Here is a 144,179-nt window from a genome sequence, read left to right as displayed (position 1 = left end):
TGAGAGACCATTTAAATGCTCAGGAACCCTTTGCAGGTCTTGTGGCTTAATTAGCTGATTAGACTGGGATACTTTGAGCCTAGAATATTGCACCTTTTCACAATATTCTAATTTTCTGAGATTGTGGATTTGGGGTTTTCATGAGCTGTAAGTCATAATCATCACAATTATGACAAATCACGGCTTGAACTATCTTGCTTTGCATGTACTGAGTCTATCTCATATATTAGTTTCACCTTTTAAGTTGCATTAGTGAAATAAATTAACTTTCGCACGATATTCTAATTTTTCGAATTTCACCGTCCTGTTACACTCAGACTTTCGTCTCAATTCTAAAGCACTCTGGGCTGCTGAGATTCTATAAGATTGCTCACCAGTCCTATTTCCCTTTTTTTTTTTTTAACACTTCTTTTTATTTAATTTTCAGAAAGAAAAAAATAGGTGAAATACACAAACACTTTTTCATAACAAAAATTGCAGCTTTAGCTTATAGAGTTCCGTACATTATGACAGTTATCCTGTCTAAATATTGAACACTTCTCTGTTCCTTAAATTTTTTTCTTTTCCCCTTCTTGCCCCATCCTACACAGTACTTCGTATTAATCAAAATAAAACACAAATAAAGAGAATAGGGGAAAAAAATATATATATAAAAAAAAAAGAAGGAGGAGAATGAATACAAGCTAGTAGTAAAATAGTTTACAGTTCCAAGCGAATAAGTATAATATAGATCAATTTATAGTATCTCTCAGTCTTGCGTGTACAACCAATAATGTGGCAAAAACCCTTCTACTACTAAAGTAATGAAGGGTAGAGCGTTTGTTATCGGGGAGATAAATTGTAATTGAATTGGCCGCGGCCATGATAAAATGAGTGTCTTCCATTTAGAAAAGAAAGATCTAAATTGTTTTGCTGAGGTTGGCTTCAAATCTTGCAATTCAATAGTCATTTGTAATTTCATACAATCATACGAATTCAGCCAGTCCAGGGGCACCGGGGGACCTCCATCTCTTGAATATCAAAGAGCGCGCAGCCAGAATGGCCATGTTTATCAGTCTTTGTTCTCCGGGTTCTGTCCTGCCTTTCAATAAAAAAAAAGACTATGATGTAGTGTCATCTGGAAATTCTCATGTACAAATTTATTTACCCAGTAGTTTACCTTGGCCCAGTATTGCTTAATTTTAGGGCAATACCACAGGCAATGTGTCAGGTCTGCTCTCTCCTTATGACATTTAAAGCAATTACTGGTTTGTTTTCCTTTTGCCCATTTACTCATTCTATATGGCGTTAAATAATAATTGTTTATAACTTTCACTTGCGATTCTCTCCAGCTAATTAGTGTCGTCGCTTTTTCTGCAAGATCTATACTATTTTGCAGGTCTTTAATTTGGATTGTTGGAAAATATTTAGCTATCTTATCCTTAAGTTTATTAATATGTTCTACTCCAGTTTTTGTTAGTAGGGTTTTATATCAATATGAAATTGATCGTTTACCTGTTTTATATAGTTTAACCCCAGAATCTATTTCCGGTTTATTCCAGTCATATCCAAATAAAGATATTTTTTGGAGCAGGTAATTGCGTATTTGAAGATATGCATAAAAGTCTTTTGGTGAAGCCCTGTATAATTGTCTCAGTTCCTGGAATGTATATATTAATCTTGAATCTTCGTGTTTTAGCTGAACTAAATTTATCAATCCACTGTCACCCCATTTCCTAAATACGTTGTTTTCTATACCTGGAGTAAAATCCAATATGCCTATAATAGGAAGGTATCGAGAGATTTTATAGGAATACTCCATTGATTTTAAGTACTTCTGCCAGGCTTGTGTTATATTTGCAATTGTACTCAGAGAACTAATGTTACTTGGTAATTTGTTATATGGATAGTGTAATATCGCTTTTAGGTTAAATGGCTTTACTAACTCCGATTCTGTTTCGTAATATGTAACATAGTTGGCTTCTGTGATCCAATCAACCCCAAACTTAACTAATGTCACCCAGTTGTAATATTGTAAGTTAAGAAGTGAGAGTCCCCCAAATTTCTTTGCTTGTGTGAGCTTCTCTATAGACATAGAGTGTCTTTTTAGCCCCCAAATAAATTTAGCACATGAGGTGTTATATCTGTTTATATCTTTCTTTAAAATAAATAGTGGTAAATTTTGTAATAAAAAGATTATTCGGGGGAAGAAAATTGTTTTTAAGAGCATTATTTTTGCCGAAAGTGAGAAATAATGGATATTCCATCTTTTCATATCAGTAATCAATTTATTGAAGAGTTTGTCATAATTGAGATGGTACCAACATCTGGGATCCCTTCCTAAACTAATTCCGAGATAATGTATATAATCTACTTCTTTAAATAAATGTTTTGAGTAGCTCTTTGTAGTTTTATTTATCCATGGTATTTCAGATTTGTTTGAATTTATTTTATAACCTGAGAATTGGCTGTAACATCGAATTATTTCTAGAATTTTTGGAATGATAATATTGGTGTTTTGTAAAAATAAAATTATATCATCTGCATATAATGAAATAACCAGATTTTGATTCCCTAACTTGATGCCATCTATTTCGTTTCTTAGACTGACAGCTAGGGGTTCCAATGCTATATTAAATAGCAAGGGTGACAGTGGGCAACCTTGCCGTGTCCCTCTATAGAGCCTAACGTATTGTGTTAACTCCCCATTAACTAGCAGTTGTGAACGTGGCTTATCATAAATTAGTCTGAGGAATTTTACCAAATTTCCAGTAAATCCAAAGTTGGTAAGTGATGTAAACATATGGTCCCATACTATAGAATCGAATGCTTTTTCTGCATCGATTGTTAATAGAGCGAGGTCTGGTATTCTCTTTTTATTGGGATGTTGTAATTTGTTAAAATAATGTTCTAAAGTTAAAAGTACTCTGTGAGTGTTACGAGCTACATTTCTACCTGGCATAAAGCCTGACTGGTCTTCGTGAATTATATCACCCACCACTTTTTTCATTCTGTCTGCTATAATAGACATACAGATCTTATAATCATTATTTAATAATGATATGGGTCGATAGGACCCCATATCTTCAGGAGGTTTCCCTTTTTTATGTATCAAAGTTATTGTTGAGTCTGAAAAATATGGTGATTTCATTTCATTCTGGGAATAATAAGTGTTAAAGAGCTTTGTTAATATGGGTGTGATGTCATCTTTTGTAATTTTATAAAATTCTGCAGTAAGACCGTCTGGTCCTGGTGCCTTATTTATCTTAGCTTTGTTAATTGCTATCTCCACCTCTACTTTTGAAATGGGTGTGTTAAGTTGTTGCAAAGTGTCCGCTGATATTTGCGGTAGCTTTATTTTTTGCCAAAATAACGTTTTTTCGTGGTCATCAGTGGGTGTCTCAGCATATAATTTTTTGTAGAAATTATAAAATGCATTAGATATTTCTATGTTTTCTGTATATGTTTTTGTTCCTTCCTTTATTATTGTAATCAAGTTCTTACTTTTTCTAAGCTTAATAATTTTCGCAAGATGTTTGGCGGATATCCCCTGGTGCCCCTGGTAAAAGGCTCTTGTCTTCAGATTTTCCCTCGCCCATTTGTCTTTCAAAAACATTTCCCTTTCGAGTTTTGCTTCCGTATATCTCTTCCATGTTAATGAACTTGGATAATTTAAATATCTATTGTACATATTTCTAAGTTGATTTGCAAGTTGAAGCTCCCTGTACTTGTTTTTCTTTTTCACTTTTATCATATAGGCTTTGATTTCGCCTCTAAGGACCGCTTTGCCTGCCTCCCAAAAGGTTTCAATCTTATTACTATACGTCTCATTGAGCATAGAGTATTCTTTCCATTTTCCGCACAACCAGTTAACGGATGACTTATTATTTATCATATAGCTTGGAAATCGAAAAGAGTTAATATTATTTCTAGTTTGTCGTGTTTTAATTTGCATGGCAATAATTGCGTGATCAGAGATAATTATTTCCTCAATCTGAGTTTCAATGTCCAGACCCAGTAGTTTATCTTCTATCAGAAACATGTCTATCCTGGAAATTTTTTTGTAGGCTTTAGATTCACATGAATAACTACGTGTATCTGGGTTTTGTAAACGCCAGATGTCTTTTAAATTTAGTGTCTTACCCAGTTCTCTCAATACTTTTGCCTCCCTCTGATAAGCATTTTTATTTTTTAACTGGAACCTATCTATCTCAGGATACATCGTTAAATTAAAATCCCCTGCAACTATTAAGTTTTCCCCTATATAAGGAGCAAGTTTGTTTTTAATTTTGTTCCAGAACTTAATATCCAGCTTATTTGGACCGTATAAATTACACAATGATCATATCTTTCTATCAATTTCAACTTGTAAGATTATGTATCTACCTGCTGGGTCTAGTTCTTGTTTTGTTATTTTGTAAGAAATCTTGTTGTTAAACATTATTGCGACCCCACATTTTCTTTTATTACAGGGAGTCACAATGATATCTGACAGCCAATTGGTTTTAAGTTTGGGGATTTCTAATTCCTTCAAATGTAATTCCTGTAGGAAGATGATATCTGGAGCATGTTGTTTCAAAGTTTTTAATATTTGTTTGCGTTTAATGGGGGAAGCAATACCTCCGAAATTCCATGAAACTATGTTAAGAGCTGTCTGCATTTTAATACTATCTTGCTTATATAAAGTAAAAAATATTTAATCCACTGAATTCCTAGAGTCCTTATTAGGCTCCTATTAAAACAATAGTAAAAAAATAAAAAAATAGGGAGCATTAACTGCCTAGTGACATAGTATAAAGAATAAGGAGGGCTGCACAAGAAAAAAAAAATGTAAAAAAGATAATAATTACTCAATTCAAACTCTCTACTCTCCGAGTTAGTTACTTGCCTTGGAGCAATAAAGTGTTCAAGTAGTGTAGTGCTGTGCAGAATTACCATAACCATTATAATTATCTTTATCAGTATACCACTTAAACTATCTCTGTCATTAGCTTATATCTATCTTAATGTTCCTATTAATGCAATAGGCTTCAACCTCTTCTTTCGAGTTTAAGATGGTTGAGCCTTCTATCTCTGTAATTATTATTTTAGCCGGGTATCTTAAAATAGCTTTACAGCCGGCTTTTAGTAGCCATGTGCAGAAAGCGGCCATCACCTTTCTTTTTGTCGATGTGTCTGTTGAAAAATCTTGGAAAATATAAATTTGTTTTGTTCCTATCATCAAGGGTTGTATTTTCCTGTACTGTCTCATTAAATTTATTTTGTCTTGGAAGTTTAGATATTTTATAATTACCATCCTAGGTCTTATGTTTCCATCTGCGTATTTCCTATTGCTCCCAGTTCTGTGTGCTCTCTCAACCATTATTTTCTCTGCTGGTGACTGTAACCCCAATAATTGGGGTAGTGTGGTAGCCCCGAAAGTTAACAAATCAACAAATTCTGGAGTCTCAGGTAAACCTATTATTCTTATATTATTTTGGCGAGACCTATCCTCGAGGTCATCTACTTTAGCTTGGAGACTACAAATTTGGCCCATATATTTTGCATTAATCTCATCTTGTAAATTATATTTGTCTTCTAGCTCAGATACCCTTGATTCTACTTCTATAATTCTTTTTGAGAATTGTTTAATCTCAGCAGAGAGTCCTGCAAAGTCTTTCTTAACTAGATCAAATTGCGGTAGCAATAGGTCCGCTAGCTGGTTAAGTGTCATTTGCTTTTCGGGGTTAAGTGTTGTGTGTGGTTGTGTTTCTGTATCAACCTCTGGACCTGTATCAAGTGCCATTTTGTTTTTTTTTGTCTTTTCTGGGTGGCATTGCGGGGGATCTGGGTTTAGTGCTCGTGATGTATTTTTCCATCAATTATATCTTTATCTGTTAGATCACGTGAAGTGATTATGGAGTGTGTGTGCTTTAGCAAGACTTAAAGTGTGTTTATAAATATATATGTGTACCTAGACAAATATATATACCGATATATACATACATATATAAATGTACGTGTGAATGTGTTAGTGGGAACTAGATGTGTGTAACTCACCCTAAAATTCTATTCATATGTGCAAAACAATTGTGTATCAAGACAATTGTGTATCAGTGAAAAAAAAGTAAATCCACTCAAACAAGCAACAAAAAAAAAAAAAAAAGTGCAATGTGATACTGCCCAGATCCCTTTTCTAGAGAATTTCAATATCTTATGGTATCAGACCCGTATCCTTCACCAGATCCTGATGTCTAAACCTTCTTCACGGGAACAATATTCAGAACATTTATCTGTAGATTTATGTCTCTGGCTGTTTTCGCATAAATTTTAAAGAAACATTGTTTTTCAAAACAATCATCTAGTTCTATCAACTGCTCTCTCTTCTTAGCAATTTGTTTCTATACTGATTGCTATCGATACTATACAGCCTTCTATCTATACATGAAATCCCTTGCTTTTTGGTTGATTAATCACCTTAACTGCCAGACCTAGAGTAATATTATCTTAAGCTTATGCAGTGAATATCTTCAACAACTACAGTTATAAATTAATCATGCAACGTCAAGAAGCATCCTGGAAAGTCTGTCTTAAGTCTTTAGAAAAAAGTCCATTAAGCAAGCCAGTGGCTTTATGAGGATATTAAACTTTTTAGTCCAGTATTTCACTAATGGAGCTTTAGTTAGGTCTTGTGCTTGGGTATTTTATTAGTTGAGAAAGTTCCACATACTTTTATTCCACAGTAATACAACGGCCCAGTTCCTTTCTATTAGCGTTGCAACTTTTAGGGCTTCTTGTCTAGTCACAGTTACTTGTATTTCCCCTTTAAAGCAGCAAATCAACAGCCTTTTATGTCTCACTTGCCCTTTAAATACTCCTTCTATTTGGTTGGCTTGAGATTTATCTTCTGAATTAGCCCAAATACTTTTAACAGAATCTGTTACTGTATACAGAGAGGAAAACTCCTTAACCCTTTGTATCTTACAGACTTGTTAGATTACAGCTAGTAGGTATTGCAGACAGCATCGAGAATCATATTTATTGCTCACTACTATAGGCTAGTGGTTTCCAGTTCTTTCCAGGCACACATCCAGTCTTTCTTATATGATATATGGAAAAAGCAGTGATCTCCCAGTCATTGAGAATACCAACTTCAAAGAACAGCAAATGCAATGTTTAGCTCAGTAAGTTGTATCAGCGTACTTACCCCCTCCGACCTCTTCACGGCTCTCTTATTATCTTCTCTTCACACAGTACCACCGTTTGGGAGACCTCTCTCCTAGGCGGTCGACTGGCTGGGTAGTTTAGTTGGGAGCTCCGCGCTCCTGCTTGTTCCTTGCTCCGGACGCCGCCTTCTACTCGAGCGTTATGCGAGTTCACGGATGTGACGTCACTGGTCAGCGCCGGCTTGCAACGGAGGGGGTAAGAGGAATTCTGCTTTTCCAGTATCTCCTCGAGCAGTGGACACCTTTCTGTTGAGTGTGTATATTTTAACCGGCACTTGTGGTTACCTCGTAGTGTGCTGCTGCTCTTGTATGCCAAGCTTACTGGGATTCAGCTACAAGAGGTGTATGTCCGGCGGGTAATAGTCTACTGTTTTGCTGCTGTAGGCTCTGTCTTTGTCTCTCTTGTGTTTGCGGCTAGGCCTAACTAGCCCGTATAGGAGCAGAGGACTTACGTTTTCGGCTTCTTGGTCTCCCCGGGCGGGATGTGTATTCTCCCGGCAATAGGGCTCTGAGTCTGGGGTTCTGTAGGTAATTAGCTCTACCAACTTGAGAGCAAGAGCGCACGCTGTTACCTGGACGCTCCTCCCACCGGAAGTCGCCTGTCTTAGTAAAGTCCTATTTCCCTGGTAGAATTATATAAAGCCTCTTTTTACCCAAATATCGCAATAAAGCAGGTCACACACTTTTTTTTTTGTTTCCCAGTGCGTATAAGAGTTATGTTTACACTATACTGTAGTCTATTAAGTGTGCAGTAGCATAATGCCTAATAAATAATGTACATACCTTAATTAAAAAAATACTTTATTGCTACAAAATGCTACCTTCTGCAGAGCCTTCAGCAAGTCATAATCTTTTTGCTGGTCGTGTGTACATATGTGTATGTGTATTTATGTGTTTATATGGGTAGATATGTTGGAAAAATGGTGCCGATTAGACTAGCTCGATGTAGGGTTGCCACAAACCTTCAATTTCTAAACAAAAAACACATCTGCAAAGTGCAATAAAATGAGTTACACCTGGAACTATATGTATATTTTACTCTGTAATTCAGATGGAACAGTATAATTGTTTGCTAACTGCATAGTTACCTATTTTTCCTGTTTTTGACCTCTGTTATGTAAAATTATGGACTTCATGTTTTGACCTTTCTACTATGAATTAATTGACAAAAAAGTCAAAATAAAACTTTCATGATTCAGATAGAGCAACAATTTTAAACAACTTTCACGTTTTCTTTTTTTATCTAATTTGCTGTGTTGTTTGGTATCCTTTGTTGAAAAGCATACTTAGGTAGGCTCAGTAGCTGTTGGTCATTACTGAGAGCAAGATGCTAATTTATGGCTCCACAAATATGCCCCCTGTGATTGGCTCAATGTGTTCAGCAGCTAGCTCCCATTAGTGTATTGCTGCTCCATCAACAAAGGATACCAAGAGAAAAAAGTAAAATGGAAAGTTGTTTTAAATTACTTGCTCTCTCTAACTCATGAAAGAAAAATGTTGGTTTTCATGTCCCTTTAATATGTTTATGTCTCAGACTTTTCAGTGGCAAAAAGTACAAATATGCTCAACACTATTATGTACATTAGAAGCAACTTGATATATTTGTTTCTTTGAATAATATTTGTTTTTTTCTGCAAATTATTTTATACTGAAAGATTAAAATCCATTGGAAATGGTTTGGTTCCACCTCAAAAAAAAATGTTCATGTAAGAAGTAATGCAAATGGAAAAAAATGCTAAATTACATAACTTACTGATATTATGAAATCAAGAACCAAGCAAAAACCACATCAATCGTCAAAAGCTTTTAATTCAGCACTTGAAAAAGGGACATTGTACTCTCAAATTTAATTTTTAGAAAGTGCTTTATTTGGCCATTATATTATTAACAAATAATTTCCATCTTTTAAACCTAGTTGTGGTGTATATTTGAAAATTACAGTAGAGAGCACATCACACAATCTTCTACTGTAAGTTTTCTAAAAAAAAAAAAAGATGTGTTTCTTACTTGTTTCAAACCACAGAAATCAATAAAATATATAATATACAGAAAATAAATTTTAAAGGGGAGGGAGGGATGGAATGCTTCAATACAGAAAAAGTGCAAATTGGGGTTGGGGGGATCATCTATGCAAAAAAATTGTGGGGGGGGGGACTCATATATATATATATATATATTTTTTTTTTAAATACTAAAAACTGGGTCAGACAGCTGCCGCTACATAAAGGGACAACCTACACTATAATTTGTATTGTTTGAAAAGATAGAAGATAGATAATCCCTTTATTACCCATTTCCCAGTTTTGCATAACCAACACAGTTAAATTAATATACTTTTTACCTCTGTGCTTACCTTGTATCTTAGCATCTTCTGACAGCCCCCTGATCACATGACTTTTTATTTATTATCTATTGACATTTAGTGCTGTGTTGTGCTGACTCCTAAATAACTCCATGGGCATGAGCACAATTTTATCTATATTGCCCACATGAACTAGCACTGTTGTGAAAAGCAAATAAAAAAGCATGTCTGTCTGTAGAGGCTTAGAAAAGGGCAGAAATTTTGAGGTTTAAATGTTATAAACTAAGTATATTAATATAACAATGTTGGTTGTGCAAAGCTGGGGAATGAGTAATAAAGGGATTATCTATCTTTTTAAACAATAACAATTCTGATGTAGACTGTCCCTTTAAGATGACTTCCGCAACAAGTGGGAGGAAGGAGAAATAGAGAGCTGTCTGGGAGGGATCAGGGAGGTGGGAGGATTAAAGAGGGATCCCTGCAGAAAAATAAATTAATTAATTAAAAAAAGGGACTTTAGCTGCATACTGGCAGACTGTCTGCCTGTACCTAATATGGTGGTGAGCAGTGGGGGGATTGGAGAGAGCTGTTTCGGAGGGACCAGGGATGTGAACGGTGACAGGTAGGAGGGTAATCCCTACATTACAATACTATTACCCTTGCCACCTAACTAATTAACCCCTTCACTGCTGGGAATGTCAGATGTGTGTTGCACCAATGCAATTAGCAGCCTTCTAATTACCAAAAAGCAATGGCAAAGCCATGCATATGACTGCTATTTCTGAACAAAGGGGATCCCAGAGATGCTTTTACAACCGTTTTTGTTATAAGTGCACAAGCTGTATGTAAACAATCTTAGCGAGAAACCCAATGTTAAACATTTTTTTATATGATCTCATTTGGTGGCTAAATGGTGGCATGAAATATACCAAAATGGACCTAGATCAATACATTGGGTTGTCTTCTTAAAATAAATATATATTATTATTAATTTTATCAGCTATTTGTAGAGCTTCATCAGATTTTGCTGCGCTATAAACATAGGTGGTATACAAGGTAACATTTATAGGGGGTCAAATGGGTAAAGGTCCCTGCTGAGAGTTGCACTGTTGTAATCGGCTCTTATGCGGTTGATCTACAAACAGCTGGGCTCATAGGTTAATGTAGGTTGTATGTATCCCTGAATAGTACAGTGTTTAGGAAGCACTTGAAGCTTTCAAAACTAAGGGAGAGTCTTGTGGAGTGAGGCAGAGAGTTCCACAAGATGGGAGCCAGTCTAGAGAAGTCTTGTAAATGGGAATGTAAGAAGGTAAAAATAGAGGAGGAGATCGTGGGCAGAGCGAAGGGGTCGGGAGGGAGAGTGTCTGGAGACAAGGTCTGAAATGTAGGGGGGAGCAGTGCAGTTGAGTGCTTTGTATGTCAGGTTGAGAATTTTGTGTTTAAGCCAGGAGGCAAGAGGAAGCCAGTGAAGGGATTGGCAGAGAGGTACAGCAGATGAAGAGTGATGTGTAAGGAAGATGAGCCTGGCAGAGGCATTCATTATGGATTGTAAAGGAGCTAGGCAGCAGCTAGGGAGACCAGAGAGGATGGAGTTGCAGTAATCGAGGCGGGGAAGGATGAGAGAGTGGGTTACAATCTTAGTTGTGTCTTGTGAAAGGAAATGTCTAATTTTAGAGATGTTTTTAAGGTGGAAGTGGCAGGCTTTAACCAAGGACTGAATGTGAGGAGTAAAAGAAAGATCTGAGTCAAGTGTGACTCCAAGACATCGAGCATGTGGGTTAGGTGTAATGATGGCGTTATCGACAGTTATAGAGAAGTTGGGGGTGGAGATTTTTGAAGAAGGGGGTGAAATGAGCTCAGTTTTGGAGAGATTTAGCTTAAGGTAGTGAGAGGACAGCCAAGAAGAGATATGAGAAAGACGGTTAGTGACACAGGTTTGCAAGGAAGAAGATAGGTCTGTTGCAGAGAGGTAGATTTGGGTGTCATCGGCATACAAATGGTATTGAAACCTATGAGACTTTATTAAGGAACCTAAAGATGATGTGTAGATTGAGAAGAGAAGGGGACCAAGGACAGAGCCTTGCGGTACCCCAACAGAAAGTGGTAACGGAGCAGAGGATGCCAGAGAAGGCTACACTAAAGGTATGGTTAGACAGATAGGAAGAGAACCACAAGAGAGCTGTGTCGCAAATGCCGAAGGATTGGAGGGTTTGGAGCAAAAGAGGGTGGTCGACAGTATCAAATGCTGCAGACAGATCAAGAAGGATAAGCAGAGAGAAATGGCCTTTGGATTTTGCTGTAAGTAGGTCGTTGGTAACCTTAACGATTGCTGTCTCTGTGGAGTGATGGGGACGAAAACCAGATTGCAGTGGGTAAAGGAGGGAGTGTAATGAAAAAGGGATATATATATATATATATATATATATAGTTGTGATAGGTAAATAAAAAACAAGGCTTTATTTTTATTTAAATGGAGTGATATCAAAAATGCTAACAATCCCCCGGTACATTGAGCAATTCCCGTTACTGAAGGGGTTAAACAAATTTGATTTTTAAATGACCACTAAACACAAATTGTAAACTACATGATTTTGAACCTTCATATCTGAGAATAATTTTACAATGAAAACTGCAACTTTATTTTGTCAAATTAGTATATTGTTTTATGTTTGTTCATTTCCCTTGTTAACCAATCACAAACTAATATTTAGATATAGAACAAACACTGGCCTAGATTACGAGTTTTGTCGGTAATGGTGTGCGGTGCTAACGAGCATTTTATGCTCACCGCTCACCTACAGACAACGCTGATATTAGGGGTCTTTATTAAACCTGGCGTTAGCCGCAGAAAAGTGAGCGTTGAGCAAAATTTTGCTCCACATCTCACCTCAATACCAGCGCTGCTTACGTTAGCGGTGAGCTGGCTAAACATGCTTGTGCACGATTTCCCCATAGGAGTCAATGGGGGAGAGCCGGCTGAAAAAACCCTGCAAAAAAGCCGACACCTACATTATATTATTATATATTATAAAAATCCTATTCCAATCAGCCAATAGAATGCGAGCGCGATCCTATTGGCTGATTGCATCAGCCAATAGGGTTTTTCCTACCTTTTTTCCTACCTTAATTCCAATTGGCTGATAGAATTCTATCAGCCAATCGGAATTGAAGGGACGCCATCTTGGATGATGTCATTTAAAGGAACCATCATTTAGTAAGAAGACATCAGAAGAAGAGGATGCTCCGCGTCGGATGTCTTGAAGATGGACCCGCTCCGCGCCGGATGAATGAAGATAGAAGATGCCGTCTGAATGAAGACTTCTGCCCGTCTGGAGGACCTCTTCTGCCCAACTTGGATGAAGACTTCTGCCCGTCTGGAGGACCACTTTGCCCGGCTTTGTAGAGGACTTCGGCACGGTTGGGTGAAGACTTCTCAAGGTAGGGTGATCTTCAAGGGGTTAGTGTTAAGTTTTATTAAGGGGGGATTGGGTGGGTTTTAGAGTAGGGTTGGGAGTGTGGGTGGTGGGTTTTAATGTTGGGGGGTATTGTACTTTTTTTTTACAGGTAAAAGAGCTGATTACTTTGGGGCAATGCCCCGCAAAAGGCCCTTTTAATGGCTATTTGTAATTCAGTATAGGGTAGGGCTTTTTATTATTTTGGGGGGCTTTTTTTATTAGGGGGATTAGATTAGGTGTAATTAGTTTAAAAAAACTTGTAATTATTTTATTATTTTCTGTAATTTAGTGTTTTTTTTCTCCGTACTTTAGATAATTGTATTTAATTGTAGTTAATTTATGGAATTAATTTAATTGTAGTGTAGTGTTAGGTGTAATTGTAACTTAGGTTAGGTTTTATTTTACAGGTAAATTTGTCTTTATTTTAACTAGGTAGCTATTAAATAGTTAATAACTATTTAATAACTATTCTACCTAGTTAAAATAAATACAAAGTTGCCTGTAAAATAAAAATAAACCCTGAGATAGATACAATATAACTATTAGTTATATTGTAGCTATCTTAGGGTTTATTTTATAGGTAAGTATTTAGTTTTAAATATTTAGTTTTAAATAAATAATGAATAATTTAGTTAATTGTAGTAATTTTATTTAGATTTATTTAAATTATATTTAAGTTAGGGGGTGTTAGGGTTAGACTTAGATTTAGGGGTTAATACATTTAATATAGTTGCGGCGACATTGGGGGCAGCAGATTAGGGGTTAATAAATGTAGGTAGGTGTCGGCGATGTTAGGGACGGCAGATAAGGGGTTAATAAAATGTAAGTAGTGTTGTGATGCGGGAGTGCGGCGGTTTAGGGGTTAATATATTTATTATAGTGGCGGCGATCTCTGGTTCGGCAGATTAGGGGTTAAAAAATGTATTATAGTGTTTGCGATGTGGTGGGCCTCGGTTTAAGGGTTAATAGGTAGTTTATGGTTGTTAGTGTACTTTTTAGCACTTAAATTAAGAGTTTTATGTTACGGCGTTAGCCCATAAAACTCTTAACTACTGACTTTAAAATGCAGTACCAGGCTTGACAGGAGAGGGTCTACCGCTCACTTTTTCGAAGACTCGTAATACCGGCGCTATGCAAGTCCCATTGTAAAAAGAGGATACGCAATTGACGTAAGTGGATTTGCGGTATTTTTGAGTCTGGCCGAAAAAGTGAGCGGTGATCCTGTCATTTCAAGACTCGTAATACCAGCGGGCGTTAAAAAGCAGCGTTGGGACCTCTCAGCGCTGCTTTTTAAGGCTAACGCAAGACTCGTAATCTAGGCGACTGTTTGCACTAGACTTGTGCGCGATTGAAAAATTTGCTTCGCTTCGGGTCTTAAAAAAATTTGGTATGTGTCAGGAATTCGGTTTCAGAATTTATTATTTTTAAATTCGGATGCATTCGAAAACCGTTACCGTTACCGAATTATTATTAATGTTGGACCGAATCTTTATTATGGACCAAATCGTTATTTCTAACTAATGTTCCAGCGATTGTTGAAACAAAATTATGTTAAGCCGCCGCTGCCACCCACACCACCACTAAATAAAGCTATTAACCCCTAAATCGCCATCCCTCCACATCACTAACACTACCTAAACCTATTAACCCTTAAACTGCTGCCTCCCCATCTCCGACACTAAATAACGAAAATAAAGTTATTAACCCCGAAACCTCAGTTCCCCAACATCGCTGACCCCTAAACCGCACCCCCCAGATCGCTAACACTACCTAAACCTATTAACCCCTAAACCGCCGTTCCAAAACATCGCCAACACTAAATAAATCACTAAATAAAGTATTAACCCCAAAACCCCCGTTCCCAGACATCACTGACACTAACTAAAACTATTAACCCCTAAACTGCACCCCCCCACATTGCCAACTCTACCTAAACCTATTAACCCCTAAAGTGCCGTTCCCAAACATCGCCAACACTAACTAAACCTATTAACCCCTAAACCACAGTTCCCCAACATCACTGACACTAACTAAACCTATTAACCCCGTCAGTGAAGGGGTTAATCAGGTAGCTTTTAAGTTACGTTTAACTTGTACCCCCTGATCCCAAACTGACCCATCCCAAACAGCTCTCTTTTCTACCTCAACCCCCAGTGGTCACTACCACCTTAGGTACAGACAGACAGTTTGCCAATATAAAGTTTTAGGGCATTTGTTGTTGTTTAATGAAAAGGATCCCCTCTTACCCTCCAACCTCCCTAATCCCTCCCCCCTCTAACTAATGTCTGCTATCTTAGGTAATGGCAGCTGTCTTCCAGTACCCAGTTTTGATCCAAGTGATCGTTTAGTAGGGTAACTCTCCCCTCTAAAAACATATATTTTCTGTAATGTAGCAGATCCCTCCCTTCCTTAAACCCTTTTCTGCAGTGTAGCAGCCCCGCCCAATCTATCCTGCCCCCTTACAGTGATGGGCCGTACATCCTCCTCCCTCCTGACCCTCCCACACCACCAATGGTCAGCACCATCACAACCTGATGCAGAGAAGGACACAGAGTGTCTGTGATTTTCTACATTACTATTTCTGCACTGCCCCACTCGTGGGATGCAGAAATAGCACAATCTCGCTGCTGTCAGATTTCCGCACAAAGAGCCCAGGACATCTGCGCTGTACAGGGTATGACGCTGGTCCTTAAAAGCTAAACAACCTGGGGCCCCATTACATATGCAGTGTTGCCCGCAAAAGCCGGCGACGCCGTTTTTTGTGCTGTTTTGGTATCACATATACGGCGTAGCAAACAAGTTACGGCTGTATATTTCACCCGTCGCTCGCAATTTTTACTCCCATAGGCTAACATGGGACTGCGTCGTAAATCGGTATCCAATATCCAGCGCAAGGCCTTACGTGCCGAAAATGGAGAAATCTTACTCCATTTTTACCTCGCCATAAAAGGCAGCCGTAGCAGGCCTTGCGCTGAGTATGGGAGCACCATAACTGCCAAAAATGCCTGGAAAAATAAACTAACACCTAACGCATGCGCAATGTCTATCTACCTGTCAACCGCAATCGCCCACCTCAATAACTAATAAACTCTATTAACTCCTAAACCGCCATAGCCCATACCGCAAGTAATAACTAAATTATTAACCCCTAAATCGCCATAGCCCACATAGCCTATTAAATGTATTAAAGGGCCAGTCTAGTCAAAATTAAACTTTCATGATTCAGATAGGGCATGTAATTTTAAACAACTTTCCAATTTATTTATATTATCTAATTTGCTCAGTTCTTTAGATATCCTTTGTTGAAGAAATAGCAATGCACATGTGCGAGCCAATCACACAAGGCCTCTATGTGCAGCAACCAATCAGCAGCTACTGAGCATATCTAGATATGCTTTTCAGCAAGTGATATCAAGAGAATGAAGCAAATGAGATAATGGAAGTAAATTAGAAAGTTGTTTAAAATGACATGCTCTTTCTAAATCACTAAAGAAAAAATGTGGGTTTCATGTCCCTTTAACCCCTAATCTGCCGCCGCCAACGTCGCCGCCACTATAATAAAGTTATTAACCCCTAAACCTAAGTCTAACCCTAACCCTAACACCCCCCTAACTTAACTATTATTTAAATAAATCTAAATAAATGTACTATTATTAACTAAATTAATCCTATTTAAAACTAAATACCAATAAAATAAACCCTAAGGCCTAGATTTGGAGTTTGGCGGTAGCCGTGAAAACCAGCGTTAGAGGCTCCTAACGCTGGTTTTAGGCTACCGCCGGTATTTGGAGTCACTCAAAATAGGGTCTAACGCTCACTTTCCAGCCGCGACTTTTCCATACCGCAGATCCCCTTACGTAAATTGCGTATCCTATCTTTTCAATGGGATTTTTATAACTCCGGTATTTAGAGTCGTTTCTGAAGTGAGCGTTAGACATCTAATGACAAAACTCCAGCCGCAGGAAAAAAGTCAGTAGTTAAGAGCTTTCTGGGCTAACGCCGGTTTCTAAAGCTCTTAACTACTGTGCTCTAAAGTACACTAACACCCATAAACTACCTATGTACCCCTAAACTGAGGTCCCCCCACATCGCCGACACTCTAAAAAAAATTTTTTAACCCCTAATCTGCCGACCGCCACCTACGTTATACTTATGTACCCCTAATCTGCTGCCCCTAACACCGCCGACCCCTGTATTATATTTATTAACCCCTAATCTGCCCCCTTCAACGTCGCCTCCACCTGCCTACACTTATTAACCCCTAATCTGCCGACCGCAAATCGCCGCCACCTACGTTATCCTTATGTACCCCTAATCTGCTGCCCCTAACACCGCCGACCCCTATATTATATTTATTAACCCCTAATCTGCCCCCCTCAACGTCGCCTCCACCTGCCTACACTTATTAACCCCTAATCTGCCGACCGGACCTGAGCGCTACTATAATAAAGTTATTAACCCCTAATCCGCCTCACTAACCCTATCATAAATAGTATTAACCCCTAATCTGCCCTCCCTAACATCGCCGACACCTAACTTCAATTATTAACCCCTAATCTGCCGACCGAATCTCGCCGCTATTCTAATAAATGTATTAACCCCTAAAGCTAAGTCTAACCCTAATACTAACACCCCCCTAAGTTAAATATAATTTAAATCTAACGAAATTAATTAACTCTTATTAAATAAATTATTCCTATTTAAAGCTAAATACTTACTTGTAAAATAAATCCTAATATAGCTACAATATAAATTATAATTATATTATAGCTATTTTAGGATTTATATTTATTTTACGGCTAACTTTGTATTTATTTTAACCAGGTACAATAGCTATTAAATAGTTAAGAACTATTTAATAGCTAAAATAGTTAAAATAATTACAAATTTACCTGTAAAAGAAGTCCTAACCGAAGTTACAAATAAACCTAACACTAGACTATCAATAAATTAATTAAATAAACTACCTACAATTACCTACAATTAACCTAACACTACACTATCAATAAATTAATTAAATACAATTGCTACAAATAAATACAATTAAATAGGGGGGCGGAGCGACAAGCTGAACCGGCAGGACGCATCTTGGAGGAGCTCCTGTTCTACATGCAGTCGGAAGTCGGATGTCTTGAAGATGGACCCGCTCCGCGCCGGATGGATGAAGATAGAAGATGCCGTCTGAATGAAGACTTCTGCCCGTCTGGAGGACCTCTTCTGCCCAACTTGGATGAAGACTTCTGCCCGTCTGGAGGACCACTTTGCCCGGCTTTGTAGAGGACTTCGGCACGGTTGGGTGAAGACTTCTCAAGGTAGGGTGATCTTCAAGGGGTTAGTGTTAAGTTTTATTAAGGGGGGATTGGGTGGGTTTTAGAGTAGGGTTGGGAGTGTGGGTGGTGGGTTTTAATGTTGGGGGGTATTGTACTTTTTTTTTACAGGTAAAAGAGCTGATTACTTTGGGGCAATGCCCCGCAAAAGGCCCTTTTAATGGCTATTTGTAATTCAGTATAGGGTAGGGCTTTTTATTATTTTGGGGGGCTTTTTTTATTAGGGGGATTAGATTAGGTGTAATTAGTTTAAAAAAACTTGTAATTATTTTATTATTTTCTGTAATTTAGTGTTTTTTTTCTCCGTACTTTAGATAATTGTATTTAATTGTAGTTAATTTATGGAATTAATTTAATTGTAGTGTAGTGTTAGGTGTAATTGTAACTTAGGTTAGGTTTTATTTTACAGGTAAATTTGTCTTTATTTTAACTAGGTAGCTATTAAATAGTTAATAACTATTTAATAACTATTCTACCTAGTTAAAATAAATACAAAGTTGCCTGTAAAATAAAAATAAACCCTGAGATAGATACAATATAACTATTAGTTATATTGTAGCTATCTTAGGGTTTATTTTATAGGTAAGTATTTAGTTTTAAATATTTAGTTTTAAATAAATAATGAATAATTTAGTTAATTGTAGTAATTTTATTTAGATTTATTTAAATTATATTTAAGTTAGGGGGTGTTAGGGTTAGACTTAGATTTAGGGGTTAATACATTTAATATAGTTGCGGCGACATTGGGGGCAGCAGATTAGGGGTTAATAAATGTAGGTAGGTGTCGGCGATGTTAGGGACGGCAGATAAGGGGTTAATAAAATGTAAGTAGTGTTGTGATGCGGGAGTGCGGCGGTTTAGGGGTTAATATATTTATTATAGTGGCGGCGATCTCTGGTTTGGCAGATTAGGGGTTAAAAAATGTATTATAGTGTTTGCGATGTGGTGGGCCTCGGTTTAAGGGTTAATAGGTAGTTTATGGTTGTTAGTGTACTTTTTAGCACTTAAATTAAGAGTTTTATGTTACGGCGTTAGCCCATAAAACTCTTAACTACTGACTTTAAAATGCAGTACCAGGCTTGACAGGAGAGGGTCTACCGCTCACTTTTTCGAAGACTCGTAATACCGGCGCTATGCAAGTCCCATTGTAAAAAGAGGATACGCAATTGACGTAAGTGGATTTGCGGTATTTTTGAGTCTGGCCGAAAAAGTGAGCGGTGATCCTGTCATTTCAAGACTCGTAATACCAGCGGGCGTTAAAAAGCAGCGTTGGGACCTCTCAGCGCTGCTTTTTAAGGCTAACGCAAGACTCGTAATCTAGGCGACTGTTTGCACTAGACTTGTGCGCGATTGAAAAATTTGCTTCGCTTCGGGTCTTAAAAAAATTTGGTATGTGTCAGGAATTCGGTTTCAGAATTTATTATTTTTAAATTCGGATGCATTCGAAAACCGTTACCGTTACCGAATTATTATTAATGTTGGACCGAATCTTTATTATGGACCAAATCGTTATTTCTAACTAATGTTCCAGCGATTGTTGAAACAAAATTATGTTAAGCCGCCGCTGCCACCCACACCACCACTAAATAAAGCTATTAACCCCTAAATCGCCATCCCTCCACATCACTAACACTACCTAAACCTATTAACCCTTAAACTGCTGCCTCCCCATCTCCGACACTAAATAACGAAAATAAAGTTATTAACCCCGAAACCTCAGTTCCCCAACATCGCTGACCCCTAAACCGCACCCCCCAGATCGCTAACACTACCTAAACCTATTAACCCCTAAACCGCCGTTCCAAAACATCGCCAACACTAAATAAATCACTAAATAAAGTATTAACCCCAAAACCCCCGTTCCCAGACATCACTGACACTAACTAAAACTATTAACCCCTAAACTGCACCCCCCCACATTGCCAACTCTACCTAAACCTATTAACCCCTAAAGTGCCGTTCCCAAACATCGCCAACACTAACTAAACCTATTAACCCCTAAACCACAGTTCCCCAACATCACTGACACTAACTAAACCTATTAACCCCGTCAGTGAAGGGGTTAATCAGGTAGCTTTTAAGTTACGTTTAACTTGTACCCCCTGATCCCAAACTGACCCATCCCAAACAGCTCTCTTTTCTACCTCAACCCCCAGTGGTCACTACCACCTTAGGTACAGACAGACAGTTTGCCAATATAAAGTTTTAGGGCATTTGTTGTTGTTTAATGAAAAGGATCCCCTCTTACCCTCCAACCTCCCTAATCCCTCCCCCCTCTAACTAATGTCTGCTATCTTAGGTAATGGCAGCTGTCTTCCAGTACCCAGTTTTGATCCAAGTGATCGTTTAGTAGGGTAACTCTCCCCTCTAAAAACATATATTTTCTGTAATGTAGCAGATCCCTCCCTTCCTTAAACCCTTTTCTGCAGTGTAGCAGCCCCGCCCAATCTATCCTGCCCCCTTACAGTGATGGGCCGTACATCCTCCTCCCTCCTGACCCTCCCACACCACCAATGGTCAGCACCATCACAACCTGATGCAGAGAAGGACACAGAGTGTCTGTGATTTTCTACATTACTATTTCTGCACTGCCCCACTCGTGGGATGCAGAAATAGCACAATCTCGCTGCTGTCAGATTCCCGCACAAAGAGCCCAGGACATCTGCGCTGTACAGGGTATGACGCTGGTCCTTAAAAGCTAAACAACCTGGGGCCCCATTACATATGCAGTGTTGCCCGCAAAAGCCGGCGACGCCGTTTTTTGTGCTATTTTGGTATCACATATACGGCGTAGCAAACAAGTTACGGCCGTATATTTCACCCGTCGCTCGCAATTTTTACTCCCATAGGCTAACATGGGACTGCGTCGTAAATCGGTATCCAATATCCAGCGCAAGGCCTTACGTGCCGAAAATGGAGAAATCTTACTCCATTTTTACCTCGCCATAAAAGGCAGCCGTAGCAGGCCTTGCGCTGAGTATGGGAGCACCATAACTGCCAAAAATGCCTGGAAAAATAAACTAACACCTAACGCATGCGCAATGTCTATCTACCTGTCAACCGCAATCGCCCACCGCAATAACTAATAAACTCTATTAACTCCTAAACCGCCATAGCCCATACCGCAAGTAATAACTAAATTATTAACCCCTAAACCGCCATAGCCCACATAGCCTATTAAATGTATTAACCCCTAATCTGCCGCCGCCAACGTCGCCGCCACTATAATAAAGTTATTAACCCCTAAACCTAAGTCTAACCCTAACCCTAACACCCCCCTAACTTAACTATTATTTAAATAAATCTAAATAAATGTACTATTATTAACTAAATTAATCCTATTTAAAACTAAATACCAATAAAATAAACCCTAAGGCCTAGATTTGGAGTTTGGCGGTAGCCGTGAAAACCAGCGTTAGAGGCTCCTAACGCTGGTTTTAGGCTACCGCCGGTATTTGGAGTCACTCAAAATAGGGTCTAACGCTCACTTTCCAGCCGCGACTTTTCCATACCGCAGATCCCCTTACGTAAATTGCGTATCCTATCTTTTCAATGGGATTTTTATAACTCCGGTATTTAGAGTCGTTTCTGAAGTGAGCGTTAGACATCTAATGACAAAACTCCAGCCGCAGGAAAAAAGTCAGTAGTTAAGAGCTTTCTGGGCTAACGCCGGTTTCTAAAGCTCTTAACTACTGTGCTCTAAAGTACACTAACACCCATAAACTACCTATGTACCCCTAAACCGAGGTCCCCCCACATCGCCGACACTCGAAAAAAAATTTTTTAACCCCTAATCTGCCGACCGCCACCTACGTTATACTTATGTACCCCTAATCTGCTGCCCCTAACACCGCCGACCCCTGTATTATATTTATTAACCCCTAATCTGCCCCCTTCAACGTCGCCTCCACCTGCCTACACTTATTAACCCCTAATCTGCCGACCGCAAAGCGCCGCCACCTACGTTATCCTTATGTACCCCTAATCTGCTGCCCCTAACACCGCCGACCCCTATATTATATTTATTAACCCCTAATCTGCCCCCCTCAACGTCGCCTCCACCTGCCTACACTTATTAACCCCTAATCTGCCGACCGGACCTGAGCGCTACTATAATAAAGTTATTAACCCCTAATCCGCCTCACTAACCCTATCATAAATAGTATTAACCCCTAATCTGCCCTCCCTAACATCGCCGACACCTAACTTCAATTATTAACCCCTAATCTGCCGACCGAATCTCGCCGCTATTCTAATAAATGTATTAACCCCTAAAGCTAAGTCTAACCCTAATACTAACACCCCCCTAAGTTAAATATAATTTAAATCTAACGAAATTAATTAACTCTTATTAAATAAATTATTCCTATTTAAAGCTAAATACTTACTTGTAAAATAAATCCTAATATAGCTACAATATAAATTATAATTATATTATAGCTATTTTAGGATTTATATTTATTTTACGGCTAACTTTGTATTTATTTTAACCAGGTACAATAGCTATTAAATAGTTAAGAACTATTTAATAGCTAAAATAGTTAAAATAATTACAAATTTACCTGTAAAAGAAGTCCTAACCGAAGTTACAAATAAACCTAACACTAGACTATCAATAAATTAATTAAATAAACTACCTACAATTACCTACAATTAACCTAACACTACACTATCAATAAATTAATTAAATACAATTGCTACAAATAAATACAATTAAATAGGGGGGCGGAGCGACAAGCTGAACCGGCAGGACGCATCTTGGAGGAGCTCCTGTTCTACATGCAGCATATTTGAGCCTTTTTTAGGTTCCTAAGGGATATTTCAGATTCTTTGGTGATTATAACTTTGCAAGATCGCTGTGGAGTATGAGTCTACCTAAGTTGGTTCTTTAGCCTATGCTGTTTAGCCAAACTAAGCGACACTGTCTGACAGGCCACGGTGTTTTAAGCTACCGCACATTTCCCCCCCAGGCGACTGGGTTACAAGTGGTCCTACTTGACTACACATTATGGATGTCGATACAAGGGGAACAGAAGATATTATTTCTAAGATTCTAAACGAACACTTTGCTGGACTGCGTTACCTAATTGCGCAGAGTTTTGCAAGGTGCTCATCCCCACGTGACACCCAAGATGGCGACCGAGAACTCAAGGCTTCTGCTGAAAGAGATGTGGAGTCTCTAATTGACTTGGTCTCGGAAGAGTCTGCACCACTCTACTCTGCTTATGATGGCACACGTGAATTTAGGAGCAGGGATACGGAGGAATGCAGTGATGCTCCCCAGCACATGGGGAAGATTGTTCAGAGCCCCCAGCGGTGGGATATGCCTTACTTGGGAAATATCGGCAGTGACTTCACAATGCAGCGGAGTCCCCTGCAGCTTGATGTGGGTGGCTCAGACTCACGGAGACCCGCACTTCTCATGGAGGGAGCTGTGTTTACCTTTGGCTTCCCTGAGAGGCGGCCTGCTGGTGTGCGTATCCCAACCCTTCATAACGGCCCTGTGGACACATCCACTCTTTGCTGGTTCACACTAGTTGAGCCGGGTACAGCTCTGAGACACCTGATTTCTGTTGCGGCATCACCTAGAAAGGGGTTATCTAGGACCAGATCGCAGCATATAACAAGAGTCAAGGCTGGAGTGGGCTGAATTTTACTTGTGCAGAGGTAGGTGGCTGCTCTAAGGCCATAACACTGCCTTTGAAGTGGACAGTTCGGTCTCATACTCAGTGGTGTACCCTGCAAGGTTTTCTATTGGTTCTCTCTACATATACCCCAGAGTGGACTGAACTTTACACTTTAAGGACATTCCTATGCTGGACAATAAGTCTCCATCACATATCTATCCTACCAGTGACTCTGAAAGTGAAGACATTGTGTGATATGATATAGTCATTGATTGTCCCTTCCACACAAAGTAACTTATAAGATATCAGCTCTATTTAGCCAAGATCTATAGGGAGGCACAGGGGAGTGAATTCTACAAATTAAACATGTATATATACTATATTGCACTCTCTCATAACCCAGATATTTTACATTACTAATTGGCGATTGTGGTTAGCATGCCAGGAAACTCCATATGTTGTTTTTATTTATCCTTTTATAACTATAAGTTGATGTAATGGTATATAGTGGTCTAGAATTTTTGTAATTACAATGCTCAATGCCATTAGAATGACGCCACTCTTTTAAAATAAATACAGCGCCTTCCTGTCTGCATAATGGAGATTTTAGACCACTTATAGTTTATGTGGCCCTTATGTTATTCCCTATTAGTGGGTTCTCTCAACATCCCTGTTGCCATATATGATTTTTCTGACTAGCTATTCTTGAAGCTTGTTGTTAGTGCATTATGTTTAACTTTATCTTGATGTTTTCATATATATTTGTGTTCACTATTTGTTAGTGTTTAAAGTTCTTTCTAATATACCTAGGTCCAGCAGTGACTCATTTATATGTTATTCTTCCTCCTCCCTACTATAAGCATACAACTAGGTTCAAGAGTGACCTTTAGAGTCTTCGGAGGAATTCAGCATAGAACATGTTATAAAAATGGAGGATTGAATTGTATATCTTTTTTATCCGTTGTTATTACTTAATGCTTGCACCAATAACTATTGTTAAACTAGAAAGAATACCATTTATGCTTTTTGAAAATCTTTAAGTGGGATATTGCAGTGCTTTCTAGACTCTACGTTTCCATAAGCTGTTTAGCCTGCTATATTTTTCCTTGTTTTATTATTTTTACTTATTCAGGTCCAAGAGTGATCATGTTGAACATTAGAGCACCTCCCTGAGTCTTTTAATATGTATGGGCCCATGAGTGGCCCCTTTAAATAATGGAGGTGCAATCATTCTCTATTTAATCAAACAGAAAATGTGAGGTTTATATTTAGTACCATCTGCATACCTGTGTAGCAACAGATATGATTGCGCATTGTGTCAATACTATTTCTATGTTTGTTTCTTTCTATTTTATTTATTTCTGTATGTGATTTTTGTACTTCAATATGCTTGTTATCACACATTTCTAACCTCAATAAAAATTTATTAAACAAATACAATTAAATAAACTAGCTAAAGTACAAAAAATAAAAAAGAACTAAGTTACAAAAAATAAAAAAATATTTACAAACATAAGAAAAATATTACAACAATTTTAAACTAATTACACCTACTCTAAGCCCCCTAATAAAATAACAAAGCCCCCCAAAATAAAAAAAATGCCCTACCCTATTCTAAATTACTAAAGTTCAAAGCTCTTTTACCTTACCAGCCCTGAACAGGGCCCTTTGCGGGGCATGCCCCAAGAAATACAGCTCTTTTGCCTGTAAAAAAAAACATACAATACCCAAGCCCCCCAACATTACAACCCACCACCCACATACCCCTAATCTAACCCAAACCCCCCTTAAATAAACCTAACACTAAGCCCCTGAAGATAATCCTACCTTGTCTTCACCATACCAGGTTCACCGATCGGTCCAGAAGAGCTCCTCCGATGTCCTGATCCAAGCCCAAGCGGGGGGCTGAAGAGGTCCATGATCCGGCTGAAGTCTTCATCCAAGCGGGGCAGAAGAGGTCTTCCATCCGATTGAAGTCTTCATCCAAGCGGCATCCATCCGGAGCGAAGCGGCAGCATCCTGAAGACCTCCACCGCGGAACATCCATCCTGGCCGATGACTGAACGACGAATGACGGTTCCTTTAAATGACGTCATCCAAGATGGCGTCCCTCGAATTCCGATTGGCTGATAGGATTCTATCAGCCAATCGGAATTAAGGTAGGAATATTCTGATTGGCTGATGGAATCAGCCAATCAGAATCAAGTTCAATCCGATTGGCTGATCCAATCAGCCAATCAGATTGAGCTTGCATTCTATTGGCTGATCGGAACAGCCAATAGAATGCGAGCTCAATGTTAGAGTGTTAAGTGCAGACGTAGGAAGGGTTACCGCATAGCAAACAATGGGGCTGCGTTAGGAGCTGAACGCGGCTTTTTTGCAGGTGTTTGTTTTTTTTTCAGCTCAAACAGCCCCATTGTTTCCTATGGGGGAATCGTGCACGAGCACGTTTTTGAGGCTGGCCGCGTCCGTAAGCAACTCTGGTATCGAGAGTTGAAGCTGCGTTAAAAATGCTCTACGCTCCTTTTTTGGAGCCTAACGACAAAACTCCAAATCTAGGCCTAAGATAGCTACAATATAATAATAATTACATTGTAGCTATTTTAGGATTTATTTTTATTTTACAGGCAACTTTGTGTTTATTTTAACTAGGTACAATAGCTATTAAATAGTTATTAACTATTTAATAGCTACCTAGTTAAAATAAGTACAAAATTACCTGTAAAATAAATCCTAACCTAAGTTACAATTACACATAACACTAGACTATCATTAAATAAATTAAATGAATTAACTACAATTACCTAAAATTAAATACAATTAAATAAAATAAACTATAGTACAAAAAACAAACAAACACTAAATTACAGGAAAAAAAAATGACAAGAAGTTTAAACTAATTACACCTAATCTAAGCCCCCTAATAAAATAAAAAAGCCCCCAAAATAATAAAATTCCCTACCCTATACTAAATTACAAATAGCCCTTAAAAGGGCTTTTTGCGGGGCATTGCCCCAAAGTAATCAGCTCTTTTACCTGTAAAAAAAGAAATACAACCCCCCCAACATTAAAACCCACCACCCACACACCCAACCTTACTCTAAAACGGAAAAAACATAAGGGGAGTCAGGCATCAAGTATCAATTTTTAAGTAACCTAAGTATCATAATTTGACTTAGGGAAAACCTTGTAGGAAGGATAAAAGTGCAGACCCTTAAACAAGCATATAAACCAAAGTTAAAGAGAGAAATTGTAGAAACATCATAAGTAACTACACACAAGACAGGGATTTCAGCACTTAATTTTTATTTGGTTCAAATAACCCAGCCAAACTTAAATATTTGGTATTTATCATAGTGCAGTATTGTTTGTGCATGCATACAACAGGTCTGAATTCTGCTAACCACATAGCTATGCATAGGAACCTCAACAAATTAGTACACAGTAGCGTTGTGCCTTATAGTCTTGAAGCACAAGTTTGAAATTACGAGAAAATGTGTTTTGTGCTAATTTACCTGTATCAAACAACACCTCCACTAGAGGATGGCTATGCAAATTTGCACAAAACGGCCATCATAGTGAGCCATGAGGATCTATGTTTTTAAACAGCACCACCTCTGAAACGGGTATGTGATCACTAGCAATTAATATTGCAGCACAAGCAGGTAAACAATGCATGTAATCATACGTAAGCACATAGATCAAACATTGCTCTATAAAGGTAGGAATGGATCAGGGGGTACCGGACAACTCCTATTTCAGAGTGCACCACTATATTGAAATAGTATCCGGTGTCATGAAATATAAATTTTATACTAGGATCTATGTTCAGTTCCCCCAAAAGCGGGTCTCAAAAATACCAGGTAGATATAATGTTGTAAGCAAGGATATAGATAGAGCAAACACAGGTGTTAAATAACATGAACAAGGTAAGTAATTTCTTATATTTGAGATGTAATAATGTCCTGTCATAAAGGAATCTGTCAGGTATAGTGGCAAATCCTGAACAAATCAAGAAAACACAATCCAGGTCTCACGTCCTCCAAGCATGTTATTACCATGGGTAAATACCGTCCAAATATTCATGACCGTGAGCCAAATGACGTTTGCCCTGAGGAAACCCCATGACGCTGTGGTCACGTGGGGGGTGAAACACGCGTCGGCAGTGATGTACACAGAGTGGGCTGCTCTGTCTTGGATCAAACAAGTTTGAAACAGTGTTGCAATAAAGGAGGATTCAAAGCTGGCGCTAAGAGCTTTTCAATACTATACATGTTTGCTGTTGGTGCCTACGAGGAAGTTCTTACCTGGAGCCGTGAGTTGCCCTAATGGTGGGATGGACTTTTACCCCTCTTGAAAAATAACTATATGGCAACATTATTTGGCTCACGGTCCTGAATATTTGGACGGTATTTACCCATGGTAATAACATGCTTGGAGGACGTGAGACCTGGATTGTGTTTTCTTGATTTGTTCAGGATTTGCCACTATACCTGACAGATTCCTGTATGACAGGATGTTATTACATCTCAAATATAAGAAATTACTTACCTTGTTCATGTTATTTATTTGCTCTATCTATATCCTTGCTTGCAACATTATATCTAGCTGGTATTTTTGAGACCCGCTTTTGGGGGAACTGAACATAGATCCTAGTATAAAATGTATATTTCATGACACCGGATACTATTTCAATATATGCACGAACAATACTGCACTGTGATAAATACCAAATATTTAAGTTTGGCTGGGTTATTTGAACCAAATAAAAATTAAGTGCTAAAATCCCTGTCTTGTGTCTAGTTACTTATGATGTTTCTACAATTTCTCTCTTTAACTTTGGTTTACTTACTCTAAAACCCACCCAATCCCCCCTTAAAAAAACCTAACACTACCCCCTTGAAGATCACCCTACCTTGAGCCGTCTTCACCCAGCCGGGCTAAAGTCTTCATCTGATCCGGCCAGAAGTCTTCATCGAATCCGGGCAGAAGAGGTCCTCCAGCTGGGTAGAAGTCTTCATTCAAGTGGCATCTTCTATCTTCTTCCATCCGACGAGGAGCGGCTCCATCTTGAAGACATCCGGCGCGGAGCATCCTCTTCTTACGACGTCCTAGCGAAGAATGAAGGTTCCTTTAAATGACGTCATCCAAGATGGCGTCCCTTCAATTCCGATTGGCTGATAGAATTCTATCAGCCAATCAGAATTAAGGTAATAAAAATCCTATTGGCTGATGCAATCAGCCAATCGGAGTGAACTTCAATCTGATTGGCTGATCCAATCAGCCAATAGGATTGACCTTGCATTCTATTGGCTGTTCCAATCAGCCAATAGAACGTAAGCTAAATCCTATTGGCTGATTGCATCAGCCAATAGGATTTTTCCTACCTTAATTCCGATTGGCTGATAGAATTCTATCAGCCAATCGGAATTGAAGGGACGCCATCTTGGATGACGTCATTTAAAGGAACATTCATTCTTCATTAGGACGTCGTAAGAAGAGGATGCTCCGCGCCGGATGTCTTCAAGATGGAGCCGCTCCTTAAAGAGCTGATTACTTTGGGGCAATGCCCCGCAAAAAGCCCTTTTAAGGGCTATTTGTAATTTAGTATAGGGTAGGGAATTTTATTATTTTGGGGGGCTTTTTTATTTTATTAGGGGGCTTAGATTAGGTGTAATTAGTTTAAACTTCTTGTAATATTTTTTATTTTCTGTAATTTAGTATGTTTGTTTTTTTTGTACTATTGTTTATTTTATTTAATTGTATTTAATTTTAGGTAATTGTAGTTAATTAATTTAATTTATTTAATGATAGTGTAGTGTTAGGTGTAATTGTAACTTAGGTTAGGATTTATTTTACAGGTAAATTTGTAGTTATTTTAACTAGGTAGCTATTAAATAGTTAATAACTATTTAATAGCTATTGTACCTAGTTAAAATAAATACAAAGTTGCCTGTAAAATAAAAATAAATCCTAAAATAGCTACAATGTAATTATTAATTATATTGTAGCTATCTTAGACCTAGATTTGGAGTTTGGCGTTAGCCGTGAAAACCAGCGTTAGAGGCTCCTAACGCTGGTTTTAGGCTACCGCCGGTATTTGGAGTCACTCAAAATAGGGTCTAACGCTCACTTTTCAGCCGCGACTTTTCCATACCGCAGATCCCCTTACGTCAATTGCGTATCCTATCTTTTCAATGGGATTTTTCTAACTTCGGTATTTAGAGTCGTTTCTGAAGTGAGCGTTAGACATCTAACGACAAAACTCCAGCCGCAGGAAAAAAGTCAGTAGTTAAGAGCTTTCTGGGCTAACGCTGGTTTATAAAGCTCTTAACTACTGTACTCTTAAGTACACTAACACCCATAAACTACCTATGTACCCCTAAACCGAGATCCCCCCACATCGCCGACACTCGAATACATTTTTTTAACCCCTAATCTGCCGACCGCCACCTACGTTATCCTTATGTACCCCTAATCTGCTCCCCCTAAAACCGCCGACCCCTGTATTATATTTATTAACCCCTAATCTGCCCCCCTCAACGTCCCCTCCATCTGCCTACACTTATTAACCCCTAATCTGCCGACCGCAAAGCGCCGCCACCTACGTTATCCTTATGTACCCCTAATCTGCTGCCCCTAACACCGCCGACCCCTATATTATATTTATTAACCCCTAATCTGCCCCCCTCAATGTCGCATCCACCTGCCTACACTTATTAACCCCTAATCTGCCGAGCGGACCTGAGCGCTACTATAATAAAGTTATTAACCCCTAATCCGCCTCACTAACCCTATAATAAATAGTATTAACCCCTAATCTGCCCTCCCTAACATCGCCGACACCTAACTTCAATTATTAACCCCTAATCTGCCGACTGGAGCTCACCGCTACTCTAATAAATGTATTAACCCCTAAAGCTAAGTCTAACCCTAACACTAACACCCCCCTAAGTTAAATATAATTTACATCTAACGAAATTAATTAACTCTTATTAAATAAATTATTCCCATTTAAAGATAAATGCTTACCTGTAAAATAAATCCTAATATAGCTACAATATAAATTATAATTATATTATAGCTATTTTAGGATTTATATTTATTTTACAGTTAACTTTGTATTTATTTTAACCAGGTACAATAGCTATTAAATAGTTAAGAACTATTTAATAGCTAAAATAGTTAAAATAATTACAAAATTACCTGTAAAATAAATACTAACCTAAGTTACAATTAAACCTAACACTACACTATCAATAAATTAATTAAATAAACTACCTACAATTACCTACAATTAACCTAACACTACACTATCAATAAATTAATTAAATACAATTCCTACAAATAAATACAATTAAATAAACTAGCTAAAGTACAAAAAATAAAAAAGAACTGTTACAAAAAATAAAAAAATATTTACAAACATAAGAAAAATATTACAACAATTTTAAACTAATTACACCTACTCTAAGCCCCCTAATAAAATAACAAAGCCCCCCAAAATAAAAAAATGCCAATCAGCCAATCAGATTGAGCTCGCATTCTATTGGCTGTTTCGATCAGCCAATAGAATGCGAGCTCAATCTGATTGGCTGATTGGATCAGCCAATCGGATTGAACTTGATTCTTAGGTTAGTATTTATTTTACAGGTAATTTTGTAATTATTTTAACTATTTTAGCTATTAAATAGTTCTTAACTATTTAATAGCTATTGTACCTGGTTAAAATAAATACAAAGTTACCTGTAAAATAAATATAAATCCTAAAATAGCTATAATATAATTATAATTTATATTGTAGCTATATTAGGATTTATTTTACAGGTAAGTATTTATCTTTAAATAGGAATAATTTATTTAATAAGAGTTAATTAATTTCGTTAGATGTAAATTATATTTAACTTAGGGGGGTGTTAGTGTTAGGGTTAGACTTAGCTTTAGGGGTTAATACATTTATTAGAGTAGCGGTGAGCTCCAGTCAGCAGATTAGGGGTTAATAATTGAAGTTAGGTGTCGGCGATGTTAGGGAGGGCAGATTAGGGGTTAATACTATTTATTATAGGGTTAGTGAGGCGGATTAGGGGTTAATAACTTTATAATAGTAGCGCTCAGGTCCGCTCAGCAGATTAGGGGTTAATAAGTGTAGGCAGGTAGAGGCGACGTTGTGGGGGGCAGATTAGGGGTTAATAAATATATAATATAGGGGTCGGCGATGTTAGGGAAGCAGATTAGGGGTACATAGGGATAATGTAAGTAGCGGCGGTTTACGGAGCGGCAGATTAGGGGTTAATAATAATATGCAGGGGTCAGCGATAGCGGGGGCGGCAGATTAGGGGTTAATAAGTGTAAGGTTAGGGGTGTTTAGACTCGGGGTACATGTTAGAGTGTTAAGTGCAGACGTAGGAAGGGTTACCGCATAGCAAACAATGGGGCTGCGTTAGGAGCTGAACGCGGCTTTTTTTCAGGTGTTTGGTTTTTTTTCAGCTCAAACAGCCCCATTGTTTTCTATGGGGGAATCGTGTACGAGCACGTTTTTGAGGCTGGCCGTTTGCGTAAGCAACTCTGGTATCGAGAGTTGAAGCTGCGTTAAATATGCTCTACGCTCCTTTTTTGGAGCCTAACGCAGCCATTCTGTGGACTCTCAATACCAGAGTTATTTTTATGGTGCGGCCATAAAAAAGCCGGCGTTAGTTTTTCGGGTCGTTACCGACAAAACTCCAAATCTAGCGGTTAGGGTTTATTTTATAGGTAAGTATTTAGTTTTAAATAGGAATAATTTAGTTAATAATAGTAATATTATTTAGATTTATTTAAATAATAGTTAAGTTAGGGGGGTGTTAGGGTTAGGGTTAGACTTAGGTTTAGGGGTTAATAACTTTATTATAGTGGCAGCGACGTTGGCGGCAGCACATTAGGGGTTAATACATTTAATAGGCTATGTGGACTATGGCGGTTTAGGGGTTAATACTTAAATAGCTTGCGTTGTGGGCTATGGCGGTTTAGGGGTTAATAATTTAGTTATTACTTGCGATGTGGGTTTGATGGCGGATATAAGGGTTAATAGTTTAAATAGGCATATTGCGTTGTGGGGGGTTGTCGGTCTAGGGGTTAATACATTTAATATTAGTAATGAGAGGGGGTATTGCGGATATAGGGGTTTTACGTGTCGGGCTTATTTTTGGGAAGCAGGTTAGACTTTTACGGGAGATTTGTTATTTTCTTTACTTTTCTTAGGCCCCGGCAGTTTCTAAAGTGCCGTAAGTCACTGGCAACTCCAGAAATTTGTATTTACGCTTATTTCTGGACATCGCTAGTTTATCTGACTTACGGCACTTTAGGAACTGCCAGCGGGGTATATGTAATACTCCGATGTGCGAGGTGAAATTACGGGGTGCGCAGGTTCCCACGCTTGCGCCGAAACCTGCGCCGTATATGTGATCGTGCCCCTGGTCATTAAGGGGTTAAACAACTTACTAATTTACTTTTATCATCAAATTTGCTTTGTTCTCTTGGTACTCTTTGTGGAAAGCTAAACCTAGGTAGGCTATTGTGCTAATTTCTAAGCCCTTGAAGGCCCCCTGTTATCTCAGTAAATTTTGACAGTTTTTCACTGATTGGCTAAAATGCAAGTTTGTCAAAAGAACTGAGATATGGGGCAGTCTGCAGAGGCTTATATACAAGGTAATTGAAAAGGTAATAAGTATATTAATGTAACAATGTTGGTTATGCAAAACTGGTGAATGGGTAATAAAGGGAATATCTATATTTTTAAACAATAACAATTCCAGAGTAGACTGTCCCTTTAACTAAACATTTACACAGCAAACTTTCTCTTCTCTGATTCAACAGTTAAAAGTACAATAAAGCAAAAAGTACCCCAAAAGTTTTTAAATGTAACATTGGTTTTGTACATAGGCAAAACACAAATAAACCCCCCCCCCCCCCCACACACACACACACATTGTGTTGGATAACAAATTCACTAAACCAATACAAATGCTATTTGCTCAATCTCTTTAAGTTAAAAATAATTATAGGTACTATTAAACTCATAAAAAGTAGCAAAATCAATACCCAACAAACACACATGCCCACTGTACCCATAATGCTCCTGTTCAAATCCCTTAAAGAGAAATACGTATATATCTCTAGGGTTTTGGAGCACAACAGCATACCTTTATTATTTGTGGCTAGGTAAAAGGGACTCGGGAGGTTGAGGAGGCTGTTACATTTTGTGGATGGGACCATTTTGAAAGATGACATGGCCACGGTGCATAGTGGACGGGATAATTGGCACGTCTGTTTGGCTTGTAGGTGGGTCTAAGGGAAAATCTACAAATAGCAATTTATGGCTTTCTCAGAGGGACAGCAATATGGAGCTCATAATCAGGGGCTGTCCCACTAAAATAAAGACATTTGTGAGATCTGCAACATCTTAATTGCACACATATCACCTTTTAGCTTCACTACACTCTATTAAAAGGGATCAATACAGGTCCTTCAACCTTTGATGCAATAAAATAAGATTTATTTTATTTTTAAATGATAAAATAGTGAAATTAACAACAAAGATAACTATTTGCGTTGTTTAGGGAGTAACGATTTCAAGCTTATGGGCTATTTACAGCAGAAGCATCTTGGGATTGTGATCAATGGAAAAACACACTAACAATACTGCATGAAGCTCAGAAATCGTCACCCAGCATTAACGAGCGCAAGATTATGATCAATCAAGTTACTGAGAGACGTGCTTGGAAATAAGTATGTAATGATGCAAAACAGATGTTAGTATATCTCTGATGTAGGTGTACATTGCTGCATATTAACCTGGACTAGGAACTAGGGTAGCCAGCTTTCCACCATAGAAATACTGGACAATCTGTAGATAACTGGGCATGATGATCTGTGGGGGTCACACAATGCTCCCCCCCTCCAAAGCCTTTCCTTAGACCCCACTATTTATCCTACCATGTATATTTTTCACAACTAAGCAGTCATTTTACCCCTTGGCTACCACTAACACATAAATCAATATTTGTACCTATTTGTAACACGTGAACAGCAGAAATGTCACACCCTTGGCTGCTCCTCACTTCTTTTTTGCTCCTTATTTGTAATTCATTGAGGCATAGGAGGTCTTTTGCATTTAACACTCAGCGACTTTAAAAACTGGACATTTAAGTGTCAAGTATTTTGGTGAAGATTTTACTGAACAGCCTGCTAAAATACTGGACTGCCCGGTTGGATACTGGAAACCTGGCAACCCCACTTGGGACTTGATTTTTGCCTTTTGTGTTACCATATTGCATAAAGCTGTAATGCATTGTTTTATACAGCTGTCCTGTAACTCATCTTCACGCAAGATGATCTACAGCAGTTGGCAACTCACAGGCAGGGTCCTCTATCCATTCACATGGACTATTATTGCCTCTTATAAATGTTACTATTGTATAGTATATTGCATGTACGTTAACAGCGCTGCAGAATCTGTTGGTTCTCTGTAAGTACATTATAATAATAATAGCTATTCCATATATACTGCATCACTGTGATACATCCAATACCCAAATAATATCAGTTGGTCAAAATAATGCAGTTAAGTAGGTGTTAAAGAAGAATATTGAGAAAAAATAAATAGATACTTAATTGTAATTGTAAGCACCAGCCTTTTACAGTCATTATTCAAATAAACTTCATGACAAAATAATAATTGGTAATTAAGATAAAAGTGGTATCTCACCACACACTGCAATAATACTGATTAACTATAGATCAAGGGTTGTCTGCTGCAAGTCCTCCCATTTTTTTTCTTTTTAATTTAATTATTCTAGTTTGACATCCCTGTGTGCTGCGAGTAGATCTTTAACTAACTGTTATTCTGATTACTGTTTTCCTAATTGTGTTGTTGTCAAGATCAATAACTCATGATCTTCTGTGTAAGCTAATGAGTTTGTCCAATTAGGCAATATGAGCATCAGTAGGTTTAAGTGTTGTGTGAAGGGCTGAACTAATTTAGATGATTGCAGGGCAAAGGTGTGGCTAGAATGTAAAAGCTAATTCAATGTTCTCGTTTACTGATGAGGAATCTGTGAGACATTGTAACATTGCACTGCAAATATCTCCCAGCATAAATGTTCATTATCTCTTTCTGATCTAAATAAGTCTTGAAGATCATTTTATTAGGAAATTAAATACAAAAGAGATATAGATTTAAAACAAAAATTCTACAGTGAAATATCTGCAACTACTGGTTATGTGTATATGTGCTAAATTGTGTGTGTGTATATATATATATATATATATATATATATATATATATATATATATATATATATATATATATAAATATATATATATATTTATATATATACAGTATCTCACAAAAGTGAGTACACCCCTCATATTTTTGTAAATATTTTATTATATCTTTTCATGTGACAACTCTGAAGAAATGACACTTTGCTACAATGTAAAGTAGTGAGTGCACAGCCTGCATAACAGTGTAAATTTGCTATCCCCTCAAAATAACTCAACACACAGCCATTAATGTCTAAATCGTTGGCAACAAAAGTGAGTACACCCGTAAGTGGAAGTGTCCAAATTGGGCCCAAAGTGTCAATATTTTGTGTGGCCACCATTATTTTCCAGCACTGCCTTAACCCTCTTGGGCATGGAGTTCCCCAGAGCTTCAAAGGTTGCCACTAGAGTCCTCGTCCTCTTCCACAACAACATCACAGAGCTGGTGGATGTTAGAGAATTTGAGAATGCCCCACAGATGCTCAATAGGGTTTAGGTCTGGAGACATGCTTGGCCAGTCCATCATCTGTACCCTCAGCCTCTTTAGAAAGGCAGTGGTCGTCGTGGAGGTGTGTCTGGGGTCCTTATGTCTGAATACTGTCCTGCGGCCCAGTCCTCGAAGGGAGGGGATCATGCTCTGCTTCAGTATTTCACAGTACATATTGGCATTCATGGTTCCCTCAATGAACTTTAGCTCCCCGGTGTTGGCAGCACTCATGCAGGCCCAGACCATGACACTCCCACCACCATGCTTGACTGTAGGCAAGACACACTTATGTTAGTACTCCTCACCTGGTTTCCATCACACACACTTGACACCATCTGAACTAAATAAGTTTATCTTGGTCTCATCGGACCATAGGACATGGTTCCAGTAATCCATGTCTTTAGTCTGCTTGTCTTCAGCAAACTGTTTGCAGGCTTTCTTGTGCATCATCTTTTGAAGAGGCTTCCTACTGGGACAACAGCCATGCAGTCCAATTTGATGCAGTGTGCAGCGTATGATCTGAGCACTGACAGGCTGACCCCCCACCCCTTCAACCTCTGCAGCAATGCTGGCAGCACTCATATGTCTATTTTCCAAAGACAACCTCTGGATATGATGCTGAGCACAAGCACTCAACTTTTTTGGTCGACCAAGGCGAGGCCTGTTCTGAGTGGAACCTGTCCTGTGAAACCGCTGTATGGTCTTGCCCACCATGTTGCAGCTCAGTTTCAGGGTCTTGGCAATCTTCTTATAGCCTAGGCCATCTTTATGTAGAGCAATAATTTTTTTTTCAGATCCTCAGAGAGTTCTTTGCCATGAGGTGCCATGATGAACTTCCAGTGACCAGTATAAGAGAGTGTGAGAGCGATAACACCAAATTTAACACACCTGCCCCCCATTCACACCTGAGACCTTGTAACACTAACGAGTCACATGACATTGGGGAGGGAAAATTGCTAATTGGGCCTAATTCGGACAGCAAATTTACACTGTTATACAGGCTGTACACTCACTACTTTACATTGTAGCAAAGTGTCATTTCGTCAGTGTTGCCACATAAAAAGATATAAAAATATATTTACAAAAATGTGAGGGGTCTACTCACTTTTGTGAGATACTGTATGTATATATGTATATATATATTTTTTTTATTTATTTCTAAAACCACTCGCACTAAGGAGCCTCAGAAAGCACAGGGGGGGGGGGTTCAGTAGCTGCCCCTGCCCCAGACAGACATTGCCTCCCTCCTCTGTTCTCCCCTCCTTTCTCTGTATCTCCCTCAGTTGCTTCCATTGGTGATGCTGAGGCTTCAGCTGACTGCATTCTGCCACTAGGCCCCAACATCTGAGTCATCTGAGCAATCCACAGAAATAGGCAGTGGCCTCTGCAGTAGCAGCATGAAGAATGAAGACACAACATGTGAGTGCTGGACCAGTCAAGGGTGCACATTTTAAGTCTCACCTAGGGAGCATAAAACCCTTGAGCCAGCCCTAAGACATTACATTTATTTAAAAGGTTTTAAACCACATTTTCACCCTCTCCCTCAGCACCGGTATGTTTCCCTCATCTCTGAAACATGCACTGGACACACGTATCCTCAAAAAAACCTTCTCTTGATCCAACCTCCCCATCCAACTACTGCCCTATTTCCCTACTCCCTCTTGCCTCAAAGCTTCTCGAAAAGCTAGTATATGCACGCCTATCCTATTTCCTAAACATTAAACTCCCTTCTTGACCCACTGCAATCTGGTTTTTCATCCCCATCACTCCACAGAGACAGCAATCGTTAAGGGTACCAATGACCTACTTACAGCAAAATCAAAAGGCCACTTCTCTCTGCTTATCCTCCTTGAGCTGTCCACAGCCTTTGATACTGTTGACCACCCTTTTTTGCTCCAAACCCTCCAATCCTTCGGCATTTGTGACAAAGCCCTCTTGTAGTTCTCTTCCTACCTGTCAAACATTAACTTTAGTGTAGCCTTCTCTGGGTCCTCATCTGCCCCGTCACCACTTTCTGTCGGAGTACCGCAAGGCTCTGTCCTCGGTCCCCTTCTCTTCTTAATCTACACGTCATCATTAGGTTCCATAATTAAGTCCCACAGTTTCCAATATCATTTGTATGCCGACGACACCCAAATCTACTTCTCTGCACCAGTCTTATCTCCTTCCTTGCTAACCCGTGTCACTAACTGTCTTTCTCACATCTCTTCCTGGATTTCCTCTCACTACCTCAAGCTAAATCTCTCTAAAACTGAGCTCCTTATTTTCCCCACTTCTTCCAAAATCTCCACCCCCAATCTCTCTATAACTGTCGAGAACTCCATCATTACCCTTACCCCGCATGCCCGATGTCTTGGGGTCACATTTGACTCAGATCTTTCACTCCTCACATTCAGTCCTTGGCTAAAGCCTGCCACTTCCACCTTAAAAACATCTCTAAAATTAGATATTTCCTTACACAAGACACAACTAAGATTTTAATCCACTCTCTCATCCTTTCCCGTCTCGATTACTGCAACTCTGTCCTCTCTGGTCTCCCCAGCTGCCGCGTAGCTGCTTTACAATCCATAATGAATGCCTCTGCCAGGCTCATCTTCCTTACACGTCGCTCTTTATCTGCTGCACCTCTCTGCCAAACCCATAACTGGCTTGCTCTTGCCTCTAGGATTAAAAACACAATTCTCACTCTGACATACAAAGCCCTCAACTGCATTGCTCCCCCCTATATCTCAGACCTTGTCTCCAGATACTCGCCCTCCCCTTCACTCTGCTTATGACCTCCTACTCTCCTCCTCTCTTGTTACCTCCTCACACTCCCGTTTACAGGACTTCTCCAGACTGGAACTCTCTGCCTCGCTTCACAAGACTCTCCCCTAGTTTTGAAAGCTTCAAGTGCTCCCTATAGACTCTACTGTTCAGGGATGCATACAACCTACACTAACCTTTCTATATACCAGTTCCTCTCCTCCATTGCTATCCCTTGAACCCCCTTAGCATGGAAGCCTAAGAGTCCAGCTGTTTGTAGATCTCCTTCTTAAGAGCTGACTACAACAGTGCGACTTGGCAGGGCCCTCTACCCGTTTGATCCCTATAAATGTTTTGTTGTACTCCGCTTTTGTTTATAGCGCTGCGGAATCTGTTGGCGCTCTACAAATAACCGATAATAATAATAATAATTTAAAAGGTTCTAAACCATTCTGATTATAACATATTGGTATTTTTCTCAACCATTGTACATTATAATGTTGTGATCCAATAATTAAGCAGATGTTTTAAGTAATTTAAAGTTATAAAAGTGACTATGCTTGTAATCAGTGAATTGTAATCAATCTTCTGCAAAATATATCCTCTTAAGAGCAAATTACAACACATGTTCTTTATTAGCACAATGTACAGATGACAATCATGTGTCATCATTGAGGGGGGGTACTTTTGAAGCTAATCATCCCCCCCCCTCCGTCTTCTGGTCTGACTTTGCTGGGGGAATCTGGGAATTCTGGTGATGTCACCAAGCTCTGGAAACCAGAAAGTGTTGGGCACGACCACAGGGCTTAAGGAAGCTGGATGGGTAGGTATTGATACCTCTCGAGCTCCGTTAAGACCCCAAGACCAACCATCTGAAAGACCTCACCTGCTCTTTCTTTGGGGTATAATGTAAAAACACATATATTAAATAAAGTTTGAAATACACATTTCTTTTTAATGAGGGGCTCTAGCTCTAGGCTCTTGTAATAGGTCAACAAAAATGCTTAGAGACCCCCTAGACCCAATTCTTTAAAGCCCAGAAACCTCTCTTTAAATAAAGCCACTATATAAATTTTAATGACATGAATAAATGTCCATTTATTTGAATAGATAAATAATTTTTCTGCAAGTGGTACAGATGATATGTAGAGTTAATCACTGCTCTAAATGTATCAAAGCCCTGCTATGTGTATATTTATGGACATGATTGCACTTTGATGGTTTATGGTGGACATGGGGATACACTCTGTACTCTTTGTGTTTATTAATGGTAGGAAGGAGTCAATAATTAATTGTTCAGTTGTGAAAATATAATAGAAATGAAGACAATATAAGAGTGGGGACATCTGATTTCTGTATGCCTTGGTCAGCACAAAACATTCTTTGGTGTATCTTTGAACTGCTCTGTAACAACAAAGCCCTACATATTTTGCTACTAAAGTGACTGTTCAGATTTGCAAAATCTTTTAAAAGGTGTGTAGAATATTTGAATACACTGCTTAACAAACACAAACTGAATTTTATGTCCCTTTAAGCAGCGTTTCCATAATATTTTTATAAACAAATGTTGCATGTTAAATTTCTATTTTCTTTTTCATGATTTTAATTTACCCCATACAGTTTAACTTCCAATATAAATAATGGGCTAGATTACAAGTGTAAATAATGGGTTAGATTACAAGTGTAGCGAAAAATATCCATAAAAGTCCAAACAAGTCCACTAGGTAGAACAACCGTTTGCCCCAAAGTTTTGTATCAAATTCTTCATGACCGACAACAGGAGCAGGAAGTCAGGTAGAAAGTGAAAAACGATTGTAGTATGGTGTGATTGATGAGACATAGAATACAGGATGAATTTTTATGGATGCTGGAAGGACAAGTTGGTATGTGACGCATCTCAGAAACTAGAACAGACCGACAAAAAAAGGACCAAGTTTGGAACAGGGTTGTTTCAGGTGCACATATGAGGTAGATAACCAAACCGGTCTCTGACTCAGAAAACGGAGGTGGGGGGCTTTCCTATGGCAATCCATGGCTTGTTTATAATGGGTGGATGACTTTTTAAGGGCGTGTTGAATCTTAAGCCAATGAAGTTGTAGAGTGCGGATTCTGCATTTAGCTGCAGGTACGAGTGGGGCAAGTGAGATTAAAAGTCTGAGGTTGAAAACAACTGAGTATGGAGATGTGAAGAGTGTTTTCTGGAATTGAAAGCAAACTTGTATAGTTCAAGGACATCTTCCCAAGTATCCTGTACATCAGACACATAACTTCTAAGAAACATCAGCAAATTTTGATTTACTCTTACCGTGTGTCTATTAGATTGAAGGTGGTATGTGGAAGACAGGGACACTGCAATGCCCATTCAAATGCCCTTTTCAGGGCAATGGGGAGCTTAGGTTTTTTTAGTTAGGGTTTTATTTGGGGGGTTGGTTGTGTGGGTGGTGGGTTTTACTGTTGGGGGGTTGTTTGTATTTTTTATTACAGGTAAAAGAGCTTTGGGGCAATGCCCCGCAAGAGGCCCTTTTAAGGGCCATTGAAAGTTTAGTTTAGGCTAGGGTTTTTTTTTTATTTTGGGGGTGCTTTTTTATTTTGATAGGGCTATTAGATTAGGTGTAATTAGTTTAAATATCTTGTAATTTGTTTTTTATTTTGTGTAATTTAGTGTTTGTTTGTTTTTTGTAATTTAGGTAATTGTATTTAATTTAGGTAATTTATTTAATTGTAGTGTAAGGTTAGGTGTTAGTGTAAGACAGGTTAGGTTTTATTTTACAGGTAAATTTGTATTTATTTTAGCTAGGTAGTTATTAAATAGTTAATAACTATTTAGTAACTATTCTACCTAGTTAAAATAAATAGAAACTTGCCTGTAAAATAAAAATAAACCCTGAGCTAGATACAATATAACTATTAGGTATATTGTAGCTAGCTTAGGGTTTATTTTACAGGTAAGTATTTAGTTTTAAATAGGAATTATTTAGTTATTAATAGTATGTTTTCTTTAGATTTATTTTAATTATATTTAAGTTAGTGGGTGTTAGTGTTAGGGTTAGACTTAGGTTTAGGGGTTAATAACTTTAGTATAGTGGCGGCGACATTGGGGACGGCAGATTAGGGGTTAATAAATGTAGGTAGGTGGCGGCGATGTTAGGGGTGGCAGATTAGGGGTTAATAATATTTAACTAGTGTTTGCGAGGCGGGAGTGTGGCTGTTTAGGGGTTAATATGTTTATTCTATTGGCGGCGATGTCCTGAGCGGCAGATTAGGGGTTAATAATTTTATTTTAGTGTTTGCGATGCAGGAGAGCCTCGATTTAGGGGTTAATAGGTAGTTTATGGGTGTTAGTATACTTTTTAGCACTTTAGTTATGAGTTTTATGCTACGGCTTTGTAGTGTAAAACTCATAACTACTGACTTTAGAATGCGTTACGAATCTTGCGGGATAGGCTTACCGCTCACTTTTTGGCCTAAAAAGAAAAGCTTGTAATACCGGCGCAATGGAAGTCCCATTGAAAAAAGACTTTACGAAAATTGCATAAGTTAATTTGCAGTATGACCAAAAAAGTGTGCGGGACAGCTGTACCTACAAGACTCGTAATAGCAGCGGTAGTAAAAAAGCTGCGTTATGAGGCTTAACGCTGCTTTTTTACTCATAACTCAAAATTCATAATCTAGCCGTTTATCTTCAATACTGTTTGTTTTCTTATTGATGTCCAATTTGTTTATTGTCAATTTGGCTACGTTCATAAACCATTTAGAGATGTTATTGTGCTAACATGTTTGTAACTGTTTTTACTTGTCACTGTTAGGTTTGGTCAGTCCCACACACACTCGTGCAGTTTAATATTGCATTTAATTGGTTTGATGCACAGATGGCCCAATTGGGAACGGTGCACGGGTAGGTGTGTCACGGTCCTATATATTCATTGGCCCTTGATATAGGTGTGTGATACTCTGTGATTTTGATTGGATCGCCATATGTTTAAATTGAGCAAGGTACTATGTTTTCTATACAGCCTGATGAAACGGCAACTGCTGCCGAGAAACACGTTGCTGTGCAACATTATGCTTTTATATTTGTTTTAATTAAATTAGTTTTTATCCCATTGTGCCTTGCTCTCTGTGTGTACGTATACCACTGACGTATCTTTGCCTACTAGCACGACTCACACCTATCATAGGTGATATCACTGGATTGGTCGTGCCTCTTCCCGGTCCTAATACGTCATTAGAGACGTGCCTGTTTGTGGCCCAGCCGCTTCACCTGAGTTACTGAGTCAGCCGAGCGGCTCTGAAGCCTTGGTCTTCTCAATATTGCACTGTATGTGCAACCTGTCTTGGGAGTACCCAGCTGTATCTTGTAGTCTTTTGGTTATAGCACCTTACATTACTAAACTATCAGGCGTCTCTTCTCATCCTGTTCCTTTAGGATATCATAACCAATCATAGAACTAATGTTCGGTTTTGGGGGGTCCCAGAAGTTGTTCAACCTACAGACCTCCAAAGCTACCTAAAGGACCTTTTCAGTGAAATATTGGGCCCCATCGAAGGCATGACATCTACAATGGAAAGAGCTCATAGAGCACTACAACCGAGGACAGTCTCACAGGACAAGCCAAGAGACGTGATAGTCTATTTCCACAGCTTTGTTTTCAAGGATAAATTGATGCAGGCTGCCTTTAGAAGCCGAAGCTCTCAGATAAGTTTAAGGACATTTAGTTATTACCTGATCTGCCTGCACACACTCTTCAACAGCGCAGGCAATTCCAGCCAGACACCTCAGTGCTGTGCAGAGCAGACATAATACAGATGGGGCTACCCAACTAAACTAATAGTCACACAGGAAAATCAAACTCACGTGATATCTACTCTACCTCAAGGCACTTCTCTTCTTCCATAGTGGGGTCTTCAGCCTGAAGCATTACGAACTCAATCCTCTTCACAACAGAAATTACGGGCATCTGCACCCGAATGGTCCGTTAAAGACCAAAGAACAAAGAGGCAAAAGACCCTACAAAACTAAGTCTCTTCATGACCTCACACTCTTCCGCCTTGAATTTAAGCTTAACATAACTAATCTATTATACCTCCTCTATTGGGTGCACCTCTTTTAACGAGTAGGGGCAGACAACTCAGCAATGCACAAGGCGCATCTGTCGATGACTGACGAACCGTTGCTCTAGTATACAAGTTTAGTTAATAAGATTATCTGTTTACATTGTTTTTGGCACAGTACCCGATATGAGACCAAATCGCCCAATGGAGGGTATCTTATCTTTTTTGGTTTCACTGGTCACCTTGGGTGCCAGTAAGATGTTGAGGTTTTGTTATATATGTTTAGTTGGTTAATGTAGTTGTTTTTTTTATAATATTGTTTTGTTTGTATCTAAGAGCAGGGCTGGTGCTACCAGCTCTCAACTACTCTGTTACACCCCCCCCTTTTTCAGGTAGCCCACACCAGGGTTCCACCTAGGCGGACTACTTCCGCCTCATTTTACTGATACATTACCTTGGTCTGTGATCTAGACTGGTTCCACTTTCCTTACTTTCCTCACCTTCCCACCCTAACTGTTCAATTTTAATGAAAGGACGCTTTCATTGGAAAACCCAATAACACCCCCCAACTTTTTTGACTTAGCCCACTTACAGATGGATTCCATTAGATTATTGACCCATAACACTAGGGGCCTCAACTCCCCCTTTAAATGGAGCCTACTAGCTTGTTCCCTCAAATATCATAGCCCAGACCTAGTGTTCCTCCAGGAAACCCACTGGCAGTCAGACACTTCCCATAGATTACATACTCATATCTAAACAACTGTTGTACACTCTCCATTCACTAAAAAGGCCAGAGGGACAGCCATTTTGATTAATAGAAGATTGGCATTTGCGCAAATTCAAGTGATTAGGGACCCACAGGCCAGATATACAATTCTAGTGTGCAAACTAGATCATGTACTTTACACACTGGTCTCAGTCTACTTGCCTAATAAACTCCAACCCACATGTCTTAGAAAAATCTTACATTTAGTAGAACAAAATTGACAGGGTAGAGTCATCTTGGCAGGGGACTTCAATATGACTTGAAACAGTAAAGTTGATCGTAAGACTGTAACTCCAATTATAAAGAACCCTCAATCTGAACTTCTATCTGCCAAATTTAACACCCGTATGTCCCAGTTTGGATATTTTGGCATCTGGAGATCTTTTCACCCTAGAGATAGGGACTACACCCAATACACCTATTCACACAAAACCTACTCTAGACTTGACCATATATTCTGCCTAGTTGAAACATTTTACTCAGTTAAATGTACTAATATCTCTATCTGCCCTTGGTCAGATCAAGATCAAGTCACAGTTGACCCACAATCTATTGACAGCCCCAAATCTAGAAACTCTTGGAGTGTACCTCATAATATCTTATCGGATATCCCTTGTAGGGAAGAATTAAGAAAGGACATTGTAGAACTTATTCAGCAAAATGATAATGCACAAACTAGAGACGAAACACTTTGGGGGGCTATCAAAACAGTCATTAGAGGATTCATTATTTGTAAACAAGCCAGCTTGAAAAAGCTGGCTGGACTCACCCTGGCCCAAGCACATGGTAAGCTTAGAGCTTTGGAGATTTCCTATCGCTCTAACATCTCAAAATCCACAACTACACAAATCAATGCTATTCGAACCCATATTAGCCAACTATAACTACGCAGAACACAACAAAATTTAGCAAAATTAAAACAAATCTTTTACCATAAAAGTAACAAGGCTGACACCATGTTGGCTAACAAGCTGTGTCACCGGACCAACACATCCGCATTCACCAGCTTAAGCATGACAAAAAAATCATTTAAATACCCACACAAATAGGAGATAGCTTTGCAGACTTCTACTCTAAATTATATAACATTGAAAAATCGGAAAATACAAACCCCACTTCACCACACAACATCCAACTGTTTCTCGACTCCCTGAATTTACCGGTCCTTGCGGCAGAACAACACACTTACTGCCCCCTTTTCCCTACTAGAAATTAAGCAAACTGTGAAAACCCTAAAGCCTTTCAAGGCCCCTGGGACAAATGGATTTCCTGCCCATTTTTACAAGACTTATATACAAGAAATATCTCCCTTCTTAGATTTTTTGATTTAGCTAAAAAAGAAGGTAGCTTCAAAAAGAGTTCTTAGTAGCTTATACTCAGATGAATGTTCTGTGATGAAGGTAACTCCTTTGTGTCTGGTGGTTTTGTCCCTTTTACCATGAGCTTGCAGGAGACTTTTTCTGTTTATTGAGTCTACTTCACCGTTGGCTTTACTTATATCTCTGTCTGAGTATCCCCTGGCCTTTAATCTATTAATGAGGTCTTCACTTTGTCTGACATAGTCCATGTCACTAGAGCAATTGTGTTTCACTCTAATGAGCTGTCCCTTCGTGATGACATATGGAACATGGGGGGGATTGCAGCTCCTACCATGTAATATCGTGTTACCTAAGATTGCTTTGCGATAAAGTGTGGTGTCAACTCTGCCATTGTATATCAATGCTCTTAACATGACATCAAGAAAATGAATCTCCGTAAGTTGATGCTCCATGGTAAAGAGATTCTAATTGTGTTACTATTAATGTAAGTCAGAAAGTCCTCAACCAGGGCGACGTCTCCTCTCCAAATTAGAATGAGATCGTCGATATATCACCTATAAAAGGCAATATTGTCTCTAAATGGGTTTCCCTCTCCAAAGATGTGGGACGCCTCCCACTAACCTAAGAACAGGTTGGCATAGGTAGGGGAAAATTTGGCCCCCATGGCTGTCCCACACCTCTGGAGAAAGAAGTCCCCCTCAAAAGAGAAAAAGTTGTGTGCGAGTAGGAATTCTGCTTCCCTTAGAATGTACAATCGGAATTCTCTGTCATAGTCAGTCATGTTTGTCAAGAAATTTGCTATGGCCTCTAGTCCCTTTGTGTATTGGATACTAGAGTATAAAGATGTCACATCAACCGTGAGCCAAGAATAACCCTCAATCCAAAAGTGATAATAAATGTTTCCCTAAGATAGCTCTTTAATGACATCAGTGGTTGTAATATGCTATCTAACCACTGAGACAATGGTTCACAAAGGGAACCAATTCCCGACACTATGGGTCTACCTCTGACCTCTATTATGGTAACATATGAAAAATAGACAATACTGGTTTGTCTACGTACAAAATCTCAAAGGGTTTTCATATTAAAATGGCCTTCATAGAGACTATCATCCAAAATAGATTTCAGTTCTAATAAACATATATACACAAAAAACTTTTTAATAACATTAACAGTGCTAATACTGGTGATAGTGACTAGATAAAGATGAAGCTGGATCAATATATATTTTACAAGCATTACATATATTGGTGTAATGTAAAGTTTAAATTTAATAACAGTAAAACAGTAATGGCAGAGAGGACCCTTGATCATGTGGGACATCAACATTATATTCTTATGAAGATATAGTTTGAGTAATGTTAATTTCTGGTGTGGGCTCCCGTAGCATTAATTCCATTAATGCAAGCCCTACTCTGTTATATATCAGGGTGGGTTGGGACATTGCATGGGTTAATCTCCAATGTTTGTAGACATGGTCCTATAGAATGTATCACAATGCATGTTTGTGCACATTTAGACAGGATACACACACACATGTTTAGCCTTGGTACATTTTGACATTTAAAATTGTGTATAAAAGAAGAAAAGAAAAGCTTGTTCTAACAAAAGCACTTTCATGTGGATTTTATGGTAAATAGCGCAACTGCACATATTGAGGAAATTTAATACTCAATCATTTTAATTTCTAATTGTTTCAAGCATTATATCTGTGTAAGAGTTGTTAAAATATGTATCCTGCATTTTGTACAAAGCAATGGGTTAAGTAATTAATTACCTGGAAAAGCTGTGATACTATCATGTGACATATGTCTGACCAATGGTGTTATGGTTATTGGTTTAAATGCACTTGTGCTCGTAACAGTTTATGAGCATCTATGATTAAGGAGTATATCCGAAACACGTAAGCTGCATATTTTTAGCCTCTCCATTGTAGAAGGAAACATGCAATAAAGGTCTTTTGAAATATTGTTGGAGTGCCAGATCATTCTTCAACTAAAAGGATTTTAAGTTCCCCACAGAAACTCTATTTGCCATCCAAGCCCTATATTCCACACCAACAGCAAAAGTAAAAGGTCTGGGTTTCCAATCATCACAATTCTTGATCACTAATGGCACCAGGCAGGGCTGCCCCCTATCCCCACTCTTGTTTCCCATGGCAATTGAACCTCTAGCCGAGCAGATACGAGTAGAGAAGGATTTAGAAGGAATCACATTATTTGGCAAAATGCATAAAGTCGCACTGTTCGCCAACGATTCTACTATATTCTCGGCAGATCCAGCACACACTATTCCCAAACTTATGGCAATCCCTAAGGCATTTGGTAACCTGTCCTTTTACAAGCTAAACACAACAAAAACAGAGATATATTGGTGGGGATACCCCCAGGGATATATTGAAAACTTAAAGATAATTACCTTCCCCTTGCTAGAGGACTCTGAAACATAAATGGAACCAAAACTCTATATCTTGGATGGGTCATATCACATCCCTTAAAATGTCTTTTCTTCCAAAACTCACATATATTTTTTGATGCCTCCCACTTAGGGTACCCACACACATTTTACTTCAGTTTCAAAGTGAATTCTCCAAGTTCATCTGGCTTTGCAAACCCCCTAGAATAACTGACAGAATCCTACAATATCCTATTCACCTGGGAGGCTTAGCCTCCCCATCTGTTATGAAGTATCATGAAGGAGCAATGCTCACACATACATCCCAATGGGGGGTGACACAATCCTCCGATAAATGGAGGGTCATCGAACAAGCTTCACTCCCCTTCCAGATTCACCTTAAAGATCTAATATGGACCCCGGTCCACTGTCGTAGAACCCCATAATTCTTGAATGTCTAACTGCATGGGATAAGATTTGCCACCGCACCCTAATAGCCCTGCATCCATCACCCATCACTTCCATAGCCAGTTTACTAACAGGTTTAATAGAAACTCACCCAAATAAATGGGCACGTCTAGGCATTAAACAAGTATCTGACTTTTGTCCACCACCTCCCAAGATAATTTTATTACCCTTGACCAACTAGAAAACCCCACTAGTATAACCCCCTTCTCCGTTTTGAATTTACCAGGATTAAGAGCTTCCTCACAAGCTGGGGATTTGTCCCCAAATCCTCTAGATCCCTTACCCCATGGGAATCTGGCAAAGGATCCGCAGGCTATCAAAACCGTTATCCACACACTAAAATTTATTGGAAGGCACCATACCACCTGAATTAGCTTCCCATCTTCACAGATGTGACAATCTCTTGAAAACTACTATCCCACCCAATACATGGCAGATGGATACCCAAATGATAATGGAACAAATTAACCTGTCAAATTTCAATGTCAGGAATTTAAAGTATTTCTTTTTCAACTGGTTGAGGGTTTTAATGGCCTTACCACTGAAAGTACAGCTACAGGTGATTTTGCCCTTCCGTAAATCAGAATTCTTTAAGGAAGAACTTAAAGATTCCCAGTGACATAATCTTGAGGGTAGGACTAGATCCCTCTTCTCCCTTCTTTCTCCCCCTGCTTCTTACCCTCCATCCATTTTAATTTTTTTTATTTTTTCTCCTCCCCCTTCCCCTTCCTCCCACAGCCCAATAACCCCTGCCTGAATTTACTCTTTTGTACGAGGTATGATGTGCCTTTTCTTTTTTTCTGTGTATCATTGTCATCGTAGATATTGATAGGATATACTATCAATTACATTTTTTACTTTATGTATTACATCTCTTTTCTTGTTGGAATTATTGAAGAAAATCAATAAAAAAAAAAAGAAATATTTTGTAATACAGAGCATGCGATTTTATATAAAGTTTCCAATTTACTTCTATTGTCAAATTTACTTGGTTCCCATGATATTCTATGTTGAAGAGATACCTAGGTAGGCCTCTGGAGCACTACATGGCAGGAAATAGTGCTGCCATGTAGTGCTCTTGCAAATGGATAACATTCTTGCAAAACTGTTGCCATAAATGGGCCGGCTCCTTAGCTTACATCCCTGCTTTTCAACAAAAGATACCAGGAGAATAGAGAAAATTGATGATAGAAGTAAATTGGAAGGTTGTTTGGAATCGTATGCTCTGTCTGAATCATGAAAGAGAATTTTTCTGTTTCATTTATTATAATTGATGTCATCCACTTTGAATTTGAATAGGTTATTTCTGCTTTAACATGTGATTGTGTATATGTGTATTGATTATCTATGACTAAACACCAGTGAGTGTTGCGAAATGCGTCAGTTCATTTTGGATAACTCCTGGAGTATATTCTCTTTAAAATGGATGAATAAAATATATATTTTTAGGGGGAAAAAATAGATGATTTTCTCAAAGACATTGTAGAACTAATGTTCGTTTAGAAATCTAGAGAAGATCGATATGATATCCAGATAAATTATTACAAATTTATTTAGGTATTAATGGAAAATATTGTTTACAAAACCTTTGGAAAACTGACGGAAAATTACATAATCCGAAAGGCATTACTTGGTATTCACAGTGCACAAAACAGGTATTAAGGCAGTTTTCCATTCATCTCCTTTTATTTGAATCAGATTGTATGCTCCTTTGAGTTCTAGTTTGGTAAATATGGTTGCCCCTCTAAGATAATCATACAGTTCAAGAATTAGTGGAAGTGGGTAAAATTTATTTACCGTAATATTAATCAATACTTGATTATCAATATAGGCCTGAAGTTCTCCATCTTTTTTTTTATTGAAGAAGAAACCTGCCCCTGCTGGAGATACAATCGTATGCAAAAGTTTAGGCACCCCTGACAATTTCCATGATTTTCATTTATAAATAATTGGGTGTTGGATCAGCAATTTCATTTTGATCTATCAAATAACTGAAGGACACAGTAATATTTCAGTAGTGAAATGAGGTTTATTGGATTAACAGAAAATATGCAATATGCATCAAAACGAAATTAGACAGGTGCATACATTTGGACACCCTTGCCATTTTGTTGATTTGAATACCTGTAACTACCTAGAACTGATTAATTGCAACACACAATTAGTTTGGTGAGCCCATTAAGCCTTGAACTTCATAGACTGGGGCATCCAATCATGAGAAAAGGTATTTAAGGTGGCCAATTGCAAGTTGTTGTTCTCTTTGACTCTCCTCTGAAGAGTGGCAACATGGGGGCCTCAAAGCAACTCTCAAATTATCTGAAAACAAAGATTGTTTAACATTATGGTTTAGGGGAAGGCTACAAATAGCTATTGCAGAGATTTAAGGGAGAAAGGCAGGCTCTGCACACAGGAATCCAGATAAAAAGATTTTTAATGAAAAAGATTAAAAAATACAAAAAGCAGCTACATACGCTGAGTGCACAAAAAAAAAAAAAAAAAGGTGAACAAGGCAGGTAGACAAACTGACACTGATGTCTGACTAGTTTCACGTCTTCCCACGACGCTTATTCATAGACATATGGGATGTGGTAGGTAGATACTTTAAAAAGGGGAAGCCAGCTCATGATTGGTTAATAAGTATACTCATTTTAAGCCAACAGCTGCTTCTTATATAGACCTTAATTAAACCACCTATACTACACACCCACTGATATAAGTTAAAAACAGAAAGAACCAAACCTAAATAAACATTACAATATATGTTGCAGTGAGACATAATAAGAGTGTTAATAAATGTCTAACATGCATAAGTTGCACCATAAAAACATATACATAAATAAATCAATACCACCTATATGTATGGTAATATATGAAAAAGGGACAAAATAAATAACATACAAAAATATTAAAAAAAATAATGAAAAAAACAGACAAAAATAAACATTGATACAAAAACTATTAGATGTCAATAAAATAATTGATGTCGCAATCACGATTCATACCAGATGGGGAATGAGTATGCAACTTAAAGGGCCATAATACCCAAATGTTTAAACACTTGAAAGTGATGCAGCATAGCTGTAAAAAGCTGACTAGAAAATATCACCTGAACATCTCTATGTAAAAAAGAAAGATATTTTACCTCAAAAGTTCCTCAGTAGCCACCTCCCATTGTAAAGGATTTCTAAGCATCATTTTAGTGTGTCTGTCCTGGGACATCTGAAGGGATGAGCATCGTTCACTCTCATCTTATTTCACCAATCAGGTAAAGGAAGTTTACAATGAAATCTCATGAGAGTCAAGTCAAATCTCATGAGATCACAGTAAAAGTTCATGACCTCAGCACTGCTGATGCTGATTGGCTGCTGTTCATTTCTTCATTTTTTTAAATTTTTTTACCTGCAGCTGGGAGCAGTTGAGTATAACTTTTTACACAGAACTTACTCTGCTGAGCTGAGGAGATTGTGAGGTAAAATATCTTCCTTTTTTACATAGAGATGCTCAGGTGATATTTTCCTGTCAGCTTTTTACAGTTATACTGCATCAGTTTCAAGTGATTTAGCATATGAGTATTATGTCCCTTTAAGCATCCAAAACAACTCTTTCTTTTCCAATATTTTGAATTTGTTTCCTCCTCTAATGGGAATAGTGGCAACATCAATTATTTTTATGTTCATATTTGCTACATTAGTAAAGTGATATCCATTGAAATGATTGGCAACTGACCTCACCCGGGTTAGCCCCCCCATATTCAAAATTTTAACAAATTATCATTCCATTTGTTAGATCTTTGTTAGATCAGGTTAGATCAACTGTTTTTTTTGTTAGATCTACTCTAAAATATGAAATATTAACAATCTTTTTCAGGGGGGGCTAACCCGTAGCCAGCCCCCCCTCAACAAAAATTTGGACAAAATGTTATTGATTATGATAGCTCCACGTTAGATCAGGTTTGATCAGCCAAAAGTTTTGTTAGATCTAGTCTAATTACTGAGATATTGCATTTTTAATGAGGGGGGGCTAGCCCCCCCTCAACTGAAATCTGGACCAAATTTTATTGATTTTGATAGATATACGTTAGATCAGGTTAGATCAACAGTTTTTTTCGTTAGATCTATCACGCAAGCGGCGGTATTCACAATCCTAGTTTGTGTGCGGGGGAGGGGTGATCCCCGGGTTAGCCCCCCCTCAACTGAAATCTGGACCAAATTTGATTGATTTTGATAGATATACGTTAGATCAGGTTAGATCAACTGTTTTTTTCGTTAGATCTATCACGCAAGCGGCGGTATTCACAATCCTAGTTTGTGTGCGGGGGAGGGGTGATCCCCGGGTTAGCCCCCCCTCAACTGAAATCTGGACCAAATTTGATTGATTTTGATAGATATACGTTAGATCAGGTTAGATCAACTGTTTTTTTCGTTAGATCTATCACGCAAGCGGCGGTATTAACAATCCTATTTTGTGTGCGGGGGAGGGGTGATCCCCGGGTTAGCCCCCCCTCAACTGAAATCTGGACCAAATTTGATTGATTTTGATAGATATACGTTAGATCATATTAGATCAACTGTTTTTTTCGTTAGATCTATCATGCAAGCGGCGGTATTCACAATCCTAGTTTGTGTGCGGGGGAGGGGTGATCCCCGGGTTAGCCCCCCCTCAACTGAAATCTGGACCAAATTTTATTGATTTTGATAGATATACGTTAGATCAGGTTAGATCAACTGTTTTTTTCGTTAGATCTATCACGTAATCGGCGGTATTCACAATCCTAGTTTGTGTGCGGGGGAGGCGTGATCCCCGGGTTAGCCCCCCCTCAACTGAAATCTGGACCAAATGTTATTGATTTTTATAGATATATGTTAGATCAGGTTAGATCAACTGTTTTTTTCGTTAGATCTATCACGCAAGCGGCGTTATTAACAATCCTATTTTGTGTGCGGGGGAGGGGTGATCCCCAGGTTAGCCCCCCCTCAACTGAAATCTGGACCAAATTTTATTGATTTTGATAGATATACGTTAGATCAGATTAGATCAACTGTTTTTTTCGTTAGATCTATCACGCAAGCGGCGGTATTCACAATCCTAGTTTGTGTGCGGGGGAGGGATGATCCCCGGGTTAGCCCCCCCTCAACTGAAATCTGGACCAAATTTTATTGATTTTGATAGATATACGTTAGATCAGGTTAGATCAACTGTTTTTTTCGTTAGATCTATCACGTAATCGGCGGTATTCACAATCCTAGTTTGTGTGCGGGGGAGGGGTGATCCCCGGGTTAGCCCCCCCTCAACTGAAATCTGGACCAAATGTTATTGATTTTGATAGATATACGTTAGATCAGGTTAGATCAACTGTTTTTTTCGTTAGATCTATCACGCAAGCGGCGTTATTAACAATCCTATTTTGTGTGCGGGGAGGGGTGATCCCCGGGTTAGCCCCCCCTCAACTGAAATCTGGACTAAATTTGATTGATTTTGATAGATATACGTTAGATCAGGTTAGATCAACTGTTTTTTTCGTTAGATCTATAACGCAAGCGGCGTTATTAACAATCTTATTTTGTGTGTGGGGGAGGGGTGATCCCCGGGTTAGCCCCTCCTCAACTGAAATCTGGACCAAATTTTATTGATTTTGATAGATATACGTTAGATCAGGTTAGATCAACTGTTTTTTTCGTTAGATCTATCACGCAAGCGGCGGTATTCACAATCCTAGTTTGTGTGCGGGGGAGGGGTGATCCCCGGGTTAGCCCCCCCTCAACTGAAATCTGGACTAAATTTGATTGATTTTGATAGATATACGTTAGATCAGGTTAGATCAACTGTTTTTTTCGTTAGATCTATCACGCAAGCGGCGGTATTCACAATCCTAGTTTGTGTGCGGGGGAGGGGTGATCCCCGGGTTAGCCCTCCCTCAACTGAAATCTGGACCAAATTTGATTGATTTTGATAGATATACGTTAGATCAGGTTAGATCAACTGTTTTTTTCGTTAGATCTATCACGCAAGTGGCGGTATTAACAATCCTATTTTGTGTGCGGGGGAGGGGTGATCCCCGGGTTAGCCCCCCCTCAACTGAAATCTGGACCAAATTTTATTGATTTTGATAGATATACGTTAGATCAGGTTAGATCACTGTTTTTTTCCGTTAGATCTATCACGCAAGCGGCGGTATTCACAATCCTAGTTTCTGTGCGGGGGAGGGGTGATCCCCGGGTTAGCCCCCCCTCAACTGAAATCTGGACCAATTTTATTGATTTTGATAGATATACGTTAGATCAGGTTAGATCAACTGTTTTTTTGTTAGATCTATCACGCAAGCGGCGGTATTCACAATCCTATTTTGTGTGCGGGGGAGGGGTGATCCCCGGGTTAGCCCCCCCTCAACTGAAATCTGGACCAAATAGATATACGTTAGATCAGGTTAGATCAACTGTTTTTTTTGTTTGATCTATAATGCAAGAGGCGGTATTCGGTAGCATGTAGAAGCGCATGTCCATGCACAAACCAGTCAGTGCTTTTGCACGCACTGTGTCTATTTGGCCTGTGAGGGATGTTATTATAACCCTGCTCCAAAGCTCTGCACAAGACCAAGAGACATCCAGCAGTGACAAACTACGCCCCCACATACCACCAGGGTGTAGGAAGCAGGGAAGGGAAGATTATTCTACACTTTATTGGATTATTTTATAGTATACATTTGTCCTATAACAGAAGAAATACATTCTTTAGTATTGTGTTCTATAAAATTACAAGTAATGCATCTCCTATTATAACATTTAATATTGCTGATTTTATTATAATAAGTATTAACTCTTGATGTAAGAGATATGGAAGTTAATACTTTATAAAATTAACCCTCCTTCATCTCCATGGATCACACTGGTGAACCTCTCCCAGGTATGGAACAAAGAAGAAGACTTGTTGAAGATGCTATGCAACACATTTCTTATGATAGGGTGACCAGACGTCCCCGATTTTAGGGAACAGTCCCCGGATTGAGGAGACTGTCCCTGGAAAAATTATGCCCCAGAAATGTCCCCGGCTCCTGTTGAGCTGTCCCCAGGCAGCGCGCAGGTCAGGAGGGAAGAGCTTGTGCATGTGTGTATATATATGCTTGTGTGTGAATGTGTGTATATTTATGCTTGTGTGTGTATGTATATGTATGTTTGTATGTGCATGTATGTATATATATATATATATATATATATATATATTTGTATGTGCATGTGTGTATATGTATGCTTGTGTGCGTATATATATGTGTGTGTGTATATGTATGGGTGTGTGTGTGTATATATGTATGCTTGTGTGTATGTGTATATATGTATGCTTGTGTGTATATGTATGCTTGTGTGTATATGTATGCTTGTGTGTGTATATGTATGCTTGTGTGTATATGTATGCTTGTGTGTGTATATATATATATATATGCACGTGTGTGTATGTGTATATATGTATGCTTGTGTGTGTGCATGCATGTGTGTGTGTATATATATATGTATACTTGTGTGTGTGTATATGTATGCTTGTATGTATGTGAGTATGTGTGTATATGTATGCTTGTATGTGCATGTGTGTATATTTATACTGTGTGTGTGTTTATGTATGCTTGTATGTATGTGAGTATGTGTGTATATGTATGATTGTATGTATGTGTGTATGTATGATTGTATGTGTGTATATGTATGCTTGTATGTGTGTGTGTATGTGCATGTGTGTATATTTATACTTGTGTGTGTGTTTATGTATGCTTGTATGTATGATTGTATGTGTGTATATGTATGATTGTATGTATGTGTGTATGTATGATTGTATGTGTGTATATGTATGATTGTATGTATGTGTGTATGTATGATTGTATGTGTGTATATGTATGTGTATGTGTGTCACAGCCTTAAGTGTGTATATGTGTTATGTGTGTGCATATGAGTGTGTGTATGTGTGATGTGCTTGCATATGAGTGTGTGTATGTGTGATGTGCTTGCATATGAGTGTGTGTATGTGTGATGTGCTTGCATATGAGTGTGTGTATGTGTGATGTGCTTGCATATGAGTGTGTGCATGTGTGATGTGCGTGCATATGAGTGTGTGTATGTGTGATGTGCTTGCATATGAGTGAGTGTATGTGATGTGCTTGCATATGAGTGTGTTTGGATGTGGGTGTATGTGTGATCTACTTACATATGAGTGTAAGTGGGTGTATGTGTGATCTGCTTACATATGAGTGTGTGTAAGTGGGTGTATGTGTGATCTGCTTACATATGAGTGTGTGTAAGTGTGTGTATGTGTGATCTGCTTACATATGAGTGTGTGTATGTGTGATGTGCGTGCATATGAGTGTGTGTATGTGTGATGTGCTTGCATATGAGTGTAAGTGGGTGTATGTGTGATGTGCGTGCATATGAGTGTGTGTATGTGTGATGTGCTTGCATATGAGTGTGTTTGGAAGTGGGTGTATGTGTGATCTGCTTACATATGAGTGTAAGTGTGTGTATGTGTGATGTGCGTGCATATGAGTGTGTATATGTGTGATGTGCTTGCATATGAGTGTGTGTATGTGTGATGTGCGTGCATATAAGTGTGTCTATGTGTGATGTGCTTGCATATGAGTGTCTGTATGTGGGGTCTGCGTTCATACAAGTGTATTTCTGTAGTGCTGGATGTCACACATTAAGGTATATTTACAATCCCTGCAGGTGGCCATGTTTCAAAGCAAGGTAAAATGTAATTTTGCACAAGAGGATTATTGCGCAACGCCATCCCCTGCTGTGGTGCAAACAGTTGCACTATAGCAAAGCATTTCAATCATCCTGGACAAGCGAGTGTTAAAGGGACAGTCAAGTCCCCAAAAAAACTTTTATGTTTCAAATAGGGCATGCAATTTTAAACAACTTTCCAATTTACTTTTATCACCAATTTTGCTTTGTTCTCTTGCTATTCTTAGTTAAAAACAAAACCTAGGAAGGCTCATATGATAATTTCTAAGCCCTTAAAGGCCACCTCTTATCACATGCTTTTTTATTTGCTTTTCACAACAGGGGAGAGCTAGTTCATGTGAGCCATATAAATAACATTGTGATCACGCCCGTGGCTTGTGGCAGACACTGCACTAATTGGCTAAAATGAAAGTCAACACATAATAAATAAAATGTCATGTGATCAGGGGGCTGTTAGAAGATGCTTAGAAACAAGGTTATCACAGAGGTAAAAAGTATATTAATATAACTGAGATAAGGAGCAGTCTGCAGAGGCTTAGATACAGGCTAATCACAGAGGTAAAAAGTATATTAATATAACGGAGATAAGGGGGCAGTCTGTAGAGGCTTAGATACAAGGTAATCACAGAGGTAAAAAGTATATTAATATAACTGAGATAAGGAGCAGTCTACAGAGGCTTAGATACAGGCTAATCACAGAGGTAAAAAGTATATTAATATAACTGAGATAAGGGGGCAGTCTGCAGAGGCTTAGATACAAGGTAATCACAGAGGTAAAAAGTATATTAATATAACTGAGATAAGGAGCAGTCTGCAGAGGCTTAGATACAGGCTAATCACAGAGGTAAAAAGTGTATTAATATAACTGAGATAAGTGGGCAGTCTGCAGAGGCTTAGATACAAGGTAATCACAGAGGTAAAAAGTATATTAATATAACTGAGATAAGGAGCAGTCTGCAGAGGCTTAGATACAAGGTAATCACAGAGGTAAAAAGTACATTAATATAACATTGTTGGTTGTGCAAAACTGGGGAATGGGTAATAAAGGGATTATCTATCTTTTTAAACAACAAAAATGCTGGTGTTGACAAGAAATTGGGATGGCTGCTTTGCCTTAAAATGCTTGGGCCTATTTTTGGTCCCACCCCGACCCTGTCTATCACTTTGTCACACCCCCTCCCCCTTCACCCTGCCACACTCACCTGATCACATTAACCCACTAATCCTGTCACACTCACCTTCTCTCGCACTGTCACACTCACCCCCCAACCCTGTCACACTCCCCAGCACACAAAATAGGATTGTGAATACCCCCGCTTGCGTGATAGATCTAACAAAAAAACATTTGATCTAACCTGATCTAACATATATCTATCAAAATCAATAAAATTTAGTCCGGATTTCAGTTGAAGGGGGAGGCTAGCCCAGTGATTACCCCTCCCCCGCACACAAACTAGGATTGTGAATACCGCCGCTTGCGTGATAGATCTAACGAAAAAAACTGTTGATCTAACCTGATCTAACATATATCTATCAAATTCAATAAAATTTGGTCCGGATTTCAGTTGAGGGGGGGCTAGCCCAGTGATCACCCCTCCCCCGCACACAAAATAGGATTGTGAATACCGCCTCTTGCGTGATAGATCTAACAAAAAAAACAGTTAATCTAACCTGATCTAATATATATCTATCAAATTCAATAAAATTTGGTCCGGATTTCAGTTGAGGGGGGCTAGCCCAGTGATAACCCCTCCACCGCACCCAAACTAGGATTGTGAATACTGCTGCTTGCGTGATAGATCTAACGAAAAAAACAGTTGATCTAACCTGATCTAACGTATATCTATCAAAATCAATCAAATTTGGTCCAGATTTCAGTTGAGGGGGGGCTAACCCGGGGATCACCCCTCCCCCGCACACAAAATAGGATTGTTAATACCGCCGCTTGCGTGATAGATCTAACGAAAAAAACAGTTGATCTAACCTGATCTAACGTATATCTATCAAAATCAATCAAATTTGGTCCAGATTTCAGTTGAGGGGGGGCTAACCCGGGGATCACCCCTCCCCCGCACACAAACTAGGATTGTGAATACCGCCGCTTGCGTGATAGATCTAACGAAAAAAACAGTTGATCTAACCTGATCTAACGTATATCTATCAAAATCAATCAAATTTGGTCCAGATTTCAGTTGAGGGGGGGCTAACCCGGGGATCACCCCTCCCCCGCACACAAACTAGGATTGTGAATACCGCCGCTTGCGTGATAGATCTAACGAAAAAAACTGTTGATCTAACCTGATCTAACGTATATCTATCAAAATCAATAAAATTTGGTCCAGATTTCAGTTGAGGGGGGGCTAGCCCCCCCTCATTAAAAATGCAATATCTCAGTAATTAGACTAGATCTAACAAAACTTTTGGCTGATCAAACCTGATCTAACGTGGAGCTATCATAATCAATAACATTTTGTCCAAATTTTTGTTGAGGGGGGGCTGGCTACGGGTTAGCCCCCCCTGAAAAAGATTGTTAATATTTCATATTTTAGAGTAGATCTAACGAAAAAAACAGTTGATCTAACCTGATCTAACAAAGATCTAACAAATGGAATGATAATTTGTTAAAATTTTGAATATGGGGGGGCTAACCCGGGTGAGGTTGGCAACTGCTGAACTCTTATTGCAATTCTTGACAACCCTAGTATGTTCATTAAACCTTTTGTGGATCTCCCTGGAGGTTTGACCTGTATATTGCAACTGACATAAGTTACAGGTAAGCAAGTAAACCACAAAAGTGGTGCCACAGTTTGCATAAAAGTGTGTATTATAAACATCCCCTGTGCTACTACTAGAGAACTGACTACCCTCCTGTATATGTGCACACATATGGCAGTTACGTTTTCCAGATCTGAAATTGCCAGTTTTGTATAGCCAATTTTGTTTATGAATGTTGCTTCTAGTTACTAAACTTAAGGCTGACCTAAGGTCATGGATTTTTTAGGCACAAACCTAATATTATTAATAAATAGTTTTAAAACCTCACCACCTGACAGGATATGCAAATGTTTTTTTAGTATTTTGACCACCTCATCATATTGTCTGGAATAGGCAGTAGTAAATACTATAGCATCTTTAAAGTTGGATTTCGGGTTTTTATTCACATTATGACCTTTTGATGTTAAATAATATTTTTTTACTTCTTTTTGGCATTTTTCAAGAGTATTGGCATTATATTCTCTATTAATTAACCTGTTTTTAAGTTCTAAGGATTGAGCCTCATAAATTTCATCAGACTTTGTATTTCTACGAAGTCTAATGAATTGCCCACGGGGTATCGCTTTTACGACATGCTTAGGATGCTGAGAAGCAGCGTGTAAAATGGTATTGCCAGCTGTTTCTTTTCGATAGGTCTTAGTCACTATAGTGTTTTGGCTAATCTGTAGGGTTAAATCAAGATAATTGACACTATTAGTATTATATGTACCAGTAAATTGGAGGTTGAACAAATTTCTGTTGATGTAACCCATAAATTTCTCAAACTCCCTGTCATCCAAAGGCTTTTAACAATGACCAACAGGTCATCAATATAGCGGACGTATATGAGAATATTCTCTAGCCATGGGTTTTGAATACTGTAAATATGAAAAAGCTCCTACCACGAGACATATAAATTAGCAAAAGCAGGGGCAAATTTAGCCCCCATGGCGGTGCCACAAATTTGGTTGTAGTACACACCGTCAAACCAAAAATAATTATGGGAGAGAAGAAACATCAAAACATCTCCCACATAGTTTTTGACATTATCAGCCAAATCCATCTCTCTATTCAAAAAGAACTCTACAGCTTTTAAGCCCAAATGTTGAGGGATACATGTATAGAGGGCACATACATCAATAACTGCCCAAGAAAAATTATCTTTCCATGTGACAGCATCCAAAATTTTAATAAGTTGAAAACTGTCTTTGAGATAAGACAACTGTTTTTGTGCCAAGGGTTGTAGAACTCCATCTAACCATGCCCCCAATGGTTCAAATAGGGAACCCACCCCTGAGACAATGGGCCTACCAGGGGGGGAGACAGGGTCCTTATGAACCTTGGGGACATGGTAGAACACTGGTGTAAGAGGGTGATCAGGTATAAGATTAGAAATATCATTCTCCCTAAAAACACCCAAAGTCACACCCTCTCAAACCAATTTTTCCAATTTTTCTTTATAGACATAAACAGGATTTCCAGACAGTTGTCTATAGACATTGGTGTCTCCCAGTTGCCTCTGGGCCTCCAAAAAATAGGCATCTTTGTCAAGAATGACTATGCTACCACCCTTATCTGCATTTTTAATCACTCTGGCCTAGATTTGGAGTTCGGCGGTAAAAGGGCTGTTAACGCTCCGCGGGCTTTTTTCTGGCCGCACCATAAATTTAACTCTGGTATCGAGAGTTTAAACAAATGCTGCGTTAGGCTCCAAAAAAGGAGCGTAGAGCATTTTTACCGCAAATGCAACTCTCGATACCAGAGTTGCTTACGGACGCGGCCGGCCTCAAAAACGTGCTCGTGCACGATTCTCCCATAGGAAACAATGGGGCTGTTTGAGCTGAAAAAAAACCTAACACCTGCAAAAAAGCAGAGTTCAGCTCCTAACGCAGCCCCATTGTTTCCTATGGGGAAACACTTCCTACGTCTGCACCTAACACTCTAACATGTACCCCGAGTCTAAATACCCCTAACCTTACACTTATTAACCCCTATTCTGCCGCCCCCGCTATCGCTGACCCCTGCATATTTTTTTTAACCCCTAATCTGCCGCTCCGTAAACCGCCGCAACCTACGTTATCCCTATGTACCCCTAATCTGCTGCCCTAACATCGCCGACCCCTATATTATATTTATTAACCCCTAATCTGCCCCCCTCAACGTCGCCGACACCTGCCTACACTTATTAACTCCTAATCTGCCGAGCGGACCTGAGCGCTACTATAATAAAGTTATTAACCCCTAATCCGCCTCACTAACCCTATCATAAATAGTATTAACCCCTAATCTGCCCTCCCTAACATCGCCGACACCTACCTTCAATTATTAACCCCTAATCTGCCGAGCGGACCTCACCGCTACTATAATAAATGTATTAACCCCTAAAGCTAAGTCTAACCCTAACACTAACACCCCCCCTAAATTAAATATAATTTTAATCTAACGAAATAAATTAACTCTTATTAAATAACTTATTCCTATTTAAAGCTAAATACTTACCTGTAAAATAAATCCTAATATAGCTACAATATAAATTATAATTATATTATAGCTATTTTAGGATTAATATTTATTTTACAGGCAACTTTGTAATTATTTTAACTAGGTACAATAGCTATTAAATAGTTAAGAACTATTTAATAGTTACCTAGTTAAAATAATAACAAATTTACCTGTAAAATAAATCCTAACCTAAGATATAATTAAACCTAACACTACCCTATCAATAAATTAATTAAATAAACTACCTACAATTACCTACAATTAACCTAACACTACACTATCAATAAATTAATTAAACACAATTGCTTCAAATAAATACAATTAAATAAACTAGCTAAAGTACAAAAAATAAAAAAGAACTAAGTTACAAAAAATAATAAAATATTTACAAACATAAGAAAAATATTACAACAATTTTAAACTAATTACACCTACTCTAAGCCCCCTAATAAAATAACAAAGCCCCCCAAAATAAAAAATTCCCTACCCTATTCTAAATTAAAAAAGTTACAAGCTCTTTTACCTTACCAGCCCTGAACAGGGCCCTTTGCGGGGCATGCCCCAAGAATTTCAGCTCTTTTGCCTGTAAAAAAAAACATACAATACCCAAGCCCCCCAACATTACAACCCACCACCCACATACCCCTAATCTAACCCAAACCCCCCTTAAATAAACCTAACACTAAGCCCCTGAAGATCTTCCTACCTTGTCTTCACCATACCAGGTTCACCGATCCGTCCTGGCTCCAACATCTTCATCCAACCCAAACGGGGGTTGGCGATCCATCATCCGGTGCTGAAGAGGTCCAGAAGAGGCTCCAAAGTCTTCCTCCTATCCGGCAAGAAGAGGACATCCGGACCGGCAAACATCTTCTCCAAGCGGCATCTTCAATCTTCTTCCATCCGGTGCGGAGCGGGTCCATCTTGAAGCAAGCGACGCGGATCCATCCTCTTCTTCCGTTGTCTCCCGACTAATGACGGTTCCTTTAAGGGACGTCATCCAAGATGGCGTCCCTCGAATTCCGATTGGCTGATAGGATTCTATCAGCCAATCGGAATTAAGGTAGGAATTTTCTGATTGGCTGATGGAATCAGCCAATCAGAATCAAGTTCAATCCGATTGGCTGATCCAATCAGCCAATCAGATTGAGCTCGCATTCTATTGGCTGATCGGAACAGCCAATAGAATGCGAGCTCAATCTGATTGGCTGATTGGATCAGCCAATCGGATTGAACTTGATTCTGATTGGCTGATTCCATCAGCCAATCAGAAAATTCCTACCTTAATTCCGATTGGCTGATAGAATCCTATCAGCCAATCGGAATTCGAGGGACGCCATCTTGGATGACGTCCCTTAAAGGAACCGTCATTAGTCGGGAGACAACGGAAGAAGAGGATGGATCCGCGTCGCCTGCTTCAAGATGGACCCGCTCCGCACCGGATGGAAGAAGATTGAAGATGCCGCTTGGAGAAGATGTTTGCCGGTCCGGATGTCCTCTTCTTGCCGGATAGGAGGAAGACTTTGGAGCCTCTTCTGGACCTCTTCAGCACCGGATGATGGATCGCCAACCCCCGCTTGGGTTGGATGAAGATGTTGGAGCCAGGACGGATCGGTGAACCTGGTATGGTGAAGACAAGGTAGGAAGATCTTCAGGGGCTTAGTGTTAGGTTTATTTAAGGGGGGTTTGGGTTAGATTAGGGGTATGTGGGTGGTGGGTTGTAATGTTGGGGGGGGGGTATGGTATGTTTTTTTTTACAGGCAAAAGAGCTGAAATTCTTGGGGCATGCCCCGCAAAGGGCCCTGTTCAGGGCTGGTAAGGTAAAAGATCTTGTAACTTTTTTAATTTAGAATAGGGTAGGGAATTTTTTATTTTGGGGGTCTTTGTTATTTTATTAGGGGGCTTAGAGTAGGTGTAATTAGTTTAAAATTGTTGTAATATTTTTCTTATGTTTGTAAATATTTTATTATTTTTTGTAACTTAGTTCTTTTTTATTTTTTGTACTTTAGCTAGTTTATTTAATTGTATTTATTTGAAGCAATTGTGTTTAATTAATTTATTGATAGTGTAGTGTTAGGTTAATTGTAGGTAATTGTAGGTAGTTTATTTAATTAATTTATTGATAGGGTAGTGTTAGGTTTAATTATATCTTAGGTTAATATTTATTTTACAGGTAAATTTGTTATTATTTTAACTAGGTAGCTATTAAATAGTTCTTAACTATTTAATAGCTATTGTACCTAGTTAAAATAAATACCAAGTTGCCTGTAAAATAAATATTAATCCTAAAATAGCTATAATATAATTATAATTTATATTGTAGCTATATTAGGATTTATTTTACAGGTAAGTATTTAGCTTTAAATAGGAATAAGTTATTTAATAAGAGTTAATTTATTTCGTTAGATGTAAATTATATTTAAGTTAGGGGGGTGTTAGTGTTAGGGTTAGACTTAGCTTTAGGGGTTAATCAATTTATTAGAATAGCGGTGAGCTCCGGTCGTCAGATTAGGGGTTAATAATTGAAGTTAGGTGTCGGCGATGTTAGGGAGGGCAGATTAGGGGTTAATACTATTTATGATAGGGTTAGTGAGGCGGGTTAGGGGTTAATAACTTTATTATAGTAGCGCTCAGGTCCGCTCGGCAGATTAGGGGTTAATAAGTGTAGGCAGGTGTCGGCGACGTTGAGGGGGGCAGATTAGGGGTTAATAAATATAATATAGGGGTCGGCGGTGTTAGGGGTAGCAGATTAGGGGTACATAAGGATAACATAGGTGGCGGCGCTTTGCGGTCGGAAGATTAGGGGTTAATTATTTTAAGTAGCTGGCGGCGACGTTGTGGGGGGCAGGTTAGGGGTTAATAAATGTAATACAGGGGTCGGCGGGGTTAGGGGCAGCAGATTAGGGGTACATAAGTATAACGTAGGTGGCGGTCGGCAGATTAGGGGTTAAAAATTTAAATCGAGTGGCGGCGATGTGGGGGGAGCTCGGTTTAGGGGTACATAGGTAGTTTATGGGTGTTAGTGTACTTTAGGGTACAGTAGTTAAGAGCTTTATGAACCGGCGTTAGCCAGAAAGCTCTTAACTCCTGCTATTTTCAGGCGGCTGGAATTTTGTCGTTAGAGCTCTAACGCTCACTTCAGAAACGACTCTAAATACCAGCGTTAGAAAGATCCCATTGAAAAGATAGGATACGCAAATGGCGTAGGGGGATCTGCGGTATGGAAAAGTCGCGGCTGAAAAGTGAGCGTTAGACCCTTTAATCACTGACTCCAAATACCGGCGGTAGCCTAAAACCAGCATTAGGAGCCTCTAACGCTGGTTTTGACGGCTACCGCCGAACTCCAAATCTAGGCCTCTATCAGTGTTATCTTGAAGACTTTTGATAGCTTTATTTTCCTTAAATGACATATTGTGGGTGGCAGCATAGTCATTTACTCGTTTTTCCAAGTTGAATATATCCTCCTGTACCATTTTCTTGTACGCATTAATGATTGCCCTCCTATGTTGTATCGGATAGAAGTCTGATTTTGTCCTCTGTGGGTGCTCAAGTCTATTTGGCAAAGTGGATTCATACTCCCCACTATATTGATCAGTCAAAGTGACCAATGCCTGAGCATCCACAAAAGACAAATAAGTGTCATCTACACAAGGCTCGGGTGACATATTCTGTGTGTTGGTCTCACCTCTCTGTGTATTATTTGATTCTGTGAGGGCAAAAAACCTCTTTAAAGCCAACTTTCGGATAAATTTATTTGTGTCTAAGAGGGTGTTAAAACTTGAAAAATTCCGTGATGGGGCAAAACCTAAACCCATAGATAATACTTTCATTTCCTCTTTGTTGAGGCTATATTTAGACAAATTGATTATACTAAAATTGGCACAATTGGTGTGAGACAAATTAACACTTCCTCAGAGTCAGAATGACTCCTATTAATTAATGTCCCTTCTTGGTGTGCTTTCCTTTCCCTTTTGTTCCTCCATCTTTGTCGTTTCCTTTTGGTTGAGATGTTCCTTGTCTCGTTTTCGGACGAACCATTGGCGGTATGCCCTGTGTATCCTCCACTTCCCCAGTCTCCTGTAAAAAATCACAAGAGGAAGAAGGAGAAATAGAGGGAGAAGAGAGGAGAGTAGAGCAGTTAGAAGAATAAGAGGTGCCAGAGAAGCAAGATTCTGAATCTGAATATCAGAGATTTAAGCTTTCATTGTCCACTGTGAGGAACATAGTGAGGAAATGGAAGAACACAGACACAGTTCTTGTTAAGGCCAGAAGTGGCAGGCCAAGTAAAATATTGGAAAGGCAAAGGATGGTGAGAATGGTTAAAAACAGCCCACAAACCACCTCCAAAGACCTACACCATCATCTTGCTGCAGATGGTGTCACTGTGCATCGTTCAACAATTCAGCGCACTTTGCACAAGGAGAAGCTGTATGGGAGAGTGATGAGGAAGAAGTCTTTTCTGCACACACGCCACAAACAGAGTCGCTTGAGGTATGCAAATGCACGAGATTGAGATTGATATTATTTGGTCATCACAAGGGGCATTATGCATGGCGGCAAAAGAACACAGCATTCCAAGACAAACACTTGCTACCCACAATAAAATTTGGTGGATGTTCCATCATGCTGTGGGGCTGTTTGGCCAGTGCCGGTACTTGGAATCTTGTTAAAGTTGAGGGTCGCATGAATTCCACTCAATATCAGAAGATACTTGAGAATAATGTTGAGGAATCACTCACAAAGTTGAAGTTACGCCGGAGCTGGATATTTCAACAAGGCAACGACCCAAAACACTGCTCAAAATCTACTCTGGCATTTATGCAGAGGAACAAGTACAATGTTCTGGAATGGCCATCCCAGTCCCCAGACCTGAATATCATTGAAAATCTGTGGGGTGATTTGAAGCGGGCTGTCCATGCTCGGTAACCATCAAACCTAACTCAACTGGAGATGTTTTGCAAAGAGGAATGGTCCAAAATACCTTCATCCAGAATCCAGACACTCATTACAGGCTATAGGAAGCGTCTACAGGCTATTATGTCTGCTAAAGGAGGCTCTACTAAATATTGATGCAATATTTCTGTTGGGGTGCCCAAATTTATGCCCCTGTCTAATTTCGTTTTGATGCATATTGCACATTTTCTGTTAATCCAATAAACCTCATTTCACTACTGAAATATTACTGTGTCCTTCAGTTATTTGATAGATCAAAATGAAATTGCTGATCCAAACACCCAATTATTTATAAATGAAAATCATGGAAATTGTCAGGGGTGCCTAAACTTTTGCATACAACTGTAAGTATGGTTTAAAGAAGCTTCTAGTCAAATTATCCTTAATGTATTCTTCAAGAGTCTTGTATTCTGGAAGAGACAAGTAATAGGTTCTTCCCTTAGGAAACGGTGCTCCTGGGACAAGGTTGATAGAACAATGGTATGGTTGGTGAAGTGGAACAATCTCAGCCATCTTTTTGGAGAATACCTTTGAGGAACTATCTAATATAAGCAAACACAAGTATAAAACCTGCAGGTGTCAAGGCACAAATCTGAGGAAGTACTATGTTATAGTCAGCAACAGGGCCCAGACGAAATAAGGAATATATGTTGCTGTGAAGTATTGCTTGTCAGATCGGGGGACAGTGCAAGTTTGAGTTCACGTTGATGACAATTTATAGCCGATTGGAGGATACAATGCTTACGTCAGAGGCGGAAGCGTTGCTAAAATATCCAGACACGGAGAAGCAAAACATCAGCAGTGCCCTAAGGATATTAGCGCGAGAGTGCAACCAAAGTAGGATTACAGTGGTGAGGTATACCGAGACATTCAAAATACAACAAGCAAGACAGAGGTTTAAACATACTCAATATTAAAAGGATGGGGAAATGATCAGCAACAGAGCCATAGGTTACCAGCACAGACATAAGTGCAACTAAAAGAAATACAAGTGGTGAGGTACACCGGGACATTCGACGAGAATGAAGGTAGTTGCTGTATCCTTTATCTCCTAGCATGTGGATTGTTAGTTAGCTGTCCACCTCTGAAATACTATATTTCTCCCCCTGTTTTTACCATCTCCATTAAAAAGGAGACTCAGGATAAAGAGATTTCATATTTGGGACCTTGCAAGTTCACTTTATTCATTTATTTTAACATTGTATGTACATTGTTTTACCACTGGTGGTTTGTAGATAGGGTTTTTTAGGTATTAAATAAATGTAATAACTGTTGATATAACTTTTGATGTACATTTTGTTTTATTACATTGAGACGTTTTTTTTTAGCTGTTTTTAGCGCACCTTACTTTTCTTTTTTACCCCTGAGTAACTGACATATTTAGGGGGTAGTCTTTCTTTAATACCTGAAGTTGAAATGAAGCAAATCTTGGTTATAGAAGTAGACAAGCAACAACCATAGCAGTGCTCTCCCCATGAAACAATTATTCCTTGGGACCATGAGAACTGAGGCTTATGAAGCTGAAGTCAGGGAAGAACTTGTGTTATGGATAAGGTTGGAGAAGTGATAAGGTAAAAAATAAGTATCTCAGAAATTCAGAATGCAACAATCTAACTGTGCAGGTGATGGGAATAGTTTGCTTGTTGATTGTTCCACTGATATTTGTAACATGTAAAGGTGTCTCTTTCTTGACAAAGGGTATTTTAAGTGTTTTGATAAAGGTCTCATCAATGAATATACCGACTGCTCCTGAGTCAATCAAAGCTTTGGTGTCAACAGTCTGTCCATTGAATGTTAGTCGAAGAGGAAGCTGTAACTTTGTTTTCTGAGAGTATAGTAAATAATTAGGGCTTAACTCTGCACTTCCTAACAGAGTTAAGCCTGGCCAAGTTGGGTATTTCTCTAAGCAGGTGTCCCTTAAGGCCACCATATAAGCATAGACTTAGAGTTATGTGTCTTGACTTCTCAGCTTCTGATAACTTGATTGAGCTGATTTCCATTGTTTCTTCAGTAGAATAAGCAGCTTCAGGAGGGGCTAAAGGAGGAGTGAACTAAGGTGCTAGTCGAAACTGGGGATTTTGATGCTTGCAAGCTCTATCTCTTTCTTGCTGCCGTTCTTGATGTCGGGTATCCAACCTGATGCAGAAATCAATGAATGACTCTAAGAATTCAGGTAGCTTATGATAGACTAATTTGTCCTTTATTTGATCTAATAAACCTTTATGGAATGCAGCTCTTAGACCACCTGTATTCCAATTAGTCTTGGCAGTCAGGGTTCGAAATTCAATCACGAATTGAGCTACAGACCTTAATCCTTGATTAATATCCAGGAATGATGATTCTGCTGCAGAAGCTCTTTGTCGCGATCGCTCAGCTGCTGATCGCTTCCTTCTGTACAGCGCGGTAGCGCTTTCTTGGTTGCTTAGCAACCCTGTTCACCTCGGCCCCTTCTGCTGACGTCAGAGGTCCTTCTTATTCCAGCGTCTCCTCACCTCGGGGCCTGTTTGTTCTGTTCCTGTCTTGTAAGTAACTTTTGGATTACTTGTTTGAATCAGAATTGCTGGCTTGTTTGATTCCTAACCCGCTTAACCCTTCCTGCCTGATTCCTGTTATCTGGACTATTGCTTGTTTGAACATTTCTACTGTTAACCCCAAACTGCCTGACTACACGCTGCTGGAACTTGGCTTGTTTGACCATTCTACTGTTTAACCCCAAACTGCCTGATTACATGCTGCTGGAACTTTGCTTGCTAGACCATTCTACTGTTTAACCCCAAACTGCCTGATTATACGTTGCTGGACTTTGCTTGTTTGACCATTCTACTGTTTAACCCCAAATTGCCTGATTACACGCTGCTGGAACTTTGCTTGCTAGACCATTCTACTGTTTAACCCCAAACTGCCTGATTACACGTTGCTGGACTTTGCTTGTTTGACCATTCTACTGTTTAATGCAAACTGCCTGATTACACGCTGCTGGAACTTTGCTTGTTTGACAAACCCTTCTGGTTAACCCCTGCCTGCCTGATTCCATGTTGCCGGTTATTGCTTGATGGATTACTCTTTTGGTTAACCCTTATCTACCCGAAGTTCCTCTCCTGACCCTGCTGTATCATCTTCCAGTTTATTTCTGTGAGTATACTATTCCAGCTGTCGCAGGGTCAGGTCCGGGAATATACTCACAGTGCTAGAATGTTATTCTAACTTCATTTTAGCATTTGGGTCTAACTCTGGACTTAACCTATCCTGACATTACAAACAGGCCATAAAATGGACCCTGGTGAGTTATCCAGAGCTGTGGCTCTACAGGGACAGCTTCTTGGAACCCACTCTGAACACCTGCAATCCCTGGATTCTAAATTGGATCAAATTACTGCTCTTTTACATAATCTCACTCCTTCTCAAGTTTCTGCAACACCTGTTGTTCCTGCGACCAGTTCTAACCCTGCATTTAATCCGCCACAACCTGCAGAACAGTTTATTCCCAGAATTCCACTACCGGATAAATATGACGGCAATCCTGAAGACTGTCGAGGATTTCTAAATCAGTGCCGCCTTCTCTTCAGAAATAATCCTCAGATGTTTGTTTCCTCTTCCTCCAAGATCACCTTTTTGATTTCTCTTATGAAGGGTAAAGCCTTGGCTTGGTTTTCTCCACTGTTGGAAAAGGATGATCCTTTGCTCCATGATATTGACACTTTTGTATCCATATTTTCTTCTGTGTTTGATAAACCTGGTAGATCAGCGGCTGCTGAAGCAGGACTTTTAGATCTAAGACAGGGATCTCTTTCTGTAGCACAATACGCTATAGAATTCTGGACTTTAGCTGCTGAAACTATGTGGAATCATGGGGCCCTGCGTGCAGCATTTCGTAAAGGTCTTATTAGAACTTATCAACTTATGTATCAAGCTAGATGCTCGTTACTCTGAGTGTCTCCATGAACGTGACCGTAACAGAAGATCCTTTATCAGATCTTCTTTCCGTCCTATGCCTCGTTCACCAAACCTTCCTACTCCAAATACTTCTATCTCTGAGTCAAGTGAACCCATGGAGGTTGGTGCAATTAAATTATCCGAAGCTGAACGTCTCAGAAGGCGTAATCTGGGACTATGTCTTTACTGTGGTATTAAGGGGCATATGTTAAAAGATTGTCCAACTCGTCCAGTAAAAGCCAGGGCTTAACTCCAGAAAGAGGGACTGAGTTAAGCCAAAGATCTTTTTCTACCCTCAATCCTAAACTATTTGTTCCAGTCACTGTCCGTTTTGGCAACACCAAATTTCAGGCTCAAGCACTCATCGATTCCGGAGCTGCAGGAATGTTTATGGATTCGGACTTTTTTAATGCTTTTCATATTCCTTTGCTTTCCAAGAGCCAAGTAATCAAGGTCACTACTGTCAGTGGTCAACCCTTAGGTTCTGGTTTCATTCAATATTCTACAATACCACTTCTCATGTCTGTAGGAGTACTTCATTCCGAAACCATTTGTTTTGACATAATCTCTTCCCCACAGTTTCCTCTCATTTTGGGACTCCCTTGGCTTCAATTACATGATCCAGTTTTTTCATGGTCTAAAGGAGAGCTTGTTGCTTGGGGATCTTCTTGTTTCAAACAGTGTCTTCAAAGTACTCCCAAAACTTCTAGTACAGTTGTGGCAGCTTTGGACATTCCTGATTCCTTGCCTGGACATTATCATTCTTTCTGTGATGTCTTTTCTAAAAAGGATGCTGGACACCGGACCTTTGATTGTCCCATTGACCTATTACCAGGAGCTCCTCTACCTAAGGGTAAAACATACCCACTTTTGTCATCAAGAAAATGTTTCACTTGAGGAGTATATCAAGGATAATTTGGCCCGAGGTTTTATCCGCCCTTCTTCTTCTCCAGTAGGAGCAGGTTTTTTCTTTGTGGAAAAGAAAGATGGAGGCCTTCGTCCTTGCATTGACTATCGAGCTCTAAATCAAATTACAATCAAGAATTGTTATCCACTTCCTCTCATTCCCGAATTATTTGACCGTCTCCAGGGTGCTTCCATCTTTACCAAATTGGATCTTCGTGGGGCATATAATTTGGTCAGAATTCGTAAAGGGGACGAGTGGAAAACTGCCTTCAATACTAGGTTTGGGCATTATGAATATTTAGTTATGCCTTTTGGGTTATGCAATGCCCCTGCAGTTTTTCAACATTTTGTTAATGAAATATTCAGAGACTATCTTAATCAATTTGTTATTATCTATCTTGATGATATTTTGATTTATTCCCGGAATTTACAGGACCACGTTCATCATGTTACACTAGTACTCCAGAGATTACGTGAAAATTCTCTCTTTGCCAAGCTTGAAAAGTGCTCTTTTCATCAAGAATCTATTCATTTCCTGGGTTACATTATTTCCCCGTCTGGATTCAAGATGAATTCTGACAAATTGTCGGCAATTATAGACTGGCCTAGACCTACTTCCTTAAAATCTCTTCAAAGGTTCCTGGGGTTTGCCAATTACTATCGTAAGTTCATAAAAGACTTTGCTAACATCTCGGCACCCCTTACTGCCCTTACTAAGAAGGGTCAAGATTGCAAGCATTGGTCTGATAAAGCCTTACAGGCATTTGAATCTCTGAAGTCTGCATTTACTTCTGCTCCCATTCTTTGCCATCCTCTTCCGAGTCTCCAATTCATCCTTGAAGTGGATGCTTCTATGATCGCTGCTGGGGCAGTACTATCTCAGCGAAATCCTGTTTCTAGCAAGATCCTTCTTGTTGGATTTTTCTCCAAGAAGTTCAATACTTCTGAACTGAATTATGACGTCGGTAACAAGGAATTGTTAGCTATTAAAATGGCTTTGGAAGAATGGAGACATCTGCTTGAAGGCACGGTTCAACCATTTCTTATTCTCACGGATCATAAAAATCTTCTGTATCTTCATACTGCCAAACGCCTCAACTCACGTCAAGCCCGATGGGCTTTGTTCTTCTCCAGATTTAATTTTGTCCTCTCTTATATTCCTGGTTCTAAGAATACGAAAGCAGACGCTTTATCTAGACAATTTCTAGCCTCTGATTCTACATTTTTGGATTCTGAACCCATTCTCCGCCCTGCTAAAGTTCTAGCTCAGTTGTCTACATTTCCTTTCCAAGCATTACAGTCTGTTCAAGCTTCCGTTCCTTCATCCTTTAACATACCTCCTGGAATCTTATTTGTACCTTCTGAATTCCGCCTAAAACTTCTTCGTTGGGCTCATGATAATGTTCTATCTGGACATCCAGGAGTACGTAATACTTTGTGGAGACTCAAACAACATGTCTGGTGGCCTTCCATGGGCAAAGATGTCAAGGATTATGTTGCAGCTTGTCATTCCTGTACCTCTAATAAACAGTCTGCATATTTACCTCTTGGACTATTACAACCTCTACCTGTTCCGTATTATCCCTTGTCTCATGTTTCCATGGACTTTATTACAGATCTTCCTAATTCTGCCGGAAACAAGACCATATGGGTTGTGGTAGACAGGTTTTCCAAAGCAGCTCATTTTGTTCCATTACCTGGATTACCATTGGCCCAGAAACTTGCTGAATTGTTTATTCTTCATATCACCAGATTACATGGTTTTCCTTTGGACATTGTTTCTGATCGTGGAGTTCAATTTGTCTCAAGATTTTGGAAATCTCTGTGCAAACAGTTTGGAGTTACTATATCTCTTTCTACTGCTCATCATCCTCAGTCCAACGGTCAAACTGAGCGGGTAAATCAATCTCTTGAATCCTATCTCAGGCACTATGTTAATCATCAGCACTCCAATTGGTCTCAACTTCTTCCTTTAGCTGAACTTGCTTTCAATTCCCGTTTCAATTCTTCTTTACAGACTTCTCCTTTTAAGGCAGCCTATGGATTTGCGCCTAGAACTTTTCCTATGTCTTCGGGAGGTTCTGGAGTTCCTGGAGCAGATCGTACAGTGAGAAATCTTTGTAAACACTGGAAGAAGGTTCGGGAAATTCTTCTTCTCTCTTCTCAAAAGTATAAACGATTTGCTGATCGCAGACGCCGGAAGGCACCCTCTTTTCGGACTGGAGACAAGGTTTGGATTTCCACCAGATTCATTCGACTCAAACAACCTTGTGCTAAATTGGGTCCCAAATACATTGAACCATTCAGGATTGTTTCCAAGGTTTGTTCTACTGCCTACAGGGTGGCTTTACCAGACAACTTGAAGATTCACCCTGTCTTTCACGTATCTCTTCTTAAACCGGAAGTCTCTAACCGGTTTTCCACCAAATGTAAAATTCCCTCTCCGTTCCTTGTGGATGGTACTTCAGAATTTGAGATCAGTCATATTCTTGATTCCAGATTACGGGGTACTCGTCTATATTATTTGGTCCACTGGAACAGATATCCCATCACTGAACGTTCTTGGGAACCTGCTTCTAATGTTCGTGCTTCTGCTTTGATCAAACAGTTCCACGCTCAGAATCCCTCTAAACCTGTTCGTGTTCCCCGGAGGGGTCCTTGAGGAGGGGGCACTGTCACGATCGCTCAGCTGCTGATCGCTTCCTTCTGTATAGCGTGGTAGCGCTTTCTTGGTTGCTTAGCAACCCTGTTCAACTCGGGGCCTGTTTGTTCTGTTCCTGTCTTGTAAGTAACTTTTGGATTACTTGTTTGAATCAGAATTGCTGGCTTGTTTGATTCCTAACCCGCTTAACCCTTCCTGCCTGATTCCTGTTATCTGGACTATTGCTTGTTTGAACATTTCTACTGTTAACCCCAAACTGCCTGACTACACGCTGCTGGAACTTGGCTTGTTTGACCATTCTACTGTTTAACCCCAAACTGCCTGATTACATGCTGCTGGAACTTTGCTTGCTAGACCATTCTACTGTTTAACCCCAAACTGCCTGATTATACGTTGCTGGACTTTGCTTGTTTGACCATTCTACTGTTTAACCCCAAACTGCCTGATTACACGCTGCTGGAACTTTGCTTGCTAGACCATTCTACTGTTTAACCCCAAACTGCCTGATTACACGTTGCTGGACTTTGCTTGTTTGACCATTCTACTGTTTAACCCAAACTGCCTGATTACACGCTGCTGGAACTTTGCTTGTTTGACAAACCCTTCTGGTTAACCCCTGCCTGCCTGATTCCATGTTGCTGGTTATTGCTTGATGGATTACTCTTTTGGTTAACCCTTATCTACCCGAAGTTCCTCTCCTGACCCTGCTGTATCATCTTCCAGTTTATTTCTGTGAGTATACTATTCCAGCTGTATATATATATATACTACAAATACATAATCTCTATATAGTCCTAAACCAGAGATCTACCTCACTAGTAAAAACCTATTAATCACCATTTGCTGATTGCAAAGATAGGATATCAGCGATCTTATTCTTGGTATTAATTACACAAACATATTAAACATTCCCCTCTCTTTGCATACGTCAATGTTTCCCTTTTATACTGTGGAAATATAAATACCCACACGTATATGTAGCATACACTACTTAATACGAACAGATATTTAATTGATTGTATGTTTATATTGGAATAAGGTTATAAACACTTAGGTGAAAACCTTTGTGTGTGCTTTATTTCCGTCTTTCATAAACCCTTTGGGCTTAGATGTATAAGTGTGACTAGTTTGTAGGTTGACTCTCAGAGGCCCATTTATCAAGCTCCGAATGGAACCGCTGCTCCATAACCCTGTCCACCTGCTCTGATAAGGCGGACCGGAATCGCCACAATTCAACCCGATCGAGTACGATCGGGTTGATTGACATCTCCCTGCTGGCGGCCCATTGGCCGCGAGTCTGCAGGGGGCGGCGTTGCACCAGCAGCTCTTGTGAGCTGCTGGTGCAATGCTGAATACGGAGAGTGTATTGCTCTCCGCATTCAGCGATGTCTGTTGGACCTGATCCGCACTGTCGCACTGACATTTGATAATTCGGCCTCATAGTAAGCACAATGATACAAATGTGTTAAGGAGTACCTTAGTTCACGGATCCAATGATATATAAAATGTCCGTATATTTTGTTAAAACGTACTGCTTGGTATGTACGTCATAGAAGGGCGTGTACTTTCCCTAATGCGTGATTGGATCAATAAGGGGTGTGCTCCCTACATCATAAGGGGATGTGTGAGAGATGGATGGGCTGATGGGGGAGCCAATCTAGTGACTTATATGAAAAAGAAGGGGGCGTGATGCCGAAATGTGACCTATCTGACTACAACTAAGTGTATCACATCTACATATTAACAATGTATTGAAAAACCAAACAATTGTATTGTGCTATGGTGTATCATTGTAGAATGGGAATCATTCAAGACCCCATTCTCAACAATTCCTTATTTAGGACGATCCTAGATTAGTAAACACCAATATCCTCCTCATATACAGGAGTTGCCGTGAATTCTGGAGGTGGCTAAGTGTGCCAACATATACCCTAGTGTGTGAGAGTATGGATAGCGGTAACTGCATCTTACCGATAATGTAGGATTGGACATAAGTACTGTACATCAATACACTGATATATAACTTATATTATGCTTGATCAAACCCCCCATTGTAGCTGCACTAATAAGTGTGGTTGATATTTTGTAAATAATACTAAAGCACTAGATGTGTGTACATGTGAGGGGCACAGCTTCATTGTGTTTTAATTTCGGCAGTGATAGTGGATGTCTACAGTGTGTGGAGGACCCATCGTTGAAGCAAATTTAACAATCAATGAGTGCTCTGGGGTGCCCATTGCTGTGATAGGGTGACATGAAGCTGTGAGTGATTAAACAACATATGATTTACGTGGGAACTGATATCCAATCAGTTTGTCCAAATTATGGGAAATATTAGATATAATGTGATAATTCTAGTGGACAATAAACTAAATTATATAAGTGATTAAAATACACAAATTTGTACTAGACAATCTTTAACGGCACATGTCCGTTGTGACTGGTACTATTTTATGTATGGTATCTCTCTATCCCTATTTTTACAAATGGGTGGACCTCACCTAAAAAAAGACTTGGAATAATATATAAAAATATATCAAGCGGTTAGTTGACCCTTAATCTGATATATTTCACATTACTAAATCTAGTGCTGACATGTCTCGGTCTTATTGTATAATGATAACATACATGATCTACTCTATTGATGGTGTAGTACCATATCTGAATGAGGGGTGTGTTGGATGTGAGATCAGATCAACATTGACCTATTCCAAAAAGAGGAGATTACAAAAACTAATCCATATATTTTATACATGTTTCAAAATGCAGCCATATCTATATTTTCATTTAAACCCTCCGGGTAGAGGCTTCCAAATTTGAAGATCCAAAAAGTCTCCCTTTGTTGGAGTCTTGTGTATCTATTGGACCCCTTCAAAAATGGGATACTCTCTAGTGGGGTTAAACGATAATTACAAACACCTTTATGTTGGCATATATTATGGTGCCTGGACACACTATGTTTATTACTATATTTAGTGATATTCCTAAAATGTTCGCCCCACCTCTTTCTTAACTTTATAATAGTGCGTCCTAAATATTGGACCCCACATTTACATGTTAGTACATATATCACAATGTGGAGCTACAATCTAATCTGCCTTGAATGGGATAAGTGCATTTTGTGGTATTGGAGGTTTTGCTTTTGGCCCCATGAGTGATGTATTGGCACATATTGCACCTTTTTTACTTTGCACTTGAAAGCCCCTTTAATATTGTGCTTATTATCTTGAGGTATTCCTCTTGATGTGGATTTTTTGTGCATGACTATTCTACTGGGTGCCAGTTTTTGTTTGAGCGTAGGTGCTCTTCTAATGGTTATTTTAGGTTTTTCATCTATTATTCTTTTGAGTATGGGATCCTTCTGTAGAAGGTACCAATGTTTATTAATTATCTTTTTGATTATTTTATAATTAGAGTTGTAATAAGTTATAAAAGACATTCTTAGTTTCTCTGTATTATTTTGTTTATTTTGTCCTGTGGCATCGCCAGGGTTGATTATGGTGTCTCTATCCAAAGCTCTTGCTTTATTATATCCATCTTCTATAAATTGCTCTGGATATCCCTTATCATCGAACCTCTCCTTGAGAATTAATGATTGTTGATCGAATGAATCTATGGTGGAACAGTTCCTTCTAATCCTACGGAACTGGCTGTATGGAATGTTCCAGCTGATCAGGTGGTTACTATTATAATTAAAAAAAATTGTTACTGTCTACTGTTTTGAAATATGTATTAGATACAATACAGAGGTTATGATCCCATGATAATATGAGGTCTAAATAATCAATAGATTTTTTTGTATATTGCTTGTGAAGGATAAACCAAATGTGTTATTATTGAGATGTATTACAAAATCCCTTGCTGACTCCTCTGACCCATACCAAACAAAAATCAAATCATCTATGTATCTGTCACAGAATACTAGGCTATGCCCCCAGTCACGCTGATGGATGTAAATTTCTTTGAACTTACCCATCACTAAATTGGCAAAACTGGGGGCAAACCTGATCCCCATGGCAGACTGAGCATCCTGAAGAATAGGATCTTTTTTTTTCTACGAGAGGTGACACCCATGACAATGCCTTCTCAGCAGGGAAATTATAGCTGAAGAGGTAGCAAAAGTTGCATTGGTTGAGAAACACTATGCAATTTTGAATTTCTCCATCAAACTTGTTTAGTGTTGGCAGTTTAGGTCCTGAAACTTGGCTGCCATTGTAGGATGTGGAGGAGGATTCACTTATTGTACCAGAGGCTGGATGCTGGGTGACCTCAAGGTATGTTTTAAACATTTATAGTGTGTAGTTTGCTCTTAGATTGTCTATATGTTGCTAAAAACATTGCTTGAATTAAATACTTTTCAGCTCACTAAGGTATAGAGCTTGTAATTTGAATATGTATAATTCAATAGCAGGTTATTAGATTACAGCTCTACAGTATTAATTTATGGATTGTTTTCTTAGCTATCTCACCATCTTGTAGTTAGCAACCTTGTAACATTGTATTTCTTTCCTAAGATATGGAGAGTCCACGTCGTCATTCAATTACTAGTAGGGAATATCACTCCTGGCAAGCAGGAGGAGGCAAAGAGCACCACAGCAAAGCTGTTAAGTGTCACTCCCCTACCCATAATCACCAGTCATTCTCTTTGCCTCTGTCAATGTAGGAGGTAAAGAAATGAATTCCTTTTTCGGGTACTTTTCCCTACAAGCAAGGATTTGGGTTTAGCTGAGTCCCCGTCAATCTCTTCAGTAGAGTAGTGGTGGCTTTTAAGCAGTTAGGAAGTTGTGAGGTAGTCCTTGCTTTGTTTCCTAACACATTGCTGCCTATGGTAAAGAAAGCCAGAGTTGGTTACTCTGTTCTTTCTTTTCTACAGGTCTCTGTAAGGAGTATGTGTCCTTTCATACCCTGTGAGCTGTCTTCCTGCAGGACAGCTTGACTGCAGGTAAGTGCTTTTGTCTTCTAGGTTTTGGAGACTTGAACTTCAGAAGAATATGTTGTATGCAGTAGATGGGGACATTTTTAAAATCCTTTATACAGGATTTTCTTTGGCAGTGGGCAGGCACATTATGTATGTTAAGACTAGGGGTTAATCTTCCCTTTATTGGGACATTTTTCCTCCTTGGGCTAATTTTGTTGAAATACTTTATTAGTATGTGTGTGGCTTATGTTTTATACAGGGATTTATGTATAAACTTAAAATTTGGCAGTTGGTTTTCTTTGCTTGATTAGCTAGAACAGGCTTACTGACAGACTACTTGAGCGTTTGTGTAAATTAAGCTCCGTTGTTGTAGGCAGAGGGAAACGCACGCCTTTTACTTGCTGCGTAGTTTCCTCTCTCTGCCGGTCATGTGACTTCTCTTTGCTGACGAATATTCACAGAGCGGAGCGGCATCATTGAATTTAGTCTCTTCAGTTTCGATCTACTATATGATCATTTTAGAGACTTCTGGCAGCCTAATTGTGTATAAGTGTTACGGTAAGGCACCTCAGCCTGTCTGACGTGTAGGGAGCCTGATTGGTTTATTATTTTAAATAATGTTTGCATAACGTTAACCGGCTGTGGTATTAAAAATTCTTAAAGTGACAGTATATTTAAAAATTTCTACAATTTGGGGATTTTTTAATTTAGTATTATGGACATGGACCAAGACTCTGTATCTTTTGACAAATGCTTGTTATGCCTTGTGGCACAAATTGTTTTGCCTGTGCAATTCTGTGCTGCATGCTTAGCTAGAACACTTAAATTTAAAGATAAATTATTGCCCTCTGAGCCCAATGTCTCTCAGGATAATGCTGTTCAGGCAATGCCACAGCTTTCTCCTCAAATGTCCTAAGCCTCTATGGCATCACATACAGTGCCCTGTAGTTCCTCTCAGACTCCTGGAGGAGTTTATTTGCCTGCAAGTTTTGCTGCACAGGTATTGTCTGCAGTATCTGTGGCATTATCTGCTTTTCCTATACTTGGAAAACGCAAGAGTAAAATTAGACATTCAGATAGTAAGGTTCCACCTACTGCTACACAGGTTGCCCTCCCTCATAAGTCTGATGAAGAGGATACGTCGGTAGCCTCTGAGGGTGAAATCGCAGATTCAGACAGTATTATTCCTTCATCTGATACTGAAGAAGTAAACTTCAGATTTAAGCTTTGTGTACTGTTAAAGGAGGTATTGGCTACTTTGGACGACTCCGATACTTCTGTCGTTTTCAACCCTAAGAAGTCTAGTTAACATAATAAATACTATGATGTTCCTTCCTTTGTGGAAGTTTTTCCTGTCCCAGACCGTGTGACGGACATTATTTCACAGGAATGGGAGAAGCCAGGGATTCCGTTCTGCCGTCTCCTGTATTTAAAAAGATGTTTCCTGTTGCTGACTCCATTAAAGATTTTTTGCGCACGGAGCCTAAAGTAGAAGGGGCTATTTCCCTATAGCTTCTCCTTTAGGGATCCCATGGACAAAAAGCTGGAAGTTTATTTGAAGAATATGTATGTTCATCAAGGTCTTCTTTTTTATTTTTTATTTTTTTTATTAATTGTCTCCATCATATTATACAGTTGAATCAAACAAAAAAGAAACACAAGCTTCAGCGCCTCGCAGGGCTAAAAATACATAATGACAATCCAGTCAGATCATTGTACCATATATATCAAGAAAATCACATTTTCCCATACAAAAAAACACACAAAAAACTAGTTAAATAAGAAGATGGTCTGTCATAGATTTACTGTTAGTATCTGTTAGTACAGTTTGAAAAAAATGTGGACACATTTTTTCTAAGTTTTATTTAAAACATACATATAGGAAAATTCAGAAATTGCAGCTATGTTATTACTAAGGAGAGAAAAAAATAAAAAAATCTGATAATTACCTAGGCTGAGCATAGTTGAATAAATCAGATTTAAACAATATTAAAACACGACAAGACAAGACAAAAAACGGAAAGGGAATTGCCCCCTTCTCCCCTCCTCGGCCCATCTATCATCAATATATTTAACTGCTCAAACAACTAGCTTGCACTTCTGGGGTTGACCATCCTTCCCAAATGTTGGTACCTGTCTGTCAGTACTAATTGCTGGAATAGAAGAGAATCCTGTAATGGGGATATAATCTGACTTTGCGTATTACCTGGTAATGACATTATAACCGTTTCCCATTTTATAAAAAAATGATTGCTATTTATTATCTAAAAAGATCATCGGGTCTTTCATATCTATTGCTAATTGGAGTAACATATTGCTTACAAAAGCTGCAATACTGGGTGCATTCTTTTCCTTCCAGCTACTTAATATAATCTGTCTTGCCACTAATATAGCTGTATTAACTAGCTGTTTATTCAGGATCTCTTTCTCTTCAAACAGAAAGATAATTTGTTCTAACCTAAGTTTCACTTTGGATGGTAAAAATGTATTGAGCCAGTACTCTACTTTACACCAAAAGTGCTGAATCTTTGGACAAAAATAAAAATCATGGATCAAATCAGCTTCAGAGGAGCTACATCTTGAGCACTTCATAATTTCCTGTCTCTTCCATCTAGACATCAACCAAGGGGTTAAATATGCTCTATTTAATAATTTGATAAGAGATTCTCTAAATGAGATTGCTCTAGTATATTCAAGGATTGATATGAAACTTTTTTTAAAGCGGTCATAATGTAAGTTTCTAAAATCCCTATGCCACTTAGTATAGAGATCTAATATTTTTTCTTCAGCTTCTATGGATATTATGCTTTTATATAAGAAAGAGATTGAATGATTCCCAGATTGATAGATATTAATAATTGAGTCTATAAGCCTCAAATTGCTTGGATTGGAACCTGTCAATTTATAGGTATCAATAAAATGTTGTATCTGCAAATATGCAAAAAAAATTTACTCTTTTCAAATTATATTCTTTAACTAGGGAGTCGAAAGTTTTGACCAATTTAGTCTGTAGATCTATTAATTGTGCGACTCGAGTTAATCCTTTTTTAACCCAGTCATGAAAAGCAAGTGTTTCTTTACCACTTGTAAATTGTGGATTTCCCCTTATGGGTAAATATTGTGATATTTTATACTCTTGCTGTAGGGTTTGACATATTTTCTTCCAGGGTTGTGTAATATTATGCATAGTATATTGAAAATGTATTCTTTCAGCGCACTTTATCAATGGATAATGCAGAAGAGCTCTAAGAGAGATGGGAAAAAGTGCAGCCTCCTCACTTTGATAATTAGTAATATAGTCTATACCTGTTAACCAGTCTAGCGCATTCTTGGCTAAGCAAACCCAATTATATAGTTTCAAATTAGGGAGGGCTAGCACCGCCATCTATTCTCAAGTGTGCTAAAATTCAAGTGCTATCTGGGGCTTCCCTTTTCCCCATAAAAATTGTAGACATTGAGCGTTAAAATTTTGTAAATCTTTTACCGGGATAAAGGCCGTTATATTCTGCATAAGAAAAATCATTTTGGGAAAGAGCATCATTTTAATAAGAGACACTTTTGCCGATAGAGATAAAGGTATTTTGGCCCAATTTTTTAAGGAGCCTATACATTTCTGCCAAATGGGGACATGATTCAAAGTATACCAGTCAGTAGGGTTTTCAGAGAGAACTATTCCATGTCTAGGACTATCAAATTTTCTCAGTTGCTTGTTTAAAGGGGTTTGAAAGCAAACTATTCTTTTATTTAATAATCCATAAAATTTCTGACCTATTCAGATTTATTTTATAATCTGAGAATTTACTGAATTCGTCAATTAAGTCAAGAATGAGGGGTATATTTCTCCTGGAGTTACTTATGTAGAAGAGGATATCATCTGCATACATGTATAAAATAATTTTCTTGTTTCCCAACAGAATCCCTTCTATTCTTTCCCTACAGAAAATTGCCAGAGGTTCCAATGAAATCTTGAACAGGAGTGGCAACAGCGGACAACCCTGTCTAGTTCCTTTCTGAAGTATTAAGCCAGAAGAAGTTATACCATTCATATTTATATACGAAACTGGTTTTTGATATATTAATTTGATATAATTAGCAAAATTTCTTACTATCCCAAAGCTATTCAATGCCGTAAAAAGGTGATCCCATGTAATACAGTCAAAAGCCTTTTCAGCATCAACCGTCAGCAAAGTAAAATCTGCATATATATACATCTTGTCTTTCTTATCTGATAGTATCTGTTCGATTAGAAACATGGCTGTTCTGATATTTTTCTGTGAGGTTCTACCGGGCATAAATCCAGTTTGATCTGTGTGTATTATTTCCTCTAAGATTCCCTTGAGCCTATCAGCCATAATACTGGCCATAATTTTATAATCTACATTAAGTAGGGAAATTGGACGATATGCATCCACTGATTCTACATCTTTATCTTTTTTATAGATTCCGCAAAATATCTTGAAGGTTGAATATTATTAATAAAATATCTATTATATAGGCTTACCAGTACATGGATGACATCCTCCTGTAATATTTTATAAAACTCAATTGGAATTAAGTCTGGTCCAGGAGCTTTACCATTTGACAAAGTCTTTCATTTCTTCAATCGTTATTTCCTTATTTAGTAAATAAAGCTCATTTATGCTGATCTTTGGAGTAATAATTTTATTCCAGAAATTAGCTTTTGCCTCTAGATCAATATTATCAGGGGAATATAATGAATTATAAAAGATATGAAATTGGGCTAGAATATCTTTAGGAGAGGTATATATTTTACCTTAAACCTTAATAGCTCCAATAAAGTTATTTTTCCTCTTACTTTTAACTAGATTAGCTAATAATTTAGCTGTTTTCGGGGAAAATCTATTAAATCTGGCGTTATTATTAATATCATTTGCAACATTTGTTGATTCAAAAAGGCTTCTCTCTCTGATTTTGCTTCTTGATACTTGGACAATTTGGCTTAGTGGGGTTTTCTAAATATTTCAGATATTTATTTTTAACTGGTTAGCAAGTTGGATTTCTCTATTGCCTAGGCTTTCTTTCCTTGCACTCATATAGGCCTTAATTTGTCCTCTAAAGAAAGCCTTGGCTGTTTCCCAAAAGATTTCTGTCTTTGGTAAATAATTTTTGTTGAACTAGAAAAGTTCTCTCCATTTAGACCCTAACCAATTTCTAAATTTAATTTTTGAGAAGAGAAAAGAGGGGGGGGGGGAAAGTTTGCCTTTCTATTCTGTTTAGAGTTTAATTGACTAATGGAGAGTGATATAATTGCGTTATCAGATATCAAAATATTAGCGCTGTCCGTTGAGACCCAAAAGAGATTTACTTATTAATATCATGTCTATTCTCGAGAAATTGTTGTGGGTCTTAGACTCTCATGTAAAAGCTCTCTCGTCTGGGTGCGGCAGCCTCCAGACATCTTTAAATTTAAGACTTTTCTTGAATATCTATCAGTCATCAAGGTCTTCAATGGTAACATGCAGTTTGCCACAGTAGCAAGTGCAGCATCTTATTGGTGCGAAGCCTTGTCTGAATTAATTTTAGTAGAGACTCTGTTGGAGGAGATACAAGATAGGATTACGGCTCTCAAACTAGACAATTCCTTTATTTCTGATGCTAACATGCAAGTTATTAGACTGAGAGCCAAGATGTCTGGTTTCTCTGTCCTAGCCCGTAGGGCATTATGGCTAAAATCTTGGTCAGCTGATGTTACCTCTAAGTCCAATCTTCTGGCGCTTCCTTACAAGGGTAAGACCTTGTTCATACCTGGTTTGGCAGAAATAATTTCTGATATTACTGGTGTAAAAGGGTGTTACGGTTGCCTCCAGGCTGGCTGGAAGTTGGACCGTAGAAAAGGATGCTCCTAGCGCTCACCAAAGGAGCAGCAGCACCGTAGACTCTATAACTGCTGCGTAGCCACCATAAGTAATGCAGACTCTATGAACCACCGCTGCTGGGCTGGTATCTCGCCGTCTGCTCTGCGCCCTGGACCTATGACCAGGCTCCAGTAGGTGAACCTCTTCCTTCTGTAGCAATCCCTGTAGCTAAGGGAGTATGAAGAGCATAGCAATCCTTGTAGTGATTATAAGCTGTATCCTACAAACATGAGTCAAAGCTTCAAGTTAGAGGGTCAACATAGGTCTGATGTACTGGAGCACACAGCCTGCTTTTTATTGAGGTTACATGCAAACAGGACACTCTCAGGGGGAGGCAGAAAATCCCCCATCACACATTTGATATTAGATAGAGAGACACTCCCTTTGACAGGCCACAACATTACTTCAGCAGATAACATTTTACACACAATAAAACAATGCAGTCCACCTTATCACTACTAGAAGTCTGATTAGACAATGGGAATGTTTTATCACTAAACTTAATTAGAGCTGATCCCAGCAAACTTGTATTTAGAATGCTTCTTGAAGCTGAACAAAGTTATCTCTGTAGTTCTGACCGAAGGGTCTGTCACATAGCACTTAATGGCACACAATGAAACTGAACCAAGTGGGAGAAAGCCAGGGACAAGTCATTTCACAGGTCTGGGGACATAGTCTTAAAGGGGCATTGTTCACCAAAGTCACAATATGTCCCCAGACGGTTCTTAAAGGGCCATACACACCCAATAAAAGTCAATATGTCCTCAGGGGCACAATCTTCCAGGGGCCATAGTCATGTGGAAGGAGGCTGGCAAATAGGCTTCTCCAAAATCCAGGGAAGCAGGGCAATTTTCCATTTAAAGGGCCAGTTACAAATAGCAGTTTGTAACATATCTCCCCTTTTGGAGGGAGACTAACCAGGCACCTGACCTTCTGCCGGTCAGTGCCTAAGTTAGTCTCGCAACCCACCCACAAATAATCGTTAGCAGCAAAGTAGCCCCCCCACAATACGTAGTACTGGCCTGTAAGTTCCAGGTTGTAGGATAAAAGTGTAGCATCCTCTGCCTTCCTGGCGCAGCTGGGCAAATAGCTGATGGTACTTGGGGGGCAGAGGCCAGTGGCACTCTGCCCTGGTGCCGGCGCTTCTGCTGGGGTGAGGGGTTTGCAGGCCAGTCCTGTAACAAGGACAAGGTCTGTAGGGCAGAGGCCAGCAGCGCTCTGTCCTGATGCCAGCTCTTCTGCTGGGGGAATTGGGGCATAGTCCTGCCCGGTGGCAAAGGGAACGTGGGGGTCAGTGGGGGTTAACATCTCCACTGTTAACCCTGGGCCCAAGTTAGGAGTTAGCTGGGGAGGGGGAGATTGGCTTACCTCCTCCTCCTGATACTCCGGTGGCCGTTGGGAAGGGAGGTCGATGCTCTCTGCTTCCTGTGGAACATGCTGCGGCTGGGGAGAGAGACCGGTTGTCTCCTCTCCCTGGAAGGCACACTCCGGCTGGGGAGGGAGGTCGATGCTCTCCCCTCCCTGTAGCTGGGTCTGTCGCTGGGGATCTGGGCCGCCTGCCCAGCATCCCTGTAGGGCCGGTAGAGAGACTGCGGTCCCATCTCCACCTGCCTGCTGGTGGTCCTCCCAGGACCAGTCTATGAGGCCTGCTGCCTCTGGTATCTCTGGTTGGGGTTGGGGAAGGAGACCGGTTGTCTCTTCCCTCTGCACAGTATACTGCCGCTGGGGAGGGAGGTCGCTGCTCTCCTCTCCCTGTGGAACATGCTGCGGCTGGGGAGAGAGACCAGGTGTCCATACCCTCAAACTCCACAGTTGGCGCTCAAAGGCTCGTGCCGCTTCGTTCTCAGTAGCCAATTCCCGGATGAGGCGACTGACTACCTCCTGTGCAGGGTCTGGACCATATCGGACTAGCCGCCTCTTTACCTCTGGAACGAAATCAGCGCCCTCATAGCGACGGATCAGGTTGAGGTGCTCTTCACAGGGTTCTGACCAGTGTCTTGTCAGCTCCATGCTGCTGTAGGTAGGGACGCTGCGCAGTGGCTAGCGTTGCCCTCAATTACTCTCCTACGATACCAGTGCTGTTGTGGTGCTGCTCCTTGCGCTAGGACGCGATTCCACCGCTGCCGCCAAATGTTACGGTTGCTTCCAGGCTGGCTGGAAGTTGGACCGTAGAAAAGGATGCTCCTAGCGCTCACCAAAGGAGCAGCAGCACCGTAGACTCTATAACTGCTGCGTAGCCACCATAAGTAATGCAGACTCTATGAACCACCGCTGCTGGGCTGGTATCTCGCCGTCTGCTCTGCGCCCTGGACCTATGACCAGGCTCCAGTAGGTGAACCTCTTCCTTCTGTAGCAATCCCTGTAGCTAAGGGAGTATGAAGAGCATAGCAATCCCTGTAGTGATTATAAGCTGTATCCTACAAACATGAGTCAAAGCTTCAAGTTAGAGGGTCAACATAGGTCTGATGTACTGGAGCACACAGCCTGCTTTTTATTGAGGTTACATGCAAACAGGACACTCTCAGGGGGAGGCATAAAATCCCCCATCACACATTTGATATTAGATAGAGAGACACTCCCTTTGACAGGCCACAACATTACTTCAGCAGATAACATTTTACACACAATAAAACAATGCAGTCCACCTTATCACTACTAGAAGTCTGATTAGACAATGGGAATGTTTTATCACTAAACTTAATTAGAGCTGATCCCAGCAAACTTGTGTTTAGAATGCTTCTTGAAGCTGAACAAAGTTATCTCTGTAGTTCTGACCGAAGGGTCTGTCACATAGCACTTAATGGCACACAATGAAACTGAACCAAGTGGGAGAAAGCCAGGGACAAGTCATTTCACAGGTCTGGGGACATAGTCTTAAAGGGGCATTGTTCACCAAAGTCACAATATGTCCCCAGACGGTTCTTAAAGGGCCATACACACCCAATAAAAGTCAATATGTCCTCAGGGGCACAATCTTCCAGGGGCCATAGTCATGTGGAAGGAGGCTGGCAAATAGGCTTCTCCAAAATCCAGGGAAGCAGGGCAATTTTCCATTTAAAGGGCCAGTTACAAATAGCAGTTTGTAACAAAGGGTCTTTTCTACTGCAAGACAAGAAGAACAGACTCAAAGGACGTCAAAGTAATTTTTGTTCCTTTCGTAACTTCAAAGGTCAAAAGTCTTCCTCTCCCTCTTCCAAGCAGGAGCAGTCCAAGTCTTCTTGGAAGCCCAATCAGTCTTGGAATAAGGGGAAGCAATCAAAGAAACCCTCAGCTGAGTCTAAGTCAGCATGAAGGGTCAGCCCCCAGTCTGGGATCGGATCAAGTGGGGGGTAGACTTTCCCTGTTTGGTCAAGCATGGAGACGAGATGTCCCAGATCCTTGGACTGTTTACATAGTATCTCAGGGTTACAAAATAGAATTCAAAACTTTCCCTCCCAGGGGCAGATTTCACCTATCAAGATTATCTGCAGACCACATAAAAGAGAGGCATTCCTGAACTGCGTTCAGGAACTTTCCTCCCTGGAAGTGATTGTTCCAGTTCCAGTAAGGGAACAGGATCAAGGATTCTATTCAAATCTGTTCATGGTTCCCAAAAAAGAGGCAACTTTTCGACCCATTTTAGACACCTAAAGTGCCTCAACAAGTTTCTCAGGGTACCGTCCTTCAAAATGGAAACCTTTCGTTCCATTCTTCCTTTGGTCCAAGAGGGTCAGTTCATGATGACCATTGACCTGAAGGACGCATATATTTATGTTCCCATCCACAGGAATCATCACAAATTCCTGAGATTCACCTTTCTAGACAAACACTTTCAGTTTGTGGCTCTTCCATTTGGACTTGCCACAGCTCCCAGAATTTTCTCAAAGGTTCTGGGGGCTCTCTTAGCAGTGATCAGGTCCCAGGGAATTGCCAGGGATGGATTGGGCCACCGGGATACCGGGGGGAAAAAAATGGTGGGCTGGGCTGTCAGGTCAGGGGTGGGCAGGCCGGCAGCGCTTGGCAGAGTGTGGAGAGCAGCAGTCAGAGCAGGTAAGGGAGCGGAGCGGCCGCCCTGTTTTTGACACTTAATGTCAGACGTCACTGAAGTCTAGCAGCTGCTCAGTCAGTGGCAGTGCTCACTCAACTGAACTGGCATAGGATTCGGCAGTGCCGCCACGGCTGCTCCCGCTCCAATGGCAATGATTGGCACATCACAGTCATAACAAGTCATTCACAAATTTGCATGATGCAAATTTGTGAGTGACTGTGATGTGCCAATCATTGCAAATTGCATCAAGCCTGAATACTCACTGGGGGAGGCAATATTGGGGGGATGGCAAACATCACATGACCAAACACAGTCACACACGCGACATACAGAATACTTTAAAAAAAGTTTTAAGGTTTAAAAATACTGTATTACTAAATGCTGCCTGGAAGTGTGTGACAATTCGGGTATTCCCAGTTGAGACTTATTGGAGTAATTAAGTACATCTGATTCTGTCTTTGGCTGATGGCCAAGGCAGGATTGTCCTACCAGGACACCTGGAGATTTCATGGTGGCCTGCGGCAGCTGGGGCTTGCTGGTACTGTTGGTGAGGTGATGCAGCTGTATCACCTTTCCTCTAGCATGTTTTTTTTATTACAAACTAATATAATTTATTTCTGATAGAAAAATAATGTTGGGGAGAGGAGTATCCTAGTAATCCCTTAGAAAAACTAGGGCATGTGCATTTTATGGACTCAACAGACATTTGGGCTGGTCTTCAAATTTTTCCAGGGCTGCTTTTGATTCCCAGTCCCGCCCTGGGAATTGCAGTGGTGCCATACCTGGATGACATATTGGTTCAGGCGCCATCTTTTCAACAAGCAAACTCTCATACAGAGATCTTGTTGTCTTTTCTACGTTCCCATGGTTGGAAAGTGAATCTGGAAAAGAGTTCCCTTGTTCCAGCTACAAGGGTGGTTTTCTTAGGGACCATAATAGATTCCCTATCTATGAAAAAAATTCTAACGAAGGTCAGAAAATCCAAATTTCTCTCCTCTTGCCTCTCTCTTCAGTCTACTGTTTGGCTATCAGTGGCTCAATGTATGGAGGTAATTGGTCTGATGGTCGCTTCCATGGACATCATTCCCTTTGCTCGATTCCATTTGCGAGCGCTGCAATTATGCATGCTCAGACAATGGAATGGAGACCATTCGGATCTGTCTCAGATGATAGATCTAGACCAGTCAACAAGAGACTCTCTCCTGTGGTGTCTTTCCCATCTGTCTCAGGGCACATGCTTCCAGAGACCTTCCTGGGTGACTGTGACCACGGATGCCAGCCTGCTAGGCTAGGGAGCAGTCTGGGACTCATTAAAGTCACAGGGACTATAATCTCGGAAGGAGTCTGCTCTCCCAATAAACATCTTGGAGTTGAGAGTGATTTTCTTTAGCCCGGTTTATCAGGTTTCAGTCGGACAACATCATCTCAGTGGCTTACATCAACCACCAGGGAGGAACTCGGAGGAGGTGGCACAAATTATTCAGTAGGCGGAAGCTCACAATTGTTGTCTATCTGTCATCCACATTCCTGGAGTGGACAACTGGTAAGTGGATTTCCTGTCAGGGTTTTTTCCCTGTTGTGTTTGCCATGTGCTGCTGGCAGCCATTTTACTCACCTCTCTTCCTGACTATGGTGTATTGTGGGGGATGCTGCTCAATTCCTGAACTTCCTTTTATGGCCAGACTGGTGTGCATCATCCATGTGAGACAGGTTGCAGTCTCAGAATTGTGATGTCATCACTTATTATTTAAAGGGTCTCAGACCTGTTTGTGAGAGTTCCTGTGTATTACCTGGCTGCCTGACGTCCTTTCTGGTTCCTGATCCCTGGCTTGTTCCTGACTCTGCTGTTATCCTTGTTCCTGATTCCGGCTAGTCTGACTATTCGCTTTGGCTCCTGACTCGGCTCGTCTGACTACCAGCTCTGGTTTTGATTCCTGGCTTGTTATTTGACTTGTGGACTTTTTATTATTTTTTGCTATTAATAAAGGTGTGATTATTTTTGCACTTCTCATCTCAGTCTGATTCCTGGCACCCTGACATTTCCTGAGCAGATAGACATTTCATCCCGGGGAGTGGGCTCTCTATCTGGAGGTGTTCTCCAGGTTAACCCTCAAATGGGGGTGCCGGAGTTGGATCTGATGGCGTCTCTGCAGAACGCCAAGCTTCCAAGGTACGGTTCAAGGTCAAGAGATCCTCAGGGCGCTCTGATAGATGCTCTGGCGGTTCCTTGGGATTTCGGTCTAGCATACCTGTTTCCTCTGTTTGCGCTCCTTACACGAGTTATTACTTGTAACAAACAAGAGAGAGCATCGGTAATTCTAATAGCTCTTGCATGGCCTCGCAGGATCTGGTATGCAGACCTAGTGAAGATGTCATCTAGGCCGTCTCGGAGGTGTCCTCTTAGGAAGGACCTTCTAACTCAGGGTTCATTCCTCCATCCAAATCTTGTTTCTCTGATGCTGACTGCTTGGAGATTGAACACTCAGTTCTGTTTAAGCGTGGATTTTCTGAGTCAGTCATTGAGACCAATATTCAGGCTTGCAAGCCTGTTACTCAAAAAATTTACCATAAGGTATGGCGTAAATACCTTTATTGGTGTGAATCTAAGGGCTACTCTTGGAGTAGGGTGAGGATTCCTAGAATTTTATCTTTTCTCCAGGAAGGTCTGGAGAAAGGGTTGTCAGTCAGTTCTTTGAAAGGTCAGATTTCTGCATTATCTATTTTGTTACACAAGCGTCTGGCGGATGTGCCAGATGTTCAATCTGTTTGTCAGGCCCTGGTCAGAATCAGGCCTGTGTTTAAACCTGTTGCTTCTCCTTGGACCTTAATCTTGTTCTTAAAGTTTTGCAGCATGCTCTATTTGAGCCAATGCATTCCAGAGATATTAAGTTGCTATCTTGGAAGGTTTGGTTTCTTATTGCTATCTCTTCTGCTCTGAGAGTTTCGGAACTCTCGGCTTTGCAGTGTGATTCACCTTACCTTATCTTTCATGCGGATAAGGTGGTTCTTCATACTAAATTGGGGTTTCTTCCTAAAGTGGTTTCGGATAGAAATATTAATAGGGAAATTGTTGTTCCTTCTCTATGTCCCAATCCTTCTTCTCATAAAGAACGTCTGTTGCACAACTTGGATGTTGTGCGTGCTCTAAAATTCTACCTACAGACAACTAAGGATTTTTGGTCTTCTGCCCTGTTTGTTTTTTTCTCAGGGAAGCGTAATGGTCAGAAAGCTACTTCTACTTCTCTTTCCCTCTGTTTGAGAAGTATGATTCGTTTTGCTTATGAGACTGTTGGACAGCAGCATCCTGAGAAGAGTACAGCTCATTCCACTAGGGCTGTCTCCTCTTCTTGGGCTTTCAAAAATGAAGCTTCTGTGAAACAGATTTGCAAGGCTGCAACTTGGTCCTCTCTGCATACTTTTTCCAAATTTTCCAATTTTGATACTTTTGCCTCGGCTGAGGCCTCTTTTGGGAGAAAGGTTCTTCAAGCGGTGGTGCCATCTGTTTAGGTCTGCCTGTCTTGTTCTCCCTCCCTGTTCATTCTGTGTCCTCTAGCTTGGGTATTGGTTCCCACTAGTAATTGAATGACGTTGTGGACTCTCCATATCTTAGGAAAGAAAACAAAATGCATGCTTACCTGATAAATTTCTTTCCGGATATGGAGAGTCCACGACCCCACCCTTTATTAAGACAGTTATTTTTGACTAAACCTCAGGCACCTCTACACCTTTGTGTTATTCCTTTTCCATTTCCCTGTGGTGCTCTTTGTCTTCTCCTGCTGGCCAGTAGTGATATTCCCCACTAGTAATTGAATGACTTTGTGGACTCTCTATATCCAGAAAGAAATTTATCAGGTAAGCATAAATTTTGTTTTTACCATATTGGCTCGTACACAATCTGTAAGACTGCTGTTATTGAGATTTGTCATGTGTTACCTTTTGTCATTTCTAAAAACCTCAATAAAAATGATTGGAAAAAAAATAAAATAAAAACAATGCACTCCTGCGCCATATGTTCTAAAAAGTAATCTTTATTACATGAGAAAAATAACTATAAGTGAGATAGTATGCCAGGTGTGCAAAACAATTTACTACATGTTATGATTATGTCATCATCCAACAAAAATGTTTCTGTTATGTAGATCAAAACGTTTCTTTTCAAATGTAATATAGAATTTTGATGAAAATGCCTCATCCAAATTTGTTCCAAACATGATCCAAAATGTTTGTTTTCCCTTGTATAGCTTTGTGTTACAACTCCTGGAAAAGGTGTAATTTTATTTTGATTAAACTTTCTAATACAAAGATTTGTTATTACTTTTTATGGAAACAATTTTATTATATAGATAAATAGATATTTGATTTTGAGTTGAAAATAAAACAGCTTTAAATATAAAGTGCATTTAAAGAGCATAAAATGTTCATTTGAAGGGGTCATGATCTCAAGCTGATGGCTGGAAGTTCGGGAGTTCATTGAATAGACTTCTAATAGAAAAGGTAAGTCAAATACTGTAAATGAATTTTAAAGGGCATGAAACCCAAAAATGTTCTTTCATGATTCAGATAGAGCATATAATTTTAAAGGGATATGAAATCCATTTTTTTTCCTTTCATTATTGAGACAGAGCATGCAATTATAAGCAACTTTCTGATTTACTCCTATTATCAAATTTTCTTCGTTCTCTTGGTATATTTATTTGAAAATGCAGGAATGTAAGCTTAGGAGCCGGTCTATTTTTGGTTCAAGCACCCTGCTGATTGGTGGGTACATTTACAGTTGCTTTTTGGCTGCCTAGCCATGCTGTCTTTTCACTTTTTGTATATTTATTCGCACCAATAAATATTTGTTGTTTTTATGTACACTAGCAGTGTGTATTTCTCTGTGTTTTTGTTGGACTTTTTTTGCGGAGCGATTGACCGCTTTCACACACACTCCAGGTTAGCACAGCCTGTTCTCTGAAGCCTTTCACTACTGTACCGTGCATGCAGCAGTGCTTGGAAATACAGCGTGTGAGGTACAAAGCTATTACAATAATTTGTGTCATGATTGCGCAAGCGGTATGTAAATCATTTCAGTGAGAAATCCAAAGTTTGGGAAAAAGTTAACACTTTTTATATGATCATTTGGCAATGAAATGGTGGCATGAAATATAGCAAAATGGCCATAGATCAATACCTTGGTTTGAGTTATTTACTTTAAAAAATATATATAGTTTTGATAGGTAAATAAAAAAACAAGGCTCTTTTTCTGTTTAAATGGAGTGATAGCAAAAATGCAAAAAATTCTCCGGTATTTTGTGCAAGTTCTCTGAAATTCCTGGTAGCAAAGGGGTTAAAATTGCATGCTCTATCTGAATCATGTAAGAAAAAAATGTGGGTGTCATGTCTCTTTAAGAATACATTAAAGAGATAAAATATTAGTTATTTGTTGCAACTTAAGAGAATACTTACTCATATTTTCTGTATAAGTGTGGGTTTTAACCAGCAAAAGCAGTTATTTTAAATGACAAAATAAAGATTAAATAACTAAAAAAAATAAAAAATTGATACTCCTGTATGTAAAACAAATCATTGGGAACACTGAGAAAGATGTACAGTGCAATATCCATTTAAAACTTACAGTAAATTGGTTGTGACAACATAGAAAACAATAAATAATGTTAGAGATTATCTTCCTAAATAAAAAAAATGTGCAAAGAGCACACATCATAAAACAGCAAACTTTTCACAGAACCTAATATATAATTAAGTAATCAAGATGAATAAAAAATGATTAAAAAAAAAAAATCAAGATGCAAAATTAAATTGACAGTGTTCCTAATTATTAAGCCCTTCATCACTTTGGTGGTCAAGTTCAAAATAGGAATAATTTATTGCCAGTAATTTTAAAATTAGCCTAGTGCCAATTAATCAATTACTTTCGCGTAATCAATGTGCAGTGCTGACAATTAGATGACATTTCACTCCCAGTTTGGCAAATGCATTTGATACCAGGGTTAAGTGTGACATAAAGTGTCTCTGAGATAGGAGAGAGAGTGCTTTTAAATCTGGCTAATGATGAAACACAAAATAAGATAAAAATAAGAATGATTTTGACCTGATGTCCTAAAGTGAGCTAAGATGATAAAACAATGGTACATTATATAGTGCTCCAATACCTTTAATTATATTAATTAACTTTTTAATATACATTTTGAAAAAAAAAAATACCAGGAATAATTAGTTTTGGAATTTCTTCAAAAGAAAGAAAAGAAAGGTGTTAATCTTAGATATTTTACATTATATTTAATGTGTGCTGAGGTTGTAATAGAGAGAATATATTGATTTGAAATTTTGCTGTTGTGCCTGAAAGTCAAGAAATATTTTCAGCAACGTTTTTGGGCTATATTGATTTAAAGGGATACTCAACTCAAAATTAAGCTTTCATGATTCAGATAGAGTATGCAATTTGAAACAACTTTTCAATTTATTTCCATTAACAAAATGTGCACAGTCTTTTTATATTTACACTTTTTGAGTCACCAACTCCTACTGAGTATGTGCAAGAATTTACAGAGTATACGTATATGCATTTGTGATTGGCTGATGGCTGTCACATGATACAGAAGGAGTTGAAATAGACATAACTTTGCAATTTGTAGACTAAGTCCTATTGCATTGTCTTTTTATCATGCATTTGTTGATTATAGTAGCGCGCTACTACCCCTTCCCTTTATAGTATAGGGTGCGCTATTTATGTATCGAGTGTGATAAAAATGCTTTAGTTAAACATTTTTCTTTGGTTCAAATTTATGTTAATGAAACAGTTAAAAGCAGTGTGTTCAAAGACACACTAAATTCAAAGCTGCGGCGCTCTGTAAAGAGCTAAATAAGTGCAGTATCCGGCTAAGTCTAAAATCTTATTTTAATATATAGAAAATTAAATGCAATAAAATTAAAACATCATAATGTGCACAAACATAATGCAATCATACATATAAAATCATATAAAAACAATGTATAAAGATCATATAGAAGTCTTATATGGACAATGAGCTCAATGCAGTTTCTTGCTGAGGATTGATATTGAAAAAGCTGCACAGAAAATCCGGGATTCCTGCAATGAGACAGGGAATCCTTGTCACCAAGTATAAAGTTGCAATTTAAAGGTATTAATGATTACTTACACCGGATTGGTATCTTGTATCCTCATGTAGGTTGCTCGGCATAGAGAAAATCTCCTGGAAGTGTGACGCTACCATGTAACGTATCAACCTCAGATGTACTTGGTTGGGATCTTTTGTGAAATCTTTGTGGCTCCAGAAGCCAAAATAATATCCAGGCAGGAGACGTATAAGTCCATCACCTTTCAAACAGTCTTTCCAAAGATATCGCTACTTTGTAGCGGCTCAGACTGTTCAGTGTCTGAACTCAGATGTGTGGTCTTTAGCACGGTCTTTGTGGCTACAGAAGCCGGTCGAGGACAAACTAAAGAGCAACGCGTTTTGGCAGGGTGCCTTTCTCAAGATCTACAGGTTGGCAGTCTATATGGTCAATTTATACTCTAAAATGGTGGAAGTTTCCACCCATATTATTTACATATTCAATTAAACCTTTTGGCAGCATATACAGCTTTGTGTATTCTATGTTACACGTAAAAAGTACACAATTGACTGCATGGACAACTGTGATAAAAAAGTATACTAAAAACAGATAAAAACTTTATACAGAAATTCATAATAAGATTTCATAAATAGATACCATAAAGAGTCATACTATTGACTATGTGCCGGACATGTATAATATATCTTTAGATCTATGGGAATAAAAAACATTTTGATTACGCCTATTGCACCACGATTTTGAAGGGATTTTAAAGAATTTGAAATAATTTCATTCAAATCTTATTTGCATAAAAATAAAACATAAAAATTAATATTTATGTAAAAAATTGGTCTTTGTATGAAAAATTGATGTTCGTATAGAGGATTGGTGATTATAAAAAATATTTTTATAGGGGTATTTTTATAGAAAATATACATTTATTTTATTTTATCACTGAGAATAGTGCATCAAAAACAGAAGTGAGATATTTCATTTTCAAAGATGCTTAATTATACATTTAAAACTATAAATCTATAGATGGCAGCTGTAGGAGAAAATTAATTTATTATCAATATACATTCCATTTTAAAAGATGTTTAAAAAAAAAGGCTAATATCTCAAAATAATAACCTCAAAGGTAAAAGGAAATGGAAATGTAATTTTAATTTTAGTTTATTTCTCTATTTTAGACCTTGAACATTAAATACAATTTAATATGATTTGATATAATATGGTATAATGGAGTCATCTTATAATTATCTTCTTCAATTCATATGTTTTAAAATTCTATATGTATATAAATAACTAGTGTGAAAACACATGTTAACATATAATATCAACATATGATGACAAATATATGTGAAAAATGTAATGAAGAATAATAAATAAGGAAGGAAGTGTATAAAAAAAAATTCTGTTTTTAGTATACTTTTTTATCGCAGTTGTCCATGCAGTCAATTGTGTACTTTTTACGTCTAACATAGAATACACAAAGCTGTATATGCTGTATATGCTGCCAAAAGGTTTAAGTGAATATGTAAATAATATGGGTGGAAACTTCCATCATTTGAGGGTATAAATTGACCACATAGACTGCCAACCTGTAGATCTTGAGAAAGGCACCCTGCCGAAACGCGTTGCTCTTTAGTTTGTCCTCGACCGGCTTCTGTAGCCACAAAGACCGTGCTAAAGACCACACACCTGAGTTCAGACACTGAACAGTCTGAGCCACTACAAAGTAGCGATATCTTTGGAAAGACTGTTTGAAAGGTGACGGACTTATACGTCTCCTGCCTGGATATTATTTTGGCTTCTGGAGCCACAAAGATTTCACAAAAGATCCTAACCGAGTACATCTGAGGTCGATACGTTACATGGTAGCATCACACTTCCAGGAGATTTTCTCTATGCCGAGCAACCTGCATGAGGATACAAGACACCAATCCGGTGTAAGTAATCATTAATACCTTTAAATTGCAACTTTATACTTGGTGACAAGGATTCCCTGTCTCATTGCAGGAATCCCAGATTTTCTGTGCAGCTTTTTCGATATCAATCCTCAGCAAGAAACTGCATTGAGCTCATTGTCCATATAAGACTTCTATATGATCTTTATACATTGTTTTTATATGATTTTATATGTATGATTGCATTATTTTTGTGCACATTATGATGTTTTAATTTTATTGCATTTAATTTTCTATATATTAAAATAAGATTTTAGACTTAGCCGGATACTGCACTTATTTAGCTCTTTACAGAGCGCCGCAGCTTTGAATTTAGTGTGTCATTGAACACACTACTTTTAACTGTTTCATTAACTTGTACTTGGGAAAAGAGGGAATTTTTCCCTAAGCTGTTGGTTTTAATTGCTATTTTTCTAGCGCAGTGAATTATTATCCCCCTTTTTTTCAAATTTATGTTAAACCATACCTTTTCATACACATTTGTACATTATTGTTTGCGCAAGGCCAAATGCAAAATAATGTGGTGCATATTCTCAGTTGCTCAAAGTTTGTGTTTATTGTCTCTTTAAAGAGACAGTAAATAACTTGTAATTACAATACATTTGTTGTGTTGCTATAGAATAACATACTTTATACTGCAGTTGTTTTTCAATAGCCAAATTACACCTACCATTTGCCTTACCCGAAGAAGCCAACCTGGTCTTTAGTCCACATACAATAAGGTTAGCTACTGTCAAAAGTATAAAGTGCATTATTTTGCAGCTGATATCTCAGAAAGTCAGTTAGGAACATGTATGTAGTATCGTTATCCTAGAAAAAGTCAGCACATGCATTTAAAATTCTGAGAATTAGAAATTGCCCTCTTTTCAGAGCTAAATTACACAGAGGGGGGCAAAATAAAAATGTAACTATATTGTGACGTTGTTTCATAAGACATAACTAAATATTTTATAAAAAAATCTCAATGTGTTTACTGTTCCTTTAAAGTAACAGTTTGCAGCTGTGAATACAAGTCACCGTTTTCAGATATAATAAATATTCTGTTTTTTCTTTGCCTTTTTTTCTGTCTTGCAACCAGTCCAAATACAAAGGTTTTGGTCACACTACAGCAGTATTTAGAAAATTGGATAATAAAACTTACAGAGTAGAAATTGGACTCCATTCAGAATTTGCACTGAAAGCTCATAAAGTACAGTTTTACTTTTATTGTAATTTTATTACATATATTTATTTGTTCATCTTTAAAGGGACATTAAGCTCCTGGGTACCTCTATAGTACCATAATTACTGCCCATTACGGACGCCAGTTGGTAAAGCTCTACATCTTTTTACTGGTTGCTGCCATCTTGTAACAAGAGTGTTGTTGCATCCTGTGATAGAAGCAGTGCGTTTTCACAGATTAATGATGTTACTGGCTTTTTGACAGCTGTTATTTTGAATTATCTCACACAATAGAATAAAGACGTTTTTCACATTGCCATTGCTAAACTGAAGTGCAAAGTAACGCTTGTCAAGAAGACAACAATATCACAGATGTTTGAGTGTACACTGCTTCTGTCACGGTGTGCATGAATACTTACACTCCAAGATGGCAGTGCCCAGTGTGAAGATGCAGAGTTTCAGTAACCAGCACTTGTAAAGGGTTAAAATAAGAGAAATGCTTATAGAGAGCTGCAGGCACAAGAGGAAAAACAATAGCATGGTGAGTAGTAACCAATGTAAAGTAGTTGTGCCCAGCAGTTTAATGCCCCTTTAATGCACATTGTGCCACTGTGTTATGTATTTTGTTTCTTGTTTTTTAATCTCTACTATTGTTGTATCCATTTACCTGCTGGTACAAATAGCTACATTTCCTTTATTTTCACATTTGAAATAGCTGTTTTTGCCTTGTTAAAGCTCCACCTGTACTGAAAAATTGCATATTGCAGTACTGACCAAAGGAAAGCTATTTAAAGAAGAGGCAACTTCAGCTGTCATCAACCTCCCAGTGGGGTGTGGGAAAGAGAGTCTAGCCCATACGAAAGGGATCTTATCACCTGCATAAAAAGTCTGTATTGTTTTAAAGGACCATTAACACAGTAGATTTGCATAATCAACAAATGCAAGATAACAAAACAATACAATAGCATTTACTCTGAATTTCAAATAAATAGTAGATTCTTTTCTAACACATTTCAAAGTTATGTATATTTCCACTCCCCCTGTACCATGTGATAGCAATCAGCCAATCACAAATGCATATACGTATAGTCTGAGTTCTTGCACATGCTCAGTAGGAGCTGGTGACTCAAAAAAATTGTAAATATAAAAGACTGTGCACATTTTTTTTAATGGAAGTAAATTGGAAAGTTGTTTAAAATTACATGCTGTATCTGAATCATGAAAATTTAATAAAACCTGAGTGTCCCTTTAAAGTGACATAAAAAGTTGGTAGTAACCAAGCAACAGCTGCTATAATATGATAGTAATAATAATAATAGTAATAATAGTGCAGCTTTAAAAATGCTGTTTTAGCTTGGCACCATGTGCATAGATAAGATGCTAATCTCACAAATTAGTAAATATATTCTGTTTTGCACAGAGCTTATCTAACTATGCCATCTATCTGTCTATCTATAGTTACACTCAAGTCTAAAGCAGCTTTTTTAAAAACATACACTACATTGCAAAGTGCCTTTCAATAGTTTGCTGAGACTGTACTGCTAAGTTCCATGTTCCTTAATTTCATCAACTAAGTAGAAGTATCACGTTTTCTGATTGCAGTTTATGCAGATTACTATAAAGAAATTAATCACTATCTTACTCTGTCAAGGCTTTACATTTTGCAATGAAAACATAGGAGTGTCCTGTAATGAGGTCTATGTTAATAGAGATAATTGCCATTTTTTATGTGGTAGGTTTTTGTTTTTGGCAAACCCTACTTAGCTTTTTAAAGCTGTATGTAGTTGACTGCATACTGCTGTTAAACAATACAAACTGTTTCATGCTTCTGCTTATACCTCAGAAGGAATGTAATAAATTATAATAAGAAAAGTCACTATATCCCCAAAAGTACATGGACACCTGGTCGTCACATCTATTGGAACTTGTTGGACATTCCATCCCAAAGTCATGGTCATTGCTATGAAGCTGACCCCCCCCCCCCCCCCCTGTAGCTATAATGGCTGTCACTCTTCTTGGAAGGCTTTCCACAAGATTGTGGAGTGTGTCTGTGGGAATTTGTGCCCATTTTGCCAAAAGAGCATTTTTGAAGTTGGGCATTGATGTTGGATTGCAATTAGCGTTCAAAGTCATCCAAAGGTTTTCAGTGGGGTTGAGGCCAGGGCTCGGTGTAGGCTGCTCAATTTCCTCCAGACAATACATGTAAAACCATGTTTTCATGGACCTCACTTTGTGCACAGGGGTCATGCTAGAACAGGAAAGGGCCTTCCCTAAACTGTTACTACAAAGTTGAAAGCACCAAATTGTCTAAAATGTAGTTGTATCCTGTAGCATTAAGATGACCCTTCACTGGAACTAAGGGGCCTAGCTTAAACATGGAAGAACAGCCCCAGACCATTATCCCACCTAAGAAATCTTTACAGTAGACTCTATGCATTCCAGTAGGTAGTGTTCTACTGGCATCCGACACACTCAAATTCTTGATTCATCACTCCAGAGAACGTCTCCACTTCTCAGAGTTCAGTGGCGGTGTTCTTTTCATGTTGAGGTGAGATTTGTGTACAGCGGATCAGCCATGGAAACCGATTTCATTAAAGGGACATGAAACCCAAAATGTTTCTTTCATGATTCAGATAGAGAATACAATTTCAAACAACTTTCCAATTTACTTCTATTATTTAATTTGCTTCCTTCTCTTGTTATCCTTTGCTGAAAGGTTTAGCTAGGCAAGTTCAGTAGCAGCAGAGAACCTAGGTTCTAGCTGTTGATTGGTGGCTGCATATATATACCGATTATGATTGGCTCACCCATGTGTTCAGTTAGAAACCATTAGTGCATTGCTGCTCCTTCAACAAATGATACCAAGAGAATAAAAAAGATTAGATAATATAATACTATAAATAAGTAAATTAGAAAGTAGTTTAAAATTGTATTCTCTATCTGAATCATGAAAGAAAATTTCTGGGTTTCATGTCCCTATAAGTTCCAGTTCTTGTGCTGATGCTGCTTCCAGAGGCAGTTTGGAACTCTGTAGTGAGTGATGTAACAAATGATATGTGATTATTACACAATACGCACTTCAACACTTAACGGCCCCACTCTGTGAGTTTGCTTAGTCTACCACTTTGTGGCTGGGATGTTGTTGCACCTAGACACTTCTACGTCATAATAATAGCACTTACAGTTGACCAAGGCAGATCTAGTAGGGCAGAAATTTTGTGAACATTTGGCAAAGATGGCTCTTCAGTACAACCCATTGTTCTGCCAATGTTTTTCTATAGAGAGTTAGCAATGGGTGCGGCTAAAACACATGAACTCAATAATTAGTAGGGGTGTCCACATACTTTTGGCCATATAGTGCACATTTGTACTTGTTTTACAGTCTATGCATAGTTTACTGCTTTTTGAGAGCTTGATTGTTGCATAGGTACTGTAATGCATTTAGAGTCTTCAAAAGCCTGCCAGGTAATGTATTCATGTGTCCTACAGCAAAATAGTAATCTGTTGCTCTATATTATTTGTTGTCTTAAGAAAGTGCGAGACTAGATCTCAGCTGCCATAATTGTTTTTGGTCCATCCACTAAATTTTTTTATCACGTATTCAATTATGTCTCTCAGTATTATACTAAAGACAAAGGATGAGTAGCAGAAAAAGCTCTCTACTTTAAGAAACAATCTCTCTTGGTTCATGATACAATTAATTATCTTATTATACATATGAAATTATAACTGAAGTAAAATCATTATGTTTAAAAGTTAGATTACTGACCCTTGAAATTGTAAAATGCTTTTGTAAATCTTATTATAAAACCAACCAAAAATGTCTTTGGGAGTTCTGTTTTCCCACAACCACCCAACCCCCCCCCCCCCAAAAAAAAAATAAAATAATATATAGTACACATAGCAAGCCCAGTTTAATGAACCATTAAAATTATTTAGTTCATGCAGTTTTTTTTTACCTACTGTTAGGAGGCATTACAATGGGCCATGCAACCATTTAAATAACAAAAGTGTCCCTAGGTACCATATATGGGAGAGCAAACAGTCAAAAGAAGAGGCGCCCCCAATACGTATCAAAGGCAACTGATACTAATGAAATAATAAGCATTCACTTATATGTGTACATTAAAATATACACCACTCTAGTGAGAGGGATGATCACAATTGCGGGGCACTATGAAGGGGCCTGGGGCCGTGTGCACCTCTTCCCCCCTAAAGACCCATAGAGACAGCTATGATCAATATCCCTTCAAACTTAGATATCCAAAAGAAAAAAAATCTGTTTTTAATCAGCTTATGAACATTTTATCTTAAATATCCCTTTATGTTGATGAAATGTTCTTAAGGGGAATCCTGTACCTATTAACTGTAAAGCATGTTTATATATATATATATATATATATATATATATATATATATATATATATATATATATATATATATATATAAAAATTATATTTTAGTGCATCTTGAAAATTGTGAACACATAAACTACTAGATTATTAATATTTATTATATTCTTATTCTTATTATTTCTTTATAGAGCAACGGAATACTTTGTTGCCTTATTCTAACAAAGAATATCTTTGGAAAAAATAAATCAAACACATTTCTTTATTTAATTTCAAGCCTTTTCTGGTTTCTAGCACAGCACATTTATATTGGTATTCTTGCTAAAGGAATATTTTTATTTCCAGTCAAACATTAGAAAAGATCATGTTTGTTAGCTGTGATCCCATAAATAAAGTAAGTGACTCTGTCAACAGATTAGCTGCAAATTAACAGATCTGTAAGAAAGTACATTAAAACTTCCATTAATTTTTAGGCTGAGCTAATGACATTTTTGTTTAAATAATTTCCCAGTTGCCAGCCAAGAGTCATAATTGGTTTGGACAGATTAGGGCCTAGTCAGTGACTGTGGCTTCAAATGCAAACACAAATAGACATAATCTTGTATTTATAGCTCTGTGGGGATTATAGAACAAGTTCACCTCACTTACCAATTTATACGCAAATCTTGCTGATATCGTTCCAAGAGCTGAAAATCCTCAGTTTATAAATTCATTTAGCATAACTTTTGGACTTCAGGTTGTATTTTATAAAGTGTGCTTCCTTATTAAATAAATAAATGTCTGCGACATGCAATGGAACGAGGCATTCACAAATCTTAAGCATATTTAGTACAATATAGCTTATGGTGTATTTGTGTTGGGTTGTATAACTACAAGCTTGCACGAGGCACTGAACTTGTTCAAAATTATTATCAAAATTTATTTTTTCTTTATGTACTAACATTAGTTATTATTTATTTGTAGAGAAAATGTACAAGGTGTCTCTCTTTATTAAATAAAACATTGTACAACTGATTTTAAGTATACAAAACTCAAGGTTGTATTTTTGATTATATAGACATCCAAGTTATTGGTGTGTGTGTGTATAAAAGGTATCTGGGATAAGCAATAGTCTTTAAAGAAAGTTCTCCTGTATGAGAACAAAATGCGTTGAGATATTATGGGAGACAGAGGACACTGTAAACATAAATAGGAATAAGAGACTTTTCAACTGTGAACTTGAAAGAAAATATTTTTTTTTAGAAAAGTCCCCCTTTTCTTACCATTCCTACCATTCTTAGACCTAGATTTGGAGTTTGGCGGTAGCCGTGAAAACCAGCGTTAGAGGCTCCTAACGCTGGTTTTAGGCTACCGCCGGTATTTAGAGTCACTCAAAATAGGGTCTAACGCTCACTTTTCAGCCGCGACTTTTCCATACCGCAGATCCCCTTACGTCAATTGCGTATCCTATCTTTTCAATGGGATCTTCCTAACTCCGGTATTTAGAGTCGTTTCTGAAGTGAGCGTTAGACATCTAACGACAAAACTCCAGCCGCAGGAAAAAAGTCAGTAGTTAAGAGCTTTCTGGGCTAATGCCGGTTCATAAAGCTCTTAACTACTGTGCTCTAAAGTACACTAACACCCATAAACTACCTATGTACCCCTAAACCGAGGTCCCCCCACATCGCCGCCACTCGATTAAAATTTTTTAACCCCTAATCTGCCGACCACCACCTATGTTATCCTTATGTACCCCTAATCTGCTGCCCCTAACACCGCCGACCCCTGTATTATATTTATTAACCCCTAATCTGCCCCCCACAACGTCGCCGCCAGCTACCTACACTTATTAACCCCTAATCTGCCGTCCGCACGCCGCCGCCAGCTACATTATCCCTATGTACCCCTAATCTGCTGCTCCTAACACCGCCGACCCCTATATTATATTTATTAACCCCTAATCTGCCCCCCACAACGTCGCCTCCATCTGCCTACACTTATTAACCCCTAATCTGCCGAGCGGACCTGAGCGCTACTATAATAAAGTTATTAACCCCTAATCCGCCTCACTAACCCTATAATAAATAGTATTAACCCCTAATCTGCCCTCCCTAACATCGCCGACACCTAACTTCAATTATTAACCCCTAATCTGCCGACCGGAGCTCACCGCTATTCTAATAAATGTATTAACCCCTAAAGCTAAGTCTAACCCTAACACTAACACCCCCCTAAGTTAAATATAATTTAAATCTAACGAAATTAATTATCTCTTATTAAATAAATTATTCCTATTTAAAGCTAAATACTTACCTGTAAAATAAATCCTAATATAGCTACAATATAAATTATATTTATATTATAGCTATTTTAGGATTTATATTTATTTTACAGGTAACTTTGTATTTATTTTAACCAGGTACAATAGCTATTAAATAGTTAAGAACTATTTAAACTAACTATTTAAAAAACTAGTTAAAATAATTACAAATTTACCTGTAAAAGAAATCCTAACCTAAGTTACAAATAAACCTAACGCTATACTATCAATAAATTAATTAAATAAACTACCTACAATTACCTACAATTAACCTAACACTACACTATCAATAAATTAATTAAATACAATTGCTACAAATAAATACAATTAAATAAACTAGCTAAAGTACAAAAAATAAAAAAGAACTAAGTTACAAAAAATAAAAAAATATTTACAAACATAATAAAAATATTACAACAATTTTAAACTAATTACACCTACTCTAAGCCCCCTAATAAAATAACAAAGCCCCCCAAAATAAAAAAATGCCCTACCCTATTCTAAATTACTACAGTTCAAAGCTCTTTTACCTTACCAGCCCTGAACAGGGCCCTTTGCGGGGCATGCCCCAAGAAATACAGCTCTTTTGCCTGTAAAAAAAAACATACAATACCCAAGACCCCCAACATTACAACCCACCACCCACATACCCCTAATCTAACCCAAACCCCCCTTAAATAAACCTAACACTAAGCCCCTGAAGATCATCCTACCTTGTCTTCACCATACCAGGTTCACCGATCGGTCCAGAAGAGCTCCTCCGATGTCCTGATCCAAGCCCAAGCGGGGGGCTGAAGAGGTCCATGATCCGGCTGAAGTCTTCATCCAAGCGGGGCAGAAGAGTTCTTCCATCCGATTGAAGTCTTCATCCAAGCGGCATCCATCCGGAGCGAAGCGGCAGCATCCTGAAGACCTCCACCGCGGAACATCCATCCTGGCCGACGACTGAACGACGAATGACGGTTCCTTTAAATGACGTCATCCAAGATGGCGTCCCTCGAATTCCGATTGGCTGATAGGATTCTATCAGCCAATTGGAATTAAGGTAGGAATATTCTGATTGGCTGATGGAATCAGCCAATCAGAATCAAGTTCAATCCGATTGGCTGATCCAATCAGCCAATCAGATTGAGCTCGCATTCTATTGGCTGATCGGAACAATTTAATTAATTTATTGATAGTGTAGTGTTAGGTTTATTTGTAACTTAGGTTAGGATTTCTTTTACAGGTAAATTTGTAATTATTTTAACTATTTTAGCTATTAAATAGTTCTTAACTATTTAATAGCTATTGTACCTGGTTAAAATAAATACAAAGTTACCTGTAAAATAAATATAAATCCTAAAATAGCTATAATATAATTATAATTTATATTGTAGCTATATTAGGATTTATTTTACAGGTAAGTATTTAGCTTTAAATAGGAATAATTTATTTAATAAGAGTTAATTAATTTCGTTAGATTTAAATTATATTTAACTTAGGGGGGTGTTAGTATTAGGGTTAGACTTAGATTTAGGGGTTAATACATTTATTAGAATAGCGGCGAGATTCGGTCGGCAGATTAGGGGTTAATAATTGAAGTTAGGTGTCGGCGATGTTAGGGAGGGCAGATTAGGGGTTAATACTATTTATGATAGGGTTAGTGAGGCGGATTAGGGGTTAATAACTTTATTATAATAGCGGTGTGGTCCGGTCGGCAGATTATGGGTTAATAAGTGTAGGCAGGTGGAGGCGACGTTGTGGGGGGCAGATTAGGGGTTAATAAATGTAATATATGGGTCGGCGATGTTAGGGCAGCCGATTAGGGGTACATAGGGATAATGTAAGTAGCGGCGGTTTACGGAGCGGCAGATTAGGGGTTAATAATAATATGCAGGGGTCAGCGATAGAGGGGGCGGCAGAATAGGGGTTAATAAGTGTAAGGTTAGGGGTGTTTAGACTCGGGGTACATGTTAGAGTGTTAAGTGCAAACGTCGGAAGGGTTACCGCATAGCAAACAATGGGGCTGCGTTAGGAGCTGAACGCGGCTTTTTTGCAGGTGTTTGGTTTTTTTTCAGCTCAAACAGCCCCATTGTTTCCTATGGGAGAATCGTGCACGAGCCCGTTTTTGAGGCTGGCCGCGTCCGTAAGCAACTCTGGTATCGAGAGTTGAAGCTGCGTTAAAAATGCTCTAAGCTCCTTTTTTGGAGCCTAACGCAGCCTTTATGTGGACTCTCGATACCAGAGTTATTTTTATGGTGCGGCCAGTAAAACGCGGGCGTTAGTTTTTCGGGTCGTTACCGACAAAACTCCAAATCTAGCCGTTAGGGTTTTCATCATTTTCAGGCCAGCAGCAACAAGTCCTATTCTTTCCAATCTTCACTGTTTTATGGCCCTTCTAATTAGAGTTCCATTTAGAACTCTTTATTCATAAAACAAGTTAACAATCAGGATTGTGGAAGAATGGGCCCAAAATTATCCAGACCATTTGAGAGCAAAAAGTCTCTCAGCGCACTAATGTAAATGTTTCAATCATACAAGGTACATTACATAGAGAATAAAAAAATAACATAATACCTAACGTTAAAGACGCACGTTAGATAACCAGCCATTACGAGTGGCTTGTTAATACTACCGCAAGCTCGCGGTAGCACTTTATCCTAGGTCAGACATCTGGTTAACTAAAAATGTCCTCCAATTGCCCCCGATAATAAATTGTACATTGCCTTTTTAAAATAAAAATATGACCATCATTTTTTTTAATTAAAATAACTGCACAAATCAGTTATAAGGGGTTAAAGTGAGTTGATGGGGTGTGAGAAAAAAACGGCACTGTTAATATACTGTATATGTATATGCTTATATACATATATATTTATGTGTTAATATATGTATATACACATGTAAACACATAAACATATTCATATACACATATATTCAAACTTTGCTGCCCAACGCTGTGCGACTTACCCCCTTCTCTGCTCTAGGTTCTGTACTGTGTCTATCAGCATCAGAACAAGGCTCCCATTGGAGCCTATGGAAGCTTCCATGCAATGCGAAAGCAAGGCCGCGTTCGCATTGCGCTTAACTTCTAATACCAGTACACATTTGTCGAGGCTGGTATTGCAAGTGGAGTGAAAATATTGTTCTCACGAAAGCACATTATCAGAGAAATTATTTGCTACAAAGTTATGTACACACATATTTGTAACCTTCCAAATTGTAATAAAAATCTCTTTTACTTCATATAGATGTACATATATTACAATGTTGCCAAATGATTCAGGAATATAAAGCAAATATAAATATAAAAGCAAACTAGTAACATAGAAGACTCAACAAATGAAGTAAGATTTCACCAATACGCCAACTTTTTACCAATAATTAATCAAGTCATATTCAGTATTCAGACCAAATGGGACCCCAGTGTTTAGGCGCAAAATCCAGAACATTTCACGTAACTGAAATCTCTTAAGTTTGTCACCTCCTCATTTATAAAACTTGGTGTATTGCTTAAACTCATGTAAACAATGCATTTTATTGGTTAATGAATTAACCAATCATTTTAGTGTTGGGGTATTTTAAATGGTGATGTTTGTTTGAAACATGCAGGCTATGAATACGGGTACGTCTGAAATGCGTTAGTCGTTTCTTTGTACATGAGTTCTACTTGGATTTTATTTCTCCTCTGTGAATTTGAATAAAAGTTGTTTTATTCTGTGGCAACCCGCTTCTCACTTCTTTTTGCTCATTTGGAGTCGGCACCGAGTGATTGGCTGTTTCAACACGTGTGACCATACCCGGTAAGTGCTTGGGGTACCTTGAATGTTTGCTGGAGGTCAGTTTGGTGTTTCAAATGCAGCCCGTGAGAGAGCCGAGAACACTCCACAAATCAATACTTACTGCATGAAAAGTACGCCTGGGGCTTGCACCGGTAAGGGAACAGTGTATGCTTTAACGCTGATGCAGCATCGCCCTTTGAAGCTTTTTTTTTGTTTGGCGGAAGGCATTTACACCCTGTTTGCAGATTGAAGGAAGGAACTCCATAAGGGGTATGTGATTTGTTTATTTATTTACCAAACAGCCATACTTTGGATCATATTATCTATTGGATTAGAGTTTATAACAGTGACAATCTTATCCATTGCCAGTTTTGTATTTTGGGAACTCTTTGCTTGTTTCATATAGATAACATTGTGCTCACTCCCGTGGAGATATTTATGAGTCAGCACTGATTGGCTAAAATGCATGTCTGTCAAAACAACTGAGATAAGGGCGCAATTTGTGGAGGCTTAGATACAAGGTAATCACATAGGTAAAAAGTGTATAAATATAATCGTGTTGATAATAAAGGGATTATCTATCTTTTTAAACAATAAAAAAAAAAACAAGTAGATTGTCCCTTTAAGCCTTGCACAGGTACAAAACTCTTTATCCAAACTGGGAATTTAAAGTGTTTGGAATTCAGAATAGTTTGGATTTTAGAATATAGGTATTTTTGCATTTGTACAATGGGACAGCTTGTAGAGGGGATAAGACACAGCAATATCTGATGTCATTTAGTGGATATTGTCATAATACAGCTCATACATGCAGCCTAAATGTAGCTTTATATCAATATTAATACATTTGTATACATAGTACCAGCAGAAACATAATACAGTACTGTAATCAGAAAGGTAATAGCTGTTGTTATAAGTAAACATAGACTGTCATTTAAATTTTAGAATCCAGGAAAACAAACCAAAGACACAGGTAGAGTAGATAGATGGTGATTTCCTTGCAGGGGAAATGGTCATTTTTTATCATTGTAATTAAAAAAATAATAATAATAAATAATAATAAAAAAAGTCTGAATTTCAGAATAATTCTTTTTTACAGCATATTGTTTGTTTTTGTACCCACTGATTAAATTGATGTTCAAAGATATGGAGACCAAAATGTATAGAAAATTAGACAGCAAGAGTAAAAATACAGTTTGCAATGTGATTTGCATTTCTAGGCATTTTTGACTGACACAGCAAATTAATTTCCTGTAAGCAAAATTATAATCAATAAATTTAATGAGATTTTTTTTAAAATAAATTAGTGCCTTAAATGTATGTAGCAGACTATTAGTAAAAAATAAAATGTGCAATGATGAGGTTGTTTAACACCATGTAGCCTGTTTTGCAGCACCTGAAAGCAATACCAAGAACAGTATATAATCTGTATATGGTTGGTATGTATATTATAACAATATAGTAAGGGGGTATTTGAGATTTCCTAGATGCTGTATCTCTCTGCATAGTGACTCTAAGCACTGGGGCAAATAAAATGTAGATCAATCAATTTCCAGGCTACTGTTGGATTTAGCATTTAACCTTTTGTTTCAGTCTATGCAATCGTGTTTTAGTGGTTGTCAAAGTCATTGTATAACTAATCTTATACCATGAATGTAAAGCTTTCATCTATTTCTCACTTGCTAAATTAATAATGTTGGTTAATCTGTGCTTTACGAAGGCATTATGCTGTAATTGTGTTTCTGGTAAAGGAATATAAAACAGTGCTCCTTCAGTAAAAATAAATAGGTAAACAAAAAAAACAAAGGAAAATCTGCTCCTTTGCTTTCCTGTAGAGACCACAGCCCCTTGTGGGCTGTGAGGCGAAGTAATGGAACCTGCAAAAATGAAGTTAAGATAAAAGAAATAAATAAAAGCTAAAATCCTTTAAAATGATAGATAATTCATATTACAATGATTTATATTAAATACAACCCACTGCTCAGTGTGTTTTTTATTTATTACAATAATGAAAAAGGCTGTTTTATATCCCTTTAAATGAGCAGTATATGTTTTAAAACTATAATTAAAAAAAGGATCTGTATGGCTTTATAGTGGTATGTTTTGAGAACATAAGAAAGGTCCATTCTCTTAGGGAAAGGTAAGGAATAATTAGAAGCTTGTACTAAATATGTAGCAAACATATACCTATCATGGGCTATTTATCTCTCCCACGAGAACGTTAACTATGCTAGACAGAGGGTTTTTGCGCCCATCGGGTTGCGCTCTTATTATGAGTTAAAAGTTACATTGCAATCATGTTAAAATACTCCCCCATAGACTTCAATGGAGCATGAAAACGGAAAAAAAAAATAACACCTATACTCAAGTGCTAACCCGCATCACAATAAACCCCCCCTACTCTAATTACCCCTAAATCTCCACATAGCTCACTGCAAAGTACCCCACTACACTATTAACCACCAGGCCCCCACATTGCAAACTGCCCCGCTACACTATTAACCCCTAAACTGCGACACCTAACTTCCTAACAGCTAAAACCCCCCAACACCCTAACCTAACACCCCCTAAGTTACAAAAAAAAAACTACCATTACATAAAAAAACAAAACTAACATTACATAAAAACAAAACTAACATTACATAAAAACATAACTACCATTCCGGAAAAAAAACTAACATTACAGAAAATAAAAATAAAAAAATTACCAAAAATAAAATACCCACAGTTATGCATATTCTAAAACTAAAGCCCCCACTTTAAAAAAACAAACAAAAATAAACACAGCAAAATAAAAAAAAAGTATACTAACACTAAAAGTTACTGTAGCACAACCTCTTGTAAGGGCTTTTTGTAGGGCATTACCCTAAAGCGATTTATTTTTTTTTCTAAAAAAATACAACTCCATTCTATAATAAAAGTAACCTCCCCAAAGAACTACTCTAAAAATTGCCCTGATAAGTGAATTTAGAAGGGCATTGTCCTAAAGTGATTACAACTCTTTTTTTGAAAAAAAACAAAACAACTATTCTACAAAAAAAACACACCCAAAAAAAGCCTACCACTAAACCTCAAAGATGGTACTCACCCAACTTGAATCCGGCTCCTACGTGATCGCCAATTGCGGTGCTCCTCTTCATAACGGGGCACATTTTCATCCTGGTGGCAGCGGGGACCTATCTTCATGTAGGCGGTGGGGACCCATCTTCATGGAGGCGGCAGTCCTCTTCTATCTTCATCCAGGCAGCAGTGGTCCATCTTTACCCATCTCCTGCCGCTTCTCCACTGGAGAAGTCTTTTGTCCATCTTCCACCCAATCCGTTTTCTTGTCTTCTTTTCTTGTCATCTTCGGATCTTCCGTCACCAATGCCCTTCTTTTTTGAGGTCACCCACTCTTTTCAAAAAAAAGAAAAAAAACTATTCTACAAAAAAAAACACCCCAAAAAAGCCTACCACTAAACCCTTAAAGATGGTACTCACCCAACTTGAATCCGGCTCCTACGTGATCGCCAATTGCGGTGCTTCTCTTCATGGCGGGGCACATTTTCATCCTGGTGGCAGCATGGGCCTATCTTCATGTAGGCGGCAGTCCTCTTCTATCTTCATCCAGGCAGCGGTGGTCCATCTTTACTCATCTTCTGCCGCTGCTCCATTGGAGAAGTCTTTTGTCCATCTTCCACCCAATGCATTTTCTTGTCTTCTTTTCTTGTCATCTTCGAATCTTCCGTCACCAATGCCCTTCTTTTTTGAGGTCACAACTCTTTTTTGGAAAAAAAAAATATTCTACAAAAAAAACACCCAAAAAAAGCCTACCACTAAACCTCAAAGATGGTACTCACTCAACTTTAATCCGGCTCCTACGTGATCGCCAATTGCGGTGCTCCTCTTCATGGCAGGGCACATTTTCATCCTGGTGGTAGCGGGGGCCTATCTTCATGTAGGCGGTGGGGACCTATGTTCATAGAGGCGGCAGTCCTCTTCTATCTTCATCCAGGCAGCGGTGGTCCATCTTTATCCATCTTCTGCCGCTGCTCCACTGGAGATGTCTTTTGTCCATCTTCCACCCAATGTGTTTTCTTGTCTTCTTTTCTTGTCATCTTCGAATCTTCCGTCACCAATGCCCTTCTTTTTTGAGGTCACCCACTGCACACTGATGTTTGAATGCGAGGTACCACCCTTGCAAAGCTATTGGCAAATTTAAATTCAAATCAGCAAGCAGAATAAAAGCTTTTTCTATTGGCTGAATTGAATTTTGATATGAAAATCTGCCAGTTGGAATGCAAGGATACCCCTATATAAGTAGAAACCTCCCATTCAAACTTCAGAGTGCGGCATAAAGAGGTTGTCAGTGAATGCCTGCCCTGTTGTACTTCATATATACATTTATTTTAATTTGCTCTTGTTTGAAGTGCTTGTGAAAACATTATTCCCTTTTACTTCTCAGGTCTGTTTGGAGCAACACATCTCTTTTCCCATTATCCAGCAGTAACAATTCTTGATCTATATGAATGGGACAATTTATTATATGCTTGCTATATTTGGATATGTTGTAGACTGTATTTCCCAAGCGCCACTGTGTATATATAAGTTTTGCTGATGTTTGGTTTATGCTATCCTACTTTACAATGCCAGCTGAGGTTGTAGAATATGGATACTGGGTGTGCATTACATGGACAATAAACACCTTGAGATCGTGATATAAAAGTTTTAGTTATACATAGCAACTTTGCAATAAATATTCATTATTTATTGTGCCTCCTTTTTATGTAATTTAGCTCTGAAAATTGTGTCTTTTCTAATTCTAAAAACGGAGAAAGCCCATTGCAGACATATCAAGGCTAACCCGGTTACATATATTTCCCTAATTATCTTTAAAGGAACATTCTAGCCAAAATTGGAATCCATATGGATGCATTTCAGTTTTTAAATAGAAGCATTTTGAAATATATATGTATTAACAAAAATGCTTCTAATAAAAGCTATAGTTTTTTTCAAAGTATGCATTGTATCATGCACTAGCATTTTAAACACAGCACTTGCAAAGAGAGCCTGGGGTGATTGTACCATCTGGTAATGACATAATCCCCATTGGCACTGCAGTATTTAAAATGTTGGTGCACTGATAATATCTAGCTAAGCTTCACATGCACGTGAGAGAGAATGTTAACACTAAAACAGTGATAAACTTTTACTAGAAGCATTTTGCCAATACATTTGTATTAGAAATATGATTCTTTTCAAAGATGCAATTTATCTATGTGCATTTTATTTTTGACTTGAATGTCCCTTTAACAGATAAGAATTTCAAAACAATGCCCTTTATACTAACATGATAACCATGGCTAGCCTTGTAAACTGCAGACTCAACCCCAAATTGGCTCCTCCAAATGAGGCAAGTGATGAGCGGAGTATGGCTAGTTAAAAACGAATTACAGCAATCAAGATGTTAATAGGACACAAATTCAATATTAAACTTTCATAATTCAGATAGAGCATACAATTTTAAACAACTTTCTAATTTACTTCTATTATCAAATTTGCTTTGTTCTTTTGATATCCTTTGAAGATGTGGTTCCAGAGCAGCAGTGCTCTATTGGAAGGTAGGTGAACAAATCTGCTGAGCCAATGGCAGAGAAATTACACTAATTTTTGGGGATTTTTTTTTTTAGACCTTGTATTTGTAATATAGGTGTCTCTACTTCACATCCAATACCCTGCAAACAGCTCTCAAGCTAAAATTTGCTTTTCTAAAATTATTTGAAGTACTTTACAGTGCTGACGAGACTTCTTAGAAAATTTCACCTGAGTGGAGAGCTTTAGATCATCAGTCTCATAGGGTTTAGTATACGATCATATATGGTGCTGTTTAGAAATAATAACAAGCGTATCATAGCATATATTTACATATATGTTACTTTCAGGGTGTGTATAACTGTTGATATGTAGTCACTGCACATAAACACGGGTATAGATATGTAAATGTAAGTATCTAGACATAAGTATTTATAGATGCAGATGCTGCTTTCCTTGTGATTAATATCCATTCTGTCTCCAGACTGTCTGTAGCAATTAAATTACAACACAAATACTAATTTGTTTCTTTTCTATGATCCCAGAAGCACCAAAGAACAAATTAAATAAACATTTTCCCAAAGATTTAAAATAACATTAAATTCAAAATCTAAAATATTTAATTATACATAGTGAAAATACTTTGTGACTCACTTTCATTATTAATTTTGCTTGCTTTTTCTGTACTATAAATTTGAACATTACAGCTTTTACTCTACTACCAGAAGTACAGAATAGCATTGCATGTATTGAGAACTCTGACCTTTCATCACGTTCTCATGAGACTTTCAAGGGATGTGTCACTTGACTGCAAAACAATGCAAGATTTGCTAATAACAATGCAAGATTTTAAATGGTTATAAGATTTTTATTAGTTAAAATCTATTGCAATGCAGTGATTCATTGCTGATATGTGTATAAAGAATAACTGTAAACATTCCTTTAAAGGGACAGTAAAGTCAAAATTAAACTTTCACAAATCAGATAGAACATAGGAACACATTAAAGCAGAGAGAGAAAAAAATCACTGTACACTTTCCCTTTAATTTTGACTTAACTAGTTTTATCATAACATTAAGTACCTTTTCTTAAACATTTTAATGCAAACATATTTAAAATTGTTTGTTAGGAAGTAACCTATCCTATACTATAAAAGGCCAAGTGTGTTTGTCCGAAGCTGTCATGCGCAGTAGAGACAGCATGAGGACAAACACACCTGGCCTTACAGTCCCTACCTGATCTGCGGTGCGAGCAGAAGTGGGCATGGGTAGGCAGGGGCGGGGCCGAGTGTGAAGGGGGCATGGCCGAGAGTGAAGGTCCGTGAAGGGGGCGGGGCCGGGCAGGCCCATGAAGGGGGCAGGGCCGGATGGGCCTGTGAAAGGCCGTGCAGACTGAGAGCTCAAAACAGCTCAAAAGAGGGGAGAGAGGGGGTAGGGAAAACATAAGAAAGGTGAGAGAGAGATAAAGAGGGGAGAGAGCGATCAAGAGGGGAGATAAAGAGAGCAAAAGAGAGGGAGAGAGACAGCAAAAGAGAGGGGGAGGGAGAGCAAAAGAAAGGGGAGAGAGAGATCAAAAGACGGGAGAAAGAGAGAGGGGGGAAAGAGAGAGAGAAGGGGAGAGAGAGGGGGGAGAGAGAGAGGGGAGAGAGAGAGAGAGGAGAGGGAGAGAGAGAGAGATAGAGAGGGAAGAGAGAGAGATGGGGGAGAGAGAGAGGGAGAGAGAGAGGGGAGAGAGTGAGGGGAGAAAGAGAGGGGAGAGAGGGGAGAGAGAGAGAGCGAGAGAGGGGAGAGAGAGAGAGAGGGGAGAGAGAGCAAAAGAGGGGAGAGAGAGCAAAAGAGAGAGAGCAAAAGAGAGGGGAGAGAGAGAGAGAAAGAGAGAGAGAGCAGAAGAGAGGGGGGAGAGAGAGAGCAAAAGAGAAGGGGAGAGAGAGAGCAAAAGAGAAGGGGAGAGAGAGCAAAAGAGAGGGGGAGAGAGAGAGCAAAAGAGAGGGATTGAGAGAGAGAGAGCAAAAGAGAGGGGAGAGAGAGAGAAAGAGAGAGAGCAAAATAGAGGGGGGAGAGAGAGAGAGAGCAAAAGAGAAGGGGAGAGAGAGAGAGAGAGAGCAAAAGAGAGGGGAGCGCAAAAGAGAGGGGGGAGAGAGAGGGGGAGGATAGAGAGAGAGGGGGGAGAGAGAGAGAGGGGGGGGATGGAGATAGAGAGGGGGAGAGAGAGAGGGGGGGGGAGAGAGAGAGAGAGAGAGAGAGATAAGGGGAGAGAGAGAGAGAAGGGGAGAGAGGGGGGGGAGAGAGAGGGGGAGAGAGAGAGGGGAGAGAGAGATATAGAGGGAAGAGAGAGAGAGAGGGGGGAGAGGGAGAGAGAGAGGGGAGAGAGTGAGGGGAGAAAGATAGGGGAGAGAGGGAAGAGGGGAGAGAGAGAGAGAGAGAGGAGAGAGAGAGAGAGGGGGGAGAGAGAGGGGAGAGAGAGCAAAAGAGAGGGGAGAGAGAGAGCAAAAGAGAGGGGAGAGAGAGCAAAAGAGAGGGGGAGAGAGAGAGCAAAATAGAGAGGGATGGAGAGAGAGAGCAAAAGAGAGGGGAGAGAGAGAGAGAAAGAGAGAGAGCAAAATAGAGGGGGGAGAGAGAGAGAGAGAGAGAGAGAGAGAGAGAGAGAGCAAAATAGAAGGGTAGAGAGAGAGCAAAAGAGAGAGGAGCGCAAAATAGAGGGGGGGGAGAGAGTGCAAAAGAGAGGAGGGAGAGAGAGAGAGTGCAAAAGAGAGGGGTGAGAGAGAGAGCACAAAAGAGAGGGGGAGAGAGCACAAAAGAGGGGGGAAGAGAGAGAGCGCAAAAGAGGGGGGAGAGAGAGCGCAAAAGAGAGGGGGGAGAGAGAGAGCTCAAAAGAGAGGGGGAGAGAAAGCACAAAAGAGAGGGGGGAGAGAGAGAGAGAGCAAAAGAGAGGGGGAGGGAGAGAGCGCAAGTGGTGGGACCGCTGTACCCTGCAAAAAATGGCCCGTGTGAACGGGCTTTAGGACTAGTACTTGTATAAAAAATATTCTTCCAATGTCACACAACACAGAAGTAATTAAAGGGACATGAAACACATTTTTTTTTCATTCATGATTTTGACAGAACATACAATTTTAAACAACTTTCCAATTTACTTTTGTTATAAAATTTGCTTTGTTCTTTTTGTATCCTTTTTATAGACTAAATCTAGGTGGGCTGATAAGAGCTTGCAGGAGTCTATTGCTGTCAATGGCAGTAGTGTTGTAACTCTGTATAATGTTGCAATAAACAATGTTACAAACACTTGTAAATAGAAGTAAAGTACAAACCTATGTTAACACATCCCTTCAGATGCTCGCTGCCAGCCCGGTTCTCCCAGACCGTATCCAGAAACAAGAAATATTGAATGTAGCGGCGCTGTGTCTTAAGAAAGGCTTGTTTTGCCGAAACGCGTTGAGCTATATTTTAATAAAATCTGAAGCTGCATCTGAAGATACCCTTGTGATAGTTTTAATAAAAGGCTGATTTAAAACTGAAATCCTGTGAGTATGACCTGTTTGTGTGCCTACCATTTTACTTGAAACGTGCTACACCATTATGAGCTTTTTATTTTGGAGGTGAAAGAGGGCAGGTTTCACAGAGGAAAAGAGCAGCTTGCGTCCCCTGAGGTGGCACAGCGCCGCCACATTCAATGTTACAAACACTGCTGGCAGATGGCTAAAGACACGTACTCGCTCCTGAGCTCACCTGGGTTCACTTTTTAACAAAGGGTAACAAGAAAACTAAGCAAAATTAATAACAATAGAAGTAAATTGGAAAGTTGTTAAACATATCATACTCTATCCAATCAATTAAAGTTTAATTTTGACTTTATTGTCCCTTTATTTTCCAATAAAATTATACATTTTCTTCTCAAACTATACAGCCCCAGTTGTAATAAGTGAGTAGATTACACGGTTTGTGTGCAAATGACAATAAATATAGAATTGTTCACCGTGTTATTTGATCAGTAAATTGCAAACAATGAGAAACCCTAAAATAATGGTAGACATTTGTTGCAGTGAAGATAACATTGTGATTCTTAGAAATAATTTAAATATTAATAATGTAAGAACCAAGAACCTCTGAGACACTCTGGGTGTGAGACGGTTTGCAAACCAAAACCAATAATTCTGTGTGACCCAACACTTGTTCAAGGCTGTTAATGTGACATAAAGAAAGTGGAATTCTGAGCACTCGGAGGGGAATTAAAAAATAATCTTTATTGGGTAAAGATTAAAAAAGCATAATACATGCAGGAGACTAGGAAAAAGGCTGTCCTGACGCATTTCGCACCTCTAGTGGCGCTTAGTGATAGGATGTTAATGTGACATAGACCGAGGCTGGATTATCTGAATTAAATGGATTCTTTAAAGGAAATTTTTACCTTGAGAACAGTGTATTTCATAAAGGGATATTACCTCCTTTTAAGTATGTGAAGTTAATGCATACATTACAATAGGGCTTTAAAAAAAATATCATAATTTACACTATATAAATCGTATAAAATTAATAAATGCAATACTGAAACATTATTTATGTAAGAACTTACCTGATAAATTCATTTCTTTCATATTCGCAAGAGTCCATGAGCTAGTGACGTATGGGATATACAATCCTACCAGGAGGGGCAAAGTTTCCCAAACCTCAAAATGCCTATAAAAACACCCCTCATCACGCCCACAATTCAGTTTAATGAATAGTCAAGTAGTGGGGTGATAGAAAAAGGAGTAAAAAGCAAACAAAAAAGTGGAACTGGAAATATAATTGTGCTTTTATACAAAAAAATCGTAACCACCAGAAAAAGGGTGGGTCTCATGGACTCTTGCCAATATGAAAGAAATGAATTTATCAAGTAAGTTCTTACATAAATTATGTTTTCTTTCATGTAATTGGGAAGAGTCCATGAGCTAGTGACGTATGGGATAGAAATACCCAAGATGTGGAAGGCCACAGAAGAGTCACTAGAAAGGGAGGGATAAAATAAAAACAACCATTTTCCGCTGAAAAATACGTTTTTCTCATAAATTGAAAGAAAAAAACTTAAAACATTAGCAGCAGAATCAAACTGAAACAGCTGCCTGAAAAACATTTCTACCAAAGACTGCATCAGAAGAAGCAAATACATCAAAATGGTAAGATTTAGTAAATGTATGCAAAGAAGACCAAGTTGCTACTTTGCAAATCTGATCAACTTAAGCTTAATTCTTAAAATCCCAAGAAGTGGAGGCTAATCTTGTAGAATGAGCTGTGATCCTCTGAGGTCCCGCCTCCAAATAAGCTTTATGAATCAAAAGCTTCAACCAAGATGCCAAAGAAATGGCAGAAGCTTTCTGACCTTTCCTAGAATGAGAGAAGACAACAGACTAGAAATCTTCCTGAAATCTTTAGTAGCTTCAACATAATATTTCAAAGCTCTTAGAACATCCAAAGAATGCAAAGATCTTTCAAGAGCATTCTTGGGATTAGGACACAAGGAAGGAACAACAATTTCCATACTAATGTTGTTAGAATTCACAACCTTAGAGATACTTCTTTCATAACTAGGGGACTGCGAGTCCCACCCTGATGATTGACATATGCCACTTTTGTGATATTGTCTGTCTGAAAACAAATGAATGGTTCTCTCTTTAACAGAAGTCAAACCTGAAGAGCCATGAAAATAGCACGGAGTTCTAAAATATTGATTGGTAACCTCGCCTCTTGAGGTTTCCAAACCCCTTGTGCTGTCAGAGATCCCCAGACAGCTCCCCAACCTGAAAGACTTGCATCTGTTTTGATCACAGTCCAGGTAGGACGAACAAATGAGGCCCCCTGAATTAAACGATGATGGTCTAACCACCAAGTCAGAGAGAGTTGAATGTTGGGATTTAAGTATATCAATTGTGATATCTGAGTATAATCCGTGCACCCTTCATTCAGCAAACAAAGCTGTAGAGGTGTCATGTGAAAACGAGCAAAGGGGATCGCGTCCGATGCTGCAGTCATGAGACCTAAAACTTCCATGCCACTTCCACTGAAGGGAATGATTGAGACGGAAGGTTTCGACAAGCTGAAACCAATTTCATTCATCTCTTGTCTGTTAAGGACAGAGTCATGGACACTGAATCTATCTGGAAACCTAAAAAGGTGACCCTTGTCTGAGGAATCAAGAAACTCTGTGGAAAATTGATCCTCCAACCATGTCTTTGAAGAAACAACACTAGTTGATTCGTGTGAGATTCGGCTAAATGTAAAGACTGAGCTAGTACCAAGATATCGTCAAAATAAGGAAACACCGCAATACCCTATTCTCTGATTACAGATAGAAGGGCACTGAGAACCTTCGAAAAGATCCTTGGAGCTGTTGCTAGGCCAAATGGAAGAGCGACAAATTGGTAATGCTTGTTTAGAAAAGAGAATCTCAGAAACCGATAGTGGTCTGGATGAATCGGAATGTGAAGATATGCATCCTGTAAGTCTATCATGGACATATAATGACCTTGCTGAACAAAATGCAAAATAGTCCTCATAGTCACCGTTGTTGGGACTCTTACAAAACGATTCAAAAACTTCAGATCCAGAACTGGCCTGAATTTATTTTCTTTCATTGGGACAATGAATAGATTTGAATAAAACCCCAGACCCTGTTCCTGAAACAGAACTGGCGTTATTACCCCTGAAAGATCTAGATCTGAAACACACTTCAGAAAAGCCTGAGCCTTCACCGGATTTGCTGAAACTTGAGAGAGAAAGAATCTTCTCACAGGTGTTCTTACTCTGAATCCTATGCGATACCCTTGAGAGACAATACTCTGAATCCACTGATTTTGAACAGAATCTGCCCAAATGTCTCGGAATAATTTCAATCTGCCCCCCCCACCAGCTGAACTGGATTGAGGGCCGCACCTTCATGCAGACTTGAGGACTGGCTTTGGTTTCTTAAAAGCTTGGATTTATTCCAACTTGGGGAAGGATTGTTTTTTTGTTCTTTGTTCTGTCGAAAAGAGCGCAAACGATTAGAAACTTTAGATTTACCCTTAGATCTTTTATCCTGAGGCAAAAAACTCCCTTCCCCCCAGTGATAGTTGAAATAATTGTATCCAACTGTGAACCAAATAAATTGTTACCTTGGAAAGAAAGAGATAGTAATCTAGACTTAGATACCATGTCAGCTTTCCAAGATTTGAGCCATAAAGCTCTTCTAGCTAAAATAGCTAAAGACATAGATTTAACATCAATTTTGATGATATCAAAAATAGCATCACAGATAAAATGATTAGCATGTTGAAGCAAACGAACAATGCTAGACAAATCAGGATCTGTTTCCTGTTGCGCTATGCTATCAAACCAAAAGGTTGATGCAGCCGCAACATCAGCCATAGCAATGGCAGGCCTGAGAAGATAGCCAGAATATAAATAAGCTTTCCTTAGATAAGATTCAAGTTTCCTATCTAAAGGATCTTAAAAAGAAGTACTGTCTTCCATAGGAATAGTAGTACGTTTGGCAAGAGCAGAAATAGCCCCATCAACTTTGGGGATTTTTTCCCAAAACTCTAATCTAGCCGCTGGCATAGGGTACAACCATTTAAACCTAGAAGAAGGAATGAAAGAAGTACCAGGCTTAACCCATTCCTTAGCAATCACATAGGAAATGGCATCAAGAACTGGAAAAACCTCAGGAGTAACCACAGGAGGTTTATAAACAGAATTTAAATGTTTACTAGTTTTGATATCAAGAGGACTAGACTCCTCAATATCCAAAGTAACCAACACTTCTTTTAACAAGGAACGAATATACTCAATCTTGAAAAGATTAGTAGATTAGTCAGTGTCAATGTCTGAGGTAGGATCTTCTGAATCAGAGAGATCCTCATCAGAGGAGGATATTTCAGTATGTTGTCTGTCATTAGAAAGTTCATCATTTTGAAAAAAAGGACTATACCCCAGGTAAGACAAATAACTTCCTAAACATGCTTCCCAAACTTAAACTGACAGTCTGCAAAAAGGAAATATACATATACCTGACTCATGGCAAATATAAATAAAATACATATATTTAAAACTTTATATTAATACATAAAGTGCCAAACCATAGCTGAGAGTGTCTTAAATAAGAAAAACATACTTACCGAAAGACACCCATCCACATATAGCAGATAGCCAAACCAGTACGGAAACAGTATCAGTAGAGGTAATGGAATATGAGAGTATATCGTCGATCTGAAAAGGGAGGTAGGAGATGAATCCCTACGACCGATAAAAGAGAACGTTTGAAAAGATTTCCCGTGAGGAAAACCATAAAATCAATAGGCGATACTCCCTTTACATCCCTCTGACAAACATTGTACTCTGAGAGGAACTGGGCTTCAAAATGCTTAGAAGCGCTTATCATAGAAGAAATCATAGAAATCAAGCACACACTTACTTCACCACCTCCATAGGAGGCAAAGTTTGTAAAACTGATTTGTGGGTGTGGTGAGGGGTGTATTTATAGGCATTTTGAGGTTTGGGAAACGTTGCCCCTCCTGGTAGGATTGTATATCCCATACGTCACTAGCTCATAAAAATACGCAGTTAAAAAATTGTATTGTTTAAAGGGACAGGAAACCCCAATATTTTCTTTCGTGATTTGGATAGAACATACCATTTTAAACAACTTTTCAATTTACTTTTATTATCAAATTTGCTTCATTCTCTTGTTATCCTTTGCTGAAGGAACAGCATTGCACTTCTGAGAGCTAGCTGAACACATCTAGTCAGCCAATCCCAAGAGGCAAATGTGTGCAGGCACCAATCAGCAGGTAGCTCCCACTAGTGTATGATATGTGCATATTCTTTTTCAACAAGGGATACCAATAGAACGAAGCACATTTGAAAATAGAAGTGAATTTAAAAGTGTCTTAAAATGACATGCTCTATCTGAATCATGCAAGTTTAATTTTTACTTTTCTATCCCTTTAATCACATTAAAAATTGTAATGAAATTGTTTTGCAAAAATCATATATTATCAAAAAAATTAAATCTGTATTGAAGTTATGTAGGAAAAAAATATTTAAAGTGCACAGTAAAAACCATAATAATAATAATAATAATAAAAAATTACATAGCACATGCAAAAATACACTGTGAAATTTGTATTTATAATACAAAATTTAAAGCGTATTGTTTTCCTTATTTTAAAATGAGTTTCCGCTACCTCTGATAGTACGCTGGGGTGCTCCATGGAAGTAGCTGAAATTTCTCCTCTAGGTCTGCCATATGCTCTGAACATTTTCCCCTGCATATCTCACTGTTTTTTCTTGCAAACTAAAAGGTGGTGAGATAAAAAAATACACAAAATATGTGTTACCCTCTTCTGAAATCAGATCAATCTGGTTTGTATAGGCTGATTTGTAAAATGCTTCCCCTGTTTCTTGATAACTTTGCTTTCCCAGCAAAGATTCTCTTTCCAGTGAGCTTCATTACTTTCTATGGGAGACATTTTTTTTCACGTCTGGCCCAGTGAAGTTTTGATCATAGCGCCCTTAGGCATGTATTTATCAAGCTGTCAACTTACCTGCATTCGACGGCACCAATACGCTCGCCTAAGATTGCCTAACATCGCTGCCGCTGACCTGAATACATTCTTCAAAGTTACCAAAAATGCTGTCAAAAAGCTGCGCACCAAGTACGGGGCGATGAGCAGCGGACTGTTGTTAACTAACAGTCATCGATCTCGCTGCTCTTTGGCTTTTTCCCAGCTTTATTGGTACACTGTCACTAAACACCCACACTATTCTAAACTGTTTTACCCCTATACCGCCGCTCACGGACCCCGCCGCAACTAAATTAAATGTTTAACCCCTAAACCGCTGCTCCCGGAGCCCACCGCCACCTACATTATACTAATTAACCCCTAATCTGCCCCCCCTACACCGCTGCCACCTACATTATATTTATTAACCCCTAATCTGCCCCCCTACACCGCCACCACCTACATTATATTTATTAACCCCTAATCTGCCGCCCCTACACCGCTGCCACCTACATTATACTTATTAACCCCTAATCTGCCCCCCCTACACTGCCGCCACAACCTACATTATATTTATTAACCCCTAATCTGCCCCCCCTACACCGCCGCCACCTACATTATATTTATTAACCCCTAATCTGCCCCCCCTACACCGCCGCCACCTACAATATATTTATTAGCCCCTAATCTGCCCCCCCTACACCACCGCCACTATATTAAATTTATTAACCCCTAATCTGCCCCCCTACACTGCCGCCACTATATTAAATTTATTAACCCCTAATCTGCTCCCCGCTACACCGCCGCCACTATATTAAATTTATTAACTTCGGCGGCGGTGTAGGGGGGAGCAGATTAGGGGTTAATAAATTTAATATAGTGGCGGCAGTGTAGGGGGGCAGATTAGGGGTTAATAAATTTAATATAGTGGCGGCGGTGTAGGGGGGACAGATTAGGGGTTAATAAATATAATGTAGGTGGCAGCGGTGTAGGGGGGGCAGATTAGGGGTTAATAAATATAATGTAGGTGGCAGCGGTGTAGGGGGGGCAGATTAGGGGTTAATAAGTATAATGTAGGTGGCGGTGGACTCCGGGAGCGGCAGTTTAGGGGTTAAACACTTTATTTAGTTGCGGCGGGGTCCGTGAGCGGCGGTTTAGGAGTTAATAAGTATAATGTAGGTGGCGGCGGTGTAGGGGGGCAGATTAGGGGTGTTTAGACTCGGGGTACATGTTAGGGTGTTAGGTGTAAACGTTCCCATAGGAATCAATGGGATATCGGGCAGCAGCGAACATAAGCTTTTGCTGCTTTCAGACTCCCATTGATTCCTATGGCATCCGCTGCCTCCAGGGCGGCAGATTGAAAACCAGGTACGCTGAGTGCCGAGCGTACCTGGTAGACATTTGATAACTAGCAAAAGTAGTCAGATCGTTCCGAATTTGCATTCGGAACATCTGTAGTGACGTAAGCATCGATCTGTGTCGGACTGAGTCCGTATGTTACGTCATAAAATTCTACTTTTGCCGGTCTGTAGGGTTTGATAACTAAGGGGAATCAAGCTCGCCACAAATACGCTGCGGAATTCCAGATGCCTTAGTCTTAAACCTTGTATCTTATAAGGGACCCCGACTTCATCTTATTATTAAAAATATATGTCTTATAAAATGGCAGTTTGACATGATATCTACTATTTATGGTCCCTGAACTGTAAGTAACTGTACTTATGTGACCATGCCTGGGTTTGAAAAAGGGAAAGTTACTAATCTAACTAACTAAAAGAACTGGTGCTAGTTCTACAGTAACAGATCTACAGTATGTTAGTGAAATTCCTGTACAAAGAACAAAGCTTTGTCTTTTGATTTTAGATACATTACTTAGATAATTAAGTGATGCTTTAACTGTAATAAAGAAATGTTATATGGGGTGGGTAGTCTGGTATCTAATTGGTTGTACCAAGTTCTGATGCTGAAGACATAATAACAATGTAATACACATAGTGCAAGGTTTAATGTACATTGCAGAAAGTGATCCTTTAAGCTAGGTAATAATATGTTATTTATCCGCTGCTCTTAATATTTATGTGTATAGCTGGTGCTAAAGTGAACTAAATTGTTATTACTATTAAAGGGACATGAAACCCACATTTTTTTCCCCGTGATTTAGAAAGAGCATGCAATTTGAAACAGCTTTCTAATTTACTTCTATTATCTAATTTGCTCCATTCTCTTAATATCCTTTGCTGAAAAGCATATATAGATATGTTCATTAGCTGTTGATTGGTGGCTGCACATAGATGCCTTGTGTGATTGGCTCACCCATGTGCATTGCTATTTCTTCAACAAAGGATATCTAAAGAATGAAGCAAATTAGATAATAGAAGTAAATGTGAATGTTGTTTAAAAATGTATTCTGTACCTGAATAATGAAAACACATTTTGGGGTTTAGTGTCCCTTTAAGGCAAAGGTGAGAGTGTGCTCAGTAAAACCCTGTGAACTCGGCCTCATTTGATACACTCAGCCTTATGTTCCTTGTTCACTGTATTTTTTGGTTAAAGACTATTGCTTGATGAGGCCCTGCCTTCACTATGCTTTGGAGGAGATCCTTGTCCTTGTTGTTAATGGAAATGGGACAAAGCTTTTGCAATTTAAGTGATAGGAAAAGGGGATACTTAGTACCAACAAAGACTTATTATTAGTAATATTAACGCTGTAGCTGTATTGTAGTGCTTATTTGACACTGAGATGGCTATCGCAACCAAACGAAATGATACAAAAACTTACTTTTTTATTTTATTTCGATTCATATTACTTTCTGAACATGTTTGGTCTGAAAAAAAAAGTCCAATTTGTAAATACTGTACCTTGAGTGCCAACCAGCACTAGCTGACTAGGCTCAGCACTGAAGGCAAAAAAACTGTAATGCATTTTAAAAAGTTCCTTTATACTTAAAGGGACAGTCTAGTCAAAATCAAACTTTCACGATTCCAATAGGGCATGCAATTTTAAACAACTTTCCAATTTACTTTTATCATCAAATTTGCTTTGCTCTCTTGGTATTCTTTGTGGAAAGCTAAACCTGGGTAGGATCATATGCTAATTTCTGAGCAGTTGAACTGCCTCTTATCTCAGTGTATTTTGACAGTTTTTGACAGACACTGCTAGTTCATGTGTGTCATATAGATAACATTGTGCTCACTCCCATCAAATTATTTAAGAGTCAGCACTGATTGGATAAAATGCAAGTCTGTCAAAAGAACTGAGATAAGGGGGCAGACTGCAGAGGCTTACATACAAGGTAATCACAGTGATAAAAAGTGTATTAATATAATATAATAATATATATGGGTAATAAAGGGGGTATGTCCCAGCTGCATTTAACACACACAAATATATTTGTTGTTAGTTCACATTCCTCCATAACGCTGTCTTTTAAATAGTTTATTAAATCATTTTTTAAGAGCATTATTCAAAAACCTGATATTAAATAAATCATTGTTATTAGGTTAATTTTGTTATTAAGTGAACTCTGACATATAAATTGTATTATTTCTTTGAAAAGGAGTGATTTGATTTTTCTTTATTGAAGATCAATGTATGCCATTTTCAATTTTATTTTAATAATAAAATATAAAAATATAGCATAATATCATAGTCATTTTTCCTGGGTTTATTAGTTTTTATTTGCAGATTATATTATTTTAATGGAAAATGATTGTATAAAATATATTCTGAATTTCATATTTAATCAAAAATAATAAAAAAGATGACAATAAGGTCAAAGATTTAAGCAGATAATTGCAATAATGAATTTGATGTGCACCGAGTAGAACTTATTGATCCTTTTTATATTATTCAACATTCCTTTCCATCATTTTTTTCCATGCAGCCATTTACAATTAGTGAGTTATGAACTAGAACTCAGATCTGGTTTTAAACTCTAAGAATAGAAAATAAATTTCAACAGAAAACATTAGAATGCACAAATTAGTGTTAAAGGGACATAAAACATGAATATTAATTTTGCACATGATTAGTTAAAAGTGTATGCAATACAATGGCCCTTTAAGTTCTGTTAACATTTTTGAGTTTTTATTTTAAAAGTACTTTTTACATGACGCTATTCACTTACTATAGCCAGCAAGCATCAATTGTAATTAAATATGAAAACATTACTTACAGATAATTCTATTAAACCTTTAAAGGGACAGTATACACTCATTTTCATATAACTGCATGTAATAGACAGTACTATAAAGAATAAGATGCACAGATACTGATATAAAAATCCAGTATAAAATGGTTTAAAAACGTACTTAGAAGCTGTCAGTTTGGCTCTGTTGAAAAGGTAGCTGGAAAGCCCACTGCAAGTGGCAAATAAGACACTCCCCCCTCCCCCTTCTTTTGCATATGTAAAGACCCTTTACACAAACAGGAGCAAGCTGGAGAAGGTAGCTGACAGTATTCACATAAAACTTTGGGGCTTGGTTAGGAGTCTGAAAATCAGAGCAATGTTATTTAAAAATAAGCAAAACTATACATTTATTTTAAAAAAAAACTTTATGGGCTATATAAATAGATCATCTACAAAACATATATGCAAAGAAAAAATGAGTGTATAATGTCCCTTTAAAGAGTGTGAGGGTTTCATGCCATTTTTGTGATTCTCCGGTCCAGTCATGAAAACAGCATGTTTGTGCAATAAGTAATCTTAAAACGAATCACGCCCAGTCTACTACTTCATAAACCAGTACACAAGGTTGTCTGAAGGTTGAAAAAGGCACAAATGTGACACAGATCATCCACCAATTAAGATGTGTTGTGCCATTTGTATTGAACATTGATGCGGGTAACTGTCCCACTGCAGACAACACTTGTGTAGGTGGAATGACGTCATCAAGATGGTGGAGCTCAAGTAGACACAGTGGTGTTTGTGGTCCTCTGAGATGTGACAGTATAAGTCAGGGGAAAAAAGATACTTACTACCCAATATTAAATATTAGATAAGCATTTTGCTTTGTTCAAATGCACAAAATCACTGATTTTGCTGTATTATTTGCATTCATTTTAATTAATAAAAAAAAATGACCATGCACTTCAACAAATAAGAGAAGTAACAAATAATGGCACAGCAAAAAATGTTTTCATACAGTTTCTAGTGGTGGAAAAAGGGTTAAAATTCATATTAACATGAATTCAGTTGTACAGTATTCAATAAATATAACCAGCAATTACAATTCCCTAGTTTGTGGCAGTAGCACTAGCTACTGTTTTAACTTTATTTAAGTTTGAAGGGACATAAAATTGCTGAGTACAACTACAATAGAATGGTTACTACTCACCGTGCTATTGTTTTTCCTTTTGTGTCTGCAGCTGTCTTCAAAAATGCTCTCTATTATGTGAGCTAAACTGAAGTGAGATACAACATGGCGGTGCCAGTATAAAATGCAGAGTTTTACCAACTGGATTCTGTAATGAGTTAAAATAAGAGAACGGCTTTGAAGAGAGCTGCAGGTTCAGGAGGGAAACCAATAGCATGGTCAGTAGTAACCATCCTAGTTTTACCCAACTGTTTAATGTCCCTTTAAAGGGACACTGTACCCAATTTTTTTCTTTCATGATTCAGACAGATCATGCAATTTTAAGCAACTTTCTAATTTACTCCTATTATCAATTTTTCTTCATTCTCTTGGTATCTTTATTTGAAAATCAAGAATTTAAGTTTAGATGCCGGCCCATTTTTGGTGAACAACCTGGGTTGTCCTTGCTGATTGGACAGCACCAATAAACAACTGCTGTCCATAGTTCTGAAACACAAATTGGCTGGCTCCTTAGCATAAAGGGACATTAAACCCACAATTTTTCTTCCATGATTTGGAAAGAGCATGCAATTTTAAACAACTTTCTAATTTACTTCTATTATCTATTTTGCTTCATTCTCTTGATATTCTTTGCTGAAAAGCATATCTAGATATTCTCAGAAGCTGCTGATTGGTGGCTGCACATAGATGCCTTGTGTGATTGGCTCACTCATGTGCATTGCTATTTCTTAAACAAAGGATATCTAAAGAATGAAGCAAATTAGAAAATAGAAGTACATTTGAATGTTGTTTAAAATTGTATTCTATATCTGAATAATGAAAGAAAAAAATAGGGTTTAATGTCCCTTTAAATGCCTTCTTTTTCAAATAAAGAAAGCAAGAGAACAAAGAAAAATTGATAATAGGAGTAAATTAGAAAGTTGCTTAAAATTGCTTGCTCTATATGAATCACAAAAGAAAAAAATTGGGTTCAGTGTCCCTTTAAGTTGATTTCAGGAGCTACACTGAAGATGATCCCCATAAGAAATAAGGGGTTATTGAATTTTGTTTGCTGAGCAAATACTGAATGACAAATATTGGACAAAGCAAAACATTTTCATGACAAACAGTACCTCAAAAACAATTTTTTGTCTGTGCACAAAAAACAAAATCTTACTAGCTTGATGCACTTTTATAGTAGTACTTAAAGGGACATTATACACTAGATTTTTCATTGCATACATGTTTTTTAAATTATCCATTTATATAGCCCATACAGTTTTTTTTATTAAAATGTATAGTTTTGTTTATTTTTAAATGATATTGCTCTGATTTTCAGACTTGTAACCAAGCCCTAAGGTTTTAGGAGAATACCGACAGATACCTACTAAAGCTTGCTCCTGTTTGTGTAAAGGGTCTTTTCATATGGAAAGGACGGGGGAGGGGGAGTGTCTGATCTCACTTGCAGTGGGTGTTCCAGTAACCTTTAAAAACAGAGCAAAACTGGGAGCTTCTAAGTAAGTTTTTAATAAGTTTTATACTGAATTTTTAGGTCATTTTAGTATCTGTATTTTAGTAAATTGGTGTATAGTGTTCCTTTAAAGGGACAGTAAAGCCAAAATGTTATGGTTTGTATGTAGTGTGCCATTTTAAACAACTTTTTAATTTACTTCTTTTATCAAATTTGCTCCATTCTTTTGGTATCCTTTGCTGAAGAATAAGTACCCTACGTAGGCTCATAGGATCTCAGGAGTGTGCACGTATCTTTAGCACTATATGGTAGCAGTGTTTACAACAATGTTTGTAGTAGTGTTATACAGTATTGCAAACACTGTTGCCACAGAGTGCTAAAGACACGTGCACCCACCTGAGATTCTGTGACCCTAATTTAACTCCTCACCAAAGAATAATAAGAGAACAAAACAAATGTAGTAACAGAAGTTAATTGGGAATGTGTCTAATATTTTATACTCTACTTTGATCCATGAAAGTTTAATTTTTACTTTACTGGTACTTTAACTAGTGGACTTGGGAAATTTTCCATTTAAGGGGACACTGAGCCCAATTTTTTTCTTTTGTGATTCAGATTGAGCATGACATTTTAAGCTACTTTCTAATTTACTCCTATTATCAAATTTTCTTCATTCTCTTGGTATCTTTATTTGAAATGCAAGAATGTAAGTTTAGATGCCGGCCCATTTTGGTGAACAACCTGAGTTGTCCTTGCTGACTGGTGGATAAATTCATCCACCAATAAAAAAGTGCTGTCCAGAGGTCTGAACCCCCAAAAAAGCTTAGATGCCTTCTTTTTCAAATAAAAATAAGAGAACGAAGAAAAATTGATAATAGGAGAAAATTAGAAAGTTGCTTAAAATTGCATGCTCTATCTGAATCACGAAAGAAAAGATTTGGGTTCAGTGTCCCTTTAAGCACTATTTTCCATACATATATTTATGGTGACAGCAATCCTTTTATTTGATCAGTTTACTTAAGATGTTTTCAGTAGGTTTACTGGAATGTAGTATACAAAATCCACAATGTCATAAAGACATTTTGCTCTGGTAAATTCCATCTCTAATCTGTATCTCTCCCCTTGATTTCACATTTACACAGTGATTTAGCAAAACAGGTAATATATCTCATGCTTTTTTTTATCACTCAATAGTTGTGGATTGATAGAACTTTTATTGGTAAACAAAGCTAAAGTGTTTTCCCAACATAGGTAAATGTGTCATTTACAACACTTTACCAGGATATAAAAGTTAAAAGTAAATATTCTGTGAAAGTACATGTGAATGCCATGGTTTGATCTATTGTGCCTTTTTGACATATCTGTATTACAACCATATATTAATCTAGCCTCAGTTTCAGAAGGCAAAGTCATCTATTTTGCTCTCTGTAGAATACTTGTAAAGAATTTCAACAAACCTATGGAGTGAATTAACTAATATACACATATAAATAACAATTTTATTGGCACTACACTTGATGAATATTGTGTATAATGTCCCTTAATGCATCAGAGGAATTAATTATGCAGAAATGTTTAGACAGGATGTTTTATTGCTAAAATGACATTTCGTTGACTTCTTTGCAGTTTGATATCTAGAATTTCCCTTGCTGTAGTTTGACTAAAACAACATAGGCGTTAAACTTCAACAAACCGTCTGTCACACAAATTCCTAATAGAGATTTTTTTTGTAATTCATTAGTTGTAAAGATGTATTTTAAATATTAGAATGATGAAATGTCATCAGTGTTGGTTTATTAATCATTTATCATATCCATATGAGTTGCTTAGTATAAATGAAATAAAGTGAGGCCTAGTTTTATGGCTAACAGTTGATTTCTGCTGATATAGATAAAACCCTTTTTTTAAAAGGACCCCAAAGTCAAAATGAAACTTTCATTATTCAGACTGAGCATGCAATAAGTGCTAAGCACTTTCCTACCCACCTGGGTGCTAAGCTGATTTAAGAGTTTTTTTATTTTTTGAAATTTTCTTTTTTTGAGATCCCCAAGACTTACACTGTTGGAAAGGTTAGGCGATTACCTTTCCAACGGTGGGTCTGTAGCTGCTTAGATGCCTGAGATACAGGCTTCTAAGCAGCATGCCCCCTTTTCCTATACTTATCATTGTCATTTTTAAATAAAGTTGCGCGGTGACGTCATCACGTCATTGCGCGTGACGTCACCACCCAAAACGTGAAGCCCCGGCGATGCCTGTCACTATACAGGCCCGATCGCCGAGGTAGGAGCGGGTGGGAGCCCCCAGATCTCCCTCAAGGTGGGAGAGTGCTAGCGACGGCTCTGAGCCGTTGTTAGTACCTAAGTGGGAAACTCTGCGACGGCTCAGAGCCATCGCTAGCACTGAAAGGGTTAAAAAAATAATACCATTTTACTCTTAATATAACAATGTACTTAGTCTTTTTATTTGCATCATTTATGAGGCACCAGCTCCTAATGAGCATTTGCAAGAGTTCATAGTATATATGAATATGCTTTTGTGATTGGCTGATGACTATCACATGATACAAGGGGTAGGGAAAACAAATTTTTATTTTACTGAGTAAATAAATGGTCCTACATTGATGCCTTTATTTTAGAGACTCAGTATATGTTGGGTTGACACAATTTTAACCCAACCTCAAAGCTAAATTGAAATGGATATACTGTATTTTCACAAATTAGTATAAAGAATGTGTCAAATAGATTTATTTGTCTTTCTAGTTATAAAGGGCATTGATATGATTAACATATTGCAAAGGGTAATATAGTAAAAGCATTTCTATTTCTGTATAAAAAAAATTAAGTAGATTAAGGTGAAAAAAGATCAAGGGGCAGCGACCTCTTGACAGCTTATTATAACTTTGAGAATTACTGGGTCTACTGTATGTTAAGTATTTATTTTATTTCTTTCCATAGCTTTCATTTTGGGAAAATTAAATCATTTCTTGTGTCACAAGAGAAATATAATGCAGTTCCGCATTGTTCTGCTGGATTTTGCTAATCATTTTATGACCTGTAGGGCACCAGATACATTTTACAGTTCTGGATAAATGAGTATGTAAAACATAAAATGATATTTAAAGGGACATTAAAGTAAAAATGTAATCACCCATAAAGGGCTACACTACGAGTGGCGGGGTAACTGTTGTGCACGAGCAAAAAAGGAGCTTATCGCAGCTCTTTGTGCGCGTTGGAAGTAGTGCAGTATTACGAGTATAAAGCAAATGCTTTCGCTTGAGCGTAACTGAATTTAACATGCATTGGGATAGCAAGACCTCAGAGCGCTGGTAAACTGTTATGCGAGACAAAAAGTTGCAGAAAACACATCAAAAATGCATTCAAAAGTACAGTTACACTCATAATAACACTGTCTAATAAAACATATTAATAAAGTGCATTAAAAAGTTATAAGGGCTCAAAGATAGGAGGTCTCAGTTGTTAGAAAAAAAAGGGACTGCAAAGGGCTTTAACATATTATTATTATTATTATCGGTTATTTGTAGAGCGCCAACAGATTCCGCAGCGCTAACATAGAGATACATACATATACATCTAAATATGTTTATGTATGTATGTATGTACATATATATATACTGTATATATATATATATATATATATATATATATATAAATACATGCACATGTATGTGTGTTCATATGTATTTATGTATTTATGTTTATGTATTTACATATTTTTTTACATATATATTTACATATTTACAGATTCTTTCACCCCCCCCTTCCATTTTTAGAATCCACCTGGATGCAGCGTAGGCAAACCCGAAGCCTTAAAAAAAAATTACACAATAAATAAATAAAAAAAAAACACAACCGCCCGCACGAAGTATAACAAAAAAAACCTAACCTCCTGCACGAAGTATTAACAAACACCTAAACCACAAACCCCCACATCGTAAAATAATAAAGTAATTAACCCCTAATCCGCAAATAACATAATTAAAATATTAACCCCTTAACCACCAACCCCTCACATTGCAATAAACCTAATTAACCTATTAACCTCTAAACCCCCACATCACAATAAATCTAATTAACCCATTAACCCCTAAACTGCCAAAACCCCACATCGCAATAAACCTAATTAACCTATTAACCCCTAAACCACCAAATCCCCTTATCGCAATAAACCCAATTAACCTATTAACTCCTAAACAGCCAACCCCCCACAACGCAAATAACTCATTTAATTACTAAGCCCCCTAACCTAACACCCCCTAAATTAACCCCAATACTAAGTTACACTTAAATAAAATCTAACATTAAATTACAAAAAAAAATCTAAAATTACAAAAAATAAAAAACTCTAAAATTACAGAAAAAAATAAATAAAATTATCAAAAATAAAAAAAATTAAACCTAATCCCTATGAAAATAAAAAAGCCCCCTCAAAATAAAAACACCCCTAAACTAAACTACCAATATCCCTTTAAAGGGCCTTTGGTAGGGCATTGTCCTAATTTAAACAGCTCTTTTACATTTAAAAATTACTAAATCCCTGCTAACAATAAAATCCCCCCTCCCACCAAACCCCCCCCAAAAAAAAATAACACTAAAAAACCTAAAGTACCCATTGCCCCTAAAGGGGAATTTGTATGGGCATTGCCCTTAAAATGGCATTCAGCTCTTTTACTGCCCTTAAAAGGGCAATCAGCTGTTTCCCAGCCCATTAAATCCCTAATCTTAAAAAAAAATAAAAAAAATAAAAAAATCCAAACACTAAGCCCCAAATAGGTACTCACCGTTCCTGAAGTCCGACAGAGAAGGTCTTCTTCCAGGCAGCTCTATAATGTTCTATCTTCATCTGGAGCGAAGGCGTCACGGAGTGGAGGTGTGGAGCTGGCTTCCCCAATGCATGGATCCTCAGCAGCGGTCCTCAAGGGCGGCGGTCCTCAAGGTGGCGGTCCCCAGCGGCGTGGAGGCTTCTATTCACGCGATCGTCTGTCACACACTGAAGATTGAATGCAAGGTACCCCATATTTATTTGTGGTGCCTTGCATTCCTATTGGCTGAAACTTTGAAATCAGCCAATAGGATTAGAGCTACTGAAATCTTATTGGCTGATTTGAACAGCGAATAGGATTTCAGTAGCTCTAATGCAAGGTACCCAAAATTGATTGCGGTATCTTGCATTCAATCTTTAGTGTACGACGGACATCGGATTAAGAGGAGCCTCCATGACGCTGAGGACCGACACCACCGAGGACCACAGCTGAGGATCTACACGTTGGGGAAGACGGCTCGGCACCTCCACTCCGTGCCACTGGTGAGGACCGCTGCTGAGGATACACAGCTCCGCACCTACGCTCTGCGTCGCCTTCGCTCCGGATGAAGATAGAAGATGATGGAGCCGCCTGGATGAAGACCTTCTCCGCTGGACTTCAGGAACGGTGAGTACCTATTTGTGGCTTAGTGTTAGGATTTTTTTTTTTTTTTTTTTAAGATTAGTGATTTAATGGGCTAGAAAAGAGCTGATTGCCCTTTTAAGGGCAGTAAAAGAGCTGAATGCCCTTTAAAGGGCAATGCCCATACAAATGCCCCTTTAGGGGCAATGGGTAGTTTATTTATTTTTTAGTATTAGTTTTTTTTTTATTTTGAGGGGTTTGGTGGGTGGGGGGTTTACTCTTAGAGGGGATTTAGTAATTTTTAAATGTAAAAGAGCTGTTTAACTTAGGGCAATGCCCTACAAAAGCCCTTTTAAGGGCTATTGGTAGTTTAGTATTACATTAGGGGGGGTTATTTTGGGGGGGATTTTTTTTAAATTTTTATAGGGGTATTAGTTTAGGTTTAAATTTTTTATTTTGTATAGCTTTGTTTATTTTTCTCTGTAATTTTACATTTTTTATTTTTTGTAATTTTAGCTTTGAGGGTTGTATTTTTTTTGTAAATAGACTAACTGCCTCTGGGCAGGCTTAAAGCATAGTTTTTAATAAATGTGTTTAACTATGTATTTACTGTAAATAAGAAGGTTAATGTACAAGCTGGAGGACAAACTACCGTTCCACTCGTAATCTGGCCCACAATGTTTATTTAATGAAAATAGGACATTGCAACACAGCGGTCTTGTTGTTCAGACTAGATGATGTTCAAAATTCATTAAAGGGACATGAAACCCATTTTTTTTCTTTCAAGATTCAATAGATCATACAGCAACTTTCCAATTTACTTCTATTATGTATTTTGCTTTATTCTCTTTTTATTATTTGATGAAGGAGCAGCAAAGCACTACTGGGAGTTAGCTAAAAGCCAATGAAAAGATGCAGCCACCAATCAACAGCTTCTGAGCCTACCTAGTTATACTTTTCAATAAAAGATAGAAAGAGAACTAAACAAATTAGATAATATAAATTAATTGAAAAGTTATTTAAAACTATTTGCTCTATCTGAATCATGAAAGAAAAAAAATGGGTTTCATGTCCCTTTAAGGCTCATTTCGCCTATCTTTTTTTTGGCTACCTATTATTTATTATTATTTATTAACAGGTATTTGTAGAGCGCCAACAGATTCCGCAGCGCTATAAACATAGTTGGTATACAGAATAACATTTATAGGGATCTTGTATAATTTTTTCATACATTTTAGTAAATAATATTGAAAGTAGCCCAGTTATCTCTGCTGTTACTGTGATCACCTTACTAAATTGTCACGTGTGAAATAGGGGCCTATATGGTGTTTTGGGGGTTATAATATACATTAAAGAGACCCCATTGTGCCGTACAGAAATAAAAGCATTTTTTTCTTGCAAGGTGTTTACTGTTACTATATCCATATATTTTTTTAAGAGAGGGACTTGTCTAATAGAAAAAAAAAACGTTATTAGGGGTCTCTAGACATACTAGTTTTTTTTTCTTTGTGCATATAAACTATAATCGCTGGGTGCCCTTTTTTAACTTTATTTTTTATAATGAGCATTTTTATATTTCTGCTTCAAAACCACGTTTGCAATTCTCTTTCAAATGGGGGGGACTTGGAGGTTTGTAGCTGCTATGGGAGCTGAGATCGAGGGTTTTGAAGAACCTCCCCCATCCAGTTCCCTAGCAGCTACACAGAACTTCCTGGCTCAGCCCATTTGTGACGTCACCACATGCGTACATGGTGACATCCCTGGCATTCCCATGAAGCCTGAGAGTGCTGCCCATTAGTCCACCAACAAATCCCCGTCGGGGGATCGGCAAAAACAGTGTTTTAACAGTGATCCCCCTGCATGACGTAGAGGCATCGCCATGCGCCTGCAGGCTGAGATGTGCATGACGAACATATTTTTTCATGCGTCAAAGGGGTTAGCAATGTTTTTAAAACATTTATGTGATGCCAGTATCTATGACAATGGCATCATTATGTGCAGCAGGAAGTTAACAACTGCGCAAGATAAGCAGCACCATTTTAATAGAGCTGATTTCTCCACTTTCTTCTCAAATATCTTTGAATCTCGCTATTTTCCAGTGCCATGTTTTTTTCAGTGACATATTAGTTTCAAAAATGGGTTTTATTGAATCTTTTGCTGCAAAATGCCTCAGAAATTTGTGTTTGGGCCATTTCCTCCCAAAGAAGCTGAGATGCCTATGTTCTTTTTTATTTATGTATCACAGGTTTTAAAAAAATAAATAGATCTTACTTTGATGGGAAACATTAACAATTTCTTAGACTTTTGGGGCACATCATCCACCAATAGTACTCTGGGAGTTTTTATTTCAACAAGTGATTTTCTATCCCAGCGATGTTTAGACATGAACTTCCTGTTAATTTAAAAATATAGAAAAACATGGCACCATTCAAAATATTACTACTTTTATTGATGCTAAAACAGATTAACACATTTTCACTAGGATCAGGGAAACCTGTTAACTACCAGATAGAACTAGAATGCATTGGCAAGGTGTTGATAACACATTCCACTGTGATAACTTTCTAATTTACTCCTATTATCAATTTTTGGTCATTCTCTTTATTCTTTATTTGAAAAAGCAGGAATGTAAGCTTACGTGTCGGCCCATCTTTGGTTCAGCACCTGGGTGATGCTTGCTGATTGGTGGCTTAATGCAGCCACCAATCAACAAGCGCTATCCAGTGTGCTGAACCAAAACTGGAGCTGCTGGTAAGCTTACATTCCTGCTTTTTTAAATAAAGATACTAAGAAACAAAGAAAAATTAATAATAGGAGTAAACTAGAAAGTTGCTTAAAATTGCCTGCTCTATCTGAATCATGAAAAGAAAATTGGGTTCAGTATCCCTTTAATTTACAATTATAAAAGTGTTATGTTCTTGGGTGAAAGCAAATCTTTATCTAGGAATCATCATATTTTTGCTCAAAATATATATCCCTAAGGGTCATATCCTACATTTCCATATACAGGCGTACCTCATTTTATTGCCCATCACTTTATTGCGCTTTGCATATATTGCGCTATTTACAAATCGAGCAAATCAGAGACATTTTTCTTACATATATTCTTACATATATACATATAAATATACATATAAATACACATACACACACACACACACACACACACATATATATATACAGTATAATATATAATATAATAATATGCATACTATAATATAAATAATACATACCCCAGCAAAAAGATTAAGACTCACTGAAGGCTTAGATGATGGTTAGCATTTTTTTAGCAATAAAGTATTTTTTGTACATTGTTTTTTTAGACATAATGCTATGGAACACTTTCATATGCTACAGTATAATGTAAACATAACTTTTATTTGCACTGGGAAATCAAAAACTTTGTGTGACTCGCTTTATTGCAAAATTCGCTTTGTTTCGGTGGTCTGGATCCGAACCGGCAATATTTCCATGGTATGTCTGTACAAAAGAAATTATTTTATTAATATAAGCTTTTCTAAAGGATAGGAATAGCTAAGAAAATTAAGAAAAAAACTTCACCTGCAGTAATATACAATGTTTTCTCATGGAAATTCTGATAAATTGGGGGCCCTTAATGGCATAAAAGAATTTCATTTTAAAAATGATGTGGCAAAATGCAGTCATTTTGCATCTATGCTGCCATACAATGTTTTCTTGTGTAAAGTCTGATGGCTTGTGAGGTGGGTCCTTATTATTATCCGGATTTCACTATGAGAATTATATGGCAAAACATTTTTACTGCTTTAATTTTGCACCTGCACTGCCATACAATATTGTAAAGTGAGCCCTTATTCACAGAACAAGATTTTCACTGTGAGAATATTACTTCAAAATTGCTGTTGAAGTATTGTTGCAGGTGTGCTGCCATACAGCATTTTCTTATGGAAATTCCAAAGGATTATAATTTGAGTCTTTATTGGCAGAATAAGGATTTCACTGTGAAAATTATGAAGAAAATGACTGCTGCAGAAATCTATGCTTAGATTTGGGGTTAGAGTTAAAAGATGTGAAACAATTTGTGACTGTAATATAAAGTTATCCATATTAAAAATAAATATTGCAATACACTTTCATTATTAATATTCCCTTTAATTTTACCCTGAGAATTGTAAGTGCACACTTCACTTTCATTATTTAGGAAAACAACAACATAAAATAGGCATTTTTATTTTGTTATGGATAGAAGTGATACAAGAAAAACAAGCCATTATTTCCTGTTCCTTTAAAGTGCCATAAAACATATTGAGATCTGTGCATATCCTAAAAGGGATAATTAAGTAAAATAGTTTGCATAAAACACAATTGTTTAAAATTTGCTGGCAAGTATTTTATAATAATTTTCAAAAATAAGCAAAATTAGTTACATAGCCATGCTCTCTGGAGTAGTCTGATCCACCCCCCTGTATCAGTGTTTAGCATCAGAAACACAGTCATTGTATTTCAACTAAGTTCACAGCAGCTTATTTGTTTCTGCTCCAGCAGATTATTGTTAAAGTCTTGTATTCTACCAAATCAAAGGTGTATATAGATACTGCCATATAAGGAATTGTGTGGGGGAGTTAGAGCTGTACAATGCAGAAAGGGTTAATGGCGAGGCACTGCAGTATACATTTGCAGGTAACGTAATTAACGTACATATTATATCATTTTGTCTCTATCCCAACTTGTTTTATGTCCCTTTATATGTAGGCTGTTTAAATTAGCAACAAATGCATGTGTGTGCACACTTTTAAACTATAGTATTTGACAGGGAATTATATACTTTATGTTTAGAGGGACATGAAACTAAGAACATTTATTTCATGATTCAGATAGAGCATACGATTTTAAACAACTTCTAATTTCTAATATCTAATTTGCTTAGTTCTCTTGGTAGCCTTTACTGAAGAAGATACCTATCAGCGAGGAGCTAGCTGTTGATTGGTGGCTGCACACATATGTCTATTGTCATTGGCTTACTGATGTGTTCAGCTAGCTCATAGTAGGCATTGCTGCTCCTTCAATAAAGGATACCAAGAGAATGAAGCAAAATTGATAAGACGTAAATTGAAAAGTTGTTTTAAATTGCATGTTCTGTCTGAATCATAAAAGAATAAATTGGGGTTTAATGTCCCTTTAAGGGCTGATTAAAACAACTCCCATAGCTGTATAAGTGATCACAGATAACGATCCACAAGTATAAAAATACTGTAATGCATTTTAGAGCACTTATTTGCAGATTCTATGTTACTTACTGTTCTTAAACATAAATAAAATATGTATACAGTTGCTGTAAATTACATTTAAGTAAAAGAGCATTTATAATGAAAGAAACTGCCTCAACTCTTTATGACTTTCTTTCCTTGTGATATAAATTTGGTAATTCAACCTTTATCAAATAATTTAGAGAACCTCCTAATCATTTTGACCTATGTGACATAATAACAATAATTTCTGTGGCTCCCCTGTCGTAGCAAAAGACTACTCACATCTGTAAGTAATTGTTGCAGTTAATAGTGTGAAAAAACAGACTCTACCAGACATATTATTTATCAACTATTAAAGGAATACAAATACATTTACCTTGTAATTATCCTTTTAAC

Source organism: Bombina bombina, chromosome 5 (assembly GCF_027579735.1).
Source record: "Bombina bombina isolate aBomBom1 chromosome 5, aBomBom1.pri, whole genome shotgun sequence".
Taxonomy (NCBI): Eukaryota; Metazoa; Chordata; class Amphibia; order Anura; family Bombinatoridae; genus Bombina; species Bombina bombina.
Note: the sequence above shows the minus strand (reverse complement) of the source record.